Here is a 142,071-nt window from a genome sequence, read left to right on the forward strand (position 1 = left end):
AGAAGTATTGACGAGCAGAATCTGTTTTCAACAAATCTTTACAACACATGAAACAAATTGCAGGGATACGCAATATCAATATTTTTTACCTTATTGGCATTATATAACAAAACTTGTAATGTTTTAGATAGTTAAAACAAATTAGGGTGCTTAATGAAATAGAGATCTTATGTAAATATACCTATAGGAAAACGTATCCATGAATTTTCTTGCCATATAATTGATTATAAACAAGGATGACAACATCCATAAAAGCGAAGCTCTGAAATGGTAGGACAAACGGACATTAACACTTGTATAATGTCAGAACTGAATAATCAGAATGCGAATGTATAAGAGTCAAAGCAAAATCATAAGTAAATTTGTTGAAAAACTGCTTGATACAGGATAATGCTTATGGACATACTTACATTTTTAGGACTTAATTATAGAGTTGCTTCGCTTAGGTATAATATTGTACTTTGTTGTCCCAGGAATCAGTATACCAAAAATCAGACCAATCGGATAATTAGGTCACATACAACTTTGTTGTTAAAAATGTAAATAAAATCAACATGTTTAAAATGGACGTACGGACATTCTGGTAATGGTTATAGAGTTGCTACGCTTTCTAACTCGTACCTAACTATTACAGGAATCACCATGCAAAATTTGAAATTGATAGGACAATTCTAACATGCCTAAATTAACGGAAAAAGCTATTTAAAAAAGTAAAAAAATCAACATTTTTAAAATGGACGTATGGACATTTTGGTGATGATTATAGAGTTGCTACGGTTTCTAAATGGTACCTAACTACGACAGGAATCACCATGCAAAAATTGAAATCGATAGGACAATTCTAACATGTCTAAATTAACGAAAAAAGCTATCCGTGACGGTCGGACGTATGGAAAGACGGACGGACAGACGGACCGACCCTAATTATAGAAAAGCTTCGCTTTTAAAAACGTTAATATGTACTTGCTCACAAGGTATTGATACTATAACAATATTGAAAATACAATATACAGGCTGTGAATTTACTACAAAATTTTCCACACAAGCAGCGAGACAGACGAATCTACAATGCCCTGGGAACTTTATATTCACGAAGCAAAGTGGAAAACCCTGTCTGCGCAGCTTTTAAAGTCATCAAAGAATGTCAATGGATGCGATTGTCTCATTTCTACAGCTTGGAGTCAGTGCAAAATAAATTCAGGTTTGTTCATTTTATGTCTTGTTTGTTAGTACTAAAATGATTTCGAATACATTTTATTTATAAAAGTTTCCTAAGAAGCACAGCAATGACTAATTTTCATATTAATACGGCAAAGTTGTGTTGAATAAAATCTATTGACGAGAAAAAAATTATGCAAAAAAAAACGTTTAGAAATCAAATGGGAATGTCCTTAATAGTGTGTGCTACCTCAAATAAAAAAATTATGAATGTAATCAAACAGCAGAGGACTATTCATTAAATACCTAAATAAACTTACAAAATAAAGTCTATGTACCTAATAGAAATAAAATACTTCTACAAGATGGACAGATAGATCCTTTTTATACAGTAGCTTCGTTTTAATAATACGTTAATAATATATTTTTATTAAGGATGTCGTAACTGCTGAGGGCAAACTTGCAGCCTCTGAAGCTGGATGGTAACAGTCATTTATCAGCGCACAGGCTGCTTTGTATGCTAAGGAAAGAATTCATATCAAATTATTGTTTTTTAAGTCTCAAAAGCAATTAAAATATAGAAAGGCAAATATAAAAAAAACCTATGATAGAAGACACATCCTATTGAAGTCTTCACCCCCCCCCCCTTGTTTGAGTCTTGACTTATTCTAACTTAACTAAAAAAAGTTTCCTATGTTTGCTATGTTAGATACATGACAATATGTAATGTTGAATTAATACCTAGCATGTCGAACAAAGGAAATAACCTAAGAATGTTTATTTTATGAATTCATAAAAAAATAATAGGGATTTGAAACCTGTATAAAAGAATAAGATCCGATATTCCACATAATTTCAAAGAAAACTGAATCACAAAGGACTTTTTTCAATGCAAAAGAACAGGTAATTCTATATCTGTATCTTTAATAGCAGCTAAGATGTTTAAAAAAAATATGTACAAGGTTTACGACATACTAATCTAATCTAATCTACTGGCATTCAAATTATAGAGTAATTTTGCTTTAAAATTGACTAATATCATGTTTAATAATCATAAGAATAAACATAAATTCGTGAATTATGGTCATAATAATACTTGAATGTTAAGAGTAATCTTAATAATAAAGTTTTCTTTTTCAGGGATACTGTAGAAGAAAGTAAGCCGTTGATTTCGAAGCCTTATTGTAACTGACCTCCATCGTTAATTAAAGTATATCCTGCATTCCTTTTTTTGGGAGAGTAATTTTTAGCATTAGAACTTTTTGTTTTGCAAGAGTTGAACTTATTAACATAAATAAATTGCAGTGGTTTTCACTATAATGCTTGGCGACAAACCAACCACAAATTAAAACAACAAAAGTATTGAGGGGGGGGGGGGGGGAGTCTTTAATCCTTAATTAACTTAACATAAAATAAGTATCAAAATAGTTTGTTTGGTCGGCAAGCATTAGACGGGAAAACTTCTTTCAATAGTATCAAACTTTAAATATGTTTTCTCGTATTCATTCGAATCCGGTGGATAGGAACCGGTTCTCATCCATACCAAAAAACTATGTCTAGCATCGAATTATATCCAGCTTTCTACGAATATAAAAATGTACAATCATGAGATAAAACAGTTTTTTTAGCCCGTGCCTTCGGTACCTCGGGGCTAAAAAAACTGGTTTTAATCTTATAATTGTATATTCTATATGCGCGGAAAGCTGTTTATAATATGATGCGAGAAATAACTATTATCAAATGCTGTGATTATTAAGTTTTGTCAAATGGTGTGATTATTAAGAAGTTAATATTTATGAATAAATCTATTTTTTTATTACCTTTTTATTTCTGTAGTACCATTGTGACATGTCACTTATAATTCATGTTAATAAAAAATTGTGACAAGTCACACACATACTTGGTGACAAGTCACACAATACTTTGTGACAAGTCACATATTCTGAGACATTCATACATTCAATGTGACAAGTCACAAACATTCTTTGTGACAAGTCACACAATACTTTGTGACAAGTCACATATTCTGAGACATTCATACATTCCATGTGACAAGTCACAAACATTCTTTGTGACAAGTCACATATTCTGAGACATTCATACATTCTATGTGACAAGTCACACACATTCTTTGTGACAAGTCACACAATACTTTGTGATATGTCACTCAAAAATCTTGTGACATGTCACATTTTTGATGACAAACTCACTATATAAAGTGTGTGACCAGTCACAAGTTTAGATGTGTGACATTGTGACATGTCACAAACGTTAACATCGTAAAAAGTTGTGACATTTTTCAAAAACATGTTACTGGGGTGCCAAATGGCCCATTACCCCCCCCCTTGGACGCCTATGCTTTATCGTTTTCCTTTTACCTTGGATAAATATTTTTTTTTTAAGTATGGTACAAGAGATTTAAATTAAGCCATAGGCGTCCAAGGGCGGGGGTAATGGGCCATTTGGCACCCCCAAAATTTTGTGAACAATACCCCCCCCAAAAAAAATTACCCCTACCTTGGGGGTGCCGTAGGCACCCCCATCGATTTTGGGGGGGGTATTTACCCCCCCCAAACCATTTTGGGGGGGTAATTACCCCCCCCAAAATAAATGTTCTTTAAAAAAAATTTTGGGGGGGGGGTATTTATCCCCCCCAAATTGAATGTTCTTAAAAAAAAAATTTTACTGTCCAACCAGTTAAAACAGTTCTTAACCATGACAACAAAAAATTTAATAGTTTGATCATGTTTTATTTGCTTGGGCCTTTATAAGGGCTAAAACCATCCCGGGGATCTATGATGTAATTGTAAAGCACTGAAGATTCCATAAAATAGATACCTAACTAAATTAGATATTTCATTAAATAATGAAAAAGAATTTCTATAGGCGATTTCTTTTGGGAGGATGTCAGGGTGTCTCAAAACTAGTTATAAAACTTACCAGGACCTATAAGACGCTTCACTTAAAATCATATTGGTTCATTGGTTAGTGAGTTAATTATTGTATTTTTATGTTCTAAAGAATGAGATACTACTATATATTTGAATAGTAGTGGCGCCCTTAGCATCTAAGAACTCGTGTTTTCTAAAGAGTAAAAAGGGAGGAGAAAAATAGCCTAAAACCACTCAAAGGATTGACCTATAATAGTGTGGAACCATCATGGGATCTATGTGAAGCTTTCCTAAAAAAAGAAACTCAGTATTAAAAGTAATGAAATCTGAAGCTATAGTCAAATAAACCTTACTTACTACTTTATGTTATAAGATAGTACTTATTAACTTAATAGATTAGGTAGGTGCTTTTTTTACATAATTAAATTACCCCCCAAAAAAATTTTACCCCCGGGGTAAATTAGTTTGGGGGGGGTAATTACCCCCCTCCCCCAACAGATTTGGGGGAAGTATTTACCCCCCCCAACAGACTTTAGGGGGGGTAATTACCCCCCCAATCAAATTTTACCCCCGGGGTAAAAATTTTGGGGGGGGGTAAAAAAAAATTTCGGCGCGCTTCGCGCGCCATTTTACCCCCCCAAACACGAATTACCCCCCCCCCTAAAATTTTTTACCCCCCCCCAAAAAAAAGCTTGGACGCCCCTGAATTAAGCCCAGGGAAAATAAGGGATAAGACAAAAATTTGATGAACATCAAATGATTAGCAACACTTCTGTACCACTATTGTAAATGGAAATTACTGATTTTCAATTTTTGGATACTGCCAGTACCATGCAATAAAAGCCATCAAATTAGAAATCGTGTTTATAAAACTTAAGGTACCAGTATAAAATACATTCGAATGTTCATTCCCTGTGATAATATACATGGTTTGATTTCAATGGAAACGAAGATGGGTTCTTCCAAAATTCTTAGTCTATTATTTTTTATAAAAGTCGTCTTTTCTTACAACCAAAACATAAATCGCGGCAAATGCGCTTTATTTTGTTTTCCTTTCGGTTTTTGGGGAATATTGAAAATTGGAAGATAATTTAGATTTATTGTATTTTTTTCGTTTATTATTGCTTTAAATGGTTGTTTACTTTAAAATCTTACTTTCAGTATTTAAAAAAACTTATTTATTCCTGGAAAATATTGATTTTATATTAAAAAATGCCACCATTTTTATTTATATATACATACGTGACATTTCATTTTTATGGTAATTTAAATAAACTATATTTCAAATCATGCATTGTACTTTAAAATTTATCATAAATTAAATTTGTCGTAGTGAATAATAATATACTCTTTAATGAACTTTGTCCATATACGTACTTTTGTAAAGTTATGTGGGAAATTTTTTTTTCTCTGTTATAACCTCGAAGAAAAAAAGATCATTAATCTTACAACTTACTTATATTGCATGCTATAAAGGATATTTATACAATGATATGTAAATGTTTCGTATATTATCCTTTTTTTCCATACCTCTCCCTCTCTAGCTATTGTGGCTATTGAACATCTGCTTTGTAACTCTGCACTTTATACGGTTTTCTTTTAATCTAGGTATTTTTTTGGTGTTTCTACTTTTGTATTTCAGAAAAATGGAGTTTTAGATATAACTTTAGATTTTTTGTTTGTCAAGTACCTTCATTTAATAATTGGATATTAATCATGTATTTGGTCGGACTTACGGTAAGTGTGGAATCTTTTGTTTAGTAGCGAAGCTTCTATACAATTCTAAATGTTTTCAAGCGACTGAATTTTACAGATGATTCTGTAAACCTCTGACAATGGTCCTACCAGGACTCTACAGAGTACTACAACAATAAAACAACAAAGACTGCGTCTCTGTATATATCATCTATAGTATTTGATTTGTTATGGGGATGAGGGGGCAAAAATAAATCTGAAGCTTTAACTAACGGGTAATTTTGGCATTGCACTTACTAAATATGAACCAAGATGTTCTTAATTTACATACATTACTTATTTATTACAAGAATATTGTTGCTTCTGCATTAATGGATATTGTTTTAAACTTATTCAGAGTTTTACATTGCTATGTGGAGGGATCAATTATGATTGAAGCTATGCCTTACTAAATATGCAAGATTCATATTTTGTTTGTGAGTTAGCCTTTTGTGTTATAAACTTAAAAATATTGTCAGGGTGGAGTGGCGACGGGTAAGAGCACAGTCTCCAACATGTTCCGTGACCTGGGGGTTCCTGTCATAGATGCGGATGCTATGGCCCGCAGGATTGTTGAACCTGGCAGACGGGCTTGGAGGGCAATCAAGTAAGTTTAGAATTTTCTTCAAAAAGCAATATTGAGCACAACCCGACCCTGTATTTGAAACAAATTAAAAAGGGAAAGTGGTGAAGGTTCGTATTTAGGTATTCGTTTGTTTAGTTATTACTTTAGGTTAGTTTATATTGGTTGTTACTAATCTATGTGAATATTATTATGATAATTGTATAACATTCTAGGGAAGAATTTGGACAATGTGTATTCCACGAAAATGGGGAACTGAACAGAGCTGCGTTGAGAACTATCATTTTTGAGGTACTTGGCAGTTACTACTTTACCATTGTACGTAAGTTTGGGTACCAAGGACGTCCAAGCTGCTTTTCTTTGTAATAACAAGACACAATAAAAAAGTTGCACATACCACAAGAGTATTTAAAATTTTGAAGTCTTGATTTTATTAGATTTTTATGGTAGAAAAGTTTGATTTTATTGAATGGGTAAAGTGTATTCTATATAAAAGTGGCTCATTTTAGAAAAATATAAAGATAATTCATTCTAATACCAACTGCATTTTTAAAAATATTATTTTCAAAGTAATATTTAGGTAAATCGTTTGCCTTTTTCTGTTGCGCTCCCATTGGACATAATTGTCCTTTAATTTCTATACCTTACCTTTCTTTATTATAAACAAGGATGACAACATCCATAGACAGTAAAGCAACAAAAGAAATCGTGCATTGACAAACAGACAATGAGTTATCATGCAAATATTCTGTTACCATAAAAAAAGACAGGAAGACAACGAAAGAAAAAGCTGACATATAAATAGAAGATGTTAAGGTTGATAAAAATCACGAAACTTCAGCGTTACGGACGGACGGACTGGCGGACAAAGTGAATTATAGAGTAGATTCGCTACTAAAAAAGAAAGCTAAAATAAAATAAAACACCTAAAGTTGCTATTATATTAAAATAAATGTGTACTTTTTTGTCAGTTAACTTTAATTGATAATACACACCCCTCCTTTACCTAACTTTAGATTAAAAAAATTTCCCAAACATTTGGACAATTGGGCGTTCAAATACGACCTAGTGGTAGTTAGAATCAGTTGAGAACGAAATCCTAGCCGTTCCTTCTTGCCGGATATGGCCATTTTAAGATTTCAAGTCAAATTACACTAAATAACCAGATACAAACTTCACTCTTCTTTCTAAATTTTAGTGTAATTGTAGTGGGACAGCCCCAAAACAGAGTAGCTTTGCTCCTCTTGCCAAACATACTGCCTGGAGTTCCTAACAGGAAGTGCCTTATAATGTTAACACAAGTGGGGATTCGAACCCATTCCCAAAACTATCTAATGTGTGGAATAGCTGTATATTACAGCTAGATGACAGTAATTTGTATATTGGGCTCAGGAACGGTTCCCATAGTTTAGTGGTTAGCACACTACGCTGTGATTGGGAGAAACCATCTTCAAGTCCCAACATAGACTTTGCATATGGTTGACAAATGTTGTTTCAATTTGTCAGATTATAACAATGCAATCTTCCCTGAGATGCCCTAGGGTTGTAAGGCGGGATATTTGTAGGAAGTTAGGATTCTACCAATTAAGCAGCTTTAACCATGCTTTCCCTTACCCCTGCTCCTTGTATGAGAGTGCCATTAATTAGGATGGCTTACCATGGAACCTGGAACCTGCCAAAACTTTAGGCCAGGATGATGCAATAATGAAGTAGCTTCCATGAGAATCGTTGGTCAGCTTGTAATGTAACACAGATTACAATTAGTTGTGCGCAAGGCTTACCAATCTAAGATTGGTCAAAGGATTCTTACATCCAATCTCTGTGTGCATCTGAATCTTAACTTCAGGGAATCAGGGCTACAACAACAACATATTGGGCTCAGGCAATGCATGCCTCTCTGGATACACTGGGTATTGTTGTGATCAGTCTGGTCAGCTCTGTGTTGGACTTGTACCTGGGGTTCCCCACATTCAGGCCCATTGGCTGGTAGTTTAGCCTGGTCTTGACCACCATCTCTGTTCTGAGGGGCAGTTTGATGTGAAACCCCACCCCTAACCAGTTTGTGCCTCCTGCAGGCACCTTGAACACCATGGGGGTGTACAATTTAGAATACCCAGTTTCTTCTTCTGGGGGGCCTTGGCCCCTACCCTGATGAGAATGGCCAGCAACTACAAGCTACCCATATCCTGGTCATCGGACAGCTCTGAACAGGTGCTCTTTGACCACAGAAATTTAATGGGGGCAAGAGCTGTTGCCCCATGAGAGCTGCCTTGGCCAGACAGTTGATTGTACGGCTAAATTGCTTCAGTCGCTGGTGGTGGGAGGTGCCCTAGGCTTTCCCCAGGCTTGGCTGTAATGGGAGTGAGGGCGAACTATGGCTACTCTCTCAACTGATCCATACTATCAGCTCAGGTCCGTCAAACAGTAACTGTGTCCCCAACTCCCTCAGAAAGAACCCTCCCAGGTTCAGAGCAAGGGTTAAAGTGCACTCAACTATGATCTCCTGCAGGGTCAAGATCAGGGTAGGGCTAACTTGCATCTTGAGTGAAGATATACGGATTACCACCTGAAGCTCTCCTTCCATAGCAGCAGTGCTGATCTGGTATTGGCAGGGGAGCATCTCATTGCCCAGGGCACGGACCAGGGTGTGTTTTCCAAAGTCCACCATGGCATCTACTTCTATGTGTTGCCATTCATGGTTGGGCAGCCACACCCACAAGTAGCAGGGTTACTGGGAGTCTGAGGGCACCATTGGGTCTTGGCCTGCCCAATCCTTGGGTGTGGGTGAACAACACCCAAGAAACACACCTCCAAGGTGCTCCACTTAGACCTGGGGATGAATGGTCAGGTTTCTGGATAGAACAGGCATTGCCTTGGCTGGCCATCTATCAATCAGTGATGAAAATACTGACCTCATGCTGTAATATACAGCTATTCCACACTTTGGATAGTTTTGGGAATGGGTTCGAATCCCTACATGTGTTAACACATTAAGGCACTCCCTGTCAGGAACTCCAGGCACTCATTTTGGCCAGAGGAGCAAATCTACTCTGTTTTGGGTCTGTACCACTACAACTACACTAAAATTTAGAAAGAAGAGTGAAGTTTGTATCAGGTTATTTAGTGTAAATTGACTTGAAATCTTAAAATGGCCATATCCGGCAAGAAGGAACGGCTAGGATTTCGTTCTCAACTGATTCTAACTACCACTAGGTCGTATTTGAACGCCCAATTGTCCAAATGTTTGGGAAATTTTTTTAATCTAAAGTTCGGTTAAGGAGGGGTGTGAATAGTGAAACTTTCGGCCTCTGCAATGTAAACAAAGATTTCTTAGAATTGGAAACTTATTAACTTACTTTAGTGTAATCAATTTATTTAAAAAAATAACAGTGTAACATTTTTAAATTTTTGGTTTTGAAATTTATTGTTTTCCCTCCTACACACATTATTTTTCATTATGACTTAACTTTTATTTTTTTAAAGATTTAGACTTGAATACTTAAAGACATGTTTTTGTTTTAACCTTTTGACATATGGTTCTAGGATTCTATATACTAAAATAAAAAGAAATATGACATTTTACCGTATACAAATTGATGTCAATAACATTACTAAATCATCAGGTTTGGATTAAACATAGGTATAGACTTCCTGTTGTTTTTTATAGAAAGGCGTGATTAAATGCTCCGAATTTTCACAGGTATCATCAAGCTATGTTTGAAATGGATTGACGATTCTAACATGCATAAACTAACGATAAATTAAGGACGAAGATCAAAGACAGAAACTGAACAAAATCACACATCCAGAAATCTACAAAGAGATGATTTGGGAGGTAAATGTTTTGTAACCACGTTCTTCAATTCGTTGGCCTTGAAACCTTGAGTACTTTTATTCAAAATAGATTGATTGCTACAAAACTTGTTACATCCAAAATTTTCAACCAAAATAACAATCTTGATAAGAGGTAATTTGGTTTATCATCATTGGGACTTTCATAAATTTTAAATAAATTACCTTATCCCTCAAAAATTTTGGAACTTTGTTATTGTATAAAACAGTTTACTAATATTTGAGAATTATATATTTTTATTTCAGGCAATAAAATGTGCCGCACAGGGACATCAGTTTATTTTAATGGACTTACCACTTCTCTTTGAGGTAATACTTTTATTTAAAAATCGAAGCTTTTCTAAATACAGGGCTTGTTTAACGGATAGCTAGAATATATATTCATTATTTTTACTCCAGACTGTTAAGTTTCCCTTTTATGGATGTTGTCGTCATTGTTTAAAAAAATATAATTTCAAGTTTTTGTTTAGGCTGGTGTGATGGTACCCTACATGCACAAGATCATAGTTGTCACCTGTGAGGAAGATCTCCAGCTGCAGCGACTCATGGAGCAGCGACATCTGTCAGAGAGAGAGTCCAAACTTATGATTGGCGCTCAGGAAATTTGCTGAGATATTTTCACAAGACAGTTTGGTACATCCTACAAGAGTGACAAACAATCTTTATCCTAATAGAATTAATTATGGCAGGGAAAGTTTATTAGCTACAGATCTAATCCAAGGGATGTAGGTAATATTTCATCGCGCGTAAATTATGCTGGTACCCCTGGTTTTAAAACGCAATCTCTAATTGTTTGGCTTAAAATCTTTGTGTACTACTATTAAATCATGTTTTTAGCCAACGAATGATAAACCTAATAGTTCTATTAGACCATATTGTATCATTATGAAAAATATTTAAGTAATTGTTGGTATAGATGCCAATGGACCAGAAGGCTGTACGAGCAGACTTTGTTATTGAGAACAGTGGCTCTATTGAAGATACAAAACATCAGGTACAAGATGAGAATAACAACTTTCATAAGTAGGGAAACTCACATATAAAATATAAAAACTAGAATACAGCCAATCGAATGTGTGAAAGTGTGAGCATAAAAGATGGACATAATGAGTTGTATAGTAGATGCTGCTCAGTGGTTATGTGAAACTTTACACAACTTTTAGCAGCCTGTCTTTGATAACAGCTGAGATAATCACACATTTTCTTCCAAATATGTCGACCCTGCACTTTCAGCTTGTGTTTTTTAAAAAAGTTATATACCTTCTCTGGATATGTTGGAGAAGCTTCATTATAAAGGAAAAACATATTGGTTCAGCGGATAGCTATCCCCTTTGCTACACACACACACACAGATAGACATCCTGATATTTTTGTATAAAGATTAATAGACCTTGCTTGCCGTATACCTAGGTGATGCGAATCAACAGAAAGCTGAGCAGCTCCTATTTCCACTGGAAGATCAGATTGATGGTCGGTTTTGTGGTCGGGGGCTTGCTGGGCATTTGCAAAATGCTAAGTCGCAAGGTATGATTCCATAATTAAAAGCGAAGCTTTTCTACATTTAGGGCACGTCCGTCTGTCCGTCCGTAAACGAAAGCACTTATCGTTATTAAGGCATGTTATAATTTTCCCATCTATCTTAAATTTGGCATGATGAATATGATTCCTGTTAAAGTTAGGTATGATACCGAAAGCGTAGCAACTTTACAATCAATACCATAATCAATACAAGTTCGTGTGTCCATTTTGAAACTTTTTTAGTATCTATTTTGGAATCAGTTTTTACGTGATTGTTTACATGTTGAATCCTCAAACAATACGGCTTCAATTGAAAAAAATCTGTTTTAAGTCTAAAAATGTCAGAATGTCGATATCCACTTATCATGTAGGAATTTAATGTAAGGTACTTTCAACATATTTGCTTCAAGTTTTTGTTTAGTTCTTGAAATTCTGTTTTTTTAATATTTAAATTTTGCAACAGATTTTCATGTTCTCTGATAAAGTAATATGAGCAGCTGGCTAAAATAACGATACTTCAATCCACCCCTTTTATCCCATTACTTTCCCTCCAAATGGATGGACGAACCGACTAATAAATGAGGTCCATTTCAGCAGACTAAATTGACTGTCAATTTTCCCCTATCAATATATCCACGTCGTACATCCTATATCCATTTTCAGAGCACAACATGGACTGATACCAAGGAGCGATGGTTCCAACTCTCCCTTAAATGATCTGAATAATACTGCCTCTGAATCCAGGGTTATATGTGTATATCTATATCCCTGTCATCCCTGATATTCTAATAATATTCTCCATGAATCCTTGCAAAATTGTCAATGGTAAATATTTTATCAGTATAGCTTCGCGAAGCCGATTTATATCCGCTGGATTAGAACCGGTTTTCAGTTATACTGAAAAATCATCTATAGCATCGTATTACAAACAATGTTCCACGAATATTATAATAAAAACAATACGAACTAATACTTCTTAGCCAAGGCCTTAGGCCCATTGGGTCTAACAAAACTGGTTTTAATCTTATGATTTTTCATATCCGCGGAAAGCTGTCTATAATACCATGCGATTTATTACTATTTAATTTCTACAATAATAGAAGATGTAATTCGTTATTTTAACCAGGGAGGGTTGGGACATTGGACTATAAAGTACACTGATACCCAAAGTGTTTTAATCACGTTGTCTTTTTCTTTGGCCTATAAATTTGGATACTTTTATCGTATCTTAATTGGTTGGTTTCCTAACTTTTGAACCAATAATTTCAATCTAGAGAAGTGGTAAATTTGGTTATCATCATTGGTAGGGTTGGGTCGGAATTTTTTTGGCCGGATATTCGGTATCCCGATAGTTTCAATACCCGGTATCCGGCCGGATATTGAAAATAACCGGATATCCGGCCCAACCCTAATCATTGGGTACGTACATCAATTGATGTCTAAAGTCTTATCCCTTAAGCTCCCTGATTTAAACTCAAAATATAAAAATGTCAAATTTTGTGGAGAAGAATTTTAATGTAGTAAATGATAGATTTTATTTGTATTTGGATTAATAAGTTATTTATAAAACTATGGCTGTACCCTATCCGCGTGTATTTTCTAATATAAATCAGGTTCTATAAAAGCTCTAAAATGCCCAAACTTGCGCAAATTTTCACTTTGATATATTTTGCTAAGTGTATTTGTGATTAGAATAAGCTGTATTTACATCTAAGAGTTATTATAATTTTAAAAATCTTTGTACCGGTAGATTTACTTTGCATTTGAACATCGCAACAAAAGTTAATTTTATTTATCCCTATTTAAAAGTAACAGGATGTTTGTGTATAGAGAACAACATATGAATCTTCTTATAGGTCCAGGGAAGGTTTAAACTTTATTTTCCTTATTTAAATACCCCCCTTGAAAAAGTACATACCCCCGCAACCCATTTTAAACTTAAGTTGAAAATACTGGACGCTAGACTTATCCCTTTTCCGAAGATGCCCCTGGAGGGCCGAGGCTATTAGGGGCGTGACCGTTAGTTACTTAATAAAGAAAACTTATAAATAAAACAGAGATATATTTTTATGCATTAGTATTACTGTTGTTTTAGTCGGCTTTTAGCAAATAAGATATTTTTATGTATATTAATATTTTTTCAAAAATTACCAATGTTAAAAGATGCTCCTTATTTTAAAACAATCAGTGCTAATAAAAAATCTTATAAAATACACAATTAATTGTAAAACAATATAAATTATAAAATTTTTATTATTGTTATTTTCCTTTTGCACTTTTGGCTCATTGTCCGTTTTAAATTGATATTCCTTTCTTTTATTATAAATTGGTATGTGTAGTGGATACTTATTTAATGATTATATATTTATTTCATAATAGCTGTAAAATATAAAAATGGTTGAGGCTACAGATTTAAAGAAAAGAAAGAAGGGAAATGATTCCCTTAACAAGAAATTAGACTCTAGGCAAGTGATTCATTGATTGCTAAAATAAATAATTAAAAATTTTAAACTAAATATTTTAATCTTAAACCAAACTTAATCATAAAAGAAATTCTTTAAATAATTTTGTAGAATTGATATAAAAAATATGTTAGCTTTAAAAATATCATAATATAAATGAAGAATTTTATTTCCATGTGTTTTATTGATCATTTCAGAAATGGCTTAATTTTTATCATATACCTAAAAAATAAAAAATTAGTTTTTTTTTTAAATATTGTCTGCTTAAGTTACAAGAATACTAGGTATGTAACCTAAGTATTTCAATATAGCTATAAATAAATAATACAAAGTTTTAGAAAAAGTATGTAGATGGCAAAAATTTAAACTCAGTATGTGGAATTAAGCCGTTAAAGTTTTGATTAAAACTGAGCTAAACTGTCTTCAACTGTTTTTGAAAATCTGTAAAATCAATCAATCATTAACACTTTAGTATTGGTGACAAGCAAAGAAACAAGATTTTATTGAAGGGAAGATTTAATCCCAAGCTATCAGATAAACATGCTAATGTATCTCACAAATTCCTAGGTATATTTTTTTCAAAGCGAAGCTTTTTTATAATCATGGTCCATTCGTAATGAATAGCGCATAACGTCAATTTAGGATTGTAAGAAGAATTGTCCTTAGATTTCAAATTTTGCATGAAGATTCCTGTAGCAGTTAGTCAAGATTTATATAGCGTTACAACTTTATAATCATTAAGAAAGTCCGTACGTCCATTTAAAACATTTTTGACAATCTTCTTTGTATGATCTAATTACTTATCCATCTGATTTTTGGAATAGTGATCCCTAGGACAACAAGGTACAGTATATAAGCAAAGTATCTCTACAATCAAGTCCTAAAAATTTAAATATGTCCTTAAGCAGTTTCCAATATTTAAGCAATTTTGAAACAAATTCTTATACAATTTTGTTAAAATATATAAATTAAGATTATAATAGATATTTTAAAAGAATTCTAATTGATTTAATTTTAGCGAAGATGGTGATTGGAGCAGGAGCAGTATTCTTTATAATTTGGAGGAAAATGTATGCGGTAAGATATAAAAATCTTACATTATGTTCTAATCTAGTAGCTATGCCCCTAGAGACCTCCAGGAGCACATCAGTGAAGAGGAGAGGGGCTCCACTTTTGTTGGGAGTAATTTTTTAGGGGTGATTTCTCTTGAGAGGGTGCAGGTACCCTCCCCCAAAATAGTTATAAATCTTCCTAGAACCTATGAAAAGCTTCATTATAAAGGAGAACCATATCGATCCAGCGATTAGAAGATCCTTTAGTACAAACACACTTACAAACATCCTGTTACTTTATATAAATATTATAAGGTTCTTTTGTTTACATAGGTTACAGTGAAATGTAATTGAGTTTATATTGGAAATTGCTTAATAGATTTTATTATTGAAGTAATACTATAAATATTTTCATATAAGTACCTATGTAAATTTCGTATTTCTAGGGTGAAAATATTGTGCCTCTAGCAAAAGTTGAAGAACATGTTGACGAGTAAGTAAACAATTTTTTTAACATTTCTTCATTTCAACTAATCAATGTTTATTGTTTATTGATGACCTTAGTTTATACAAATCAAGACAACTCTAGACTTGATTTTACAGTAAAAAAAGTAAACTTTTGGCGGTCTTCTGAATTGTTGAGAGTTTTTTAAATGGATGTTTGTATCCTGTTTGTTTTTTGTCATGTAACTGTTGACATTTCTAGGAAAAGATACCAGCAGTTTCTGTGTGCACCGTCTTACAAGAAAGAAATTACAGACCTGGAACCAGGATGTCTACCAACACAGGTACACCATTATTATAATTACAGATTTGGAACCAGGATGTCTACCAACACAGGTACACCATTATTATAATTACAGATTTGGAACCAGGATGTCTACCAACACAGGTACACCATTATTATAATTACAGATTTGGAACCAGGATGTCTACCAACACAGGTACACCATTATTATAATTACAGATTTGGAACCAGGATGTCTACCAACACAGGTACACCATTATTATAATTACAGATTTGGAACCAGGATGTCTACACCAACACAGGTACACCATTATTATAATTACAGATTTGGAACCAGGATGTCTACCAACACAGGTACACCATTATTATAATTACAGATTTGGAACCAGGATGTCTACCAACACAGGTACACCATTATTATAATTACAGATTTGGAACCAGGATGTCTACCAACACAGGTACACCATTATTATAATTACAGATTTGGAACCAGGATGTCTACCAACACAGGTACACCATTATTATAATTACAGATTTGGAACCAGGATGTCTACCAACACAGGTACACCATTATTATAATTACAGATTTGGAACCAGGATGTCTTCCAACACAGGTACACCATTATTATAATTACAGATTTGGAACCAGGATGTCTACTAACACAGGTACTTAATTGCAGTGCCTTGTACCCATTATTCATATTTTATTATTCCATTGTTGAGTTCGCAATTTCCCTCATTCTTTCAGTAGTGACAAACGTAGGTGTTGACACTTAACCTAACCTAACCTTATTTAAAACCATCTTATAGGTTTTTAAATGCCTAACCCCAGCGGGTGGCTTATTTGTATATTTATATCTTAACTTGATATTTTAGACACTTTTGCGTTTGTCCACTCCGACGTTTGTCACTCCTGCGTTTGTCCTAAAACCCAATTTAACTTTATTCCTATTTAGTGTGGTAGATTCACGCTTGATGGTCTTGTGAGTGAGTCTGAAGTGCACAAGTTGCTGGATGTTGCCAAGAAGGGGTTGGCCAAAGGGGGCGGGAGCGGCGGGGCCTCAATTTTAGGTAAACTAGTTTAGTTAAAAAATTTGAAACAAGACATGGGGGGGGGGGTGTTATTCTATTAGGATCAATTTCTCAATCAAGCATATTGCAAGTTATATGTATTATATTTTAGATTTACACACTGGAGCTTTATCTTATGGAGAGAAATTCATCAACCTTTACAAGACAAATCCTGACCTATTCACAACCGAAGATTTTAAACTCTACAATGAAATAAAGGTATTCAGATTGATGCCGAGATCTTAAGGGATCTTATTTTGATAAATAATGATAAACAAAATGAACCCTTGTGTAGATTAAATTATTGGTTAAAACTTTGACTGCTAGTTTTAACCAACCAATCAATAGTTGATAAAAGAATCCAAAGTTTTTAAGCCAAAGAATGAGAGAAAATGTTTATGAAACCTTAGATACCAGTACAATACACAGACAAATGTACCCTCCATCCTTTTTTAAAATTCTGATTGTAATATATAATACCTACCTAACCTATTTACAGGATCGAGTAAAAGATGCAGTGGCAACCCATTTCAATATTGATGTGACTAAACTGTACCTGTCCTATCCTACCTTCTTCTCAGAGTTGACTGCTGTTCCTCCACAGGAATTTAAACTTTTTCATTCTTGGGGGCTCTGTATTTGAAGGGTATGGGAGAGCAGGAAAATAGCCTAAAACTATCTGAAAACTTGAATTTATATAAAAGAAAGCCTAAAACTACAACTGGACATATTTAAAGCCGCTTCTAAAATGGAGAACTAAGTCGGGTCACTTCTCCACAGTTTTAGGGCCCCTTGTAGGTGCTAAAAAATAATGTGATAAAGAAATATTTTTTTAATGAAAGTTTGAATGTACTGTCTCAGACTGTGCATGATGAATACTGGCACGCCCATGTTGACAAGGAGACCTACCCAGCCTTCCACTTCACCAGTCTTCTGTACCTGGTCAATTACAAGAGAGATTTCACTGGGGGCAGATTTGTTTTTATTGATAACCATCAGAAGGTCAGTAGTATTGTGCATTAAATATCCTTATACAAAACTGTATGTCCTGGAAAAGGTTTTGACTATTTTGGGGGAGGGTGATGATGGTAATCGTCCCCAGGAAAGAAATACAAAAGATAAATTGGTAAAAGGCGGCGCCACAGTATCAAGTCTTATTGGACTTCCCTTTGAAAAGGAGTGCTGAAACTTTTTCTTTTTAAAAAATCCATTTAAAGTGGGAACCCCTCCCCTCTCCTCGAGGGCCCCTTTGATGCCTCTAGAGAAGTAGCCGTTAGATTATAATATAGATTATGGGGGATAAGTCAAAGCCCTTCACTTTCCATTTTAGTTTTTTAAAGAATTAAAATTGATAGGGTGGGGGGTGGGGGGAGCATTTTTTTCTAGGTTTGATTTCTTTTGAGAGGGTGGTGGTACCTTTCTCCTAAAAAGCTAAAAACCTTTCCTGGACCTATAAGAAGCTACAATGTAAAGAAGAACAATATCGGTTCAGTGCTTAACAAGATCCTTTGATACACACACAGCAGACAGCCATCCTATTATTTTTACTTATCTAAAGATTAAATTTATTTTTAAAAAATTTAATAAAGTCAAAAACTAAGTTTCTATTTTAAGTATGGATTCGAAACTGATTTAATATCCACTGGATTAGAACCTGTTATCTCTACTGAAAAAAAACCCCCAAAAAAGCATTGTATAACAGACAATTTTACATGAATATTGAAATAAAAATTATATAATTAATACATTGGCCTCGAGGTTAACAAAACTGGTTTTAATTATACAATTTTTCATTATATTATCCGCGGAAAGCCGCCTATTATACGATGCGTTAGATAACTATTACCAAACTTTTTTTGTAGATGAATCGAACCATTGACCCGAAGGAGGGACGAGTGTCGGTGTTCACCTCCGGACCAGAGAATAAACATCGTGTAGAACCTGTTACTGGTGGCACTAGGAACTAATACTTAATTACATTTTTATTTATAAATTACCTGTAAGAATAACAAGGATGACTACATCCAAGGAAATTAACAAGGATTGATGAACGACAAAAAATAAATACAGAGCATGATATGTTCAGTGACTAAAAGAGAAAAAAGAAAGTGTAGAAAGAAAAAGAAGAAATCATGACTGACAGATAGACGTAACAAGTAAATTATATTTGCTGGATGCTGGAAGGAATCTTAAACAGAAGTTTCATCTTAAATAGCAGATGAAAAATTCAAGTTTTCCCTATTCCGTTACTTACAGATGGCTGAACTGACATTTTGAATTATAGAGTAGCTTCACTACAGAAAATTAGTTAATTAATGCCCTACACATTTATTATTTATATTTATTTACACTGGTACTCAAAGTTTTATAGCCCCTTTTTATTATTTGTTGGCTCAAAAACTTTCGAGTACTTTTATTGAATCGTATTTCGTTGGTTCAAAATTGTGTCCAAACATTTTTACCAACAATTGAACTGTAATTTAAAACAGGGAATGTATAAATAACTTTATAATCCATTGTCTTATCTCGTTATATCACTAAATTTAACCTAAATATCAACTTGCAAAAGAAAGAATTGAGTATCTAATTTGTACCCCAGATATGCACTGACAATGGGATTCACTTGTGATCCCTCCAAACGGATTGCTGATCCTGGATATGAGTTGGGTCTTTACGAGAAGGTATTAAGAGTTATATTATCTATCAGCTGTATGCCCCTTTAGGCCTCTAAAGGCATATGAGAGAAAGGATTGTCGACCCTCCTCTTAAATTTTTTAATATTATAATTAAGATTAGAGGGGGGGGGGAGTGTATTTTAAGGAAAAATCTCCCGAAGCAACCTTATATTCAAGACTTTTAAGAAAGTATTTATAAAAACTTGAATCTGTATTTTTAAACTGAAGTTATCTGTTAAAATCCTTGGAGGGGAAGGGAAGGAGGGTGGAGTATTATATATATATTCATCAAATGCATAATTTTACCTTTATTTTATGTAGATTTTATGATATATTTTCCACATATTCTTGCTTATCAGTAAATATTTTCTAATGACCATGATATTACAGGTGAGGGGGGAGCAGGCACATCCTGCAGAACAAACTACCACAACTTCAACTCACAAAGAAACTCATGATGAGCTATAAACAATTTATATTAACTAGACTTTTAAATATTATTACTAGAGAAAAAATAATATAATTAAAATCCGCGAAAAAGATTTTAAAATTTATTTAGACAATTTTTAATCCATAATTAGGCAGCTTTTCTATCTAAAAATTACTTTAAAAATGTATTTTTAAATTTCAACTCAGGAAAAATTATGACAATGGAATGAAAATTTATCATATCTAAAAATTATTAAATCGCCCAAAATGTAAAAAAAACCGCATAAAACAAATTGAATTATTGATTATTAGCATTTATTGTGATTTATTTGCATTTTATAGTTCTGTTTGGCTGTTTAGTTCAGTGGTTGTATTAGAATTTGTATATTGAATTCAAACCTTTCTTAAAGCACAAAAATATCCTTATATTAACGCTTAAAGAATTAGCAATATTTTGTTCTGAATTTTCTTATCTGTGATGTGTTGTTTTGTAATTTTGATGTTGCACTTTCCTTATTTATGTTTGTTAATAATTATTATGGTTTAAATATTTTGATCTTGTAAGAAATACAAACAAAATGGAGCGAGGGAAAATTGGGGTGTAAATTACACATGTACTCAACGTTTTACAATCACGTTATCTTATTTATTGGCTAAGATTTTTTTAGTACATAAATTTTAATTGGTTATTTCCAAATTAGCAATATCCAAACTTTTCAAGCATTAATTTCAATCTACACAAGAGTTAATTTTGTTTATCATCATTGGAGATGTAAATCAATTTCTCGCTAATTGTTTTATCCCTTGAGATCCCTGCAAACAGAATTCTCCAACAGTTTTATGTAAAGGGTACAAACCAAGGATCTAAAGAGATTAGACAACGTATTTAGTCTGAAGGTTTGTACTTACTAATCAAAATTTGATAAAAGTAACCAAAGTCGTTGATCCACAACAACGTGGTTTTAAACTTTGGGTACCATGCAATGTCCCATCCCTCCCCCCATCCCTGAAAATTTGTATTTCTTACTGTAACTTGATTTAAATATGCTTAATTTAATATACCTCGGCTTAGTATCATATTATGTTACCGTTTACGCATTTGCACCATATGTATGTGATAATTAATATTATTACTGTATTTTATTATATTGTTATGTTTCTTTGTTTGGAATTATTTATGTTTTTTATTAGTCATTGAATGTTGTAGACTGAGAATCTTTTCAGAATAATTAAAATGAAATAGAAATTTAACTTTTAGACAGAATTAGTAGAAAAATAGTTAAAATGTTTATTAATAAGGTACGATTTTTTGGTTATACCTTGATACAAAAAAGTAGCATTATGTGACGTGTGAATATCTATAATACTAAGTAGAACTATGTCTGTCCGTCCGTCCGTCTGTTTAAGCTTGATATCTCTGTAATCGCTGTCCGATTGGGCTCTACTCTTCAGGGATTATACTTTCTCGTTAAAACCAATATAGCGTGTGGAAGAACGCCCTAGTAATTTGGCAGTATTCCTAGTCGATAAAATAAATAAATTGAAAATACCTTTAAATGTTTGGATTCTTTTACTCGAGGTCTTTTCAGATTAGTTTATATTGGGTATAGAATAGCATCGTGTGGATAGGTCAATATAGATATAGGCCCCACAGGAGTAAGGTTTAGTGGGTTACTAGGTGGTGGTGGTTAGTTGTTCAACCATGACAAGCTAACTAATATTTTGGCGGCCAAACGGCTGAACGTCTATATTATTTTTGTACAAAATTTTAAACAATAATAAGAGGCCTACAATGATCTGGAATTCCCATTACTCAAAAGTGTACAGTTATCTCACAGCGCACATAAATGCGCGAAAAAGACCTAATTTATACATGTTTTCTTTAGATTATTTTAACTTGTGCAATGTGCATACATTAATGGATTTTGACTATTCCAGATTATCATGCCGCTTTATAACCATGTTTGGCCCTTAGCACCTTACAGATTTTTTAGACCATCGTTACCAGAGCTGGATCTTTTAATCATTTTAGTGGTGAGCCAGATCGGGGTGAGTCGAATTTCAGCCAATCACAGCGCGGCATTTCATAAAATACTGTGCTCTCATTGGTGGAAAGTTGGTTCACCCCGATCTGGCTCACCTCTAAAATGATTTAAAGATCCAGCTCAGGAACATTTTACCTTGAACGATATTTTGTAGGCATCCTACATTCAGGTAAAAGAAAGTGCCGGTTCCCTGTCTTATGTTGGAATACTCATGCTATTGGGGTTACCTCTATGGTGGCAAACTACAACTGTTTACAGGCATTATGTCACCAACATTGATATAGCACAATTAACGTCAAATTGATCTGAATCCCTAGTGATGCTAAACAAAATTATCCCTTCTGTAGATTAAAGTTTGGACACTATGATTTTTAAATCAACCATTCAAAAGTTAACATAAGTTCCTACTAAAAGTTTTCAGACACTATATAAATATAATATGGTTATAAAACCTTGAGTACCAGTGTCCAGTATAGTAATATTTTCAGCAAAATAACCCCAATGTTAAAACAATGTTGAACAAAAATATATATGTCAGAGCTGCACTACCCTATACTCAGATAACTGACCTATCCCTACTGTCATCAGTTCAACAGAAAGTTCATGTCCTCCTGGTCACTGATGATGCTATCAATACTCATAAGCTTGGACCACAACTCCAGTCTTTATTTATGAAATCTGAGGTAAAGTATGATAAGAATACATTTATATTATCGAAGCTGCTTCATAATTCAAAATGCCCATCCATAGAAACATGATTTTCTTGGCTCCTATGTCAGATATGCTGCTGAATTTTTGGTGAAGATTCTCTATTCCTATTAAAGTCATATTTACTTGTTTCGTTGGTCTGTCGGTCAAGCCTTCATGAAACTATCCCTATCAAGAGTCTGATTTAATTATCTTAGGAATCATCAAAGTTTCAAATGCTCTATCATGTCAGAGAGAGAGAGGAGACAATGGGCTGTTTATTACACTAGTCCCCACAGTTTTATTATAACGTTTTCTTATTCGTTGGCCTAAAAAACGTTGGGGACTTTAGTTAATTTTGAACCACTACTTTAATTTACAGATGGGGTAATTTTGTGTATCATCATTGGGGATGCACTGCACATTATTTATCGGTCATTGTCTTATTCCTTTAGATCCCTGCTATCATGTTCTCTTTTAAGGTGTATGACATAGAGCTTACAGTTAGAGAACTTAACCAAGAAGAAAGAGACACCATAAAGCAATCTGATAGTCTTGAGCATTTGGATGAAAAGGTTAATAAAAATATTTTTATCAATATTTAGTAGATGAGATTGTAGCATTTCTTACATGGCGTCATGCTAGGGACGGCATAAATGGTATCTACTGCTGCTAAGTCAGGCGCTAAACAAGCGTATCTTATTGTTATGTACATTAAAACTTCCAGATAAATGTCATTCGAACAAGAGTTTATTAACAGTAATTTTTTATTGATTTAGAAAATGACTTTAATGTCTGAGGTTTAAATAATTTAACGGATCATAATCATATAGTTGATTTAATTTAGTAGTGGTCTTGTCAGAGGTGTATATTCTGCATTATTAAATAAGGGGGGGGGGGGGGATAAAAAATATATGGTTGGGGGAAAAAATGTAAAAATTAAGAGAACTGAAAACATTTTTTCCCATTTTTCTCCCCTCCTTGGTGAAAAAACTAAAAGAATATATGAAAGGGAGGATAATATGAATAAATAAAGAGTTCTGAAAATATTTTTCCATTTTTCACCTTCCCTGCTGGAAAATAACTAGGAGGGGGGAAAAAAATGATTTGCAGCAGGGGAAAAAAATTAATCTTGAGCAGAATACAGGGGTGTATATTCTGCACAAGATTTATTTTTTTTTCCTGCTACAAAATTTTTTATTTTTTTCCCCCCTAGATTTTTCTTAAAAAGTAGGGGGGGAAATAGAAAAATATTTAAAGAACTCTAGATTTTATTTATTTTATCCCTCCTACCACACATTTTTTTAGTTTTTTTAACCAAGGAGGGGGGCGAAATGGAAAAAATGTTTTCAGTTTTCTTAATTTTTACATTTTTTTTCCCTCCAACCACTTTTTTTTTATTTCCCCCCCCCCCCCTGAGCCGGGGATCCCATGCAGAATATACACCCCTGGCAGAGTATACACCCCTGGTTCTTTTAGTTCATCAACTACAAACCAGATTTTATTGTGTTTAGATTGGTGCAGACTTGTCCCTGAAGAGGGATGGTTGGATTATACTGTTTGAAGTACCAGGATCCTTCCTGACCTCCATGGAGTCAGCTGTTGCTGGAAACTATAGGATTGTTTATTTTGAAAGGTATTTTATATACAGACTTCAGCTGCGCCCCTATAAGTGACAGGGTGACCCCCCCCCCTGCCCACTATTTTGTTCGTAAAAAAGATAGATATTCACCAGCCCACTAGCGTAAAATTGTGACAATAGCCGTTTACGAGCTCTTAGCGGATATACACTTTCATTTATTAATACTTTGGATCTACTGCAGTTCACGGTAAAATATTGCTGGTAACGAATATTGCTAAAAATTTATGAATTTTAAAGGCTGCTAGCTGCCAAACGGCTGAACGTACAGATAATGCCCGCACATAGTTTTAAGCGGCATAAAAAGGCCTACAAATAATCTGGAATAGCCATTAATCAATAATGCACAATTATCTTGCAGTGCAGAGAAATGCGCGAAAAAGACCTATTTTACGCGGTTTTTCTTCAGTGAAGCCTTCCCTGTGCATAATTGGATCTTGGCTATTCCAGATTATTTGTAGGCCTCCTTATGCCGCTTAAAATAGTGTGCGGGTATGATCTGTACGTTCAGCCGTTTGGCAGCTAGCAGCCTTTAAAATTCATAAATTTTTAGCAATATTCGTTACCAGCAATATTTTACCGTGAACTGCAGTAGATCCAATACTTTTAATGTATGAAATAGGATAAATGTTCTATTTGTGTTATTTTTATCATTTTTCTGACATCTTTCTATCTCTATCTTCGCTTTGATCAGTATATTTCCATCCATATTTTGTAAAATAATACCTATTTGTTATTTTTTGAAAAGATATGTTTCTAAAAGGATTTTTTTATAGGATTTGTAAAGCTGAGGATATAACTGCACTTGTTATGGATGTAATGTTAGGTATGCTCTGTTTATTTTTCAATTTATTTCGCTTATAGGTTGAAGTTTTGTTTATAACAAGGATATTTTTTACTGTGAACGGTGATGCCAGTACAGGCTATATTTTACATAACATTAAGACATTACTGTAATCTAATAATCTCTTTTAAGAGAGAGAGAGAGAGAAATAGTGAGAGTGAGAGAAAGAGCGGGAAAAGGACAGACTTGTCGGTCGAATGGAAACACTTACTCGCGGAGCTACTAAAATAATAGATGTGTTACAACTTTTGGTAATTTCAAAGATATGTATTGTGTTTTTCCTAGGAGAATATTTCCTACATAACGAGTGGAAAAACTCTGACAGTGTTGGTAGCCGAAGCTTACCAGATCCAGGTGACAGGCTGCAGGCTGGCAACCAGGCCAGCAAGAAAACTACGGGCAGGTACATACCTTATATTTTGTATATTTTAAATCAGGTAGTCAGTGGACTGGACATTGTGCTGTAAATTACAAGTTTTTTAACACATCCTTTTCGTTGCCTCATTATTTATAGTACTTTAATTGAATTTTAAAATGAAACCTTTTAACCAATAATTTTAATCTACACAACGATTAATTCAGTTCATCTTTATTGGGGATGTACATAAACTTTTATCCATTGTCTTATTGCTTTTTTTTCTTATATTAATGCATGCCTTTATGTTTAACTTATTATTAATGTATCTTCGCTGCTGATGGTTGTAATCATCCTTGTTTATCTAGACTTGACCTGCAACTGTCCTTGTTGGTCCCTGAACCAGATTTTGTGGTGGCCAACTGGCAAATTCAACAGGCAGTGGACAGGCATATCAAACCATTTCTTCAAAAGTTTCCTCTAGAGGTCAGTAGAAGTCAATATATTTTCTAATAAAATATGCCTAAAGTTTTTCTGTATACTAATTTACTTTTCTTATTCAATTTTATGTTAAAAAATATACCTATTGAATTTACAATTGTTTAAATTGGACCGATAAGATCACATAATAGGAACAATTCAACCATATTAATTGTTAGAACGAATTAACATTACGTGGGGACAGTTATTTTTTCCTTTCATTCATAATCCACTTATAATAAGTCAGCTAATATGATAAAAATAGTTGAATTTCTTAGGATATAGCAAGCTTTCGTCGCTCGTATTATTGAAATTAATCATATGTGACTAAAATATACAAAATATTCGTCTACTAAGAATTATTTTTTAAACTGGACGGATTATTGTGTCTGGCAGCCTATCTAGGGTAATAAATCTTTTTTTTAGGTTTCTATTAACAGCCAGGTTCTATACCTGGCAGAACTAAGTCTCAAGAGAAATATTAACAACGGAATGAGTAAGTTTGTTTTTATATTGGCAGATTTTGTTATGTAAATATTACAATTTACTTATTCTTTGCTTCAAATATTTTGGATACTCTTATTGAACTTAGATTGGTTAGCTACAAACTATAGAGAAGTGACAAATCTTTTCAACTAAAATTGTTATCTAAAGAAGTGGTAATTTTGTTAATTTCATCAGGGATGTATGTATAATGTATATCAATAAAATTAAATTTTGAATATTAAACTGAAAGTTAACTGATATGTTTCAGATGTAACAGGAGAGCAGATTGGTTTAGCTTTGAATCATGTTGAGAGCTTACTAAACAGTCAGAGTAGTGTAAATCCTGCACTAAATCTTATAATTTTTATTCCTAAAGTTGAACAGTAAGTATATTTTTAATTATGAATAAAGTTAGTGGCGTAGCCGATAGTAATATAGTCCTTTCTAAAAGTAACAAGATGTCTTTCTGTCTAGACCTTGATCTTACTAAGTGCTGAACTGATATGGTTCTTCTTTACAGTATAAATTTTCTGATAGGTTCAGGAATGTTCATAACCATTTTGGAGGAACGTACCTCTTTCTCCTAAGAAAACTCCCTAGATTAACTATCCTCCCATCCCCCCCAAAAAACTAAAATCAAAAGTGAAGTTTGAAACATGACTGGTTTTTAGATCGCCTTTGAGAGTGGAAAACTGTCCGAGTGGATCTTTTGTTGTGCCCAGATGGGGCGGGGTCATTGTCTACAACTATTTTGAAATGGACAGTCCGGATTTTGTTGGATTCAAGTTCCCCACCAAGTTAGATCTAGACATGGAGAAAATTTCAGGTAATTTACCCTCTATTTTCGACATCAAATGATGAAAATCAAACTTTCTATGTTTAATTTGTGTATGGCTTTCTACAAGGACGTCCGAGCTTATTATATTTTGGAGGGTGGTAAAAATCTTAATGGGATAGGGGGGGAGGGGGAATAGCGGAAATTACCCTCTTCTTATGTTAAAACTTATAACTTAAGGCGAAATTTTTTCTCTCTCCAATTTTTTTTGCATATTGCATTCTTTTAATTATGATTATTTATCTAGAAATGTGGCTAGGACAACTAAGATCCTTGCTAGGAATTCAAAAAGTGGATTACAGAAGAGCTATAATCCTGAACTTTTAACTTATAATCTATCTATCTAGGTATCTGGCTAGGGCAACTAAGAACCTTGCTAGGAGTTCCAGAAGTGGATCACAGAAGAGCTATACCCCTGAACTCTGACGGAGTCAGAACTTGGGAAATTGATTACCAACAAAGATATAGGTAAACTATTTAGATCAAGATTTAATAAAGATACTCAGTTTTAAGCCAAAAAATGTTAATAAAACGTTGGGTACCTGTTTTATTTACAGTCGCAATTTCCCCTCCCTCAATGTGAAACTTTCATTTTAATATTTCTTAATTTAGGTCTCAAGATAATCTCCTGGAAACACGAAGCACACTCCAATCTCTGTCAGGATTACTTGGACAGATTTCTAACATTGTTATCACTGAACAAATTGCGAGGTAATATATTTTTAATTAACTTTCCGGTATTAGTCTACCTTGTAGGAAAATATTGTAATCGTAGGTTGAAAATCACATTAAAGATTAATGAATTGCTGTATCATTATGTAAGGGGTAGTATTCGAATGTTAATGTTAAAAGCGCAACTACATTATCGACAGGCTGACGAAATAAGTAAATTATTGGTACATTGAATGCTTTTCAATATAGGCAAAAATTCACATAAATTTCCATCGTTCTATCTTTAATATCAGCTGAGAAAATCACGTTTTCCCCTAAATGTAACTTGAAATGTGACTAAAAATTAACTATGTGTTGTTTCAGGCATGTTGAAACAGCTTTAGAGGCGATGGACAATTCCATCAAAGAACTCGGAGCTGGAAACCTGGTCCAGGGTCATGTGGCCAGCCAACAAGCTATCCAACAGGTATAAACCTATTCTACATTTTTGCGTTTGTTAGGTTATATTGGATATTGAGTAGCTTGCAGGATTAGGGTACCATAGGCAAAGGCCCTACTACATGGTAAGGACCCCCCCCCCCCTCATAGAGATTAGACATAGGAAAAAACTATACCCATTATTTTCAATTTATTACAAAAATAACGGTAGAGGCTGTTAATCTCTGCTCAATATTTTCATAGTCGTTTATTCAAAATTCTTCAGTTTGAGAATATTAATGTTTAGGCTGAGGCAGCTTTCTTTGATCCCTCCCTGTTGGCCCTGCTCTACTTCCCCGACGACCAGAAGTATGCCATCTATGTTCCATACTTCGTTCCTGTTGGTCTACCCATCCTCCTATCCATCAAGTCTATGCTCAAACTGTTCAAGTCCAGAGAAAAGGTGGATTAGATTTTCACAGAACTTAGAATATTTTCAGGGAGGGGTAAGGAACATTGGTCTGTAAATTATACTGTCCCCAAAAAATCTACATATGGGCTGTTAATCTAATGTTCATTTTCCTATCCCTGGAGATCCCTGAATTAAAAAATGTTTGAGGGCATTTACTTAGATTGTGTTTTTTTTTGTGGGAAGGGGAGGGGGGTATTTAATTTTGTTCTAATTTAATTAAATGTTTTTATTATTCAAGTATTGTGATATTTTTCTTAGCTTTTTATACTATTGACAAATTAAAATTCATTCAGTAAGAAATCAACTTTTTAAAATAATTGCACTTTATTGTCTATTTCAGATTTAAAATGGGTTGAATTAAAATGTATTAATGTAATTTTAAAAATCCGTCCATTAACAAAAAATCCACTAAATTTAGCCGTCTGTAAAGGTGGCTATAAAAAAATAATGTGACCTGAATAACTTCACACAAAATAAACATTTGTGCCTTAATTGAACTGTGATATATTTGCATTTATTATTCATTGAAAAATGTTTCGTCGTATTAAACAATGGTTGATATCATTCTTGTTCCATCTATGTCAAGATCAGAAAAGTCTGTTTGGAGTTTCATTTTTACTGGGCATGGCTCTGGCTGTAACTTTCCATAATTTACAGGTAAAAGAAGATTTACCTAAATAAAAACCTTGGCTAGTTTTTTGCATAAATGGCCAGTAATTTATATCCTTACTAGCGGCTTCGCCCCTAGCCTCTAGGGGCTTTGCCCCAAGAGGTGTGATTTAACCAATTTTTCGTCTTTTAGATTTAAAAAAAAAATTCTTTGGGGGTGTAATTTTTATTTTTTAGGGGGGGGGGGGAGTCGACCCCACTATTTTAATTTTAGTTTTAAAAAGAAAAAAAATTTCGGGGGGGGGGGGGTATTTTTCATTTTTTGGGGGGGTTGGGGGTGTCCCACCCCCCAAGAAAATAGTTATAAACCTTCCCGAGACTTATGAGAACAGACAGACAGACGGACATCGTTCTACTTTGTGTGTATGTGTGTGTAGCTTAAGATCTCGCTAATAGGTCCAGCAGGGTTAGGACACCCGCTGGGGTTAGGCATTTATGTATAAAATCAGAAGGTACTTCCGGCACTAAAAAACCTATATGAAGCTTTATGAAAAATAAATTATCAATAAAAACGAAATAAATGATATGAATAATTCAGTTGATGAGTAAAATCTTGATGGCCAAAATATATTTTTTCATCTTGTTTTAAGGACTCTAACGGAGTAAAAGAACTTGCCAAGTACAATTATGATTTTGCCTACGAGAAATGGCTGTACTTCACCAAAAATATGTACAGCTCCATACTGGATCCTGATATTGGCAGATATAAGGAGAAAAACGGCTCATCTGATATTGAAGCAGCAATACATAGACATACTGAAGCAGGGTTTCTTTATGACACAGTTAAAGTTGTCTGTTTAGTGTTTATATCAGATGAGAAATATGCTCAGACTATAAATGACACTTACGGTAGACATTGCAATCATTTAAGGTTTTTCCACCAAACTTATGAAAACAAAGATTTTCCTGTTACAAAAATGAAGACAAATTCTGCGTTTGGATTGCTGTGTAAAAGTTTGTTATTCATAGACGATGAAAAAGTAGATTATGATTGGATTATGGTCGCCACGGAGGATGCTTTTGTGATACCAGAAAATCTACGGTATTTTGTAGCGCCTATGAATAGCAGTATCCCTCACTACCTGGGGCATGCCATGAGATTCTGGAGCCAGGTATAGTACTATTTCAATTATGCAAAACTGGTACCCAAAGTTTAAGACCACGTCATCTTATTCGTTAGCTCAAAACTTTGGGTACTTTTATTAAATTTTGATTGGTTGGTTCACTACTAGCAGTTTCAAAACTAACTTGTAACCAATAATTTTAATTTGCAGAAAAAGTTATTTTGTTTATCATCATTGGGGATGTACATGATATATTTAATGTCCATTGTCTTATCCTTTAAGATCCCTGTCATTATAGCACTTTTCAAATTACATTTAATGAAAAAAAGTTTTATGATTGTTATTCCATTTTAATCTTCTTTTTTTTCTATCTTAAAAATTTACCAGACAAACCTGTTTCACGAATGACAGATTAAAATCAAACCGCTTAGTGGTTTGTTGCTCCCCCCCCCCCCCTTTTAAATATTTTTGTAACTTACTAATCTCTTAGGTTTACAATTGGAGAGACGCTGGTTATGTCCTATCCAAGGGAACTATCCAGTCACTTAAAAATAAATTTCCAAATGCTGAAAGTTGTGAAGCTGGAGGTAAATACTGGAGAATGGATGATTGGTATCTTGGCAAACATTTAGCAGAGCTAGGAATCAAACCAGTGGATACCAGGTAACAGGAAACGCAGAAATTAAATAGATTTGTATAACGTAGATAAATATCATAATTTAATTCTGTTAATTCAAAGATTATGAAGATTTTACTCTTTTAAGGGACGAGCAAGGTAAAGGAAGATTTAATGGATATTCCTTTAAGAAACTTCTCTTTCCAGGCGCTATCTCAGTTTTTGAAAGGTAATTTAATATTTTTTAATGTTTTAAATGTGAATCATATTTCAAAGTAATGCTACTCTAAGGTGATTTTTTGTTTAGAAAAAATAATCTAAGGTGGGTTCTTAAATACCTATTTATCTTTAAATTATTTAAAAGTTTTCTAAAGGGGTAGTTTCACGAAAGGCATTTTGAACTTAATTTAGTGAACCGCATATTTTTTTCCTGGTAAATTGGTTAAACTACATTTATATGGCATATATTTGAAAGAATTTCAATTTTATACCACGTAGTTTTTAAAATATTAAGACTACGTGGTAGAAAATTGAAATTCTTTCAAATATATGCCATATAAATGTTCTAGTTCGTCAAGTAAAAGAATAGAGATGCCACGACCTATCTGTAACTCTACCCACGATGTTGGGACCAAGTGCCGTCTTTCAATTGGGTCTTTGAATGTCTACCAATAGCGTCGAAAATATTACACACATCCAAGTCGCTAGAAAAGAGCAGAAAGCAATTTGCTAGCAGACCAAAAAGGTCTCCACCACTTGGGCCATGTAGTTTTCTAGTATATATGTACTTATACATTTAACTCACGAAAAGCAATAGAAAAAAAATATCCCTTTCACAGATATTGGAAAGATTCTCTGTACCTGTCCAAGGATGGACCTCAGTGTTGTTCTAACTACGCAGTATCATTCCATGGAGTTCTGTCAACATCTAAAATGTACCAGCTTGAGTATCTATTCTACCATCTAAGGTAGGTCTTTTTCGATGGCGTTTTCCCTCTAAGTGCTTTGTTGAGCACAGAAAGCCCTGCTCTATAAAATAACTTGAAAATTATGTGGTGGGGGAATTTTTTTGTTAATTTTTTTTATGTCAGCTTAGGTTGTATTGGGTATTGGCCTGGGTAGCCCCGCTGGAAAAAAACAACAACACACCCCTTTACGCCTGGAATTATAAAGTAGTTTAGCTACTGAAAGACAACATATCAAGAATATAAAGTAAAACTCTAAAATATAATTTTTTATTATTTTTTAGGCCATTCTACAACGGAGGAAATTACGGTAATTCTCCTGCACCCACACCCAAACCCCAAGCATTTCTTTCTTGGGAAGAGGCAGCCAAAGTAAGTATTACAATCCCCCCCCCCCCCCCCCCAGAAAATGAAAACCAATATTTCATTGGGGGAGGATTTTTTTGAAGGTATCATTTTGTTCAAAAAAATATTTCATTGGGGGGGTTAATTTTTATCTCCAAGGTCGACCTCTTTCCCATCCCTCCCTCTTTCTCCCCTTCTACAATACTACTTAATTATTTCAAAGGATAAATCATATTAAATGGAGAAAGGGGAGTTGACCGTACACTTTCAATTTAAGTGTTAAAAAGAAATAAATATTTTTGTTAGGGATGATATATTTTTCCCAGTGTGATTTTTATTAAAAGGTTAACCTCTCACAAAATAGTTATAAACCTTCCTTGGACCTCTAAGAAGATTCACTGTATTTAAAAACTATACAAGTTCAGCAGTTATAAAGATTCCAGAGAGATAGACACAGAAAGAAAGACATCCTGTTACTGCATGACACTAATGATAATTTGTTTCAGCACTCTGAGTGGGAGAAGATGATGAACGCTGAGCTAACCACCCCTCCGGGCATGTTCAAACCACCAATAGATAATGACTTAGAACAATTAAACTAAGCTCTTCTGAAAAGAACAGCTCAATATATTAAGAACTCGCTATGATTTGTTTATTTCGTTATTCTTGATTTGAAATTTATTTTATGTAAGAAATCATAGATATTAGTTTTACTTTTAGATTGCATTTAAATTGTAGCATTTTTCGGTGATTTCCCTCATACGGCGTTTTCCTTGCTTGACTGGGCACTTTGCGGGATAACGACCATTTGTTAATTTTACTGTGATCTTATTAAGCTCATAAACTAATAATATGAATTTGTTTACAATATTATTTCTATAAAGTCTTGTTGAAATTAGCAGATCTTTGATAAATCTTAAATAAGATCAATAGATTAAATGTTTTTTAAGCTTGCTTATTGGTTACTAACATTTTAAGAAAAGATAAAGAAGCAATTTTTGACCAAATGTTCGAGTTTATACGCTTGGCATTGTTGGTTTGTTTGATTATCTGTATGTAAAATAATTTTTACTACACAAGGACTCTGGTAAGAAATTGACAACTTATTCATACGTACTGTACTAAATCCATCATTACTTGAACTAATTTGACCAAATTAGGTTTTTTTTAGGTTTTTGATATTTCATACAACCCCCTTAAGTTATTCATTACAGTAAAATACAATTTTAAAATTTATTTACTGTGTAAATATGCATAAATATGACGTTTTTACTGACAATTATGTTGATTTTTACTCAAAGCATATATCTTGTAGACAATAAAATGATTATAACTTTCGTTCTATTTAAGATAAATTGATGAAATAAAAAGTACATTCAATTTTATTAAGCTGAAAAGTCACTTATTGATATTAAGAAATAATAAACCCCTTTGAGTGGGGAGGGGGGGGGGGGGCGTTGAGTATCAAAATAAGAAACTAATTTAAATTTCTTTTCTACGGTGGGTTTTAATGACTCATATAGCAGCCAAACTGTTTTAGGCAATACCCATTTGTCTGTCTGTCCCTCTGTCTGTCTGTCCTTTTGTCTGTCTGTCCCACCACTTGTTTATCTGTCTAACTGCCTCTCTTTTGGATTTCAATGAATCATCTAGCATAGCCTAATTGTAATTTGTTAATGCCTCAAAGACTCTCTGTTACTATTTACCTGTCCCTCTGTCTGTCTGTCTGTCCCTCTGTCTGTCTGATCATTCACAGGTTCTCTATTGGATTTTATCTAATTAATTGTCTATTTTAGTAAAACTTTGATAATTCTTCTTGCCCGTCTGTCTGTCTATCTACTGAGTTTCTACCCTTGGTCTAACAGACTTATTCACTTAATTTATAAAAAATTAGATTTAACTAATAATATGGTGGTATCTTGTACCAAGAGATACACAAATAACCTTGTGTTGAAAAAAAACAAATAAAAAATTATTCAATTTCTTCTATGAAGAAAAGTGTAATACATGTTCCTTTATTCTCTTTGTACATCAAAATTATGTTTCTAATTTATAATATCAGGTTATATTCCATTAATTTATTAACAACTAAATTTTTTGACACCCCACTTATGACTTTTAACAGCCCCCTTTAACTAAAATCAAGGGTGATTTTATTAAGATTTTACCAAACCTACTTCACATAAGAAATTTATTACATTTTAAAATTTTTTTTATAAAAAGAGGATTGGGATATATCTCCCTCCCAACATTAACTTTAAAAGCTATTGTAAAATATATTAAAAGTTATAAACATATATCTATCAAGATCATTAAAGGAATTAACTCAAGTTTGAGGGGGGGGGGGGGGGCTTAATACAACCATCTCGTAATCAATGCACAAATTGCACTTAGAATTCGAATTTTTTTACAAAACTTGGCATGAGTAATCCTTGGTACATCTATTTTCCCAAAATGGAACAAAAAGTTGGAAAAGTGACGGCTAACAGCTGGCGGCTCAGTCATTTAGCCGTTTTTGGGCTATATTCAGGGCGAAACTATCATTAATTGCATAGGAATCAACTTTTTGAAACATATTTTTGCTTTAAATATCCTTTTTTTAAATATCTTGTACCAGCTGCTAGAACTGGCTGAAAATGGCTGGAAGCGGCTAAGAGTATAAAGAGTATATAGGGCTTGTGACATGTCTAGGGGTAGGTTTTTATTGGTACTGAGCTCAAAAATACTAATATAAATAGTGGGGGTCAATCCATTTGGCAGCTGGGGCTGTTACACAGACTGTTAAAAACCTACCTAGAGACACGTCACAAGCCCTATCTACTCATTCTACTCTTGGCCGCTCCCAGCTGAGCTGCGGCCATTAGCAAGCTGCCAAATGAATTTTTTTGTGGTATTTTAAAAATTAATAAAATAAAATTAATGGTCTTCTTATCAATAAAGGGGGGTTTGGTGCTGGAAGGTGGGCAAAATTGATATATATTGAGCTAAAATTTTTAAACTACCTGGACCAGTAGTTACTGCATCTAAAAGAAAAACAAAATTAAAATTTTTTTTTTAAGTTAGGTAAGAAAAACTGCAAAAATGGAATTTGACTTTGCAGATTTCTTGCTACACCTTCATATGTTATTATTGAGACTGCTCCATTTTTTTGGTAAATTTCAGGTTTATATTGACATACTCAGGGCGACCACTGCATACTATATATACTATTTATACTATATAGGATGAATTTGGATACTATATCATACTATATGACCAAAATTTACTATATATACTATATATTATTACCTTTACTTGACCAAAATTTACTATATATACTATATAATATTACATTTATATAACAAAAAACGAATATTGTCAGTTTTGTGACAATGCCTTTTAAGGAGCGTTTTGTCTTTTTTTCGCAATAGGTCTTCTCCTATTTCTAGCCCCTGCGGGGGGCTTAAAAGATACTGTGATACAACAAAAATGCATAAAGATTTACAGTAAAAAAGAGATTAAGAAAATCCTTTAAATATATTTTTGTTTCTGATTATGATTTAAATATCAGTTATTTTTCATAGAATTAACTTAAGGGTGAGGGGGAAGTTTTACCACTTCCGCTTACTCCGTGATTATGAGGCTAGGTATTAATGTGAGACTATAGGTTAGTTGGGATAAAAGTTTACTTTCAGGTAGTAGTTCACTTATATTTAATATTTTTTTTGGATAAGTTTCCAGGTTCAGGTGCTGCAGGCTAAAAGGTGATTTCTGGACAGGTAAAAAATTGTAAAATTTAGAGATCAACTTATTAAACAGAATATACATCTTTCAGGATGTTATTAAGATATCTGAAGAAAAAAATTAAATTGGCCTCCAAGTTCTGGTTCTGCAGGCCACCAGGTCCACTCTGGACTGGTAAAAATTCAAAGAGAGGGGTAGGTTTCTGGTAAAATCCGTAAAGGTTATGTGTTATAAGTAAAAAACAGTAGTAGAACGCTAAAATTTTGTGTGTCTATAGTCCTTTTAATAAGAAATACACATATATATTTAGTGAATATTATCGTTCTACTACTATTTTTAAGCCTTAAAACACACACCTTTACAGATTCTACCAGAAACCTACCCCTCTCTTTTTTGTTTGAAGTGTTAGAGGTCAACCTATAAAACAGAATATGCATCTTTTTGGATGTTATTAACATATCTGAAAAAAAATTAAAAATTAGCCGCCAGGGTCAAGTCCTGCAGGCCTCCAGGTCCACTCTGGACAGTTAAAAAATCAAATTTCTTATTTTAAGAGTTAGAGGTCAATTTATAAAACAGAATATGTATTTTTTTGGATCTTATTAACATATCTGAAGAAAATATATAAATCGGCCTCCAAGTTCAGGTCCTGCAGGCCTTTAGGTCCACTCTGAACAAAAACAGGTAAACAATCAAATTTCTTATATGAAGAGTTAGAGGTCTATTTATATAACAGAATATGCATTTACATGGAAAATATTAACATATTGGGATCCCCATTCAGGTTCATTCAGGACAGGTAAAAGACTCAAATTTCTTATTTGAAGAGTTCAAGTTCAGGACAGAGTCTACATGGAAGCCTGCAGCACCTGGACCTGGAGGTCAATTGTATTTTTTTTCAGATATGTAAATAACATCTAAAAAGATGTTTATGGTGTTTTATAAACTAACCTCTAACTACATAAATATGAAATTTTGATTTTTATCTGTCCAGAGTCCACCTGGAGGCCTGCAGCATCAAAACCTGGAGGTCGTTTGTCATTATTTCTTTAAACATATAAATAGCATCTATAAAGATGCTTATGTTGTTTAATTAACCTCTAACTTCTAAATTTAAAATTTTTATTTTATTCTTGTCCAGAGTCCACCTCCTAGACCAGAAGGCCAATTTTTTCCTTCAAATATATAAAGAACATACAAATATAAGCTCATTTTGTTTAACAAATATACCATTAACTGTTCAATTGAGGGAAGTTTGATTTTTACCTGTCCAGAGTCTGCAGGACCAGAACTTAGAGGTCAATTTGAATTTTTTCTTCAGTTATGTTATGTTAATCCAAAAAGATGAATATTCTTTTTTATAAGTTGACCTCTAACTCTACAAATAAGAAATTTAAATTTTTTACCTGTCCAGAGTTGTCATGGAGGCCTACAGGACCAGAACTTGGAGGTCGATTTAAAGTTTTTCTTCAGATATGTTAATAGCATTCAATAAGATGCATATTCTGTCTTATTAGTTGGCCTCTAACTCTTCAAATAAAAAAAATATCTATAACCTGTCCAGAGTAAACCTGGAGACCTGCAAGACCAGAACTTGGAGGTCTATTTTAATTTTTTTTTTCATTTATGTTAATAACATCCAAAAAGATGCATTTTTTGTTTTATAAGTTGATCTCTAACTCTTCAAACAGAAATTTTATTTTTTTTACTTGTCCAGAAACCACCTTCCAGATAGCCTGAAGCACCTGAACCTGAAACCTATCCAAAAAATGATTAAATATATGTGAAATACTAACCAAAAGTAAACTTTTATCCTAAATAACCTATAGTCTCACATTAATACCTAGCCTCTGCCTAATAATCACAGAGTAAGCCCCTTAAATGTAAAATTGCTTTGATAACTGCTATGCTTTGAGTTATTATTGATGATGCATGTACTATGTATTACTAAATAATTCTAAGTCCGATACTATATCATACTATATGAGTTTTAAAAAATATACTATATATACTATATGGATTAAAAAAATATACTATAAAAATACTATATTTTTTTTGTTTTGGAGTGGTCGCCCTGCATACTAGAATTGAAATTTTGTAAAAATCTTTAAAATTGAGATCACACAAAAGAACTAAAAAAACATTCTTTTTGCAGATTTCAAAAACTTTGAAGTGCTCTTGAGGTCACAATTATTGCATCACAGAAAAAAATATTTTGCATGGGTCATTTTTTGCTTAAATCAACCACATTTTCACTGGGAGCAAAAAATTTTTCAAAATTTTTTCATGGTGGGATGATTTCATCTACAATATATACTTTTGGCTGTTGACAGCTGTTCTCAGCCATTTTTGGCAGTTTTCAGCTGTTATGACAGCAAAATCTAGAAATTAAAAAAGTGTTTTTAGTAATATGTCCTTGTCCATGACATAAAGTTATAATGTTAATTAAGAAAAGTTTAATTCCATGGAAATATTCAATTTTTTATATCCTTATAAGCCATTACCCAGCTGCCACTATTTTTGGTAGTATTTTTCAGCTCAACACCCCTTAAAACCTATCCCTAATGGATGATTCCTACGTAATTATTGCTGGATTTGCCCTGAAAATAGCCCAAAAATGGCTAAACATCTGAGCAAACAGCCCTTAGCCATTACTTTTCCAAATTTTTGTTCCATTTTGGGAAAAAAGATCTACCAAGGATTACTCATGCCAAGTTTTGTAATGAAATTTGAATTCTAGGTGCCATTTGTGCATTGATTACATGATGGTTGCCTTAACCCCCCCCCCCCCTCCCTTAAGCTTAACTTTTTGTTAAAGAAGGTGTATCAACTTTTTTTTTTATAGCTAGCCGGTTCTTTTAGTAAGTAGTAGATGTAAAATTTTTCATAGAATTCAGATATGCAATCGGTTTTTTTGTAGACCTCTTATTTTTTAAGTAATTTAAGTTTTTTAAAAAAATAATTAAGTCGGTTTTAAGGTACTAAAACACAACAAAATAAAAGAAGAAAATGGCCAGTAAGAACAAAAATAGTAAAATCTTTAATTTGACACCTTACTTTTAAAATTCTGTTGAGTAATTATTGAAAAAATCTATTTTTTTAACCTCGGTTTAATAAAAACTTTAGACCTAAATATTTTCTCAAACAGACATAAAAAACATGGGTTCATATATACCTTTAGAATCAGAAAAATATTACAAATCCATTGTAAGCAAAATTGAAAAAAAGTAAAAAAATAAAAAATTAAACAAATGGCCAATTGTATTTTTTGTTCAGGCAACACTATCGTCTTCCCTTTTTTACCCCCTCTTTACTCCCTCTTTACCCCCTTCCCATTTTTATACTCAATTCAAGAATTAAGACGTTGCCTGTACAATATAATATGATATTTTCATATAATTCCTTTTATTGTAGTTTATATACTATATTGTAAACTTTTTTTTTCAATTTTGCTTACAATGAATTCGTAATATTTTTCTGATTCTAAAGGTATATATGAACCCATATTTTTTTACCTGTTAAATAATAAAATTAAGTTCAAAGTTTTTATTCTCGTGGGTTTAAAAAAATCGATTTTTTCAATAATTACCTGACAGAATTGAAAAAGTAAGGTGTCAAATTAAAGATCTTACTATTTTTGTTCATAATGGCCATTTTCTTTCTTTTTTTTGTTGCATTTTAGTACCTTAAAATCGACTTAATTTTTTTTTAAAACTTAAATTACTTTAAAAATAAGAGGTCTACAAAAAAAACCGATTGCATATCTGAATTCTATGAAAAATTTTACATCTACTACTTACTAAAAGAACCGGCTAGCTATAAAAAAAAGTTGATACACCTTCTTTTGAAAAACAGACCTACCAAGGATTACACATGCCAATTTTCATAACAAAATTTGGATTAATTGATTATGGGATGGTTGCATTAACTCCACCCCCCCCCCCCCCCCCTACATATGTATGAGAGCTTCCTCATGTCCCAATTTACTAATTAAAAGTTGTACAGTACAGTTGTACAGAATATTGCAAGATTTTTTTAGTAAAGTCTGGTAATTAATTTACATAAAAATAGATAGCATATAATTATCTGAATCTGTGACTTGCTTATATACACCCTCCTTAAACACCCCCAACCCCACTTTATTTTAAGGGGTGTAAATTTATTTCCTTTACACCCCCTTGGAATTTATAGAGGGGTGTATCTGAGGGTGTAGGTTCTTGTCAAGAGGGTGGACATGGGTGAACACCTAAGGAGGTGTATCCATCCCCCTTAATTTTACAAGGGTGGTGTAAACAACCCCTATACCAACCTTTTGCACGCCTTTGTTCTTAACTATACTTTCAGAGTCCATAACGTTGTAAATTCTGTAATTATTCTACAAAAATTATCTTCCTAAATTGATATATGATTTTCAGGGTAATCTCCGGTGGACTAAACATTAAAATTTTATGGAAAAAAAGATATCTTTAGAACATTCATGACTTGAAATTATCCCCCCTTTGTACTCAATACGCATTTTTTATTCTAAGTGCGTCAATTTTGCGTCTAAAGATACCCTTAGTTTAAGCATTAATTTCTCCAAAAAATGATGAAAAAAGATAAATTTTTTTTTGATAAAATGATAAAAGTATATGTAAAATGAAATAACCAGCAAAAAAATTACAAAATTACGTTAAATAGAACGAAAATTAGAGCGTGTTGTATGCCTTATAAAATGCGTATTTCTCATGAAAATTGTAACGATTTAGTGGGTTGAGTAAAATGTTTACAAACTTCTCGCTTTTATAAGAAAATAGAGCCTTTGTGACTATTTTATTATCGAGATAAAAAAATATTTAGATGTACAGAAAAAGTCTATTTATGCTTATTTCATTTCGCCACAAGCATTCATTTTCCCTAAATTTTTAATCAAACAAATAATAAAAACGTTTACTTACTCCACTTAGTTAAGATGTACAGCAATATGTCAAGAAATAATCCATCACTCTGTATGTAATTTATTTTTCAAAATTAAGAATTTTAATTATTTTATAAAGAAAACTAAATCCTTTTCAGAAAGTAGAACAAAAATCAGAGACTTTTTAATGCTCTAAACCATATCGTTTCCAATTGTTGGCTCAAAAAGAAGAAGTCATAGCAAAGTAAGATTTTGTTTCAAAAATAATTAAAAACTTTAATTTTTATTCAATCCTTTACATGTAAGATATTTTTTTTTAGATTGATTGTAACTGTTTAAGCTGCCCAAATGTGACCAAAGCATTAATAATTTGCAGGTATACTTTATCAAACATTTATTAAAAAAAGAAATTGTTAAAACATAGTAAAGAAAATATTTAAGCCCACAGCAACAAATTTCTTATTTAAGATTGTATGCTGATTTTGTAAATGAATTACTGCCCATTTATTATAAAAAGAGGGGGCGATATGACATACTCATAAGAACTTTTACTTACTGTCTGTCTGTCTGTAACGCTACGGAGGAAATGTGTTTCTCGGCTGACATTGAAGAAATTTAAAGGGAAGATTCCTATTATATATGTTTATCTACTCTATACATTATTGTCTGTCGGTCATGCTTAAAAAGACAAATACCTTATATTTGGGGAAATGTGATTTTCTCAACTGCTATTTTAGATAGACAGCTGCCAGCCATTTTTAGTGAAGATTTATAGTATATATGCACATCTACTCTATACATTATGATTTTGTCCGTCTGTCTCTTGGTCATGCATAAAACAATAACAATATTATTTCAGTTCAAAAAGGCATCAGTTTTCGTGAAAACTATTCTTGTTTAAATTTTTGTGTTCATTTGAAAATATCTGAATGAATTTAATTTCAGGAGATTGAGAGAGGAAATACCACCATGAATACTTGTGATATTTGTAATAAGAATTTTCAACGGAATTCTCACTTGGTTGTTCATAGGAGGATTCACACTGGTGAGAAACCATATTCTTGTGAACAATGTGGAAAGAAATTTGCTCAGAAAAGTGATTTGACAACGCACAAAAATATCCATACAGGAGAAAGGCCATACTCATGTGACAAATGTGAAAAGACGTTCAATCAAAGAAGTTCATTGATAAAACATAAATGGATGCATACTCGTGAGCCATACTCCTGCGATCAATGTGAAAAGTCTTTTGCTCGCATTAGTGCTTTGAATATGCACAAAATGAGCCATTACTCCTGTAGCCTTTGTGACAAACATTATGTCTCTAGTTCAGAGTTATTAATGCATAAAGAATCCCCAGAGCATTTAGAAATAATGAAAACATCTAACAATACAGTTCAACCTTCTGCATCAACAGTTTTTATTGAATGTGAAGTTGATGTTAAAGAAGAAATAGTCTCTAGTTCAGAGACACTTATTCATAAAAAATCCCCAGAGCATTTAGAAATGAAGGAAACCTGTAATAATACAATTCCACCTTCTGTATCTACTTCACTGCATACTCATAAGAAACCATACTCCTGTGATCAATGTGAAAAGTCTTTTGCTCGCATTAGTGCTTTGAATATGCACAAAATGAGCCATTTTTCCTGTAAATTATGTGACAAACATTATGTCTCTAGTTCAGAGTTATTAATGCATAAAGAATCCCCTGGACATTTAAAAATGTTGGAAACATCTAATACAGTTCCACCTTCCGCATCTACTTTTTTTATTGAATGTGAAGTTGATATTAAAGAAGAAATAGTCTCTAATTCAGAGTTATTAATGCATAAAAAATCCCCTGGACAATTAGAAATGATGGAAACTTGTAATAATACAGTTCCAACTTCCGTATATACTTCGTCGGTAAGTACAACGTCAAACGCCGCTTCTAATGATGATTTACAGGAAGAAGGGAAGAATTCTGCCACTTCTAGAATTGTTTGTGCAAAAATAAAAAAGGTAAACTTATAATTAAATAACAGCTAAAAAAATTTAAGCCCACAGCTAACAATTTTAAGATATTAATTTAAGATTGTATGCTGATTCTGTGAATAAATTACTCACAAATTATTATGAAAATGGGGGTTTATATAAAACATACCTATTAAAAAAAAAATAACTTTAGTTATAGTAGAGCTAGAAGAATGGTTCTTTTTGATAGGGACGTTGCCGTTCCTGCAACTGGCAGAAATGCAGTGGGTGTATTTTTTTCAAAATTGTTTGTCTGGATGTAAATTCGACAGTAATTTGCTATATATAGTAGGTATGCTGACAAATATACATCTAACTCAGGCATTTAAACATTCAAAATTGTCAATTATACATCTATTTCTTGCCAATTTCACATCTAAACTTTTTTATATGTAATAAATACTTACATAAAAACAATAGTAAACTGTATAGTAGATATTTATAGTTTTGATTGATTGATTAGCCATAGTTTCTTAGGGTTTGGGCCTAAGTAGTCATGGAGTAGGCTGAGACACTTTTGTCTAGCCACTAGGGCTATCAAGCTCCACGTTCAAGCACATTATGACTTGACCCGCTGTCTCATGAGAGCTACTCATTATTACCTAACCCTCGCCGAGTATGGCAGGTGTCCCAAATTAAGTCCCCATAATGAATGACGCTTTCCGCATAGGAGCTTGGGATAAGGGTAGTACTGATATTATGTACTTGACTAATGAGTATCCTAACTTACTCAATAATCCCCCTCTAACACAACCAGGGGAAGTTGCGTGATCATTATTGCGAATGAGAAATTCAAGTCAACACATGGAGAATTGAACTCGAACTCTCACCACCGTATTTATAGTACAAGAATATGGTTAAATGTTTAAAATCTTTATTTTCTATATATAACTCTAACTTTCCAGCTAATGGGCCATGCCATAGGGGCAGACGGGGACAAGGTCGTTGACGTGGTGTTATTGAAAGTATAAAGTTTAGTATCTCATGGAAACTTGTACATCTTACCTAATTTTTTAAGTTTTAAAGACTGTGTTTATTTGAAAATATCTGTATAACAATACTTTTTGTTCTAATATAATTTTATAAATTTAATTTCAGGAGATTGGGACAGAATATAACAGCATGAACACCTGTAATATTTGTAACAAGAATTTTACGAAGAAATCTCACTTGGTTGATCATAGGAGAGTTCATACTGGTGAGAAACCATACTCATGTGATCAATGTGAAAAGTCGTTTTCTAAGAATAGTACTTTGACTATGCACAAAAGGATCCACACAGGAGAAAGGCCATACTCTTGTGATTTTTGTAAACAGACATTCAATCAATGGAGTTCATGGAATAAACACAAAAAGATGCATACTCATAAGAAACCATACCCCTGTGATCAATGTGAAATGTCTTTTGCTCGCATTAGTGCTTTGAATATGCACAAAATGAGCCACTTCTCCTGTAGCCTTTGTGACAAACATTATGTCTCTAGTTCAGAGTTATTAATGCATAAAAAATCCCCTGAACATTTAGAAATTATGGAAACCTGTAATAATACAGTTCCACCTTCTGTATCTACAGTCTTTATTGAATGTGATGTTGTCGTTAAAGAAGAAATAGTTGATGAGGATTAAATATTTTCTAATATAATAAATGTTTAGTAATAGTTTTTTTATATTTTGATATAGAACAAATTGTAAATGAGAAATGTAAATTACCAAATGTTCATAAGTTTCCATATTTCTTTTACAATCATAAAACTGGAATTTAAGAAAACAAATTATATCAATATTAAGCTATTTTATAACCTTAAAGTCTATTCTATGTGAATATGTAATTTTCTCTACTGATATTTAAGATGAACGGCAGAAATTCTATGTAAAGATTTCCCTTAACCATTTATTTCATTTGTTATAGTGAATAAGAAATCAGATACACAGAAAATGTAATTTTGGTAGGTAGGTATAAAATATCTTGATGCTAAATAATAATTAGTTTTCTATTGTATACTTGTTGGTTCATTGGTAATGCCATACGGAACAGGGATTTGTATTATGGAATTAACTCGGCTACTAACATGACAAGGACGCATCTGTTCCTAAAGATTAGTTTCTACGAAGGCTTTTGAATATTCTATTTTAATGCTTATAGCTGAAAAGAAATTTAGGTTCCTTGAAAATCAGCTTAGTATGTCATATGAAACGTGAGACTTACTTGTTGGATGAGGCCATACAAAATGATGAGAAAGTAAAAGGTGATTGATTCAATCCCGTGGCAAAATTAAGGGGTGTGGATATACACCAGATCCCCCCTAACGCATTTTTTCCTCCACAATTGATACACTTCTTAAAACAGCAAAGAGGGTGTCAAGCTAAAATAAAAGGTCACAAAAGCTTAATTTAGATTAATATTGGTTGTAAAAAATAACTATACTGATAGATATCCCACTACTTTAGATTTTTAAAGTAACACAATAGGTTCAGAGATTGAGATTTTCAGACATAAAATCCGTACAAGATCTATTTAGGATAGGATAAAATTTATAATTTAGTTATAAGTTAAAATTTGTGTTGCTTTTTCTCATAAAAACTGATTTTATATATATGACCTTTATCATTCCTTATATGAATAGATTCTTATATGTGATTTTCCCCCTTCTTTATATCAATTCTACGGCAACAATATTAATGCCCGCTTTTTCTTATCTAACAAAATATGTTCGGAAAATTCTCACCTATACAAAATCCTTGCATGTAAGAAATTTAAACCGTCCATAGCCGAAACTTTGAAAACTAATTTGATAATATATGATTTAAAATCGTTTATTTGTTATAATTATTTAAGTTTATAGAAAGCATAAATGTTCAATTTTTGCACTTTTCTAGATGTTTTGATTTTAGGGGTAAAATTGTTATAAAGAAAATGTCCGCAAGTCAGCCGAAAGTCTAGCTCTTTGTTTACAAACAGATATGTCTGCTATAAAAACAAATGTTCTGGGTGCTAGCCTCGCAGAGATGAACCAATGGGAGGTCCCCAATCTCGGCACAGCTTTGGCTCCCAGGGTCACGTGACCCAAATCTGGACCAATCACAACAACTTTGCAATTGTTCCTTGGAAAATATTAAAATAAAGCACGCCTTTATAACACTGTGAAAGTCAATGACTTTTAAATGGGAATATTGAAATTTTAATTAAAGTTAAATTAATTGTTTTATATATTAAAATTATGGTTTAAATTAATCGATTTATATTGAATTTTGGGTAAAAATCTTATGCAATTTATTATGAGGTACCCAAAAAAAGAATTTTTCATCTTCTCTGTAAAGTGAAAGTTTTTTTCACCTGCGCTTAAATTGATTTTTAAGTTTAGAGCAACCATCTTTGTTTTAGAAAAATAATCAATAATTTTAATTTTTTTTAAATTAAGAATTAGAATTTATCTATACTATAGAATTATTTTGGTTTGGAGGTATGTTGGATCGATGGGGTGAAATTATTGTGCAGGTATTCGGTTCGAATCCCAATTTATTTTATCATCTATATTGTATTTAATATAAATAATGTTATATCATGATTTTTAAAATAAAATAGATTAGATTAAAATCGAAATATATATAATAAGTGAATACATTGTTCAGTACATAGTCACTGAGCCCCTAGTCAAGAGGAGTGCGGGAGATTTCAGTATAACAGCTGTTAACCACCCCTCAAGATATGTATACAGCTTCCCTGAATAGTGCAACCAATTTGGACCAGCGCGTAATATAAGAGATCTTTAGCTTCAGATAACAAAAACACTTTTTTACTTCTTTAATTATAGGCTAATGTTGATTTGATATCGTAAAAATAATAAATATATGTATATATAACGTTATTATATAAATTAATGTTGGAAAAAACACGTTATTTAAATATTATTTTATTTCAGAGTGAAAAATTAGAGTGAAAATGAACCAGTTAAGAAATAGAATTTGTTTATTTTAAAGTAAGTTAAGTAATTTTCTAATTTCATAATAATATCAAATTAAATTTCAACTAAATGTAATAGGTAGGTATGTGTCGTTAAAAAAACGAATGTTGTAAAACTTAATTATACCGGCCGTTTTAGTCAAGCTAAGCCTCGATGGTTCGGATTTGTCGGCAGTTTTTTAATGTATATAAAGGTAGGGGAAAAAGGCGGATTCCCCCTGATTCTTATTTTTGGCGGATTCCGTATTCTAGCAATGTTTTAATGGAATTTTTAAATCTAAAAATTTAAGTGCTACATATGTCCTAAAATTAATGTTCTTGGTGTTCTCTCTAATTCACTTCCGAAAAACGAACAAGATTTTAATAGATATTACATATAATAATGATAATCTTTGCCTTCAAAAAGAAAAAACTCAAGACGCTAATTTTAGCCTACCAATTAAGAATCCGAATCCGCTATTAAAAAACGGATTCCGGATTCGGATACCAAAATTGGCTAAAAATTGGGCGGATTCCGGATTCGGATTGCCAACCCTAGTATTTTATTTAAAGATCCCGTAAAACAAAATGTATAGGTATTTAGACTTAATTTTTAGTACATGAACAAAAATGTCGAAATATGGCCTAATCAATAAGAGCTTATTTTTTTCCAAATAACTTCTTAGGTAATACATAACTAAAGGAAGTTGTAGATGCAATTTTAGCTTTTAAAGATTTTTAGAATACATACCTCCAAGTTCTCACTTTATTTTACATGATATCTAAGTTTTTTAATTCAACTCCAAATAGATATTATAATCAATACATTTTCCCTTTGGGTCTACTGTTCGTTGAAAGTAAAAGGTATCACTAGTCCTGTTTGTAGCCAATTTACAATGGAATGACTGTTTATTTTTGTTTTGTTTAGGTCATCTGGTAATAGTAAACAAACGTAGACTTTAAAATGGAGGCATCCATAGTTATAAGCCTGCAAGACAACCAGCTGAGTAGAATGAACGGGCATGACAACAATGCTGAAATCAGTTCCAATAACATGAGCAGTGGCTCCTCAGAGGACGGAAGCGTTGCAGAGGTCAACAACACCAACAACGGAGCTCATGAGAATGGCGTCATAAAAAGTGCACCAAAGCAGATTGCAACCAAAAATGGTAGCAATTCGGATCCTGACTTTTCTGGCGACGGCGGCGAGGAAAGCGAACAGGAAACGGACGATAATGATGTTCTTGAGGAGGACGAAGACATTATGCCGCGGAAAAAGAAGGCAAAATTATCTGAAGACATACTAACAACACCCTCTGATAACACAATCAACAGCAACGTTAGAAAATCTGGAAGGGAACGAAAAATCCCCAAAAAGTTCGATTCCCCGCCATTATTAGTCGACGATGACGATCAACCAACACAGAAACGGAAATACCAGCGGAAACAAAAAGTGGCGGAAAATGGCGGTAACGATGTTTCTTACCCGCCGTCGTCGGTAAATACAACGTCAAATGCAGCTTCTGATGAAGATTTAGAGGACGAAGAAGAGAATTTTGCCGCTGCCAGAATTGCTAGTGCTAAAAGGAAAAAGGTAAAATTAAAATTATATTGATTGCCAAAAAATGTAGGTATATCTTCCTATTAATAGTTAAAAATGGTATACTTATAGAATAACAAAATATAATAAAAGTACCTAAGTATTATAAGATCAAACATTTCGTTTTATGAATTATAATGATGAAGGTTGTAATATTTGTAAATGATATCTCATGTATGCGTGTCATATGTTGCCCCTCTTTAAATGTTCAATTTTCTTAATATGTCTTTGTCCAATATTCATGAGTCGACTCTTTATTTGTAAAAATAATAACAAAATATTTCATTTGTTGCTAGTTAGATGTGTTTATTGTTCAATTTTATTGTACAAAATTTACGTTTATCCATCAAAACGTAAGCCATGTAATTTTCTAAAATACATTGCTATGTTTCCTTATAATACTAATTATAATTTTAGATCAAACAGAAGAAACGGAAGGATGATTCCGAAGACGAATATTCCGACTTTAGTGATGAAGATAAAGCTCGGGGTTGGAAAAGATCAATTAAGAAGAAATCTGGAGGTGCAAAATCTAAACCTGGAAGGAAAAAGGTGAGTTTCTTTCCAGTATGGCTTCGAAACCGATTGATTTCCGCTTGATTATAACCGGTTCTTAGCTATACTAAAAAATAAGGAAAAGTATCGTGTTACTAATATTAAAATAAAAACCATAAAATTGAAACTAGTTTTGTTTAACTGGGCCTTCGGTCCCAGGTGGCTAACAAAACTGTTTCAAATCTTATTTTTTTTTATCCGCGGAAAGCAGTCTATAATAAGATGCTCTAAATAACTAGGCAATACAAATTTTTAATCAAAAGCCATGTTAGAAGATTAAGGCAAAATAAATTTTTAATTTCAATTCCTACATCTTCCTTTGCACTTAAAAGATAAAAAAAGTCCAGTTTTTGTTTCTTTCACAATATTTAACAAAATATACATTCACCAATAATTCTTTTAATCACTAGGTACTGTTTATGGAACTAGAGGCTTCACCTCTAACCTCTAGGGACTTTGCCCCAAGAGATACCTAATTAAAAAAAATATAAAAAAATAAATTACTACTGGTACTGCTCATAGTCTAATGTGTTCCCAAGAAAATTATGTGTGTTTTTTTTTTTGGGGGGGGGATTTTTCATTTTTTGGGGGATTTAGGGTGTCCCACCCCCAAGAAAATAGCTTAAAACCACCACAGGACCAATAGGCATACACCCTGAAGAGTAGAATCCAATCAGTTCAGTGGTTACCGAGAGGGACAGACGGACGGACAGACAGACATCGTTCTACTTTGTATTATAGATAGTGCCCTTCTTATTCCCGTTGCTATTAATTTTTACCTCTATGTGGTCAAATAATTTCAATTAATAGGCAAATTATTTGACAAGGTGTTGTACTTTCCAAAAAAATGGCATAAAATTTTTTTTAAAAAGCCTTTAAGAGCATTTATTTAATGAAATAATTCTCTAATATTTTTGAAAAATTATCGTCAACGTAGGTTGCTTACATGGACATCACTTATTGGTCATATTTCTTTCATCCACTAGGAGGGGAGGGGATCATATAAAGGGGGTAGATGGGGAGAATCGTTATTTCAGCCAGCTACAAGTTTCACTTTATTAGAATCTGGTTTAAGTTCCCAGTAATAATATATCCATTCTTGTTTTCTGACATGATAAAATTGCTATATTTACAGGATAAGAAAAAGTACGAAGAAGAGGATATTGACCATAGTTCTGACTTTATGACAGACCAGGAGGATGATGGTCGAGTCTCAGCTGCCTACCATCAGGAACCAGAGGAAGATGTGGATGCCATCGAATTTGTTCTTGATCATAGAAAAGGTATAGAGGTAGCAGGGACGTCCAAGCTTTTTAATTTATTTTGAAGGCGTAAAATGAGGTGTTTCAAAGGATTGAGGGGGGGGGGGACCTTTACCCTCACCCTTGGACGTCTTTGGGGGGGTAGTTCCACGAAATGTTGCTGTTCTTGGGACGTGTTTCAGTTTCCACAAGATCTTATTTTGGTGTATCACAACCAAATCTTGCTATTGCAGCATAGCTTCTAGTATGGCTTCGGAACCGATTATTATCTAATGAATTAGAATCGATTCTAAGCCATATTAAAAAAAATAATGTCGTAGTACAGACAATATCGACGGATATGAAGCAAAAATCATGAAATGAATACCAGTTTTGTTAGGCCGTGCCTTTGGGTCTAACAAAACTGGTTTTACTTTTATTATTTTTGTTTTTACTATCCTCGAAAAGCTGTCTTAATGCCATACGATAAATAACTATTATAATATTTTTATTTTATGTAATGTAATGTAATGTAATGTAAATGAAGTACAATGTAAAAATGTAACTTTAATTTTGATTTCTCTTAGGAAAAGTTGGAGCTACGGGCGAGAATACCATGCACTGGTCTGTACATATTAACGGGGACCCGAACCTGACACTGGAAACAGATCAGATAGAGAGACAGTTTCTTATCAAGTGGAAGGGGTGGTCGCATATTAATAACACTTGGGAGTCAGAGAGTTCACTAGGTAGGTTTCATTACTTTTTAAAGCAAAGATTATCTACCTTATGCGTGTCTTTCCAATTTTTCTGAATGGATAGTTCAGATTGTAAAATCTTGCAGTTGTTGCTTCGAGAGAAAAAAATTATTAGTACCTACAAAAATAACTTTATAAGTTTATGTAAGGGGGACGTAACTGAAGCTTTTTTGATGCTGGGGGGGGGGGGGGGGTTTCTCCGGAACCACTTGATGAACCGTGCACATTTTTTGGACTTAAGCTTTTAGGGGTATGAACATCTTATGGTTTCAAAGTCAACCCCCTACCCCCACCCCCTAGCCCCCCGGGGCTCAAAACCCCCCTAAAAATGAACCTAACCTTAATTTTCTCAGAAACCATTTGACCAATAGGGATGATTTCTTAAACTTAAGCTTTTATGGTTATAAACTAACTTCTAGATTAGAAGTCACCCCCTGCCGCCAACCCCTAGCCCTCCGGGGCTTAAAAAAATCCTAAAAATGAACCTAACTTTAATTTTCTCAGAAACCATTTGACCAATAGGGGTGATTTCTTAAACTTAAGCTTTTATGGTTATAAACTAACTGCTAGATTATAAGTCACCCCCCTGCCGCCAACCCCTAGCCCTCCGGGGCTCCAAAAAACCCTAAAAATTAACCTAACTTTAATTCTCTCTGAAACCATTTGACCAATAGAGATGATTTCTTAAACTTAAGCTTTTATGGTTATAAACTAACTCCTAGATTATAAGTCACCCCCCTGCCGCCAACCCCTAGCCCTCTGGGGCTCAAAAAAACCCTAACTTTAATTTTTTCAGAAACCATTTGACCAATAGGGATGATTTCTTAAACTTAAGCTTTTATGGTTATAAACTAACTCCTAGATTATAAGTCACCCCCCTGCCGCCAACCTCTAGCCCTCTGGGGCTCCAAAAAACCCTAAAAATGAACCTAACTTTAATTTTCTCAGAAACCATTTGACCAATAGGGATGATTTAATAATGCAATTCCTGAGAAAACTGAGATTAGGTAATTTCTCTGAAAGCATGTTTTAAAAAAAATTACTGGAAATTTAAGATTAAGTATATTTTTTAGGAGCCCAGGGCCGGGGGGCTATGGGGTGGGTGACTTCTAAAATAAAATTTAGTTTACAACAAAAAAAAAGTAGTTTATACACATAAAAAAACATCTCTATTGATCAAATGGTTTCTGAGAAAATTACAGTTAGGTTCATTTTTAGGGTTTTTTTTAAGCCCAGGAGGGCTAGGGGTTGGCGGCAGGAGTGGAAAGACTTCTAAACTAAAAGTTAATTTATAAGCATAAAAGCTTAAGTTTAAGAATCTATTGATCAAATGGTTTCTGAGAAAATTAAGATTAGGTTCATTTTTAGGGTTTTTGAGCCCTGGAGGGCTAGGGGTTGGCGGCAGGGGGTTGACTTCTAAACTAGAAGTTAGTTTATTAGCATTATAGCTTAAGTTTAAGCAATCATCTCTATTGATTAAATGGTTTCTGAGAAAATTAAGGTTAGGTTCATTTTTTTTTTTTTGAGTCCTGGAGGGCCAGGGGTGGGCGGCAGGGGGGTGACTTCTAAACTATAAGTTAGTTTATAAGCATAAAAGCTTAAGTTTAAGAAATCATCTCTATTGGTCAAATGGTTTCTGAGAAAATAAAGGTTAGGTTAATTTTTATGGGTTTTTTTGATCCCCGGGTGGCTAGGGGTTAGTGGCAGGGGGGTGACTTCTATACCAAAAGCTAGTTTATAACCAAAAAGGCTTAAGTTTAAGAAATCATTTCTATTGGTCAAATGGTTCATGAGAAAATAAAGGTTAGGTTCATTTTTATGGGTTTTTTTAACCCCGGAGGGCTAGTGGTTAGCGCCAGGGGGGTGACTTCTATACCAAAAGCTAGTTTATAACCATAAAGGTTTAAGTTTAAGAAATCATCTCTATTGGTCGAATTGTTTCTGAGAAAATTAAGGTTAGGTTCATTTTTAGGGTTTTTGAAGCCCTGGAGGGCTAGGGGTTGGCTGCAGGTGGGTGACTTCTAAACAATAAAAGTCCTAGAAATCTGACGTATTGATCATATGGTTTCTGAGAAAATTAGGGTTAGGTTCATTTCTAGAGTTTTTTTGAGCCCCGGAGGTCTATGGGTTTGCGGCAGGGGGGTGACTTCTAAACTTTAGTTAGTTTATAAGCATAAAAGTTTAAGAAATCATCCCTATTGGTCAACTGATTTCTGAGAAAATTAAGGTTAGGTTTATTTTTAGGGTTTTTTTGAGCTCCGGAGGGCTAGGGGTTGGCGGCAGGGGGGTGACTTCTAAATCAAAATTTAGTTTATAACCATAAAAGCTTAAGTTTAAGAAATCATCTCTATTGGTCAAAAGGTTTCTGAAAAAATTAAGGTTAGGTTCATTTTTAGGGTTTTTTGGAGCCCCGGAGGGCTAGGGGTTGGAGGCAGGGGTGTGACTTATAATCTAGGAGTTAGTTTATAATCATAAAAGCTTAAGTTTAAGAAATCATCCCTTTGGTTCAAAGGGTTTCTGAGAAAATTAAGGTTAGGTTCATTATTAGGATTTTTTTGAGCCCCGGAGGGCTAGGGGTTTGCGACAGGGGGTTGACTTCTAAACTAGAAGTTAGTTTATTAGCATTATAGCTTAAGTTTAAGCAATCATCTCTATTGATTAAATGGTTTCTGAGAAAATTAAGGTTAGGTTCATTTTTTTTTTTTTGAGTCCTGGAGGGCCAGGGGTGGGCGGCAGGGGGGTGACTTCTAAACTATAAGTTAGTTTATAAGCATAAAAGCTTAAGTTTAAGAAATCATCCCTATTGGTCAAATGGTTTCTGAGAAAATTAAGGTTAGGTTCATTTTTAGGGTTTTTTGGATCCCCGGAGGGCTAGGGGTTGACGGCAGGGGGGTGACTTATAATCTAGGAGTTAGTTTATAATCATAAAAGCTTGAGTTTAAGAAATCATCCCTATTGGTCAAATGGTTTCAGAGAAAATTAAGGTTAGGTTCATTTTTAGGATTTTTTTGAGCCCCGGAGGGCTAGGGGTTGGGGGCAGGGGGGTGACTTCTAATCTAAAATTTAGTTTATAACCATAAAAGCTTAAGTTTAAGAAATCATCCCTATTGGTCAAATGGTTTCTGAGAAAACTAAAGTTAGGTTCATTTTTAGGGTTTTTTGGAGCCCCGGAGGGCTAGGGGTTGGCGGCAGGGGGGTGACTTCTAATCTAGAAGTTAGTTTATGACCATAAAAGCTTAAGTGTAAGAAATCATCCCTATTGGTCAAATGGTTTCTGAAAAAATTAAGGTTAGGTTCATTTTTAGGATTTTTTTAAGCCCCGGAGGGCTAGGGGTTGGCGGCAGGGGGTGACTTCTAATCTAGAAGTTAGTTTATAACCATAAAAGCTTAAGTTTAAGAAATCATCCCTATTGGTCAAATGGTTTCTGAGAAAATTAAGGTTAGGTTCATTTTTAGGGGGGTTTTGAGCCCCGGGGGGCTAGGGGGGGCTATGGGTTTTTTTGATCCCCGGGTGGCTAGGGGTTAGTGGCAGGGGGGTGACTTCTATACCAAAAGCTAGTTTATAACCAAAAAGGCTTAAGTTTAAGAAATCATTTCTATTGGTCAAATGGTTCATGAGAAAATAAAGGTTAGGTTCATTTTTAGGATTTTTTTGAGCCCCGGAGGGCTAGGGGTTTGCGACAGGGAGGTGACTTCTAATCTAGAAGTTAGTTTATAACCATAAAAGCTTAAGTTTAAGAAATCATCCCTATTGGTCAAATGGTTTCTGAGAAAATTAAGGTTAGGTTCATTTTTAGGGTTTTTTGGATCCCCGGAGGGCTAGGGGTTGACGGCAGGGGGGTGACTTATAATCTAGGAGTTAGTTTATAATCATAAAAGCTTGAGTTTAAGAAATCATCCCTATTGGTCAAATGGTTTCAGAGAAAATTAAGGTTAGGTTCATTTTTAGGATTTTTTTGAGCCCCGGAGGGCTAGGGGTTGGGGGCAGGGGGGTGACTTCTAATCTAAAATTTAGTTTATAACCATAAAAGCTTAAGTTTAAGAAATCATCCCTATTGGTCAAATGGTTTCTGAGAAAACTAAAGTTAGGTTCATTTTTAGGGTTTTTTGGAGCCCCGGAGGGCTAGGGGTTGGCGGCAGGGGGGTGACTTCTAATCTAGAAGTTAGTTTATGACCATAAAAGCTTAAGTGTAAGAAATCATCCCTATTGGTCAAATGGTTTTTGAGAAAATTAAGGTTAGGTTCATTTTTAGGGGGGGTTTGAGCCCCGGGGGGCTAGGGGGTGGGGGTAGGGGGTTGACTTTGAAACCATAAGATGTTCATAGCCCTAAAAGCTTAAGTCCAAAAAATTTGCACGGTTCATCAAGTGGTTCCGGAGAAAACCCCCCCCCCCCCCCCAGCATCAAAAAAGCTTCAGTTACGTCCCCCTTTAACTTTAATAATTCACTTTCTTGGAAATTTCAGGATTATACACAAAAATCATATGTCATACGCTTTTTATTAGAAAAAGTTAATATGTTTTTTTTCAGCTGCCCGCAAGAAAGGATCTCAAGATATAAAAGGTTACAGAAAATTAATCAACTACCAAAACAAGCTGTCAGATTTCGAGTCCTGGAAGAAAAGGGCTAGCCCAGAAGATATTGAATATCAAGACATTGAAATTGGTAAGATTTATTTTTATAACTCATTAACTTTGTTTTTAGAAGCTCAGCTATCTAACAACTTCAGCCTGAAGATAGCCTTTGTTGACGGGGATACACCACGAGATCTTATTTTGGAGCATTCATGACCCAAACCTTGCTTAATTGCTGTGCATGATCATATGGTCAAACGCCCTTTGGACAACCAACCCTTTTGCAGCCACACCGGAAAATAATTTCTTGACTTCTCCTCGGCTTTGTATGTACGTATAGAGAGTTCTTATGTCAAAAAGGCATACCTACGTTTTGTAAAAAAGATCTTGTATACTATCCTTTTTACCGTGTTTAGAAATGGGACGAGAATTGTTGAGATCTTACATGGAGATAGAAAGAATATTTGCCTCGCGTAAGAATGAGAGTGGTGGTAAAGATTATTATGTGAAATGGAAAAATCTTCCTTACTCGGAGGCGACCTGGGAAGATGAATTTAACATCACAAATTATTACCAGGAAATCATAAGCATCTATTTTTTTTAGAACAGTGGTAGGTATTATAAGAAGGTTAAGCGGATTTCAAATTAGTGCTTTTCTCGTCCCTTTAAAGAAGTCCATAATTTATGATTTATAGGCAAATTCTCTCAAATGTTTTTTCTAAACAAAACCCCTCCCCATTCCATTAAAAAAATAATTAATTTTAGCACTTTATGTTAGGTTAGGTTACCTTGTATACGTATACAATCTCGACTCAAATGGATGGAAACGGTGACGGTTTAGTTCTAATTTTTCACTTGAGGGAAAGCACGGTTTAAAATTTTTGATAAATACATTAAAAATGTTTATGATTGAAACCCTAATAGGAGGCCCTAGAGCAATATGAGGAAAGAATATCCAGCAGAGCCTTGCCTAAACATTATGACAGTGCAATGAAAGGGGTAAGTACAACCTAAATTATCAAACAAATACCCCAATAGTGCTGTAATAACATATCTCGGGGAGGTTATGAGTTCAAATCTAAGCTCAACATGGCGTCATAACTAAAGAATTAAAAAATGGTTCCTACCATTGCTTTGTCAGATGCACGAGATTATTAGACAGACTAGGGGGAATTCCTTGGCCACAAACAGGCGCAACTCATTTATATGCATAGTTAGGACTTCCAGACAAAGGTTATGAAATCAAAGAGTTTGGTTGTCTATTGGGTATTACCCTACTTAACCCCTTGGGCTTTACTCTGCAATTCACTTGCAGAGTATGATCAGGGTGGCGATTACCCTAAGCGTCACCCAGCCCTCAAGAGTTGTAGGCTGAAACATGTTGTTTTTTTTTAGGTCAACCTAAAGTTCACTCCAATGAAGGAACAGCCAGATTTCCTTGGCAGTGAAAAATTCAGGTAATGATTATGTCAGGGAGTACCCAATTTATACTGGTACCCAAAGTTTTATAAACACGTTTTCTCCTTTCTTGATTGGTTGGTAAAAGTTAGCATGGTTTTCACTTTACCACCAACAATTTTAATCTTAATTCAAATTTGTTTATTTTATTTTGGGTTGTACATTATTTTATTTATCTGCCATACTGTCATTTATGATTTTGTTTTGTCATCCGTGGAAAATTGTCTGTTTTACGATGCTTTACAGTATGGTTGAGAACCAGTTCCAACTGGTTTTGAAGCAATTCTGGAAATACCATTTTATTTGATATTTTAATTTTTAAATTTCTTTTTATTTTAGATTAAGAGAGTATCAGCTGGAGGGGTTGAACTTTTTGTTGAATGCTTGGAGCAAGGGAAATTCTGCTATCTTGGCAGATGAAATGGGTCTCGGAAAAACTATACAATCCATTTCTTTTCTCAGGGCAAGTTTAAGTTTTCATACTAAACATTAAACATTATCGAGCTTATGAGTAAGATTAGGACTCACATTAAGGTATTCCATTTATGTGATTAAAACTAAACATTTTAAAAATAAATACATATATTAAAATTGACAAATACCGTCCCACTTATTGTCAAAAACATAATGCCTAGGATATATTTTCTAGTTGAAAAAGCAGCATCCCCCAGTTTAAAAACTATCATTTTTTTAAATGAACAATTTGAAACATAAAAACTTAAACTTTTCTTTGTCTTTAGTACTTGTGGCACTGCTATTCGTTCAAAGGTCCCATGCTGGTTGTCGTACCTCTGTCCACCATGGCCGCCTGGCAGAAAGAATTCACCCAGTGGGCGCCACAAATGAACACTGTGACATACAATGGTAACGCGGCATCACGCGAGATTATTCGCAACTATGAGATGTTCAGCAAGAGTGGACAGATTATTTTCAATGTTGTCCTCACTAATTACGAGATGGTGGTTAAGGTAATATTTGTGGTTATGTGGAATTTACCCCCATTGGAAACAATACTTTTATAGTTTTATGGACCTCTTAAATATAGGTATCCAAATTTCATCCGTTTCTCACACTTTAAAAAATATGAATACCTAGTTACATCTTTTTTAAAAATCTTTTATATATATCAACAGAAAACAATGTTTTGTCGCTCTTCTAAATATTTTTTATGTCTAAGTATTTGGATGTATTGTATAGTATACTGTATGTTTGTTCGTCTCCCTAGATTTTTGAATGACTACTGACGACGACGTTTTCATCTGTTTCCAAAAAAAATGAAGCTAAGACCATTAAATTTTAAAACTATGCCAGGACCGGTCCAAGGGGTTTGCAAATTGTACGTATATAAAGAAAAGAATTTTATTTTCGTTAAAACTAAATATGTTTCTTTAAGGATCGAGATCACTTTTCCGCAGTAAAATGGAGCAACATTGTCGTCGACGAAGCTCACAGATTAAAAAGCGAAGAAAGTTTGTTGTACAAAGTTCTGCAAACTGTTGAATCTAAACACCGGCTGTTGTTGACTGGTACCCCCCTACAGAATTCTCTTAAAGAGCTGTGGTGTCTGTTGAGCTATATTAGACCTGTCAATTTTGAGGTTAGTAATCATCAATGCTATTATTAGCAGAGCCGCTACTCTGTAAATTTGTAATGTCCGTCCGTATGTCATTTATAGTTCGTTTATTATCGGATTTACTCAGAAAGATAGATAAGCCAAGAGTCTGATTTCTGCAGAAGGCCTTTAAACCGGCAAAATTCAGTAATGTGGATTTCATCGATTAGCCATATATACTTAGTGTTTTGATCTAGGTATTCATCGAGTAGGTCAAGACATCTAAATATAGCCACTAAGGCCAGAAGAAGCTTGATGTACTTGCAAATAAAAGCTTTTCACTCATTAGTCATTATTATCTCAACCTCGAGAAATTTAGGAGGTGTCTCAAATTAAGTCACCGTAATGAATAACTTTTCAGTTATTTGCTGTGAAGACTGTCTCTGTTTAAGTAATATTTACAGGGATAAGGGATAGGAAACCTGGCCATTAATTAGGTCCCGGCCTAGATTCTAAAGGGATATTGCAACTATTACAAATTCCTATCAAACTGGCGGACGCTCCCAAGTAGCTATCGCTCTAAACCAATAAGAATCGGCCTGTTTTTAACAACCAATCACCAATTGGCGGAAATTTTAGAAGCAGACAATTCTAGAAAAAATAATGATTTTGTCTGCTACTAAAAAATAAATATAAATGGTGTTAGATCACATTAGCTTAATTATTAAATCTGCTTAGAGTTAAACATTAAAAAAGGGCCATATTATGATATAGAAAAAACAAAAATAACGGGATTATTTTTTGGAAAGAAGGTAGCTACGAATTTTCATTTGGTAGTTTATAGATTAGATGTTGTATTTTGAATTTAAAAAATTTAATACGGAATAAATACAACACCTTAACCCTAATATATGTACAATACAACACAGTACAAATCTATCACTACTTAATAGTATCCAAAGAACTTGATAGAATGTTACCCAAGTGCATATTAATTTATTTATTTTGAATTTTAATTAGCAATGAAATTTTCAAATAAAATTTTTACTCATCAATAAAAATGCAAATAATACAAACTAAAATCTGTCTGAGGGAAACCCAACGATAGCTTTCTGACAGTTCAAATTACCAAAGTAAAAGATAAAAAAAATTTGGGAGAGAAAAAACTTCATTTTAACAAAAGCCATTAATATATAGGTTTATAAAAAGTTATGTTTACTTTAAACTAGCTACCTGAATTTGATTCTATACTTTATCTACACACACACACACACACACAGCTTTTTCATTAGCGTTTTATACGAACCACTGCGCCATCCCAAAACTGGTTTATTAGGCTAGAAATAGGCCTAGGCTTGAAATAGGCCTGAAATAATATTTTCCTACGTTTCCCATCCCTTATCCCTGAATATTTAGGACGCCTATTTGCACATATGTCCCTTGAGATAAATGTTGAAGATGAACTGCCCAATCTTTTTTTTTATTGGTTTATCAACACAGTTGATTATTTAAATATGTTATATTCATTTCAAAGTCCAAATATCAATAAATAGTATTTCATTGTTTATTAACAATTTATCAGTTGGTTCATAAACTTAAAAACACTATATTGAGGTGAGTGTTAAGTTTTTTAATTCTTTAGGATTGGGAGACCTTTAACGCCAACTATGGAACAGAAGAAGACAAAGCTGGAGGTTATGTCAAGCTTCATACTCTTCTTAAACCTTATATAATCAGGTAAGCTGGAGGTTATGTCAAGCTTCATACTCTTCTTAACCCTTATATAATCAAGTAAGCTGGAAGTTAAATCTTTTATTATCAGGTAAGCTGGAGGATATGTCAAGCGTCACGAAAAAAATCATTGGTTTATAACAACCGAGAAATTACATTTATCCATAATGTTGCAGACTGACACACTGACATACCTAGTAAATTGTATATTAGCTTCTGTACTAAAATGTTCTTTTCTAACAACTATTTGTTATTGATTATTTAGGAGATTAAAGAAAGATGTAGAGAAATCCTTGCCACCGAAGGTTGAGCAGATTCTGCGGGTGGATATGACTGTCAGACAGAAAAGAATCTATAAACTTGTGCTCACCAGAAATTTTGAGGCTCTCTCCAAGGGAAAGAATCAGGTAAGAGTAAGAGAGGGTGGGGACATTGGACTGTAAATTATACTTTTTAACCAAAGTTATTTTATTTATTGGCTTAAAAACTTTTCAACCAATACTTTTAATCTACAGTAGGAAGGGTTTGTTTACCATCATTGGGAAATGGAATATAATATATTAAATTATCATACACTATCTAATTCATTAAAATCACTTGGTAAACGTACAATTTACTTGGTACAGCTGCTTTCTATCTTAAATTGGTCCGTTTGTCCGTCTATTGCAAAAAAATGTTACATAAAGTTACAAAATTGTTACATATATTAGGATTAGTGTATCTGCTTAACGGAGGAATTATTTCAAATCTATAATATCTATAGGTGAGCCTGCTGAATGTGTTGATGCAGCTACGCAAGTGTTGTAACCACGCAGATCTTATTCAAGAACTGGAAGATGGACCTAGCAGCAATCCAGTAAGTTGGTTTTAGTAGCAAAGCTATTCTTGGATAAGTTTAGTCTGCCCGTCCGTAAGTCTGTAACGCCATAGGGAAAATGTGAATTTCTCAGCTGCTATTTAAGCATCTTGTAAACACCTTACTTAGACCGTCTTTATTACGTATGTCAGTTATTTTTAATTAATATACAAAGGAATTTTTTATCTCTTTTCTTTCCTCGTCTACCCTCCCCCCCCCCCACTCATCTTTTTTATTAACATTGAACATGTGCTCTGTAACTCACTTTGTCCGTTTGTCCATCCATTTATGATTTTATTGTGCTTCTTGAAAGATTGATAAAACCAACTTTTGTAGTAAGTACTGCTGCGCTACTTTCTAAATTTGCAAGATTTGCAGGAAATAAAAACTTATTAAATTTTCAGGCTGAAAGATTAAAAGAGTTGATCTATGGAAGTGGAAAGCTTCTCCTGTTGGACAAACTCCTCACAAGATTCAGGGAGAAGGGAGACAGAGTTCTAATCTTTTCTCAGATGGTTAAACTTCTGGATCTTTTGGAGGTAAAACACTATATTACTTATGATTAAGTTCCAGTATTGAAAGGGAAGAAGGAGACACTGCATTGGGCTGAAAATAACACTCATACGGTACCCAAAGTTTTACCACGTTAGCTTATTGGTTGGCTTATAAACAAAATATTAAGGGGTAATTTTGTTTTTCACTATTGATTTGATTTTTTTTCAGGAATATCTCAGCCTTAAACGTTACCCATTCCAACGGTTGGACGGTTCAGTATCTGCCGACCGCCGAAAACAAAGCATCGCCGCTTTTAACGATGAAAAATCTCTGGATTTTTGTTTTCTGCTGTCGACTAAAGCTGGTGGCCTCGGTATTAATCTTCAAACTGCCAATAGGTACTTAATGAAATATAAAAATGGAAATGATCATACGGAAATTGCATCATTAAATCTTTGAAGTTATTGAAATAGTTATTTATCATATTGTATTATAGACAGTTTTCCGCTGATATTAAACGGAAAAAATATAAGATTAAAACAAAGCTGGTATTTTGTTTCAATATTCGTGGAAAATTGTCTGTAATACGAAACTAACATGATTTTTGAGTACGGCTGTGAACCGTTTCTATTTCTAATCCAGCGGATGATAATAGGCTTCGAAGCCATACTGGAAATAATATACGAAAAATGTATCCTGAAATCTTTTATGTTGAAGAATAAGAGAATTAAACTTAATGAAATATTATTTATTTAGAGTGATCATCTTCGACAGTGATTTCAATCCACAAAATGATCTGCAGGCCATAGCTAGAGCCCATAGAATTGGACAGAAAGAAGAGGTTAAAATCTTTAGGTAAATATCTTTCTATTCAATGATTAAATTAAGATTTATTTGGTTGCTGTTGCTGTTGAGGAAAGAATCCCCCCCACCCTTTATGAAAAAGATGCAGTGGTTTTTCCCCTTATGCTTACCCTCCCCTGTGGGGGTATATTCAGTGGTTCCCTAACCCTGCATGCTGGGCTATTCTGTATTTAATGCTTCGAAACCTCACCTAACCTATTGTAAAAAAGACTAACTCCTCTTTTGTATCAATTTTATTTAAAAAGTTAAGTTGTTTTAGGGCTCGACAGGCACTTTGAGGGAAAGAACCGATAATTTTGTTTAGGTCATGAACATTATTTTTACAAAATTAATCAGTCATTTCTTTATTTGTTAAGGTTTGTTGCAAGTTCTAGTGTAGACGAGGATATTATCCAGCGTGCCAAGAACAAGATGGTGCTGGACCATCTCGTCATTCAGAACATGGACACCAGCGGCAAGTCTGTGGTCGGGGCAGGTAACAACACATTTCAAATGCTTTTCCAAGGGAGGGAGGGGACTTTGGACTGTAAATTAAACTGGTACCCAAAGTTTTGATCATGAAAAGAAAACGAAGTCGTGCATGGTTTTCGTCGTATATTTTCAGTAGCTTTTCTCCAATTTTTAACCGCTGCGGGGCAATTATTAACATTTTATTACCTAACCTTACTTAATTAACAATAACCTATTGGAAGTTTTTTCTTTTTACAATCCAAAAGTTTTATAAACAAGTTCTTTTGTTAATTTGCTTAAAATCATTGGGCTAAAATCGCTTGAACTCCTCTAATTTGTTAAGGAGGTGGAGGTATCAACATGATGAACAGTAGTGGACCAACCAAGATACAACAGTTTGGTAAAGAGGAGCTTAATCTTATTCTCAAGTTTGGTGCACAAGATCTTTTCAAGGTAAAGTCATAGTCAACAAAATTCATCTATCTTTTATTTCAATAGGACCTGACATGTTTATAGAACCTGCGACTGTGACTGACGTAACACGTTACGCATCTGCTAGCTGGGAAGGTTTTACACCGCGTTACATGGGTGTATCTATATTCTGCACAAGATATATTTTTTTCCCCGGCTGCCAAAAAATTTTTCATTTTTTTCCTCCCCCTAGTTCAAATATACCTATAACCAGTTTGTACCAGTATTTCATTATGATAGATTTATTAAGATAAGATTATTTTAAAGTAACGGTAGGTCTAAAGTCTCTGTATCTCATCTGTGGTCTGAGTTAGACCCGTTTTGTTAACCCCCGGTAGCACTTTTCTCGCTCCGAACCCATCCACCCCGCTTACAGTCCCCTATACGCGTATACGCCTATACTCGCTCTGTTACCAAACTTGGTGTGGACTTTGTTGACGTTGAGGGAATCATTTTTCATATTTTACCGTTTTACAGTTTATTTTTCCCCCCACAGGAAGAAGAAACCGAACAGGAGAAGGAAGTGAATCTTGACGCCATTCTTGAGAGCGCGGAAATGCGCGAGGAAGAGGAGGTCGCCACGGGAAACTCCGCAAATAATGAGTTACTCTCCGCTTTCAAGTGCACAACTCTTCAGTTTGAGGAAACAGAGAAGGAATTAGAAAAGAAAGGTTAGATTTTTTGTGTAGTTTCCCTCTATTTGTCTAGTCGAGCACAAACTCCCCAACCTTATTTTAAAAGAAATATAAAAAAAGAGTGAAATTTTCGTTTGTATGTTTTTTATCTAAGTTGGGTTAGGTTATATTGAGTACACGGTAGTCATAGTGTTAGGGCTCCCCATAGCGGTTATGCACAGGCAAAAATACAACCCCCCGCCCTTGTTTTTAATTATTTTAAAAGTAGTGGGCTGTTCTGTGCAATCTAGACATTTTCACCATTTGTTCGCTATCTAGATTAACTCCTGGGGTTTAAAAAAACGTTTTAATCATTCCCTTTTTTCATTTTTATATCATTATCCAAGGAGAGCTGTCGATAATACAATGTGATAAATAACTATTCTCTATTTAGAAGAAGTAGCTTGGAGTGATATTATACCTGAAGATTTGGTAGAGATGCACAGAGAAAAGAAGGGTATAGAGTTATACAGTGATCCAGAGGAATTATTTAATCCAATTGCCAAGAGGTATATTTTTATAATTCCTTTGTCGTTTTAAATGTGAATTTCTAGGACGACACTCTGTACAGAAAAGCTTTGATAACAGGCGGACAAAAAATTGTATAGACTAGAAGCGCATATGGCAAAGAAAACATCTCATCACTGAAAGTTTTAGCTGATTGTCTTATTTTATTTATTGTCCCTATTACGATACAAACTGATTGGCGGACGGACAGACAACGTAAATTATAGAGTAGCTTCGCTCCAACATAAGGACAAAATAATCGAATTAGGGTTTAAAAAATTTTAAAAAAGCCTTTACTGGTGGTTTCTATGACAATTTGGCATAATATTGTTAGAACAGAAACTCTTTTCTCTGTTAGTTTTGATTTCCTATATTTTCCTATAAGCCTAGATAAAATTGCGTAGTCTATTTTTCCCAGATTTTTAATTTGTTTCATAATTTTTAGACGAAAAAAGAGAATGAAGCACTTGTTAAAGGCAGAGGAAGCAAACAGTAGCAGAGACAATAGCCGAGCTGCATCAAGGAATGTTCACTCAAATAATGAATTATTTTATTGATTTGTTGACTATACCTGTCAAAATACTTTAACTTATTGTACCCGTCAGGTAAAATACAATGGACGATAAATAAACCTATCTGTAAATTAGATTATTGGTTGAAAATTTCGCAAAGTTTTTAGACAACGAATAATATTAAATAAAATTTTGGGTACCAGTGTAAATTATAGTCCAATGTCCCCTCCCTTTCTGGATAACGGTATTCCTTCATTTTATCAGTGATCAACGGGCACTTTACCTGAAAGCACCAAATTAAACTTGATTACTGTGCTTATTGTAGATAAAATTTAGCTTGTTTATAATATTTGTATGACCACTGATAACCTCAACAGAGCTGGTAGTGAGGCCAATGGTAGTGATGGTGAAGAGTCAGTTCTGTCTGCTCTCAAAACTGATGATAGTGATATGAGTGATGGAGAGAGAGAAATGAGGTAACAATAGTTAGTTTTTAAAATTATCCTCAATTCAAAAGTTCAAAGCTATTCAGAAATATTTTGCTTCGAACACAATAGATTATCCTATAATTTAAAGTTGTAAGAATTTTCTGTCTGAAGCTTGAGATCTAAATAGCTACTGAATTGATTGGGTTCTCTATTTTAAGTCAGCGTCACATGGGTCCTGTGATAGTTTTAACTTTTTAAGGTATTTTATTTTCATCCTTAAATCTTGGGATGGTTTTAAGCTTTTTTGAAGCCTCTGTCCCTTCTCAAATACAGTGCCCCTGAAAGCTAGAAGCTTTTAACACTGAAGTACAGGGCGCACGTAAGTTTTTGCGAAGGGATGTGAACGCTGAGAGGGGGGTAAAAAAGGAAGGGGTTTCCTTGTGTTGTGTATCTTTTATAAAATTTTATAATATAGGACCAGGCTGAAGGCCATGGAGGCGAAGGGGACGGGTACCAAGTTATTCCGTGCCAAGAAAATGTTGTGTCTTGACTGTGGAAGGAAATATGTGGACGCCAACGCTCTTGTGCAACATATGAATCAAGCTCATGGCAACACAGAGTTCAAAATTACAGCTGCTAATAAGTAAGTTTGTTTTGGTCAATATATTTACTTATATTAGATATAAAATATATGTGGATATGGTGATGACAGGTGAAAATTTGTCGTCATTTTAGGTTGCTAATATGTTAGTAGCTTATACCTACATATTTAATGAATAATCATGGTGTATTTTAGATACATTTTTCATTTGTAGAAGGGTCTTCCTTTTATAGTTAATTTTCTTTGCGGATTTATTTTTTCTAGTTTTGAATGTTTGCATTGGTTTATGATTATAAATATTTTAGACTTGACCCAGCAGATAAAGATTCTGGTAAATTAAAGCAGAAAGGAAAGAGAGGACACAAAGCTATGAACACAAGATGCTTTAGGTAATTTTTTTAGTTGCAAGAATAATGACATCCATTCAAGCAAAGCTACATCATTAGAGAATTTTTACTCTCTCTTTTTCAAACTAAAATTGAGAGTGAGGGGGGGGGATTGTTGACTTCCTCCCCACCACCCTCAAGTGCACCTAGAGGCCTTAAGGTGCTTAGCCGTTAGTTTAAAATATAAAGTCATCATTTACACATTGAAAAAATATACATATAAGTTTTTTCTTCCAGATGCAATAAAACCTTCCAGCACCGACTAGGTTACAAACTTCATATAAAGAAATGGCACAATGGAGAGGAACCTCCAGAAAACCTGGATCCAAAGAACTTGGCAAAACCGGATGACAGGTAATAGAAATTTAAACTTCTGTTCACGTTTATATCTCGTACTTAAGAGTTTTTAAGTGATAGCTTACAAGTTAATCACCAAATCCCACCCCCCTCTCTACACCTTGTTTTTTAAATAATGAAGGGGTGATAGTTAATATCTTATGTATAACCCCAGCACTATGGGCTAACCATTACCCAATATAACCTAACCTAACGTCAAATAAAGCAACAAACTTGAAATAAAACTATTTAGAATTGAGTGCCTGATTTGTGAGAAGAAGTTTTCTTCAGCTAATGGCCTTAAACTTCATATTCAACGACTTCATCTGGGAATGATGGATAATGATAAAAAGGTAAATACAATTTTATACAGGGATCTCTAGCGATGAGACAATTAACAATATATTGGGAAAATAAGCAAAGTTACCCCGTGTTAAAAACTATTTTTTAGTCGTTCCATGCAGTATCTATCTGTCAAAGAAGTAGCATGTATGGTTGTCTGTTTATATGAGATTTTATGTTTTTTAGTTATGTACAATTTTGAGTTTTTAGGTCCATACATGAAGGGTCATGTTTTCATATTTAAAAACTTAGTTAGCATGAAAACTAACATTTCTTAATTAAAAACGTCGCGTCGCTGGGTTTTTCGCTGCGCTACATACTTGATACTTGTCCTTGTTTTAGGATGGAGAAACCAAAGAGGAGGAAGACGAAGATCTGGAGGATGGAGACGGGGATGAGGAGAAGGTTAGTCTTGTTAGAATAGTCCTACTTAGTTTAAACTATACGTAAGAAAATGTATGAAGTATGAACTTTTGTGAAATTTTGAGACTCTTAATTATCATTGGAGCCTTGTATGTCCATTTTTATTGGGTTGATTTTTTTGACTTCTATAAGTAAAATAATAGTTATTTATTGCATCGTATTATAGACACCTTTCCGCTGATATTAAAAGGAAAAATTATAGAATTAAAACCAGTTTTGTAAGCCCAAAGAGACCGAAAGCTTGGGCACGAAAGTGGTATTTTATGGTTTTTATTTTAGTATTTGTGGAAAATTGTCTGTACTTCTGAAATGTTTTGCGTACTTTGGCCATTTTTCATCACATTTTAATATTTTTTTTTATTAAATAAAATTACTGGATTTTTATTGTTAAAACCTAGAAATATCATATTAAAATCTTTCAAATTATGCTGCTTAATGGTGCTTTCCTCCTTATTTTGATTAAATTCAAAATAAGAGAGGGGGGGGGGGTAGTTTTTATCTATGCCTAAATCTCTGCCTGGCTTGCCTACGGAGCCCTAACCCTACGGAGCTACCCAGTACCCAATATAACTCAACCTAACCTAACTTGATTGAAAGTATTAAACCTACAATCTAAAAACAATACACCAGCTGATTTTCATTTTATAAAAAAGGGGAGGGGTTTATAATTGCTCAACAAGGTAGGTACTTCTTGTAAAAGTGTTAACTTATTTTAGGAGGATGGCGAAGGAGGTGATAAAGATGGTGAAGGTGGTGATAAAGATGGCGAGGGGGGAGAGAAGGAGAATAAATCCAGGAAGGTGAAGCTCCAGGAAAAGCTGGAGGAGATATCCGCGGAGGACAGGAAGAAAATTGAGAAGATGTACTACAAGCTTAGAAAGTATGGCTGCAAGTTCTGCCAAGCCAGGTGGGTGTTGCTTTTATTATTCAGAGATCTTGAGGGATAAGACAATAGATGATAAATTGATGCATATGTACACACTACTTATGATTAACAACATTTTCCCTTCTTAAGTCCTTAAAGATTTTAAACGGGTTAGTTTTATTTATCTGTGCTTTTCAAAGAAGCTTTGTATGTGTCTATTTCGGTTTTTAAGTTAAGGTGGAAAATACTTAGGTATATAGGAAACAACCTTAATATTTAAAAGTTTAAATTAGGTATATTATTTTTTTAGATTTAACAATAAGACCAAGTTAATCATGCACGAAGGGATCCATAACAAACAACGCAAACCCATCATCTGTCCATACTGTGAGAAATCCTATGCCCGACCTGACAAGCTGAAGGACCACTGTGCCACGGCTCACCCCAACAGACCAGTGCCTAAAGTCCCCGACTTTGTCCCCGAACAACCCGCCAAAGCTCGTGAGCGCGTGCCGAAAGGCGAACGCCCGGTTACTGATCGTGATTTCCGCGTTATCGACGGCGAGTATAAGTGTCCCCAATGCCCAAGAATGTATAAAACACTTATTCAGGCGCGCACACATCACTCTGTTATTCATTCTAAAAATGTGCGCTGTGAGTACTGTCCTGCAAAGTATAATGACCGCAAAGGGTTGTATCAGCACATGTTCCGCAAGCACCCAAACCAGCCCATGCCTAAGGATCCAGTTATTGCCAATCCTTTCGTCATGTCAAGTCTTTCTCATCCGCCGGCTGATCCGACAGAGGATCCGCTGGCACTTCCAGAAAATCCTGGTTCAGCCGTGGCGGCCAGTAACGGCCTGGACGAACTGCAACCTTTAAAGCTTCCAGATGGATCAATTCGATGCCCATTGTGCCCTAAAACCTACACTTCCGCCGGCGGATTTTGGATTCACAAACGAAACCGCCACCCCCAATGGTTTAACGCCACGTCAAAGTCGGCTGTTCGTTCGCCAGCACCGCTGGTTGCCGAGCAGCCTCAGCCGTCTGGCCAAAAGTTCTGGTGTGAATTGTGCGGCAAAGTGTATGCCAGCTATGCAAGTCTCTACCACCATCGTAAAACAATACATCCGCATACACTTAAGAAGGGCAGCAGTGGTGGCTCGAGTCCCGCCCTTATGCAGGCAGCTCTTCAAGATTACAGAAACCTTGCCAGACTGGCACCAAAGCCGTCACCTATGGTTGTGAATGTAGGAGGAGGTGGAGTGTCACACACATGTCTCAAGTGTGGCCAACCATTCCACTCACTCAGAGATCTGGCCACGCACATTGAACAGAAGCATCAGATGGGCGGGCCAAACTCGGAATTGATGGCCATTGAAAATCCTTTGATCAATAATGTCAGGATGTTTGGAGAGGTTGATATTTCTCCGGTTCGCAACGGTGGTGCAACCAACGCGGATGGAAGTCCGCGCAAGTACCGCGAAAAGTGCTACAAATGTCCGCAATGCGGCAAGGCCTACAATGACGCGGAGCGTCTCAAAAACCATATCCATGATCGTCATACGGCCAAATTTTTTGATGACATAGAACCCAACACAGATGTTGTTGTCAAGAATCATCACAGTAAGTTAGGCTATGAAATCTATAAGATTTTATGCGTCTACACCACTGGCATGAGAATGAAAGGGGTCAAACTAAGATACGACCCGGCAGAGAAAGTGTGGCGCCTGACCGAGCAGATTGACAAACATGTGTCTAAACGCGATGTCATCATGATCTTGACAACCTTGAAACGATGTGGAGAGAAGCGGTATAAGATGGATGATCAGGAGTACATGAAAATGACGACAACAGTGAACAGAGTCTACATGGAGGAGAAATCTGTTGGTCGTAACACTAATGATGATGAGGAAAACTCAATTGAGGATCCGCTAGCATTGTCAGGAAATGCGGGAGGAGGCGTGATCCGGCACACGGGGAGCATGAATGGGGTGGCGGCAAATGCGCGCAGATACAGCGGAGAGGATAATGATGATTTCGAGGATGAGGATGGGGAGGAGAATGATGTGGAGGATATTGGAGAAGAGGGAGAGGAAGATTCTGAGGATGGAGAATCAGGTAAGCGTAAATTGAAATCAAAATGAATTTAGCTAACACTAGCTACAAATTGTTGCGCTTCGCTGTTTAAAAAATTTGGTTTTATTATTTCTTCAGCTAGTGCCCTATCCCTCTGTATTTTTTCTCAATATCTATATAATATTTTATTCAATATTAAATTTTCAACATGAATTTTTCGCATTTAATAATTTCTTGATAATATCTAGGATCTGATGATTCTGGGGAAGAAGAGGAGAGTGAAAGTGAGAGTGACGACGAGGATGGTGTCCTCCCCACACCCGCCCGCAAACTAATGGGACTGTCCAAACCCCCTACACCCACCCCGACGCCGCCTAAACCAGTCCAAGTTGTTCCCAACGGCACAACAATTCAGTATGTGCACCATATTGAACAACAGCCCACGTTTTCCACCACCACCTTCAATGATGATGATATCATCCTGCAGGAGGCGCCGGATACAGTTCTTTCCTATGATGGTAACACCCTAGATTTTGGAGCTGCCACAAACCACCTTGACCTGGCAGCCTCGCTCCACGACCTGGAGTCATTGTTGAACCCATGATCCTCAGTTGGTAATGTTTCTAGCTGGCAGATACTTCTGGAGCATTCATATGCACTGGATATCTTCACTCTGGAGGACCACCACCAGTAGCTCTAGTAATAATCCTTAAACCAAACATTAAATTAAGTTAGAGATGCAAATTTTGTATTATGTCTAGAATTATTGATATTAATAGTTATACAATATACAATATGTTGTTATTTATTAGCATCTGAGATTAGTATTTTATAGTTTGGTCATTTAGATAACCAAAAAGATTTCATTAATATCTAAATGATAATACAGTAAAAAACCTAGAATATCTCTATAGTAAAATAATGATATTAGAATTTAATACCATCCATTTAAATCTGGTTAGAAACATTATGTTTTTGTACATTATTTATGAACATCAAAGTTTTATAATGAGGTGCCACTTTAATCCAAAAAAAAAGAAGAAAGATTGAACCCGATACCCGTTAAAATAAAGTGAAATGTTCACTGCCTTATTATTATTATTATTATTATTATATATACTACATTATATTCTTACCTAGTGTGTTGTGTATAAACACATTACAAACTGATATCAAACCATTTATGTTTACCAAAATTCTTCCGACAAATGCTCAGTGATGTTTTCATAGAATTGTGATTGTTTAAGTCCAAGCTTTGTAAATTATTTTTGTTTAATTTGTTTTTCCAGAAATATTTCATTTTTGTTAGGTAGAGTCATAGAAACAGTTCAAAGTCTAAACCTTTTAGGATGTTTTAATCATTCTTAAAAGAAAAAATAACCATTTGGCAATACCAAGTACATCAGCTTTATGAGTATATTGTGCCTGTTTTGTTATGTTCTCTGTCAACTTTTACTTGAACGCCATTTTTATTATTTTTATATTTTTGCATTTTAAGTTTTAAAACATTTGGCCCTAATGAGAAAATTTCAAATGACTTTTAGAGAAACTTTTTTTTTATTTAGAAAATAAAAATCACCCAAATGTTATTATTGATAACCAAAATAAGATAACTTAAGTATTTTATTTAGCCCTTTTGTTTTTAATATTTTGATGCATTAATTTATTAAAAATGAAAGGGTTAAACAATATCTCAACCAGTATTTTATTTCTGCTCAATTTTAGTTCTTCTAGTGTGTCCATATTTATTTTGTTTATTTCATTTAAAATGCTACAGTCATAAAGTCTTTTTAGTTATAAAAAGCAAAGGGTCAATAAAAGAATAGTTTTTTTTTATCGCATCATATTATAGACAGCTTTACGCGGATATTAAAATGTACCAGTTTTGTCAGGGGCCGAAGGTCCGGGCGAACAAAACTGGTTTTAATTTTATGATTTTTCAGTATAGCTGAAAACTGGTTCTAATCTAGCGGATTTTAATCTGTTTCCAAGCCGTACTGGAAATACCATTATTGTTTCATACATTGTAGAAAATTGTACAGAAAAATCGGGTATTTAACAATTTTAAGTTAGTTTTAGGGTAATCTTTAATTTTGACACAAATAATTTTATAAAAGAATGTTTAATACTTTTATTTATTGGAGTCTTATTCATAGCACTTTTTAATATTGCATTTTGATTTAGTTAAGACTGAGTCTCATACTTTTTAATTTCTCATATTAAATCTATAGAGTCTAATGAAAGGTATTAAACATTTAAAAGAATCTATATCCGTTATATTTATTACCTTTAATCTTTATTTGCTTGAATTAGTTCACCATGGCATAAAGACTTAAAACACTCAATTCTTTGATATTGTGAAGAAAAATTCTATAAAATAATAATTATAGCAACAACTAAGAATACTCATAATATGCATACATAGTCTGTTACATTATTTACTATACATAATATTATTTAATGTGAAACATGTTAAAAATTAGTGAAAATACATTTTTTTTCAAAGATTTACCCAAACCTTTAATATCTCAAATTAAGAAATTAATGATTACCATGTAATTAGTGTTTAATTTAGAATAATTTTTTTTAAAAATCCTCGATAAAAAAGTGCCCAATGCCGCGCAAAATATTTAACATCTGCAGTACGCGCGTTTTTTTCATCACAATATTTTTACCCCCAATATCGAGTTGTATAATATAATGTATTTTGTTTATGTGATATTAACTTTGGATTATATTTTTTAAGCTAACGAATAAAAGTTAATTATAAGCTATAAAACTTCTTTTGAATTTATATTATGATGAAACTAATGTAATATTTGAATTATTTAATTGCTTTCAGATTTAAGAATTTTGAAATGATATTAAGATCAATAAGGAATAAAATGTTATGTAATAGAACAGCTGAACAGATTATTATTGGTGGAAAACTCTGCAATATTATTGAAAATACATGGTACAAAATTACTTTAGACTCTGGGATCTAAAGTGACAAGACAATAGCCGACAAATTGATGTACATCCACAACGATGATACCCAAAATTACTTCATTTGTAGATTATGATTAGTGGTTTTAACATTTGGACGCTCAACTAAATGAACCAACCTATCCAACGAATAAGGAAGCGATATTATAAAACTTTGAGGACTAGTGTAACAAACTGCCTAATGTCCCCATTCCTCCCTGAGCTACGAGATGACTTGAATATATTTTGTTGCAGGGTCTTAAGAAAGCAATTGAGACATACGGTCAGCAAGTTATATCAACCTAAGGTTTGATTTATTTTTATTTCAACACTCTTGTAATATATGCACCAAATAGTTTTATTTATTGGTAACTTGTATCTACACAAAATAATATAATTTTATACCTATCTTAATCTTTATTTGTATTTGAAAACTGAAATATTCATTCCAATATATCTTCAAAACCGATTTATATCCTGTGGATTAGAACCGGTTCTCAGCAATACTGAACAATCACCTATAGCATCCTGTTAAACAATTTTTCACGACTATTAAAATAAATTCCTATATTTAGGAGATTACACCCCGTGATAAACTAGAAACTGTTAAAAAGGTAAATCAATAAATATCTAAGTAAAATAAGGATGACAACAACCATGACGGCGATGCTTAACAAGTCAGAAAGTAGGTCAAACGAACATTGACAACTTGAGAGACTTAGTGCTGTAAATGGATATTTTAACTTAATAGTTATTTAATACTTATATTTGCGGGAACTTTTGTTTAGTGAAATCTTTCAATTTTTAACATTTACAAAACAGCCTGCTTTATTGCATCAAGATCCATGACAGATCTATATAGGAAATAAATGTCTATATATGAGTTCAAGTTTTCCAAGCGATACATGTTGAAAACTCATAGTGCTCCAATAATCCGTAATAAACTCTCATTGACCAGGACGATAAGACCCATTATTTTACTGCATGAAGAATAGATTCATTTTTTTATTTCATGTTGCTATTTGAATTATATTGAAGTATTAAATTTCTATTCATAAAACAGAAAATTTAAATTTATATTATAGTAAATAAAAGAAAACTTAGTTTTAAAATAATTTGATACTAGCAATACGTGCGTAATGTGGTCAGATATTGAACTAAAATTTAACAGTTAACTAAACATTTTAACCCTTTCAGAACGATAATTTGAAATAAAAAATATTAAGATCCTAAAATAGTTTAAAGAAAGAAATCGTCAGGGAGAAGATAATGGAAGAATAGGGTTAATAGTCAGAATTCAGATAACCAAAAGAAAGTAAATAAAACATTGAATAAACCTAGCCAATAGCGAGATAATTATATCGAGCCCAACTCTAGTGATAATAAAGTTGCGACGTTTTCCAAGTTGCTCCTAACCATAACATAGGAATTATTTAAAAGATTTAACTTTTGAATTCCAGATAGACGGATTGACTCAAAATGAATTTAATTTGATAAACGGAAAAACGAATAATAAGACTGTCAAAATATTTACCATTTTAAGATAATTTCATTACTCTTTTTTTTAAGATTGATGAATCAACGTCTAGGAGTTCAAGATTAATGAAAGGAAAGCTGCTGACAATAGGACTATTTTTAGTAGCGAAGCTACTCTATAATTCAAAATGTCCGTCCGTCTGTCCGTCTGAGACAAAGTGGGGGAAACGTGATTTTCTCGGCTCCTATAAAAGATAGAAAGCTGAAATTTTTAGTGAAGATTCTTATAACATATGCACATCTAATCTATACATTGTTTTGTCCATCCGTCTGCTATTTGGGGTGCTAGATCGATTCCTACATTTTCATGTTTTTCTGATTTTCTCAACTCCTTTTTAAGATAATGGGCTGAAATTTTCAGGGATTGCTTAAAGGGATAGTTTCACGAAGTGCATTTAAAAAAAAATAGTGAACTGTAAGTTTTTTCTAGTTTAAATAACGTAGTAGTGCATAATATAAAGTTATTGATAAAAATTAAAAGATTTAACCAGGGATTTTCCTTAAAGAATGAGTTTTTCATTTTTATTTTCAACTTCGTTGCATGTTATATATGGCATAAACTTTTTTCTCATAAATACAACTTTAGATAGCATTTACTAGTTAATAGAACTTCAAACTTTTTATACAACAAAGAATGACCAATAAAATATTTAGTATGGTACTTAGAGTAGTGATCTTTTTATATGTCTTAGTAGAATATATTAGGCATTGGATAGATATGATTGTGATAAAGAGTTTTAACATTGACCTGACCAAACTTTGACAATATCTAAAAAAGTTAGTGATTTGCAACATAAATTACATGAGAATGGTCTAAATATATATGTTGTATGGTTAGTTGGTATTTCTGCGTGAGATAATGTGTACATTGTAAGTAAACTGGACGGTTTTCTTTACTTTTTTAAAAAGAATCTATAGAAAACCTGTCCTATAATGATCCGGACGTTATTTTTTATGTTTTTTAAGTAACTTGTCCCAAGGGGAACCCCTGTTCAATTTTTTTATAACTCTTGTGAAATATGTGGAAAAAGATTATCTGATATTGGTGTTTTGGCAATACATATTTGAAAAAAAATAGACCATTTTCATGTAATTTATGTGGCAAATCACTTTAACTTTTTTCGATATTGTCAAATAAAAAAAGTTTGGTCTGGTCAATGTTAAAAATTCTTTAACATATAATCATATCTATCCAATGCCTAATATATTCTACTAAGACATATAAAAGTTCACTACTCTAAGTACCTTAACTCTTTAAATACACTTCATAGAACTATCCCTTTACATTTTACATAAGTTTTATTACGATTTTTATATTAATAGGGGTGCTAGATCGATTCCTAGATTTTTAGGTTTTCTATTCTTTTCTCAATTCCTATTCAGGATTTGCGGCTAAAATTATCAGGGATTGAATATGCTCATATTCTACATATTTCCATCAAGTTTCATAAAGATTTGTTTATAAATTGTGGTGCTAGATCGATTCCTAGATTTTTCATTTTTCGTGCTTGAAAGGTTGCGTGATTTGAAGTTTTTTGTCATTTCCCTATTTCATCAAATATATAGGATGACACTGGTATATTGTAAATATATTCATAATATACATTCATAATTTCTGAGCTTCGCTACTTATGGATGCTGTCATTCTTGTTTTTCTTTAATGTTATTTTTTTATTCCCATGATATCGTACTTGTATTTATCCTTAAAGTAGTAAGCTTGCTATCAGCTGAACCAATATGGTTCTCCTTTACAGTGAAGCTTTTTATTGTTCCAAAGAAGGTTTTCTACTATTTTTTGGGGAGTTATCTCCAACCCCGAATAAAAAAATGCCCAAACCCCCCAAAAAAATTTTTAACTCAAATTGAAAATGGTTTTGGGTCGACTTTTCCCCCCAACCCGAGATTAATAAATACTGAACAGTGAACAAATGTGTATATTAGACTTTAGGAAAGTGTTTAATATACCTCAAATAGACATTTTTTTATTTTGTTTTGAAATAATGTCAGAATCAGGGATAAGACAATTTATGTACATCCCCAATGATGATGATACACAAAAAATACCCCTTCTGTAGATTATAATCAGTGGTTGAAAGTTGAAATGTTTGGATGGACACTCAATTTAATGAACCTACCAACCAAAATTCAATAAAGTCCCCAAATTTTTTATGCTTGAAACGTTTTGATAAAACTTTTGGGACTAGTGTAATAATGTGCCAAATGTATCCTCCTTTCCTGTGTCAGAAGGCTGAATTGCACTGTAGAATATGGAATAACAAAATCAGTTGGAAATGGATATTTTGCTTTACTTCCTCTAGCTACAAGGAATCTTTTCTTGAATTATTTTTATGCCTAGTACTCAATTCTTCCACCAATTCAAAAAAGTTTGTCTGTCTGTCCGTAACCATCTTTTTCCGTAACACCTTCTTTGAATTTTTGTATTCATTTTCAAAGACTTAAGTATAAATAGGTGTCCAAAGACTTATTTTTTCTCAACAAAATTTACATAATGACTTCAACTTTTTAGTAACGGATATAGAGTTGCTTTCTTTATAAATTGTGCCCAAATGTTACAGGAAGTTTGAAATCAATAGGATGATTCCAACATGCCTAAATGAACAATCAGAACTAAATATGTTACGCATGGCTAAAATAACCCTAATTGTAGAAAGTTGAAACGTTTCGCTTTTAACAAGTATCAAATTCTCGTATAATCTTAGGAATTTTAAAGATATTTCATAAAGAAAAGATTATTGTTTTTAGATCAATAAACAAACTGACAAAACTGATAGGTAAAGAAATTTTAACACATTAAGCATTTATTAATGTGTTTTCATCATTTAAAAGTAACAGAATATGATGTCTATCTGTCTATACCAAGGAATCTACTGGACGGATATCGTACTCCTTTACAGAAAAGGTACTTAAAGGTCCTGGGAAGGTTTATAACTATTACTTTGGTGGGTACCTCCACCTTCTTAAGAGTAAAACCCCCACATAAAAAAAAAATTCTTTTTAAAACTAAAATTGAAAGTGAGGGAGGTCGACTTCTCCCACTTATAGGCCTCTAGGGGCGTAGCCGCTATTCTAAATTAAAGCAATATAATACACAATCATAAATTCATAATAGATCTTTAAGTGATATACTGATATAAAATGCACTAGTTGTAGAGTAGCTATGCTACTAAATACTAAAGCGATAGATGCATGAAGTGCATTTAACAAGTTTGATTAGAAGCATAAGTTACAAGAATACCATCTAACATATCTAATTTTGTACCTATTTTAATGAATAGCTATTAATTAGGAACCACCAAAATAGTCATCACGCTGTTTTTGTGAAAACAAGACAGCTATTTTTGTTGCATATGTCCAAAATTATGATTTTTAAGTCTTGATGTTTTTAAAACTACCTATTAGAAAATTTAAATTCTTTCAAATATTTGTCCTATAAGTGTAATTTTAATTAAGGAATAGAAAAAAATATGCAGTTCACTAAATTCAAGTTTAAATGCCTTTCGTGCAACTACCCCTTTTGTTTTAGATAAAGAATTGGAGAACGTTGGATGTCAGAAAATATTTTTACCCCACACTATAAGTGCAGATCTTTGGGCTAAATCTGGAAGGTATTGCTACTAAATATTGATTCATAAAATCTTCTGTTATATTAATATCTTTCTAAACATTGCTCAAGCATGAAACTTCAAGTTAAAGATAAAAATTAAAATAAGGGTTTTTTATTTTGATTATTCTGTACTTTTAGATAGTACTCTAACCTGCGAACATATTGTTTTAGATTACACGGAATGGGACCAGAATTAATCAGATACAAGGACAGACACAATAAAGAGATGATTCTGTGGTAAGTAAATAGCTAATATTATTACAAATACCTAGCTAAGTACCTGTTTAAATAATTTATTTGGAAGGGTGTTGGTACCCAACCTCAAAATAGTGATAGACCTTCCCAGAACCTACGTCTAAAGGAGAACAATAATATCGGATCAGCGGTTATCGAGATTCTTCTATACAGTCAGACAGACATCGTATTATTTTTTAAAGCGAAGCTTTTTTATTATTAGGGTCGTTCCGTCCGTACGTCTGGATACCTATTTTCGTTAATTTAGGCATGTTAGAATTGTCCTATAAATTTCAAACTTTGTATGGTGATTCCTGTAGTAGTTTGATACGATTTGGAAAGCGTAGCAACTCTATATTCATTATCAGAATGTCCGTACTCCATTTTAAACATATTGGTATTTTAAGGGGGGGCGGGTAAAATGTGGTAACTCGTGCCACGACATACCAGCAATTTTATTTTGGGCGCCACTCCCTTAGTTTTAAAGATAATTGGGTAAAATCTTTTGGCTGTGTCACTAATTACCCCAAGTTTTGGTTTTTAAAAAAACCGCAGCGGGATCACCGCTCCCGCCATTCGCCGCCGTTTTCCGCCGACAAAAAAAACATTGTCTTAAATGATTCCAAATCGCCCTTTTTTAACAACAAATTTTTATGTGATCTAATTATTCGATTGATCTGATTTTTTATATACTGATTCCTGGGACAACAAAGTACAATATTATAAGCGAAGCAACTCTATAATCAAGTCCTAAAAATGTAAGTATGTCCATAAACATTATCCTGTATCAAGCAGTTTTTCAACAAACTTACTTACAATTTTGCTTCGAATCTTATACATTTATATTCTGATTATTCAGTTCTGACACTATACAAGTGTTAATGTCCGTTTGTCCTACCATTTCTGTGCTTCGCTTTTATGGATGTTGTCATCCTTGTTATATAAGAATTGTGAGTTGCAAAAAATAATGGTTTACTTTTGATCTATTTTAGTCCAACACATGAAGAAACAATAACAAGTATTATATCTTCATATGAATTATCAATCAAGGAGCTTCCTTTAAAGTAAGTTTTTACTTAAATTAATAGGTATTCTTTCCTAGCATAAAAGTACCAAGGTTGTTTTTGTCTGAGGTTTGAGATTTCAATAACCAATGAACTGACTGAGTTTCCTTTTCAAGTAGGCTTCGCATTTGTCCTGTAATGGTTTTATGCCATTTTTTTTAAATTTAAGCCTTTGGATGGATTTAGACCAATTTTCTGCCACATTCTTACTTACCCTTTTGAATTATGAGCTCTTAGATGTTAGGGGAGTAGGCGTTAGTATATTTCATTATGACTATCAAAAGGATAGCTTCTTGAAATGGTTTCAACAATTTGGGAATCTAATAAAAATGCACTGCACCCTTTGGAAACCCTTTAAAGGGTAGACATGCGATAACAGAGTCTTTAAATAAAAACTACATGGTATTTGTATTAGATATTTACTCTTTTCCTATAAACTTTTAGATTGATGTTTCAAGAATACATTGTCCATTTAGATTATACCAGATTGGATCCAAATTTCGTGGAGAGATGCGACCAAAGTTTGGATTAATTCGAGCAAATGAGTTTATTATGAAGGATCTCTACACTTTTGATAAAGATTTAGACTCGGCAATGGACACTTATCATCAGGTTATTTAAATTGTAAAGTAGTGGCGTTATCCCAAGCAAAAAGACGTGTCAAATTTATTTATTAAAACAGCTTAAAATCATCCAATGACTTATATGAAGTTTTCCTGAATTGTTGAAAGCGAAGTTTTTCTACAATTAGGGTTACTTTTCATTGCCTTGGACACAAAAGAATAATTGCGTTTGCTGCTTAGATTTTAGTGTTAAATACAATGTTTTCAATAATTTCTAATAAAATATTTGTTGCAGATATGCGAGGCATACAAGAAAATTTTTGATCGGGTGGGAGTTCCTTACCAGAGGGTGGAGGGGGACACGGGAATAATGGGAGGATCCTTGTCACATGAATATCATTATCCTGCAGGTTTGCGCTTTTATTAACCTTGTCCTTGTTTCTAAGTAACGCAGCAAATATATGTTAACAGTTTGCTTGTGTAATTATTTGCTGATTTTTAATAGTAATTGTCAAAATATCACTGAACATAACGTTCAATTGCCATATTTTATTAATTATTATGAAATTTAGTGATATTTTTCTATATTATTTTTATAATCATTGGCATTCGGTGTGGGACTAGACATATGCTAATTATAGAGTAGCTACGCTAGTAACAAGTTAAAATTATCATGAAAGGCAGTCATTCTCTTTTGAAAAGTTCTCAATCAAATTTATTTTTAGGTATTGGGCAAGATTTACTACTGTGGTGCTCCGAATGTTCCAAAGGTAGAAATATTGAGGTGGAACAGAATGGAGAATCTAATCAGGTAAGATTTACTACTATGGTGCTCCGAATGTTCCAAAGGTAGAAATATTGAGGTGGAACAGAATGGGGAATCTAATCAGGTAAGGTTTACTACTGTGGTGCTCCGAATGTTCCAAAGGTAGAAATATTGAGGTGGAACAGAATGGAGAATCTAATCAGGTAAGGTTTACTACTGTGGTGCTCTGAATGTTCCAAAGGTAGAAATATTGAGGTGGAACAGAATGGAGAATCTAATCAGGTAAGATTTACTACTGTGGTGCTCCGAATGTTCCAAAGGTAGAAATATTGAGGTGGAACAGAATGGAGAATCTAATCAGGTAAGGTTTACTACTGTGGTGCTCCGAATGTTCCAAAGGTAGAAATGTTGAGGTGGAACAGAATGGGGAATCTAATTCGGTAAGATTTACTACTGTGGTGCTCCGAATGTTCCAAAGGTAGAAATGTTGAGGTGGAACAGAATGGGGAATCTAATCAGGTAAGATTTACTATTGTTGTGCTCAGATTGTTCCAAATGGGGATTCTAATAAAGTGATATTTAGTTCCTCAGCTACTCGATAACTTTCTTCGTAACTTTTACAAGACTGCTACTTTAATTATTATTTGCAGATTTTTGGCTTCATTATATGCATAAAATTTTTAAAAATTGCTCGTTGAATATCTAATCATTTTATAAACTCATTTTACCAAAAAAAAACTTTTATGTCCTACTCCATGACTACTTAGGCTACACATACCAAAAACTTTCCTTATATGAACTGCACAATCGTATTGATTTCTATTTAATACTAGCGGTTGCGCCTCTAGGGTCACTTAAAGAAAAGGTTACATCGGCCCACTACTTTCAACTTGAGTTTTAAAAAAAGAAACCAAAAATATACTTTTCAAGGTGTTCTTTTTCTAGTTATAAACTTTTTATGAACCTTTAAGAAGCTTCATTGAAATAGAGAACTATATCTGTCTAGTGGTTAGCGAGATTTTAAGCTAAAAATAGACAGACAAACATTATGCTACTTAAAATTATTAGGTTTGTGAATCCTGTGGTGGAAAACTGGAGGAAACAAAAGGAATAGAAGTCGGGCACACTTTTCTACTTGGACAAAAATATTCAAAGGTAAACTCATTTATGTTTTAATTTATCTGGTGTTTTACCTCCAAGTCTCTGCTAAACACACAAACCCCTGCCCCCGTCTTAAGTTTGAAATTATATAATTGGAAATAAGGGTAGGAGAGGTAATTTTCGATTATTACTTTAGGTCAGTTTTGGTAATATATTGGGAAGGGTAGCCCCGCGGGGGTTAGACATAGGCCCCCCCCCCTTATTTTTAATTTAAGAGTAGGTATTCCAAATCTTGACAGTTACTTTGAGTGAAGGCACTGATAAATGTAAAAATAATGTGACATTTGTTTAAATGAAATATATTAACTAGCAGTTGCGCCTCTGGCATAAGTATTCAAATAGCATAAAACTTACCAAAGGCTTTATTCTAAAGATTTAAAGTGCCTAAAACTCTGATACTCCGACTTATGATAAGAGTCCCTAAAAAGGAGAACTCAAATAGTTTGATAGTTATTGAAATTAAGCTTTAGACAAGAAAAACTATAGGTACTACTTTATATAATGGACCAGTGACTGCGCTCCCAGCATTTAGGGGATCTGTTGTAACCGAAGATTGAAAAAATAGTCAAAACCTTCCCAGGGCATAATAGGATATGTTTTTATTTTAAGGTTTTCAAAGCCAACTTTCTTGGTTTGAAGGGGAAACCTGAAACTCTGGAGATGGGATGCTATGGTATTGGAGTGACTAGGGTTATGGCTGCAGCAACTGAGGTATAACAATGGATATAGGATATACCTGGATATATTGAGAGTGCAAAAGAGGGAGGTAGGTTGTGCTAAAATTCCGTAAAGGTGTGAGTGTTAAGGCTTAAAAACAGTAGTAGAACGATAAGATTTATGTTAACTGAAAGAAAAAAAATTGTCTATAGGTAGTTCTTGTTAATAAGGAATACACATATTTAGTAAATACTATCGTTCTACTACTGTTTTTAAGCCTTAAAACTCATACCTTTACGGAATTTTAGCACAACCTACCTCTCCCTTTGTCAATTAAGGTTGCTAATATGGACCTAATTATTGGTCAGTTCATTCATTTACTAGAAGGGGATAGGGTAATGGAAGTGGATGGGAATTTTGTTATTTTAGCCAGCTGAGAGCATCACTTTATCAGAGAAAATAAAAATCTAGTGCAACATCCAAGTAATATAATATAGATTGGTATGTATCAATAAGCAGGGATCCTAGGGGATAAGACAATAGACAATAAATTGGTGTACACCTCTCAAATTTTGTTTATGAAATTACTCCATCTGTAGATTAAATTGTTGATGAAAAAGATTTGACATTTGAAGTTTTTACCAACCAATCAAGATTTTCTTAAAGTCCTAATTTTAAGCAAACACGCAAGAGAACTGTAAACAAAAAAATTGGGTAGTAGTATAATTTGCCGTTGTTTCCTCCTTCCATTAAGAATAGGCAAGAAATATATATTGTAATAAACATTAATAAAAGGAATTTTTAAAATATATAAAACTTAACTTCCTTATGTTTATTGGACCCTTGGTAAACAATATTTTTCTTTTGCCTCAAAAGTTTTAAAACAGAATATTTTTTTTTCTCTCAGTATCATTATTATATTTAATCTTATATACCTACTTAGAATATATTTTATCATTGTTTAAAATATTTATTAAGGTATTATCTACAGAAACTGAGCTAAGATGGCCCAGGTCCATAGCACCATTTTCAATCTGTATTATTATAATTCAGGTATTATCTACAGAAACTGAGCTAAGATGGCCCAGGTCCATAGCACCATTTTCAATCTGCATTATTCCTCCGAAAACTGGAAGCAAAGAATATAATACAGGAATAATATTATTATAGTTTTTTAGAAGCGTCCGTCAGTCAGTAACTCTATGGGAGAAATGTGATTTTCTCGGATGCTATTATGATAGACTGCTGATTTTTTTGGTTATAATACCCTTAAACAAAGAGCATCAAACATACAACTTACTTTGTCTGTCGGACGATTATGCTACAAAAGACAAATATTTTTTTTTAATGTTTAAAATATTCCCTTGGTTGATAATTACATACCCATTATCTATTTCTTCATTACCACGAATATCTGCTTTATAACTCAATTTTTCGTTTGTCCGTCCATGATTTTTAGTGCTTCGCTACTTCTCAACGTTGTTTTCCTATATTTTGTTTTTTACTTTATTGGATATAGATATATAGATGTTATTTAAAACTCACTAATATTGTAACAAACTTAAAAACTTACTAATTTTATGACAAAGGTGTGGGTATAATGGAGCAGATGTATGAACAGCTAAATTTACATTTTCAAGATGATATCATCATAGACGATAGGAAAGAATTTGACTTAATTCCTTTTAATTTCAAACACTGTCCTTATAAAAATCGTAATTCAATTTTGAGTCAAGAATGGTTGAACATTAGGCGCTCTTGTAATAATTCCTCATTCTAAATGAAAGTCATTTCTTAAAAAATATATAGAGATAAAACTACAATTGGCAAGAAGTTGGTAGAAGCTGACAGAACTGGTTATCCCATCATTATTGTTATAGGAACTAGTGCCATACTAACTCGTGAACATTGATTTATATTTTTGAGGCATTTAGCTTTTACCTTTTCCACCAATGCCAATTTGTTTTGAACTGTTTTCTCGTTATTTGTATGGGCACACCATGACCTCTAAAAACAATCTAAAAAAAAATTCTGTGGGGAAAATTTTGATGACATAAAACACTTAATTATAATCTACAGAAAAAGTAAATTTGACAGATGAAAAAATAAAAATAAAACAAAGCCTATACTCCTTGTTTACGCAAAAGTGTCAGAACTTTATCATCCTTTGTCTTATCCCTTTTGATCTCTGGGTTTGCAATGCTATTTTAAAACCTTATGTGCAACACTTGATAAAATCCTAGAATGTTGTTCGTGAATGGGTGTAGAATATATGTGGATATTCTGACAGTGGATCAAAAATTGTCCTCAATTTTGCGTGTTAACGTGAAACTCATTTATTGGTCAGTGAGTTCATCCTATAGGAGAGAATAGGATGGGGTAAAGAGGGTGAAAGGGGGAAATCGTTACTATAGTCAGCTGCGTGTTTCACTTTATTAGAAGACATGAAAATTTGGTGTAAGGTCCAAGTAAAAATAAATCCATTTACACTGAAAGTAATAATCATTGAATGTACATATTAAGTACATTTTGGTTTATTCTGAAAAAAATTGTATTCTAGTTGTTACAATGCCAAAAATCTTTAATAATTAAGCCATTCCTTGAAGTAACACATAATTATGGCACTACTAAACCAGGAAAGAAAAGCACCCTGGCTGAGCCACTAGTCGAGATACAAATACCCTCAGCCCTGGATGAAAATCTGAGGAAAATGGAGATTTCTCCCCAACACGCGGTTCAGTTCTTGCAGTCCATAAAATCTGATTTCTCATGAAAATGTATTTTCCAGTATGGCTTCGGAACCAATTCACAATTGCAAACGGTTCTCGGCCATCCTAATAAATTGCTGTCTGTAGTAAGATGTAAAAATAAATAACTATACTTACATAATTGTTTTTATGTTCATTCTTTTTAAACCTCTATGTTTTTCAGAGAAACAGAAAAAAATGAGCAAGAAACGAAAAAATGCAGAGTTACCTGAAACTATAGAGGACTTAAAAAGGAGAAATGAAGATTTGGAAGCAGAGAAAATGTCATTGGTGGCCAGAATTCAAGAATTAGAAACCTCCAACAAAGATTTTGAGCAAGAAATCCGCCAGTTAAAAGAAAATTGTAAATGTCCACAGGTAAAGATATGTTTTGAAGTTAATTACTGATAAATATCCTAGTAGCCCATCTACAGCTAGTGAAGAAAAAAAAAATATGCATTATGGATTTTACCTCTTCACTAATTTCATCTTTTATGTCGTAATTTTGCAGCACGGAAAATGATGAATCTTGTTCGGAATATACACCCCGGATTTTCTTGGGGTTTTAAAATTTATTTTTGCTTTAATGGAATTGTGGGGCTTATACATTGTACCCTAATCCTGCAGGGCTAATCAACCAGAACACTATCCTGACAAATAAAAACTACCTTTTCCTCCCACCCTTTATTATTAATTAGTCTTTAAATAAGAATAAGGGGAGAGGAGTGGTGTGTTACAGTGCTTAAGAGGGATAGCGTCACAGTACATCCACTTCTTAGAACTAACTGAACATCTTTATTATTTAGGACATTGCTGGAAACTTCAGAGTTGTTCCCTTGCTGGCCATGAGAAAAATATTTGAATTCCTATCTTTTGATGATCTGAAGGAACTGAGATGTGTTTCTTCTTGGTTAATCCTTTTAAACAATAAAGTTCTCCTTTACAGTAAAGCTTCTTATAAGTTATAGGTCCAGAGAAGACTTAACTTTTTTGGGGAATAGTTACTTACCCTACCTCGATAGGACGGGATTCTCCTTCGATTTTTAAGTAATCATCTAAAAGGGAGAGTATCTCAACTCTCCTAATAAAAATCACCCGCTTCCCCCCACAAAAAGAATACTTTAACTTTTAAAAACTTAAATTGAAATGGGGATAGTTTGAAGTGCCCCTAGAGGCTTCTAAAAGCGTTGCCGCTAGTGATTTTCTTTACATTTACTAAATTTACAGGGCTAATATCTGAAAGAATTTCATTTTTTACCTTGTAGTTTATAAAAATATCAAGACTTGAAAACATAACTCATGTGACAATGACATGCAACTTAGATGTATGTCTTATTTTACAAAATTTAATGTGGTAGACCGACAGACTGTCGTTTCCCAGAGAAGCTTTGCTGCCAGCCAACTGTAGATATGATATCAGGTGTTCTATCTCCTCACAAAGATCCCTCAGACAAAAGCCCATTGTTTTCATCGGCGGATTAACACGGTCACCCAGAGGGTGAAGGAAGTTGGCGATCATAACTATTTTAGGATCTCTTAAAACTTGAATTACCCTCTCTCTTTATTCCTTTCCCTATTTTGTATGCCGTTCTTGAGTCTACAGGTGTTTATACAAATGTGCCAATTTAAATTCTTTTTTTTAAATGACATCTGTTTAATTTTCCTTTGCAATTAAGCTTTTTTTTTAGGTACAGGGAAGGCTTTTAGCTATTTTGGGAGAGCGTATCTCCACCCTCCCAATTTAAAATCCCCCCCCCAAAATTTTTTTACTCAATATTTCTTTTTAAAACTCAAATTAAAAAGTAGAAGGGCGGTTGACTTATCCCCCTCCCACCTTAAGAACACCTAGAGGCTTCTTGGGGCGTTCGTTGCCCCTAGTCTTTCTTAAAATAAAAGCTATGGCCTGCATTTTTTTTCAATTAGTTAGGTGTTTGATCACCAATTTCATATGATAAAAATATTTTTCTTATTTAATTGTTATCCTAATAAGATAAAAGTTGTGCTTGAAAATTGTTTTAATAGCTATTATTATATGTTGCATTTTTAGATAAACGTGAGAATTATGATCAGAATTTGCGTATCATTTGTACTCTTTTGCATCATTGCGTATTTTTAGATTTCTATTACCCTTCATCGGACAGAGCTTCCCTATCATCTCCATCCCCTTTTAATTGCCTACCCAATATCTATAATTTTGTGTATATAAACTGTAATTCTGTAAGATAACTTTAGTTCTGAATAAACCTTCAATCTGTAAACACTTTAAGTATCTTGTAGGATAGAATCACTAGGCTAGCGGTTTTGTCACCGGACTTCGCCATATAAGGGGTTGAAACGCTTCACCCCTATTATATTAACATGAAGAAATAGGTACCTAATTTTTTTTTGTATATAGAGCTAATTCTAAACGTTTCACAATATTCACTTAACCTGTGTTAACAAAAAATTTTCTGAAATGTTAACTTTCACTATCACATTTTTACATTTTTGGAGGCATCTCAAAAACATGGTAAAAGTTTACTATTCTTTAAATTTTTTTCATTGCTAGCCTATATTTTAATTTATGCTGTATTACTATAATGTTTAATCACTTCTTTATATACCCTAACTCATTAAAAAAGAAAGAGGGAGGTCATTTTCTAGTAAATCCCGTAAAGGTGTGTGTTATAAGGCCTAAAAATAGTAGTAGAACGATAAGGTGCTCTATATATTTGTATTTCCTATTGAATAGAACAATAGGGAAATTTTTTTTTTTTGATAACCATACCTGGAATATCTTAAAAAAATACAAAATTTCTATCAAATGCTTTGTTTGGCTCAAACTGACAAAAAAAAAAAAAAATTAAATTATAATAATAATGTTTTCTATAGGTACAAGGTAAAGGTTAAGAACAATCTATACCATTAAACAAAGGAAGAAGCCATTCTTTACAGGTTGATTTATTCAAGGTGACAAAAATTAGTTTTATGTTTGTGGAATTTCATGTTTGTTTGCTTTGAAGTAGAAGGTTTCAATGTGCATTGTTTCATTTCAATTTCACTACAGCGAACAACTACATTTTAGAACATTTTTTTCTGTAAATTAAACATTCATTATCATAAAACTTACTTGTTTTTCAACTATATTTTGGTCAATCTTTATTATAAAAAAAAATATTCTGGCTTTAAAATAGGATTTGAAACTAAAAATGACATACTACACAACAAGCAAAGAAAGAATATATGACTTAAAGAAACCTTGATGAAAAGAAAAGACAATTTATACATTTAAATAGTCCATATGACCCCATTTTTCATCAAACAATCATTACATGCTAATTACATTAAGACATAAAAAGATAACTTTTTCAAGCAGGTAGCTAATTAAAGAAATAAAATGTTATATTTTTAAATTAAAAGAATGAACAGACAAAATGTTTGAAAGCAAGATTTTAACTACCTAATTAAGCAAGGGAATTAAACCTTAAAGAATATTTATTATTTATTCAATTATGGTTTTCAAATATGGTTTTAAATAAGTTCCAATAGTAAATGTACAATAATCTATAGGAATATTTACAAATAAATAAGCCATGTATCTTTAATATCTGTTAAGAAAACCATGGTTGAAAACCATAGCTTTATATGTAGATGCATCTCGTAAGGTATATATAAAGTATCTTAGAATACAAATAAATTAAAATTACAAAATAAAGAAATAAAGATTATGATATCTAAATAAAAATGAAAGTAAGAAAATTAAACACTATAAAAGCCATTGACATGCAGCCTCCACTTTGAATCTCTTACCTTCTTATATAGATTGTATATCTGAATGTTTTCAAAATTGTCTGTATGTAACTTGTTGTGTTGGTTTGTTTCACTAAGTCATTGTATTAATGATTTGTTAAAGTTTTATTTTAATGTTCACTGCTCGTTCAACCTGTAAAGAATGGCTTCTTCCTTCTTCCTTTGTTTAATGGTATAAATTGTTCTTAACCTTTACCTTGTACCTATAGAAAACATTATTATTATAATTATATTTTTTTTAATTTTTGTCAGTTTGAGCCAAACAAAGCGTTTGATATAAATTTCTTATTTTTTAAAGATATTCCAGGTACACAGTGGTCTAAGGCCGGACATTTCGCCAAAAATCAACAATGGAATTTCTCAAAATTAATAATTTATTTTGAAAATATATACCCTATCTCATATAAAACCGAAGAGTTTTAGTCTTTTCAGCTTCTGGTTGATGAATTATAAACTTTGAAACATGAAGGTTCAGGATTATTTTCACGTCATATATTTTACCTTTCAAATTTTCACCATCTTTGGAAAAAATATTTTTTTTCAGTGTTGCATTGATACAATGAAGTTTCTTCACCTATTTATATTCATAATATTACACGATATATTAGGAAACTGGGGTTTTAGTTATATTTTTTACTTTTTTCATCAATTTTATAGTTGTTTTTAAAGATTTTTTAGGTCAATTCCTAAATATTTTTGCAATAAATTTTTGCAATAATTTTCAGTTTTTTGAGTTTTTGACCAAAAACCGAGCCCCGTAACATACCAAACCATATATTATTCTTAATATACAGGTATAATGTTATAGTTTGATGTTTAGTTTAGGTTGTTACGGGGCCCGGTTTTATTTGAAATTTTAACTTAAACTTTATAGGGAAACTCTAAAATTGAAATAGATGAAAAAAATATTTTTTTTATTCTTTTTTAATTTTAATCTTAATTGCATTTTAACTTATTTCTTCTCAATAACATAATATCATTAATGTTTAAATTTGTGTGTTTGTTATGTGAGATATCTTAAACAGATTTTCGAACAATAATTTGATTTTTGTTAAACTAGTAGGTATAATATCAATAAAAGTGTCTTGTTACATTTATCAATTCAAGGGCCAATGCGATGCTCATACTCTAAAAGTAACGTGCTTAACAAAGCTGCAGCCTTTATTAACGTCTCTAGTATGATTACATTTTACACAAAATTTTGTGCTGTAGCCTCGGGTTTCAGCTAGACTAATGGATATAGAATATACATGGATATTATGACAGAGAAAAATTGTTGTCAATTTAGCTTGCTAACATGTTACTCGTTGAGTCGTTTATTGGCTAGTTCATTTATCGAGTAGGAGATGGGATGCGGTAAATGAGGTGGATTAGGGGGTCATGTTATTTTAGTCCGCTGAGAGTTTCCCTTGCTAACATGGAACTCGTTTATTTGCCAGTTCATTTATCGAGTAGGAGATTGGATGGGGTAAAGGAGGGGGATGAGGGTATAGTTATTTCAGTCTGCTGCGAGTTTCCCTTTTTTTGAGAACATAAAAATCTGGTGTAACATTCAAGTAATAGTATATCTAATGCTAGACTAAAACCATCTGGAAATTTTATTTTCGTCAAAGATATGGCATCTAAGGAACAAAGCCTCAGGCTTTTCAGTCATCGAATTGAATCATTTTCCTCCCCATTTAAGTACTATTGAATGAGTAATCTAAAGGGATTATACAATGGATGATTAATTAATAATGATATTATTATTCATTCCTAATAATGATTAACAAAATTATCCCTTTTATTATTGGTAAAAAAATTTGGACACTTCTAGTTTGAAACCAACCAATCAATTTAAATAATAAGTTTTTGGGCTAACAAACAAGATAACGTGTTTATAAAACTTTGGGTACCAGTGTAATTTACGGTCGTATGTCCTCTTCCTCGTTGCAATTGCATGCTGTATGAAATATTCTTTTGGAGCCAAAAAGATTGTCTTCAAGTAACATATCCCTGTGTATTTATTTCGTGATTAGAAGCAACGACTTGGGTTACCACAAAAACAACATTTTTAGATAAATTCCTTTCCAATAAAATAATTTTTGCCAGTAACCTTACATTAAGTATTATTAATTATCTAAGAGAAAATAACTCCGTAAAATAAGGGCGAAGAAACTTCAATTAGTTGTATCAAATGTATGTTGTACAAAGTTTGGTGATAGACCATTTACCTTTATATAATCATTTCTACAGTAATAATTACTCATGCTTCAAGGTTTTTAAATGTTTTTTTTTGCTTTAAAACATCGAATTTGGGCTCTCTAGGAATTAAAAATATGAAATTTTAGCTAAGTTTCAAAGTATTTTCTAGGCCAGTTGGCTTTTGTTTTTCTTCTCTAGATGCATATACGAGTTGTATTAGGTAATAATAAGGCGCACACTTTTTATTTTAAACGATTCTATCAACTACAAGCTGAGAAAATTGACTTTGAGTAGAGGTAGGTGAAATGTCCACCAAAAGGCCAAAATAGACCACTGTGAGGTACGGTTTTCAAAAAAAAAAAATTTCCCTATTGTTCTATTCAATAGGGAATACAAATATATAGAGCACCTTATCGTTCTACTACTATTTTTAGGCCTTTTATAACACACACCTTTACGGGATTTACTAGAAAATGACCTCCCTCTTTATCCATTATTATCTTTTTTATCTAGGTTCCTCAATACTGTGTCAGATGAATTTCAATCATTGTTTAAAACCTACCATATCTATTTATGCGAAGAAGGAGTGTCTAAAAACTTAAATGATGTGTTAATGAGGGGTGAAATTTTATTCTATTAACTTTAAAGCCGCAATATAATATGTCAGTTGCTTTAATGGGTACACTGTTGAAATGTACAAAAACGGCAGCCGAACCACAGCTTCTGCCGAAACCCTTTAATTTTTTTTTTGCTTTTTCTCACCAATTGAGATGATTTTGAAACACTTTTTTTTAAAAGATTGTAAGCTTTCTACTACTGTTATTAAGCACATATGTCAATGGCAAAAAAGCATAAATGTCCATCTTCCTTCCCTTTGTTTAAAAAATTAAATATTAATTTTGAGAGAGATTTTTTAATGCTATTGAAATTATTTCCTTAGACATTAAACAATAAACATTTGTCATAATATTCTCAAATTTAATAATTTTTTTTGTTTGATTTAGTTTTAAGATAATTATTCAAGTTTTATAACATAAAGGTAACGGAATGAAGCAGACCAAACAAATTGATGCATTTGAAAAACGTGGGATAAAGGTTTTATTGAAACTATCTCTAAAATGTGAAACACCTGATGCTGCTTTTGTTCAAGAAATTCTAAAGTACAAGAATATCATTACTGAAATCAATATTGCATTGTATCATGATAGTTATGATTATCTTCTCAAAGAAGATTTTTATTTCAAAAGCTTGGAGAAGATATACATTTCTCCAGAAATTTGTAGTGATGACTGTTGTGATGAACATTTAAATTTGGTGAAGGAATCCTGCAATAAGTTTATTTCAAGATATGCCAATCAACTTCAACATTTGGCCATTTCTTCTATGGATTTTTGGGATGAAAATGATATCAATGATAATAACTTAGCCTATATCACAAATTTAAAATCTCTTTCTCTTAAGAATTTTATCGACATAGATGCTTCATTTATAATAAAATCGATTAATTTTGCCAATGTGACACAATTAGAATTAAATAAACTGCGTGATATAGAAATGGAAGATTTGAATATTAGGAACCTCTCAGTTTTGACCTTAAATGATGTTGATCCACAATTAACTGAAACTTTACTGAAATCAAACTCAAGGACACTGAATAGAACAATAGGGAAATTTTTTTTTTTTTTGATAACCGTACCTGGAATATCTTTAAAAAATACGAAATTTCTATCAAACGCTTTGTTTGGCTCAAACTGACAAAAATTTAAAAAAAATATAATTATAATAATAATGTTTTCTATAGGTACAAGGTAAAGGTTAAGAACAATCTATACCATTAAACAAAGGAAGAAGTCATTCTTTACAGGTTGATTTATTATAATTATATTTTTTTTTATTTGTGTCAGTTTGAGCCAAACAAAGCGTTTGATAGAAATTTCTTGTTTTTTAAAGATATTCCAGGAAAGGTTATCAAAAAAAAAAAAAAAATTTCTTCCCTATTGTTCTATTCAATAGGGAATACAAATATATAGAGCACCTTATCGTTCTACTACTATTTTTAGGCCTTATAACACACACCTTTACGGGATTTACTAGAAAATGACCTCCCTCTTTATACCCCCGGATCCGGATCCTTGGACTCAAAAAAATGCGGACCTTTGTGGATCCGGATCCGCAACACTGTTTAAAACCATGGCAAACAAATTGTAGAGTTTTTCTTGATTTATGTCGGAGCTCCGCGGAGCCGGATTCGTACCAAAATTAAACGGCTCCACATCCCTGGTACCTACTGTATACTGTATTAAATGTAAAAATCTAAATTTTCTACTAATTTTTATATTAATTTAAATAATCAAACAGTTATTCAAAAAGACAGTCACAAACGTATTATAGTTAGTTAAATTTGAGTTCATTTTAGAGGGCAAGGTTAATATTAGAGTTATTTAGCCTGTAAGATTCAGAAAATTAATTTCTAAATGTTTAAGGTTTGTTTGTTTTTACACGGAAGGACAGTAGGTGGTCTTTTTTTTACTAAAAGGCATCAATTTTCATAAAAACTAGTTTTGTTTTTTTAATGTTAAATCGATGTTTAGATTTTCTACGATTTTGTATTCCAACCTTTTTCACTTTTTTACATGAACAGTGACTAATTTTCTAAATAAATCAACTTTTTGTTTGCTTTAAAGTTAAACCAATTTAATTTATAAAAAATAAATAAACTGTGATTTATAATGGTTTTTGAGTATTTAATAAAATATATTTTTTTTTGTTTTTTCTTATTCTGTTTCCATGCAAATATGTATTTTTCTGAAAATGACTTGTCATGCTACGTGTTGCTCCTTATAGGACATTATTATTGACAAATATAGTATTAAAATCATATTATTTTAGCGCATTTTCTTTATAATTTAAAGGATTTTTATGTTTTTTTCAGATAGATTGTTGAAAATGAAGGAAAATGTGTTGTAAAGAAGGATTGTTTAAAAAAATGACATTCTATTGAGTGAATATGTGAGCGACTTGATCGCACGCAAGTCACCCTCCCCCCCCCCCCCCCCCCTGTCTCCTACTTGCTAGTGTGCGTGTAAGCGCGCTACCTGGTTGTCTCCCCCCCCCCCCTTATTTTCTCATACTTTCCCTTGGCAGGAGAAACTAAGCAACTAAATAGATAGATAGATAAATATTCCACATATTCAGTTTTTCATGCACTTCAGGACACACACACTTTAGTGACCTCATTATTAGACTTGTAAAGAAATGAATTTGTTATAATAATAGCATAAAAATAGTTAAAATTATTAATAAAAGTTAGTGAATTAATTAAAAATGGGAGAAAGTAAGGTTAAGAAGGAAGAAAAAGTAGAGGCGAAAGGTAAGAAAATTAAAAATCATTTATAATTGTTTGTGTTATTATGCACTAGCCTCTAAGGGAGGCAAGAAAAATAGCATAAAAGCTTCCAAGTTGATCATAAAGGTTCCTGAAAAGTACAACCCATTCATAGCAGCATTTTCCAAGATCTAAAGCTTCAGACAAAAAATGTTACTACTTGGGATACAATATGGGAGGTGCAGTGGGGGGTATCTGTTTTTATGGGAGGATGGAGTTCCCCTCTCCCAAAATAGTTATAAATCATCCCATGACCTATAAAAAGCTTCACTGTAAAGGATAATTATATCGATTCATAGAGATGGACAGAAACACTATTAGGTACTTTTATAAAAGGATACGCAGGAATAGGACAAGGAGCGATAAATTCATACTTATAAGTATTAATGTGTTGAAATCTGCCCTTGTTAGCTTGTAAATATTGTTGAATATTGATAATCTGACAATCTGTCAAAGACTTTTTAAAAACTATTTATTATGTAATATATGTAGTAGTTTACTTCAGAGCGATGCTTCTTGACAAACGACTAGTCCTTGTAGTTCCATATTAGATAATCAGTTTTGTGAAGCCCTAAATGTTCATTAAAAAGGCCCACTTATTGAATGCATAGTAGAATTTTTGATTAATTTTGACAAATTAACCTTTTATAATGATCAATAAGTAGGTAGAAACTACATGAAAACTGTTATGCCTACATTTTTATCAGTAAAAATGACAGAAAAGTAGTTGACAAATTAGTATTTCTTAGGGGTCTTGTCCCTAGACATTTTACAACTAGTGAGTCTAAAATGTTTCTTGCGTGGTTTTAAATACAGTTGTCCCCAGATATGTAAATAAAAATTATAAGTTTCAAAACCAAGTTTTTATTCACTGTTTTATTTCTGTTCAACATGACGGATTGTTTGGGATTATTTTGATTATTTATGTTAATTTAATTTATTAAAAAGTACTTTTTTTGTAGATGAGAAGTCTGAGATCGTGGAGGAGATTGAGATTCTGTCTGGCATTGATGGGAAGAACACCAACCTCTGGTGGGGGGCCTTCTGGGGAATTATGCTTCTAGCTTTTGCAACAAGATTCTATGAGGTTTGTCATTATCGTCCGTCCGTCAGAACGTAACGCTATAGGGAAATGTGAATATCATCGGCTGCTCTTAAACATAGACAGCTGAAATTTTGGTTAAGTTTCATATGACATATGCACGTCTAATCTATGGACTGTTCTGTACGTCTGTCTATTAGTCATGCTTCAATAACACAAATCTCATTTTTTACGTTTTCGTGATTTTCTTTGAATTTTTGCGAAATCTCTTTCTTTTCTTTCTGAAAACAATTGAACATCTATTCTACAACTCACTTAGTTCATTCCATGTTTGTTTGTAATTCGCTATACATATATTATTACTTGGATGTTGCATCAGATTTTCATGTACTCTGATAAAGTATCTTGATTGGTTAAAATAACGATCCGCCTATACTTCTCTGTCACTCCTAATGAATTAATGAATTGGCCAATAAATGATGTTCATGTTAGCAACCTAAAATGACGTAAAAAAATCCCCTGTCACAATATCCACGTATTCTATATCCATTATTATATTACCAGGTTATGGAACCAGTGTGGGTGTGCTGGGACGAGACACATTTTGGCAAGATGGGCTCCTGGTACATCAACAGAACTTTCTTCTTTGATGTTCATCCTCCACTCGGCAAGATGATGATTGGTGCTATGGGATATCTTACAGGTAGAATTAGGGAATAATTTAGTCAGCAGAATCTTTTAAAAAATTGACAATCATCAGAGTACCATTTTCCACACAGAAACCGCAATGCTTCTAAAGGTTAAAGTTACTGACTGTGTGAGTGAAATGTAGAGTAGCTTCGCTTCGAAAACAATAAAAAGAGAAAGAATGGCCTGAAACCCTTCCAAGACAAAAACCTGATGATTAAATAGCCTAAAACCATCTTGGAAACTATGTGAAGCTTACTTAAAATAAGAAACTTTATCATTTCAGCAGTTATCGAAATCTTTTGCATTAGAAAAACAAACCTTTCGACTTTATATAATAGAAATAATATTATTTTGATTCCTCCAGGTTACAATGGAACCCATCCCTGGAATAAACCTGGAGAGTTGTTTGAAGACCATCCTGTTTGGGGTATGAGGGGTGGCTGTACACTCCTGGGAACTTTCATAGTTCCATTTGCATTTATAGCAGGTAAATATAACATTAATTTTCTTTTAAACAAAGGTGGAAAAATCAATAAAAGCGAGCTTTAATTTAACACATTTAGACTTAAAGATTTCATGACAACTCTTTTGGTTGGAATAATCTAAAGTTTTAACAAGTCAAAGATGTTTTTTTATTGATAAATTCCCATGTTTACATTAAATAGGACCATTCGAACTAGTTTAAATTACGACCATAGCTTTCCTTTATGGACGGACTGACAAACAAACCTTAAAATTATAAAAGCTTTCACTAAAAAATATTTACAATTAATCTTTTTTTTAGTTTGGGATCTAACGCGAAGCTTATCTGCGAGTATTTTAGCTGCTTCACTCCTCCTATTTGATATTGGAATGCTTATTCTCAACAGATACATTCTTTTAGGTAACATCCGTTAGGTAGAAGTTTTACATTTTGCTTTTTTAAGAGTAATGATTAATATGATTGATTATCATATAGTCATAGAGTAGCGGTCGGTGCTTTTGATACATATTTCAGGTAATAGGGATCTAAAAGGATAAGAATATGATATGGGCGATGAATTAATGCGATAAATTGTCTGAAATACGATGCTACACATGATTTTCAGTATGGCTGAGAACCGGTTCTAATCCAGCGGAAATAAATCGTTTTCGAAGTCATACTGGAAAATATTAAATTGTTATCTAATTAATTTTTATTTCTGAAAAATGTTTAATTTTAGATCCTATTTTGTTGTTTTTCATTGCTGCTTCTGTGGCTGCTATGTTCAGATTTAGGTAAAATATTTATGTTTAAATACTTTAGTTAAACTTTTGTAGTAAAAAAACGTTGAAGTTTTTTAAAACGATGAATAAATTAGGGATCATCAGTAATAAGACAATGTACGATAAATTGATAAACCGATAATAACAAGCCAAATTTCCCCTTCTTTAGAATAAAAATACTGGTTGAAAAGTTTCAACCATTAGTTCGGAACAAACCAATCCAATTTCAGTATAGGTGAAAAGTACCCAAAGTGTTTCAGCAATTGAAAAAGATAACATGGTTACATTACTTTAGATACTAGTTTAATTTACAGTCCAATGTCTCCTCCCTATCTAGGAAGAACTACAATTTCCAAATTTTTAACTGGTTTATGAAGAATACCTATTATCATATTATACTTAAAACCCATGAAAACCTAAAAGTGACTATAGATTTAATTACGAGCTATTTTTAACATTTTTTATTTATTTTAGAACACTGGAGAATGAGCCATTCTCAACAAGATGGTGGGTCTGGTTATCCATAACTGGAGTTATGCTGGCAGGTAGGCACTATATACCTTATCATCAGTACCATGATGTATATCTGTGTGGGTGTCAACCTGTCTGTATGCAGTGATGGATCTCGCTAACCGCTGAACCAATATGGTTATATTTTTTACAGTGAAGCTTTCCATAGGTCTTTGGAAGGTTTATACCTATTTTGGGGGAGGGCTCACCACCCTTCCAAGAGAAATCATCCCAAAAAATTATCCATCTCCCCACCCCCTCCCACAAAAAAATGTTAAATTCATGTACATCCTGACTCATATTTTAAATATTTTGTAGGTTCCATATCAGTGAAGTTTGTTGGTTTGTTTGTAGTGCTACTAGTTGGTATCTTTACTATAGGTAAGCACTTAATAATCAATTTTAAAGTTTTTATACATTTTTTTATAAAAACAAAAAAGTTCATCGGCTTGGTATAATTTGAAGCAAAAAAGGATAAATGGGATTTTAAATTATAAGCTATGAAGCGTCACAATAATTTTGAAAAGTTTTTTGGTAAATAAATTTTTCTATCCTTTTGTGAATCTATATTACTTTTTTCTGATTATTTGTCAAATTTACTGATCAATTTTACATTAAATCTCATTAAAATTAGGGACATTGGGATGTGAAAATGGATATAAAACTCGAGACTTTGGGTTCTAAAACTAATGCAACACTTATTTTACCTTATTTTAAAGACTCTGGGTACTAGAGCATGGAATAATTAATTGCTCATCGTCCCATCCATATATCCCTGCATTTGAATTAATTTAACTCTAAAACTATGTTTTAGATAATATAAATTAGGTTTTTGCCGGATATCTGGTCATTTTAATATCCGGCCGGATAATGAAACCATTAGAAATTAGCCGGATATCCGTTACCCGGTATCCCGCCCAATCCTAATGTAAATGAACATTATTGAAAAATGCTGGCGGATTAAATCTTATTATTGTTTTATTTAGGTCAACTCTGGGACATCCTAGGAGACATGAATAAACCTTTATCCTACACATGTAAACACTTTATGGCTCGTGCCCTGTGTCTCATTCTACTGCCTATGGTCATATACATATCCTTGTTCTATGTGCATCTCAGGAAAATTATGATCACAAATGAAATGACAGAGGAGCTTTGATAATGGCGCTTAATTTGATTTTAGGTGAATGCATTTATCTACATCAATAGAGGTATACGGTCCTTATAAGTATATTTATCAAACATTTTCTTAATATTAAGGGGATGAATTGATATGCTCCTCCTGTAATGATAAAAAGAATGCCCCTTATGTAGATTAATAATGTTTGTTAAAGCGAACGAACAATCAACTTAATGAACCAACCAATCAAAATAATATAATAAAAGTACCCTAAGTTTATAAGCCAACGAAAAAAACGTGATTATAAAACTTTTGATAACATTGCAATTTATTGCCCTCTCTCTCAATTATAATAACAATCATGAAATATTATGGAAACTATAATTGCTACTTCTAAAGCTAGGTATGTATTTCAATATCATAATTATACCAACCAATAGTGTATTGAATAAAACTGGAAATGGAGACGGATTCTTCAGCTCATTATTCCAAACAACATTGGAGGGAAATAAACTACAGAATGCTACAGTAGCCGGAGAGGTATGGACATTTTTAAATTACTTTCAAAAAATCAAATTCACGTATCCTTATAACAGATCTATAGTTAGTATAGATGTATTTTTCAATGACCTTTTTCGTCTGCTAGCAAATTATTTTCTGCCACTTGTCTGTGTTAATATTCCCATTACCATTGGTTGATTTTCAAAGACCCAAAGATGAAGAGTCGGCACAAGGTCATTGCGATAGGGAGATACAGTTATTTAAAATTTTTCTAGTGTTTTACTCTATTATCCTTATAATTAAGTAACAGGATGTTTGTGTGTAGCTTAAGATCTCGCTAACCGCTGGACCGATTAGTTGAACAATGAACATTCTAGCTTCTTTTAGGTCCTGGAATGGTTTATAACTATTATTAAGGAGGACACCTCCACCCTATCAAGAAAAACAGCAAAAAGACCCCTCCTCACAAAAATCTAACTTTATTTAGAACAATAATGAAATGTAAAGGTCTATTTCTAACTTTGCATGATTATTCATGTAAAAGATAGAATTTAAAAGCGTAGCAACTATATAATTGTTATCATAAAGTTTATAGGTCTATTTAAAATATGCTAATATTTTGGAATTACAATTACTAGTGCAACGTCCTAAGGTGCTGAAAATGTAAATATGTCCTAAACTAAGCAGTATCCTGTATTTAATTCATATTTATTTTAGTTATCGTATGGGGCGCACATAACTTTGAAGAACCACAAGACTGCCGGAGCCTACCTCCACTCTCACCATGCTCTCTATGCCGAGGGATTTGGCGCCAAGCAGCAGCAGGTCACCACCTATGCACACAAGGACGACAACAATGTCTTCATCATAAAGAGGTTATTTGTTTTAAAAGCTACTTTGATCCATCTCAACCCAAGACTACTTTTTCAAACTAACATCTTTGTACAGACCAAATATATATTCAAAAACAGAAATTTTCATTCTCAAATTTTGAATGGGCGTAGCAAGAGGGGATTGTAGTGTGGTTGTTATTTTCATTATTTTGTATTTGTAAGACTTATTTGTAAGGCTTTAATGTTTATGAAGAAACAGACAACATTTTTTAGATTTATTATTTGAATTGAGTTTTTACTTTGATTGACACTTCCTACTAGCTTTTTAGAGATTATTGATTGAATTCAAGTGTCACTTTTTGAACTCAGGAAAAATAAATACAGACATTAGAAATGTGCATCAAAATGTTGTGTTTTACTTATTGCTAAAATGTAAAGAATCTTGGGCGCTACCCTCATTTTTCATCGTAAGAAAATACGGCAAAAAATTTGATTTTTTAGAAATATTTCGTTAAAATATCTTTAATACGATGCCATACATGACTTTTCAGTAATTAGAGCGCCAGTTCTAATCAAACAAATATTAATCGGTTTCGAAGTTTAACTGGAAAAAATCTTCCAATTATTGTAAATCTTTCTTGTTTTAGATGGAACAAAGAACCTCTGAACATTACAGATCCCAGTGTGGATCCAGAGATAGATTATGTGAGGAATGGAGATCTGGTCAGATTAGAACATGTCATCACCAGAAGAAATATTCATTCTCACAATCAACCAGCTCCAGTTATGAAGAGGCTGTTCCAGGTAGAAACTTACCATCAACAAGTGTCTGTTTGTCTATGTTTTTAAGTAATCTGAACTTCAGACATTATTTTAATTGGAGGGGCATTACCGACTAAGTTTAATAAAATCCAAGAAAGGAGAGGGCATTTGACTATAAAGGGCACTGGTACACAAAGTTTTATAACCACGCAATCTTATTAATTGGCTAAAAACTTTGTTTATTTTTATTGAAATTGTATCGGTTGGTTCCAGACTTTTAGTGTCCAAACTTTTTAACAAAAACATTTTAAATTACAGAAGATGAAATTTTGTTTATCATCACGTGGGGATTAATTTAAATTTATTTCCATATCCTATTCACGGTTGGTTTTTTATTAAATGAATAAGTTAGGGTACAATGTTTGGCACTTTCGATATAAGTAAATGATAATAAAAAACCCATAGAATGCGATAATATCTTCAGAAAAATCGAAGAAAATTGTTTTCATACTTAATTAACGTTTTTAAGTTTTTCTTCAAAAAGTTTAGATAAGATGCCTTTAAAAGTCGTCTATGATTTTGTCAGGGATAAAAATGTAACTTTAAAATAAGAATTACAACATATTTTTTCAATTAGTACAAAGTAAAATTTTGAACATTTTATTGATCAGTATATTTTTTAAAATGTGAAGTAGAAACCTGAATATTTTATCATGAAAATTGTGTTATGATTTGATTGTCTGCTAGATTACAAGAAAAAAGATACTGACAGTACTTGTTGGTTCTTTAAAAAAAATTAGGTAGATTACTTTCAGAACCCCTCTTTTTGCAACGTTATTTCAATAGAACAGAGCCGTAGTCTTAGTGTACTCAATATCTAGACAGCCAACCATTGTTTTAGAATTGTTCAATTTTTTTAACTTCTGATAAAAACAGAATTAATGGTATTTTTGTAAATATTATACCTCCAAGAAATGGCTATACTTCCCAATCATATGTTGTGTGATATTTAAGAGGAATTATTTTGATATAATGTCATTAAATATCCGTTGAAAAAAGTGCTATTCTAGCTTATACTTTACATTTTAATGTGTATGATAATTCAAATAAAAGATAATGAAGATTTATATTATATTTAATTGTTATAATTATAAAGAAAAACCTGGAAACAGTAAAAAACTGACTTTATTTTATTGACGTAGGGTAAATTTTGTCAAATATTTGAATAAAAAAACAATATAAAACAAAATAAATTATTTTTAATATAGTCACAAAAAGGCTTAATGAGTTTAGGAAATATTTCATTCACTAATCATGTCATTTAAACTCTATTACACAGAATACAGTGTAAAAAGATGTTCTCGTTTTAATTTTAAGTAATTTCAAATGCATTTTAATACCTTTTAATGATTTATTTTTTGAAACATCTTTTTATAAAATGTTATTGATTTTTGAAGTTTTATGTTAAAATGTTTTTAAATTTTGTTAACATTTTGTTTTAAATGTAGAAAATTGGTAATTCTAAACATTCAAAAAATGATTTTATTAAATTTTCATCACTTAAATTGCATGTTTAATGAAATTTTCAACTGATAATTCAAGAAAAATCGTTTAAGTTTTATTATATTTTACTTTGAATTGTTAAAAAAATATATTATTGTCAAAAAAGGAGAAGTTATGTTTTCCTCAAAAAAAGACCTAAAACATGAAAATTAACACGTGTAATGAGAATTTTTTTCTTTCAGGTTTAATTTTAAGTAATTATTGATATTTTTTGTAAAAAGGATTTTATATAAAAAGTTTTAAAACTCGAGTTATGTAGTCGTTCTAAAAAAGGTTGCGAATTTATGCAATTTTCTTGCAAAAAAAATTTTCTAGGATTTTAAAAATAGCAAAGGGTGTTATTAGACGTACTTACAGATACAATTGCTAAGTCATTTTGGCCAAACACTAAAATAAAGTTTTGACATCTGAGGGTCCAACCGTGTATTCCTTAAAATCCCCGTAAAAATCATAATCGATTCCTCTCTCATCAATAAAAAGTACAAATTATATTTTTATTCAGATAACTGGTTATGGAGAGAACGGAACCGGAGATGCCAACGATGTCTTCAGACTAGAAGTTATTGGTGGCAAAGAAGGAGAAGTTGTGAAAGCTGTCGTACACAAGTAAGATTCAAGTATTCAGTCGTCCGTCTGTCAGTCAAAAGAAATAAGATTAGAGCCTTATCTTTTACGGATTTTTGTAAAACATATATCTTAATTGAGTAATTTACACGGATTTGTCACATTTCATGATTTATTGACAATTATCGGCTGCTCACCTAGCATCTATGGGTTCGTTATTTAAATGGGTAACAAAGAAGGGGGCAAAAAAAAGCCTAAACAATCCCAAGTCTTAAATCTATAAATAGATAAGTCTAAAACCATCCTGGGATCTATGTGGTGAATCTTAAGCTCTAGATAAAAATAACTTTTTACTTTATTTATTGTTAGTGACTGCGCCCTTGGTACTCTAGGGGCTTAGAATTTAAAAGGTGCAGAAAAATAGCATAAAACCATCCCGTAATGTGAAGCTTCTCTATAAGAAAACTCTAATCAGTTTAGTAGATGTTGAAATCTTTAGCTTCAGACAAAGAAAAAACCAAGTACTTTACATAATAAGATAGTATATATGCTAAAAATATTCTATTATAGGTTAAAATTCCACCATTACTTTATGAAATGTGTTTTGACTACAACTGGAAAAAATCTTCCAAAGTGGGGTTTTGAACAGGTAATATTTAAACTTAAGTAATCACTGGAAAGCTCACTAATTGACACATAAAAGGAAGTAGGGGGGGTTAAGTTAATCCATAAGCGAGTTATGGGATTTACTTTTCATTATGAATGTGGAGTATACTGGTATCTAAGGTATAAACTTTAGAGACTCATTTTTAATCTTGATTAGACGGTACAACCTAGCAGTGTATAAACCTTTTCATCAAAAACTCTAATCGGTAGGGTAACGCGGGGTAATTCCGGTCAATTTTTTTCTTCAACTTAAAAAAAAACATACTTCCCAAAAACTTTTTCCGGTTTTTAAGAGTGCAAATGAACGATATGGCAATAACGAAGAAGCCTGTCTTGGTCCCATTAAGATCTCGCAACTAGAAGTCGGTCAAAAATCGGTTTAAAGGGCGGCGGTTGGCCTATACCGGAATAGCCCCACCGGTGGGGCTATTTCGGTCAGTTGACTTTGGGGGGGTGGAACACCCCCTTAAAGTATTTTTTTTTTTAATTTTAAACTATGAGTAGAAAGCTGAGGTCATTAGCTTTCTAACAGTACTAGTCGCATGCAGATCAGACAATTTTTTGACAACATTTTCCCCATTTTAAAAAAGTCGGTAAAATCGCAAAAAAAAACATCAATTTTTTTCATGCAAACTTTAAAAAAAAAATCATACTTTTTATTATATGATTAGGTTTTTTTAAGCTTTATACATAAATTAGAGGCAATTTCTGATTCGCAGGTCTTGGAATTTCTTGAAAAAATTGATTTTTTCCAAAAAAAATTTTAATTTTAAAAATCCTGCCAGTTTTGACAGCAGTTTTTGATACAATTTTTCTTGTCTCAAATTGGCTAGGATTGACCTACAAGGGTGGTTAAGGTGTCTAAAGATGCAAAATTACATGCCTGACAATTAACTCGAAATGATATGGGGTCTAACTCTAATATTTCAACACATTTTATGCAACAGGAATTTTGAAAATGCAAAATTTTGAATATGTACTCTAAATCTTGGAGATAGAACCCATATCATGGGGAGTTTTTGTTAGGACATGCAAAGAGCTTTCTATAGACACCTTAAACACCTTTCTAGCTTAATCCTAGCCGATTTGACATAAAAAATCCAAACCGCGCAAAAATCGCGAACACCCTCTTATACGAAAAAGATGTAAGAGTTTCATATGGAATTTAAAATCTTCTAGCGGTCTTTCTATTAGACATACCCCTTCTTACATGAGCCAATGCAGCTGATACATCTTCAGGCAAATATTTAAGGCGTTCCTTTGGGTGATATACTCTTCCCATTACTATAAAAATGTGTCTGAAAAATTTTAAATGTCTTTACAATTTGAAAAGCTTAGGCAACAAAACATGACATAATACAAGCAGTAAAATGACTAATAATGTACATCTAACAACAGGCAAGGGAAGGTTAAAGCCTTTGTCATGCATTGAGGTTGTTCATGCTTCCAGATCACCTGAAAAAAAAGTTAGGGTATTATAAATTTATAAATACAGTAATAAAAAAAAAGTAAAAAAAGTGACCGGAATAGACCATATTTTTGAGACGAAAAAAAAATTATGAAAAAATCAAGTTAGAACAACGCCTCCAATTGCAAACGATAAATCAATGCCATATCTTTCATTTTACAAAAACCCGCGGGTCAATAGGACTTACCATTTTTTCACAATTTTAGGTTGAACATGGCCTATTTTGAAATTTTTTTTTTGCAAATTTTTTGCAACTTTTTGAGGGCAAAAAAATCATAGAAGGAGTGATCTGACAAAAATTTGCTGAAGTAAGAAATGAAAGTATAGGCAATAAACTACAACTTTGCTTTTCTGACGATCTCTCGCAAACGTTTAGAACACCGTTAAAAAACGGTTTTAAAAAAGTTAGTCGAGTGACCGGAATTAGACCCCCCTACCGCATTTACCCCGCGTTACCCTATTATCCTCTTAGAATTTTTTTTTCAATACACCAGACTATCATATACTCTAATAAAGTAAAACTTGTAGCTGGTTGAAAAAACGATACCACCATTCACCTCCCTTGCCCCATCCCCTCCCTTCCTACTGGATGAACGTACAGACCATTAAATGATGTCCATGTTAGCAACCTAAATTGACAACAATTGTCCCCTGTCATAATATCCACATATATTTTATAGGAATCCATTATAATAACTACTTTTGTTTCAGGGCGAGGTTGCGTGTAACCCAACATTGAGGGACCCGAACTCATTATGGAATGTGGAGGATAATTATTTCCCCAAGATTGAGAACATCACTCTGGCTGATATGGCACCAGGTAAAGGATTTTAGCCGTTTCACCTCAAAGTGCCTTAAAGACACCCCCCTCCCCCCTTATTTTGATACAAAATTGTATATAAGGAGGGGGGGGGGGTCTTATTTTATTACTTCAGGTTAGGTTAGGTTATATAGGGTACTGGAAGCCCAGCAGGAGAGGTTAGGCACAGAAGAGAAAAAAATAACTCCCTCCTTTTACTTTCAATTTATTATAAAATAAGGGTAGGAGGGACTAGGGCCTCCAAACTCTTAAACTCTTTATTTTTTAGGTTAGGGGGTTGTAAAATAAGGGGTTTCAAGGTTTTTTTTTGAGGGAAAGAGGAAAACACCCCTCTCCACCCGTCCTTGACATTATTAAGGTGAAAATTATCTTGGAATAACATGTGAAAAATTAACGATTGTCTTCGCTAAAAAAAAGTGACTAAATAGCCTTAACCTCTCGAAAAATAGTCTAAAACCAACCCATTTAAAGTTTCCTTGGTTGGCGGGTTATCTTATACAGACAAAACAATCCTTAGTACTTTACAGAAAGAACAAATATATTATTTGCTTAGGTTTTGTATCCAAGTTTATTGAGTCCCACAAGGTGATGTTACAAGGCAATGCAGGGCTCAAACCTAAGGAAGGAGAGTGGACATCTAAACCCTGGGAGTGGCCGGTCAACTACAAGGGACAGTGGTTCTCTGCAAGTAAGAAGTTGTAACATTCTTTTGCCAGTAATCTATGAAATTTTATCAAAACGAACAAGAGGAATGATTTTAAGCACTTTCCAGCAGTGATGTAAACATTGCTTTTTGGTTGAGAATGCTAGATTTCTACCCAGGTCCTGTGAACAAAAATTATATTCTTATTAGAAGTTGGCAGTAGAGAACTTTAAAAGTCTATACATAAAGGCAAACTATTGAACGTATGAATTTTTTAGCAATCGATGATATTTTTATACACATTAAACTAAACAAAACATTTGGTATTATTCCAACAAAATTTCTTTATTTTTCTCTCATAAAACTTTGGTTATTTACCTAATACCTAATTATTTTGATAGAAACCTAATAAGTTAATTCACAAAAAAATGTGTACATAACTGCTGGAATTTGCTTAACATCAAATAATCCAACGAATAATTTTTTTACTATGTAGTGGATATTTAGATTATCATGTATTTTATTTTTTAGTTGAGGAGCACCGAGTATATCTGCTGGGAAATCCTATAATCTGGTGGGGAAACATTGTCCTCATGGCAGCATTTATTCTCACCCTTATGCTATACTACTTCAGATCCCAGAGGGGTTATGTGGTAAGATAGATAGATAGCTGATGAACATTAGGATGGTTAGATAGATAAACAGACATATAGAATATATTAAAAGCATATAGGTAGATAGTTAGCCATACTGAAGACGTTAAAAGTTATACTTAAATAGCAAGTGTATGGGAGAATTCCTTGACTGAAAACAGGCGCAATTCATTACCATGCACAGTTAGAAATTCCAGATAATAACCGGGAAATCAAAGGGTTGGTTGTCTTTGATAGCTGTGGTGTTAGTGCCTTGGACCTTTTTGAAAGGTCTTTCTATATGTCGTAATCTCCATGTATAAACACTTTAACCCAACAATAAATAACCTGACCTGTTTATTTCAGGAACCAGTGAACAAAGTTGTGATGAGAGAGACCACCGTGAGTGCTACAAGCTGGATGTTCTTAGGCTGGGCCCTCCACTACTTCCCATTCTACACCATGGGCAGAGTTCTCTATTTCCACCATTACTTTCCCGCGCATTTCTTTGCCTGTTGTCTCAGCGGCATTATTGCGGATTATCTGATTGCCGAGGCATGCTCGCTGGTGACGTCACGCGGTGTTAAGAATGTCGTATTCCATACGCTGTTTGGTTTGGTGCTGGCTGCATCTGCTTATGGTTTCTATCTGTTTGCTCCCCTGGGTAAGTTATTGTTTGTTCTTGTAAATGAAAAGTATTTACTTTCTAAGTGGGAAGGGACATGGGGCTATTCATTACACTAGTCCCCAAAGTTTAATGATAACGTTTCCTATTCGTTTGATTAACAATCTTGGGGACTTTTATTGATTTTTGATTGGTTGGTTCATTTAGTTCAGTGTCCAAACGTTTTAAACCCTAATTTTAGGTTATGATCCAATAACTTTCTATTAGAAACTGGAATCTAAATATATAAAGGATATCAAGTAATGATTTTAAGGGAAGCTTCATAATTCAAATATTTTGGGCTAATTTCTGTAGAGGGAAATATATGCTCACTGTGATGTGATTTATTTTAATGTAAAGGAATTCCCCAATGCTATTGGCACAGCACATCATAAAATAATATTATTTTCTACTTTGTATTTTCAAAGTTTGATCCCTTTAAAACATTAAAAAAGGAATCTAAAACAATCCTATTCATCTTCTTGCTAAAATTTCTAGAATGTATGTAGAGCTTCCCTAATAACAACCCTACTATTTTCAATAAGGATCATTTATTTTTTTCAGCTTATGGTATGGAAGCTAAGCAGGGAATGGGCCGGGAATCAAATTCAACCTACCACCAAATCCATTGGCTAGACTCGTGGGAGTTTTAAACACCAACAAAATATTGTTTCCAGTATGGCTACAAAAATCGATTAAAATCCGCTGGATTTGAACTGGTTCTCAGCCATATTGAAAAAATTATGTATAGCATCGTATTACAGACAATTTTCTAAAAATATTAAAATATAAACAATAAAAATAATACCAGTTTTTTAGTCTCGGGGCTAACAAAACTGGTTTTAATCTCTTAATTTTTCATTTTAATATAAAGCTGTCTGTAATACGATGCGATGAATATCTATTAGGAGACTTAAATGTTTTTAGTTGGAAATACATAATGATACATATCTATCTATCTACAAATAGATTAACAACATATTTTAGTAGATTGATATTCCTCATTTTTATGTTATTCCGCTTATGTATAGTTTTGTATTTATATTATATATTCAAAAATGTTAATCAATTTTAAAAAAAGCAATTACAATTCCTAAATTATAAATTTTTTATTATTGAAATTTTCATGCAGTAAAAGGAGATTACCTATGCTAAATTTAAAAATGTATATTTTTTCATGCTTTTCTAAAAAGAAAATCCGTTATAATTTTTTTTAAGTAAAGGGGGGGGGGCGTAATGACATAAGCTCTTAAACCGTGAGCAAAAAGGTCTAAATATTGAGCTAGACCCTTCAAACTTGGTATATAAGCCTAGTCCTATAGGTATTACATCTAAATGGCAAAAAAATCCAAAAAAATTTATTTTTAGGTTAGGTTAGGTAAGAAAAACCCTGCGGAAATGGGGTTTTTAGGCTTTTTTTGGTCTATTTTGATGTGGAAACTTGCCTTTAATTGTTTTTTCTTAGGGTTTTAACTTAAATACACTGTATCTATTCATATGGACATTATTTAAGATGATTCAGCAAATCGGGGACTGACCCCAGGGGGCTAGATGGGTGGCCCGCAGGGGTTAAGTTCATTTTTCCCAATATATTTGTTGTGATACATCAAATTATAGGTTTTTTAGGTCAAGGAACTCAAATTCAGAGCTAAAATAAGCATTAGACTAATCTGAAGCTAGCCCCAGCGGGCTAGGTTGGTGGCCCGCAGGGGTTAATTGCATTTTTCTAATATATATCTTGTTATATATCAAACTATAGGTTTTTTAGGTCAAGAAACTCAAATTCTGAGCAAAAATTAGCATTAGACTCACCTGAAGCTAACCCCCCCGGGCTAGGTTGGTTTTCTACAGGGCTTAAGAGCATTTACCTAACCTAACAATAGAAACTTAATTATATTTTTACATTTTTTTTTCTTGAATAAACTGTGTCTATTAATGAAGACTTTATTTAAGATGATCCAGCAAGTCGGGGACTGACCCCAGCGGGCTAGGTGGGTGGCCCGCAGGGGTTAAGTGCATTTTTCCCAATATATATGTTGCGATACATCAAATTATAAGTTTTTTAGGTCAGTTAACCCAAATTCAGAGCTAGAATTAGCATAAGACTAATCTGAAACTAGCCCCAGCGGGCTAGGTTGGTGACCCGCAGGGGTTAAATGCATTATTTCCATTATAGATCTTGTTATATATCAAAATAAAGGTTTTGAAGGTCAAGAAACTCAAATTCAGAGCTAAAATTGGCATAAGACTTACCTGAAGCTAACCCCTGCGGGCTAGGTAGATTTTCTACAGGGCTTATGTGCATTTTACCTAACCTAACCTAGAAACTTACTTATTCTTTTTGGTTTTTTCCTTAAACAAACTGTGTCTATTAATGAGGACATTATTTTAGATAATCCAGCAAGTTGGGAACCAACCCCAGCGGGCTAGGTGGGTGGCCCACAGGGGTGTAGTGCATTTTTTCTAAAGTATGTGTTGTCATACATCAAATTATAGGTTTTTTATGTCAAGAAACTCAAATTCAGAGCTATTTTAAGCATTAGACTGACCTAAGGCTAACCCCTGCGGATTAGGTGGGTGGCCTGCAGGGGTAAATTTTCCAAATTATGTGTTGTTATACATCAAACTATAGGTTTTTAAAGTCAATTTGGAGCTAAAAAAAAACACAATAGCAACCTGATGCTAGTTTTTTTGTGGTATGTGGTATACATCAAATTAAAAAATTGTATCCTATTAGCATATTAAATTCTTCCACTGCTAACATTGTACTATCAAAATTGAAATTCTTTCAAATATATGCCATATAAATGTAGTTTAACCAATTAACCAGGAAAAAATATGCAGTTCACTAAATTAAGTTCAAATGCATTTCGGGAAACTACCCCTTTGAATTTCTGGACCTATAATTTTATGTATGACAACTAAAAATGCACTTAACCCCTGCGGGCCACGCACCTAGCCTGCTGGGGTCTTAAATCTTAAATAATGTTCTAATAAATTGACACAGTTTATTCCAGAAAAAAACCATAAAAAAACAAGTAAGGTTCTAGGTTAGGTTAGGTAAAATGCACTTAAGACTTGCAGGCAACCCACCTAGCCCGCTGGGGCTAGCTTCAGATTAGTCTGATGCTTTTATTAGCTGTAAATTTGAGTTTCTTGACCTTAAAAACCTATAGTTGGATGTATGACATTACATACTTTTTAAAAAAATGCATTTAACCCCTGAGGGACACCCACCTAGCCCGCTGGGGTCGGTCTTCGACTTGCTGGATCATCTGAAATAAGGTCCTCATGAATGGACAGTTTATTTGAAAAAAAAACCTAAAAAAAAAATATTAAATGTAAGTTTCTAGGTTAGGTTACATAAAATGCACTTAAGCCCTGTGAGCTACCTTTCTAGCCCGCTGGGGTTAGCTTCAGATTAGTCTAATGCTTATTTCAGCTCTGAATTTGAGTTCTTTGACCTAAAAAACATATAATTGGATTTATCACAACATATATATTGGGGAAAATGCACTTAACCCCTGCAGGCCACCCACCTAGCCCGCTGGGGTCGGTCTTCGACTTGCTGAATCATCTGAAATAAGGTCCTCATGAATGGACAGTTTATTCTAGAAAAAAACCTAAAAAAATAATAAATGTAAGTTTCTAGGTTAGCTTAGGTAAAATGCATTTAAGCCCTGTGGGCAACCCAGCTAGCCCGCTGGGGTTAGCTTCAGATTATTCTAATGCTTATTTTAGCTCTGAATTTGAGTTCTTTGACCTAAAAAACATATCATTTGATGTATCACATCATATATATTGGGGAAAATGCACTTAACCCCTGCGGGCCACCCACCTAGCCCGCTGGGGTAGGTCCCCGACTTGCGGGATCATCTTTAAAAAAGTCTTCATTAATAGACATAGTTTATTCAAGAAAAAAACCTGTAAAAATATAAGTAAGTTTCTAGGTTAGGTTAGGTAAATGCTCTTAAGCCCTGCAGAAAACCAACCTAGCCTGGGGGGGGTTAGCTTCAGGTCAGTCTAATGCTAATTTTCGCCCAGAATTTGAGTTTCTTGACCTAAAAAACCTATAGTTTGATATATAACAAGATATATATTAGAAAAAATGCACTTAACCCCTGCGGGCCACCAACCTAGCCCGCTGGGGCTAGCTTCAGATTAGTCTAATGCTTATTTTAGCTCTGAATTTGAGTTCCTTGACCTAAAAAACCTATAATTTGATGTATCACAACAAATATATTGGGAAAAATGCACTTAACCCCTGCGGGCAACCCACCTAGCCCCCTGGGGTCGGTCCCCGACTTGCTGAATCATCTTAAATAATGTCCATATGAATAGATACAGTGTATTTAAGTTAAAACTCTAAGGAAAAACAATTTAAGGCAAGTTTCCACATCAAAATAGACCAAAAAAGCCTAAAAACCCCATTTCCGCAGGGTTTTTCATACCTAACCTAACCTAAAAATAAAATTTTTTGGATTTTTTTGCCATTTAGATGTAATACCTATAGGACTAGGCTTATATACCAAGTTTGAAGGGTCTAGCTCAATATTTAGACCATTTTGCTCACGGTTTAAGAGCTTATGTCATTACGCCCCCCCCCCCCCCTTATTTCAGCAATATTTAAATGAAGATAATTATGTGATAATATTAATCAATTTAAATTATGTATTTGATATTTTTATACCAATTTTATTGTTACTTATAAGAATCTCATAATTAAACAATACTCTGTTTTAATAATACATGTTACCAAAAATTGTCTAATTTAGTTTTATTCTAAATTATTTGAATTAACTACAAATTGAATTCTGAAATTTCCCTTTTTGGAGTTTGGCCTTTGTTCGTTTAAACCAATCAATCATGATTTTGTCTTCCTAATCCTCAAATGGGTTTGATGAGAACCTTTCGTATGGAGAAAAGGGACATAGTACTGTTAATTATAACACTACAAATCATTAGTTTCCTTAAAAACTTCGGGAACTTTATTGATATAATTGGATGATGCAAACTAGCAGTGTCCAAACTTTTCCACAAAGAATTTTTCTTTACAGTCGGGGTAATTTTTATTATAATTGGTGAGTTTACATCAATTTATTGTCCATTGTCTTATCCCTCAAGATTCCTGGGACAATTAATCTAACTAAAAGACTTTAATTCCCTATACAGTAAAGACGACATCTATCTATTTACAAAAATGCGCAGCAATTGTCCAATGTAAACATTTCATTAAGAAAAAAAACAACAATTTCCTCCAATCTTATTATTTGCGAAGCTACTTTATAGTTTACGTTGTCTGTCACTGCGTAACGAAATGGGGATAAAGTGATTTTCTCAGCTGCTGTCCAATGTAGAGATAGTTAAAATTCTTGTGAACCAAAGCAAGCAATGGATTTATAAAGCAAGCTATAGAGGCAGATATAAAAAAAGAGGGGGCTAATTGTTGATAAATCAAAGAGAAACCTTTAAGGCACATGACTGACGCAGCGAATTATGTACTGGATGCTCACGGACTGTCAAAGAATTAAATTTACGTTCGTATTTGTTATTTTGTTTTATTTCAGATTTAAGTATTATAATAATCTATTTCCTGTAATATGTAAAGCATGAGAAAATACACGAAATGAACGTGAACTCTTGCGACATTTGTTGGAAAGTTTTCACAACAAAAAGCAGCGTGACAGCTCACATGCGCATCCATACTGGCGAACGGCCGTATAATTGCAACATCTGCGAGAAGACATTCCGTCGCAGCGGTGACTTGTTCAGGCATGAACGGACTCATACCGGCGAAAAGCCTCACGTATGTGACGTATGCAACAAGGCATTTGTCAACAAGGGTGAACTGAACCGCCACACGCGGATTCACACCGGTGAAAAGCCCTTTGAGTGTGACACATGCAACAAATGTTTTTCCCAAAGTAGTAGTTTAAAGAAGCACAAAATGATCCACACCGGCGAGAAGCCGCACAAGTGCGACATATGCAAGAAGAGATTTACACAGGTGACCCACCTGCGGATACATAGGCGGATCCACACGGGCGAGACGCCGTACGCCTGCCTTGTATGCCGCAAAACTTTTCACAGCAGCTCCAACCTGACCTCACATAATTTGTCCGCGACACATGTTATGATGATGGCTATGGCGGTCAAAGTTGAGATTGAAGATAACGAATCTGATGAATAAAGTATGAAATAAATTTACAATTGTCAAAATTTAATAATCCTGCTTTTTTTAAATTTGCAATGTAAAAACAATATCTCTAGTTCTTATGCTTAATATTGAATAAGTTTTTAAATAATGTTTAATTTCTGTCTCAAAGAAATCTCTTAACAGTATTTCTATAATAGATTTTACTCAAATATTACATTCAAAATTTTAAGTATTTTTATGTTCTATTACTTTTAAAATAAAACATAATTACCTCTCTTTTCACAAATCTGATGTTATATATGTATGATTTATCGTTGTTGAAAAAATTTTATTTCACTTTTAAGCAGTCATTTTTTCTGTCAATTGAACATTCATTTGATTTTTTATGTCTTTTTATCATAATTTAAAATCTACCTATCACCTTTTTCCAAACCAGTTTATGATGCAAAATTCTTAATCATTTTTGATTATTTTTCTCTCTATGCAAAAGTAATTTTTGTTATCATATACGTTTAAAATTTTGAATATGTCTTATGTTTGAAGAAATTTACAAATTGTACTTGCATAGTACTTTCCTCATTGTATATCATACCAGTGCACATTTTGCTATTATTTGTGTGTTGATTTGGACATTATTGCTTAGGTACCTAATTATTATTGTAAACAAATTGCTAGTCCTTTTCTTTCAGTCTTAAATGTAAATAAAAAAAATTTTCATTAAATGATTGATTTGTTATTGTATGTAGGTGCGGGGCTAATCTACAAGTCATTTATTTTTCTTGCATTATTCTTTTTTTTCTTTTTAAATGCTATAGTCTTTTTATTTCTTTAAAAAAAAATACCCATATAGTTTTCACTCCTTCCCCCAATAAAAAAAAATAATTTATTTGTTCCTCATCATTTGTATATCCCTTGGGACATCCAAAACGATGGTCTCCAAAAGTTTGTCTGTGTTTATAATTAGCAGCTGCGACCCTATCATCTAGAAAAGGTATGATAGTAAAATAGCCTAAAACCATTCCGGAACCTATATGATGCATTCCTAAGATGAAAAACTCAATCAGTCGTGGTTAACGAGATCTTAACGGATAAACATAAACGTTCTCCTTTATATGCTGTTTCACATCAATGTTCTCCAGCGAAGCACATAATAAGCTAATGGATGTAGAATATTCGTGGAAATTGTGACAGGGGGGAAAATGTCGACTATTTAGCTTGATAACATAGACATAATTTATTTTAAATCCATTAAAAAGCTCAACATGTCATATCAAGGCTCACTGTATATTAATTTATTTTATATTAGTTAAAAATTGTAGCATTATAATTGATAAACAGAGGTCTAAGAACAGTTTCAGTGAACCAGGAGTACATCATGTTCATATGGCCGCCAGGAAGGGTATACTGGTACAGTCGTCCTGCAAAAAAATTGGTTGTGAATATCATCAAGTATTACTTAAAAATATTTAAAATTGTTAAATAAAAACCTAAATATAAGACAAAAGTTAGTCAAGGTTATTGGATATAAATTTGTGCATATTCAATAATCATAACCTAACTTAACTTAACTTTTGTCAGATTTTAAGTCATTTAGGCATTATGTCATTCAGGTGTTTTGGTAATTAGGTATTTTGTAGGATTAGGTTTTTTGTAGCAACGCCTAAAATTATGCATAAGAAAGCAATAATACACTATTTACTTACCTACTGCTTTCACTTTAAATCATTATGAAGCACATTTATCTAGCTCCTGCGTTGAACTTTACTATCCTTCTACTATCCTAGCCTAATATGAGTACAAAACTAATGTTCATTTGCTATAACGTCTTACCTGACTCCTGCAGGGTTCTCAGGCCTAACCAATCCTCTTTGTAGGCATTTGTATCCTAAATTATATATTAGTGATTTCAATTGAAATAGAATATTTGGCACTTATGACTTAGGACATTAAAGTAAAATAATAGCTACATGTAACTCTGACTACAGGGCGGGACCCTGTCCCGTTTTTGTATTGGGTCTTTGAAATCAGCATAAGAGTTTAAAGTGCAAAAGAACCGCATGCAATTTTCTAGCAGATGAAAAGGGTCTCAAACATAAAGGCCAGATATTTGACTGGATTATACATCTATACTTAATATACATTTACGGGTGAAGCTAATATACCTTTGTCAATACCTTGAAGTTTAATATATGTTGCTTAACTTCTATCATATTAAGAGAAATAAAAAGCAATTGCCGCTATCTCACAAAGTACCTTGTGAAGCACAAACCCCCCCCCCCTTTTTTTTTGGGGGGGGGGGGGTACCTAGTATTTTTATTTGTTTGTTAATTATTTTAAGTCATATTAATGGGTACAGGTTATCCCCTCAGGGTTAGGACCCCTGTCTTGTTTATGCATAAGAAAAAATCGACACCACTCTGATTTTAAAGAGGACTATCCACGAACAAGAGCAAGTGATTCTAAGCACCTTTCAGCATTGATCCTTGGCATTTTTTTAGTAAATATACTAAGTTTATGTTTATTATTTGGTTTATCGACTAAAAGGTTAGGTTGCACCATGGTTTTATATGAAAAAAACTTTTAAATGTTAAGCATAGTTTGGTGCACATTCATCAAATGTTTTGATGAGTTCAAACTGTTGTTTAAAAGATTTGACACAAAAGTATATCATTTTGATTGAAAATGTATGTTTAGAAAAGGGTTGGTAGCTTGTAATATTTTAAACAGTTTAATTAATATAATTTTGCAATTTACAGCATTTGATGCTTTTATTTTATTTTGTCCTTTGAACTTAACAAAGCAGTTGATGATATTGTATCTAAAAATGCTTTACATTTAAAGTTTTTTTCATATAAAACCATAGTGAAGCATATCTTTTTAGTCGATAAACCATTATTTAACATAAACCTAGTATATTCACTAAAAAAATACTATGGATCAATGTTGGAAGGTGCTTAAAATCACTTGCTCATGTTCGTGGATAGTCCTCTTTAATTCAAAATTAAAGCACCAAGCAAATATTACCTCCATTGGTTCAGTTTCTATATCCTGCCCCAGCTTGTAAAATCCAAACAAACTTGACTCCTTAAATGAAACATATTTCTTTAAACTAGATTATATGACGCTGGTAGCGCAGCCACTAGTTTAACATAGGTAACCTATTTAAGCTTGTAATATTGTTGACATTAAGGTAAAAATTTTGTATTTATAATTTAGAGCTAAGTGAAAATTATCACTTACTTTTTGAAAAGTTAAAACTTCTTCCAACACAATTATATGTTTAATTTAAATATTAGCCTTATTATACAGATGGACAAGGCATGAGAACCTATTCATATTGAATAGAACCTAACCCACGGGATAATAGTTGCGCCATCCCCCCTTGAATAAAATCAAATCATACAGGGCATAATAGTTACGTTATCCTCCCACAAATAAAATAAAACCACACCTTGGGGATATAAGTTGTGACATTTTAATAAAACCATTCCCTATTGCTAATAGTTGCGTCATCCTCCTACATATTAAAAAAACAATACCCTAGGTATAATAGTTGCGTCATCCTCCCACAAATTAAATGAAACAATACCCTAGGGATAATAGTTGTGTCCTCCTCCCATGAATTGAATAAAATCATACCCTAGGGATAATAGTTGCGTCATCCTCCCACATAATCATTACAAAGTTTTCAAGACTAGTGATGACTCTCTTGTACTCAGAATTCTTCTCTGGCTTCAGATTGTTCAAGTCAGATAGGAACATTGATCCTAGGGTTAATATGTAAAATGAAATAATGAAAATTATCATAAAGGTACACAACACACAAAAAAAAGATAATTTTTTTTTAAAGTAAATGCATTGTCCCAAAACAGGGAAACTAATTACCAAGCAAAGTTAGAAACTCCAGACATAGGTCGTACAATGGAAGAGTTGGCTGTTTGCACTAGTTATGGACCCTAGTTGTTATAAACTGTCACCAGAGGCATTATTCAGATTTATATGATGGTAATAACTTACTGTTGATAAATTCTGTATGGTTCAGGGGATCTCTCCAATATTGAGCTGGGGCTACCAAATGCTGAAGTTATAATTTATTAAAAATGTTTTTGAAGATTCGTTCGTCAGATTTGGAGATTGATTTGACAATGATGAATGGTTAATTTTATGATTTTTCATTTTAATATTCTTAGGAAATTGTCTGTAATACTAAACTATACATAATTTTTCATTGTGACTGAGACCATTTCTAATCAAGCAGATACTAATCAGTTTCGAGGCTATACTGAAAACTATTTTACTGGATGTTATACCTGTAATTCTGGATCATAAGCTGCAGCTGCTAGTATCTGGCGGACAAGTTCAAATTTTGTAATTTACCTGTAATTCTTGATCATAGGCTGCAGCTGCTAGTAGCTGGCGAACAAGTTCACATTTTATATTATACCTGCAAATCTGGATCATAAGCTGCAGCTGGCGGGCAAGTTCACACAGATCATGATTATTATTCTATATTATACCTGTAATTCTGGATATCAAGCAGATACTAATCAGTTTCGAGGCTATACTGAAAACTATTTTACTGGATGTTATACCTGTAATTCTGGATCATAAGCTGCAGCTGCTAGTAGCTGGCGGACAAGTTCAAATTTTGTATTTTACCTGTAAATCTGGATCATAAGCTGCAGCTGCCAGTAGCTGGCGTGCAAGTTCACACTGCTCATAATTGTCCACTGTTTCCTTAACATTAATAAATTATCAACAAAGGTGATTACTTCAAATACTCTAGTGCAGCTATATAAAATGATTAGGTAAACATAAGAGCATTCAATTTATGTTGAGAAAGAGAGGGGTAGGTTTCTGGTAGAATCCGTAAAGGTGTGTGTTTTAAGGCTTCAAAATAGTAGCAGAACGATAATGTTCACTAAATATGTGTAATAAATTTTTGTTTTAAAGTTAACATAAATTTTTATCGTTATACTACTGTTTTTTTTACTTATAACACATAACCTTTACGGATTTTACCAGAAACCTACCCCTCTCTTTTGAACGAAACAAGAAAAGAAGGAAAATTTGTGTGTTTATGCAGGAATAGAGGGATGGGACAAAGAATATAAAATTCATTCTTCTAATTGTTTTTGACTTTGGGTACTAGAACTAACAAAACTTTTCTATTTTTTTGTGCTAAATTTCCATACTTTGGGCACAAGTGCAAAGAATACGTTAAGAGGTCAATCTCTAATTTGGATGTATCTCTCAATTCAAAAAAGTTTTAGTCTAATATATCTTTTCATTGTTGAACTTACCAAGCAGTCGGGAATACCAAAGATACCATTAGATGGTGCTCCATATGTTACCAAACCTAATCATTATAAAATTACAATAGTTTTAGTTTATATTTTTAAAAGCGAAGCTTTTCTATAATTAGAGTCGGTCCGTCCGAGATAGATAGCTTTTATTCGTTAATTTAGGCATGTTATAATTGTCCTATCAATTTCAAACTTTGCATGGTGACTCCTGTAGTAGTTAGGTACGATTTAGAAAGCGTAGCAACTCTATAATCATTACCAGAATGTCCGTACGTCCATTTTAAACATGTTGATTTTTCTACTTTTAAAAAAACAAATTTTTATGTGATCTAATTATCCGTTTGATCTGATTTTTGGTATATTGATTCCTAGGACAACAAAGAACAATATTTAAGCGAAGCAACTCTTTAATCAAGTCCCAAAAATGTAAGTATGTCCATAAACATTATCCTGTATCAAGCAGTTTTTCAACAAATTTATTTACAATTATCTTTGACTCTTATACTTTTATATTCTGATTCTTCAGTTTAGACACTATACAAGTGTTAATGTCCGTTTGTCCTACCATTTCAGTGCTTCGCTTTTATGGATGTTGTCATCCTTGTTTACCTAAATATTTTTGAAAATTAGAAATAGTAATAGAATTATGCAGGATTTGTTGTCAACTTTCTGGTTACGATTATAGAGTTGCTACGATTTTTAGATCATATCTGACTATTACAGGAATCCTCATGTCACGTTTGAAATCAATTGACCAATTCTAGCATATGCCTGAATTGATTACTAGAGCATCTGTTACGGACCGATGGACGTACGGACTGACCCGATCATAGAAAAGTTATTTCTCGCATTGTATTATGAACAGCTTTTCGCGGATATTGATTTTATAATTTCTATTTTAATATTCTTGGGAAAATTCTGTAATACGACGCTATACAAAAATTTTAGTATGGCTGAGAACTGGTGAATATTGAGAAAGTTACTCTTACCCTTGATTGGAACTTGCGGACATCTCTGGGCTAAGCCGCGGATAAGCAAACATCTTACCTTTGATTGGAACCTCCGGACATTTCTGGGCCAAGCAGCGAATAAGCAAACCCCTTACCTTTGGTTGGAATCTCCGAACATCTCTGGGCCAAGCCGCGGATAAGCAAACCCCTTACCTTTGATTGGAACCTCCGGACATCTCTGGGCCAGGCTGCGGATAAGCCAACCTCTTACCTTTGATTGAAGCCTCTGTACATCTCTGGGCTAAACCTCTTATCTTTGATTGGAACCTCAGGACATCTATGGGCCAGGCCGTGGATAAGCAAACCCCTTACCTTTGATTGGAACTTCCGGACATCTCTGAGCCAAGCCGCGGATAAGCAAACCCCCTTGGGATAATCCGATACCATAGTAACCATTCGCCAGTTTGGGGTCAGACTTTCATGGACAACACATATTTTTTTTGCTTAGTTAAAATTATTTTTTAGAGTTTAAAAGAACTTTATTATTTTCTTAAGAAAAATAAATTTGCTGTCATAAATTTTAAATGAACAATCTCAGAAAAATAGCCTTAAACCACCCCAGCACCTAGGCGAAGCTTCTAGAAGAAAAAATCAGTGCAATCAAAAAAACTTACCCCTTTATGAAATTAGACTATTTACTTTGTCCCCAGCCACTACGGCTTGGTGAAGGAATTCAGGAAAATAGCCTGAAACCACCACAAGACATTTCTAAATCTTTCCTGAAAAGTACAACGTGGTCCGTCAGTCTCTCGTACATGCTACAAAAGACAAATTTCTTCATAATAAAGGTTACAAGATTTTTTACGCTTTGCAACTTATGGTTGTTGTCATTCTTGTTTAATATTCATTTTCTTTAATAGAATAAAGTACATAGTTGTTGCCTTAATGTTATTACAGACATGTTCAACTTGGTTCACAGCTGTCATAATTATGCTATCCCACTAAAATTAACAAAATATTAATAATTGCATATTAAAGGAAGCCTGTAGCAAATATCCGATAATCCGAGTATCTTTTGCAGGCTTACTTTAAGTTTGTTATGTGTCTTTTAAGATAATTCTGATATTATTACAGACATGTTCAACTTGGTTCAAAGATGTCATTATTTTGCTATCCCACTGAAATTAACAAAATCATTATTATTGTATTTTAAAGAAAGCCTGTAGTAAATATCCGATAACTGGTATCTATTGCAGGCTTACTTTAATTTTGTTATGTGTCTGTTAAGATCACATTGATATTATTATAGACATGTTCAATTTGCTATCCCACTTAAATTAACAAAATGTTGATAATTGAAATTTAAAGAAAGTCTGTAGCCAATATCCGATAATCAGGTAGGAGGGGGGAGGGGGGGCTGATTGTTCCCCATTGAGAACAGCTTAAAACCACCACAAGGCATATTTTTAGACAGAGAAGCAAAACCACTTTTATTAAGAATATCTTACTTGATCTTGAGCGCAGTCATTTCCAATTTGAACATTGTAAACATAAACCCCAGGAATTTCTCTCTCCAACAAACTAAAAATCGATACATTGGATTACTTGGATATTGCAAAAATATCTAATGTACTTTAATTAAGTGATGCTTACAGTTGGCAAAAAACGGCCCTTTCCCCCCATCAACCCTTATTACTTCATCCCCTTCCTCCCTACTGGATGAGCGAACATTCCAATAAATGAGGTCCATTTTAGTAACCTAAATTAAGGACAAATTTTCCCCTGTCAATTAATTCACGTATTCTATTTTCCATACCTTTAACATATACAATTTTCACAAAAAAACAGCCGTCTAGCTGAGAAATCACATTCCCCCCCCCCCCCATTCCATAGCCCTACGAACAGTATGACAGACGCACAGACAGAATGAATTAGAGAGTAGCATTACAACTAAACTTTTATGTCAATGTTTTAAACGTGTTTACTATGAAATTAATCTTCACAAAAAATGTAATAAGAAACGCAACTCCATTACATAAAGCAGGGCTCGGCAGCCGCGTATAAGCCTCAGTGAAATCGTCATATCATAACCTAAAAATTCTGCTGTGTGTCATAACATGTTCCTAAACAGACAACCAATCTTTTCAGATTTTTTTTACACAGCTGATTTAAATTTGAGGCAGCTGAGGCGCGGCTGCCGAGCCGTGAAAAAAGGGCTGCATGCAGTTATTTGGAATCAAACACGCAAAGCAGTTTAGTTTAATATCTACAATATAAAGTTACACACATTATACTATTTTTTGTTGTGAACTTTTTAGTAAGTGTTTATGTCAAGAGTTTCATATTTCTTATCTTTTTATTGAAAATATAAAATTACAATGAATTGTAAGATTTTAAAATCAATATAATCCTTTATTTTTGAAAACAAACAAAATTATCTTTCACTATAGAAAGAGGGGATTTCTTTTCTCGACTAGGCACTCAAATTTCAAATCTATTCGAGTTTCAATAGCTATTTATCGCATCATATTATAGACACCTTTCCGCGGATGTTAAAATAAAATAATATAAGATTAAAACCAGTTTTATTCGCTCCAAGGGGCTGAAACCATACTGTAAAATAAATACCTTTTCAAATCAGTAAGTTCATGAGCTTCATTACACGAGCCAATGCCATGCCAAATCACAAAAGGAGTGTGCTCACACAATATTCTTAATAAAGAATATAAAAAATTTACTGCAGACATACCTTTTAAGGCCTGTTAGTTGTCCATCTTGGTAGCAAGAATTGATGCCGTGCCATATCACGAAAGGAGTGTGCTCGCCGAAAATTCTTAAATATACAAAAAAATGTGGTGCTAAAACTATTAAAGTATAAGAATAGAGGGGAGCCACGGGATGGGAGAGCCAGATCCAACTTTCAATCGGGTTTGATTTTTGAATATCAGCCATTAGCGTCATAAATATAAACTTAGCCAGGTCGCTACAAAAGAGCAGAAAACATAATGCTAGCAGGCGTAAAAGGTCCCCACCACTTAAACCAGGTAGTTGTCTGGGTTATACATCTATTCTTTCACTTAAAGTATATTTGAATAAATACATGTATTTCTTGCATAACCTCAGAGAAATTAAAGTTTTCTCCATTCCGCTTTTTTTGTAGGCCGACCGACGGATATTTGGATTTGTAGAGTAGCTTCGTTACTAAAAACTTACCCGTTCAAGAAAGTTAAATTTAGAAGAAAAACAAAAATAAATTTTGTCAACATTTTGAAACTGTCTTAGTGAGTCTTGAAACAAAACTATTTTTATTTAGAAAAGATAAAAATTATTTTTATTAGCTTCGAAGCTACTCTATAGTTTACTTTGTCTGTAAGTCCGTAACACTATAGGGAAAATGTGATTTTCTCAGGTGCTATCTCCCTTCCCTCTCAGGTAAGAATTACCTTGCCCCAGTAATTGCCCTGGGAGGGTGCGCTTGAGAAAGATGAGAATGTCATTTATTTTTATTTTATGTTTGCATTTTGTAATTTTATTAAGCCTTTGGATAGTTTTAGGCTATTTTAATTAAATCCTCGATATTTTAATTTTAGTTTTACGCCTTTGAATGGTTTTAGGCTATTTTTCTGCCCTCATCATTTCTATTTGAAGACAGATTCCACTAATGCTAGAGGCGAATCAGCTCTAAATATGTTATGTTTATTAATTTGAAAATATATTAAGTAGTGAGCTTTTATTGTCTGTAGCGAAGGATCTCGATAACCGCTGAACCAATACGATTGTCTTTTTGAGTGAGGCTTCTTATCAATTCTGAGATGGTACTTTTATTTCTATAAATAAGTCTGAGTATGATTTAGGCTATCTTTCTGCCATTCCCCAACCTTTTGCTTCTAATATAGAGGCCCTAGATGCTAGGGGTGCAGTCGCTTTTTTAAAGTACGCAGATAATAATGTCCTTGTTTATTAATCTGCATCATTTATTATTATTATATTTTTGCTTGTTGTAATTTTATTATCTTTGAACATTTTTATTGATTTATTATTATTACAAAAAGTTCATAGGTATAAATGTAAAAAAAACTGTTTGCACTTTAAAATTAAGGTGTAATCAAGGTCCTCCCAATGAGGTAAATGGTAAAGGGTAGAGGATTATTAATTATTTTTCTCAGGGGAGGTAAATTTCAGGGATCTAAAGAAATAAGACAATGGCCAATAAATTTATGTACATTACCAATGATGATACATAAAATTACCCTTTTAGTAGAGTGAAATTAGTGGTTGAAATGTTTGAACACTGAACTTAAAAAGCCAACCAATTAAAATTCAAAGTGGTTGAGCCAACGAATAAAAAAACATTACTATAAATATACTATGTTTAAAAATCAGCTGAAAGAAGCAGCAAATAGTGCATAATAAAAAATGACGTCATACATTACAAATGACTAATGACAGGCCAGCATATATTTTATCATTGGTCAATATAGTATATGTATATACTCACCTACTATTGGTCATTTGTATTGTATGGCGTCATTTTTATTTGCTGCTTCCAACTGTAAGTCTAAACCTGACCTAAATATGGCAATGTATTTTTTTTAAATTCTCCCCATTCAAACTGGTTTAAATTTTAGGCTTCTTCGTGGCTGACTCGCGGCTGCCTAGCCCTGCAAAAAAAACCGCATTAAGGCATATTAAATATCAAAACATGCTACTGACTTGTAAAACTAAGTACCCTGCCCCCCCTCCACCTTCCTTAATCCTTAACAGTCGGGCCCCTTGCCGCACCTTTAATAAGATATAATGCGTTGTTTAAGTCAAAAAAATATTTTTCGTCTATACGTGGAGAACACAGTAATAGTGTCTAAATGATAATGACGTAACAAAAAAAATTAGCCAATGAGAGGCCACTATAAATTTTACCATTGGTCAATAGCGGCCTCTCATTGGCTATTTTTTTTGTTACGTCATTATCAGCCAGACACTATTACTGTGTTCCATACGTGGATGACCCTGCCAGGTTTGCTGGCATCCTGTGCCCGCTAGGATGGAGATATTCAAAAAATTCTCAGTTATGTGTCATACCCATATTTAAAAAGTCACTCAGTTATAGCCCTCTATCTTTTACAAACAGAAAATTATATAGAAAAACAGAAGGGGGGGGGGGGTGTTAAAACGTCCTTGAATTAGAATTCTTGTGTATCATACTGTATCAATCGATATATAATTACTTTAAATAGCTTTTTATAAACTAAATTAATTATTGACACTTGTAAGAAGAGAAGCTATTATATGATAAACTATTTCAGTTTGACCGTCCGTCAGTTCTTGACCATATGAGGGAAATTTGCTTTTCTTGGCTTCTATTTAAGATAGACGAATAACATTTTTTGTGAAGATTATTTAAACCAATGAGCACCAACTATATAATTCACTTTGTCCGACGGTCTGTCAGTCAGGCTAATAAAATATTTTATAAGTATTAAAACTTATAAACAGGGATCGGAAGCCTCACGTAAGCCGCGTGTAAGCCTCAGTGAAATCGTGATTTTATCACTATAAAATTTAGCTGGATGTATAAAACGGCTCTTTAGCAGACAATCCTTCTTTCTTAAATTTTTTTTTCTGCTCACAAGCAGGTTTAAAACTGAGGCTTATGCGCGGCTTACGTGAGGCTTCCGATCCCTGCTTATAAAAACATGCGAAAAGTTTCGTGTTTTTACTTCTAATAATTTATTCTTGATTCATTACCACTGAAAATCCGCTTTTTAAATTAATTTGTATTTCCTTCCATTGTGCTTTGGTACTTATGGATATTGTCATCCCTGTTTTTTTACAGTATAAAATTTTAAGGACATAAAATATTCAGTATAGCCAACTAGTCAGTTTAATTAACGTTTGATTATTATTATTTTTTATGAATCTTTTTGTATATGATAGTAATTTCAGTCGAAAAATAAAAATAAATTTTCTCATCAGTTTTTAGCAATTAAATAGCATATGAATGTACGTACAGACGGTTGACAACAGGGAATGAAGAAGTTCTTACTACTTACTACTTTTTCATTTTTTAGCTCAAAACTTTGGGTACTTCTATTAAATCTTGATTTGTTTGTTAAAAACTAGCAGTGTCCTTTCATTTCAACCAATAATTTTAATCTTGTACATCAGTATATCCTCCATTGTCTTATCCCTTAAGATCCCTGATTTAAACCCTTTGATGAATGGATATATTATATCTTGGATGTTACACCAGATTTTCATGATCCCTATTTAAGTGAAACCCAAAGCGGGCTGAAATAACGAATAACCATCCCCCATCCAAACCTTCTACCACATACCCTACCCTCTGTAACGAACTGACCAATAAATGAGCTCCATGTTAGCAACCTAAAGATATTTATAATTTTACCCATGACATAATATCCACGTTTATTCTATATCCATTCTTTGAATCTTTGATATCAGCTTTCTATTCCCTACCTTTCTAGCTTTCTTCTATAATATAATATTTGTAAAAATGCAGAAAATAGTCAAGAGCAGACAATTATTTACAAAATAATCTTTAGCTAAGCCAATTTAAAGTTATTTTGCTGGTGTTATTTTCTTTTTGATTATGTGATTTTAAATTATCTTATTTATTGTTTATGTTATTTAGTGAAATCAAACCTTATTTCATATAGTAGTAACGTTTTATTGTCTGTGTTTAAGATTAAGAGTTATCCAAATCCATTTTAGGGAAGCTTCACATACGTACCGGGGTGGAATTAGGCTGAAATACGTCGTATATACCTAGCTATATAAGTACGTGTTAGATAGGTACACCTATCTTGGAGATCGGTGTACCTAATATATATATATGGTAACCTTCCTGTAGTTTATATAATATTTTCATATATTTCTAACTAATATGTAGTATTTTATACAATTTAATTATTATTATTCTTATACATAGAAATTATATAAAATAGAATGTTTGTCTGTATGTGTGTTAAAAGGATCTCGCGCAGCGCTGAACTGATATGGTTCTCTTTAACAGTGATATATTTCTTATGTTTCTCAGGCCTAGGAAAGGTTTATAACCGTTTTTTTAGAAGGTACAACAACCCTCCTGAGAGAAATTGCCCCTAGAAAAAGACCCCTTCTAAATTTTTTTGCTTACTCTTTTAAAAATTAAAATTCAAAGTGGGTAATCGGTTCCCTGCTCCGGCCCTTTACGTGTTTCTAGAGGCCTCTAAGGGCGTAGCCGCTAGGTATTGCTATAAATGTAAGAAAAATTTTTCATAATTTGTTACCTAATTATCTTTTAAAAATTTCAGATACATGTTATTGAAAATTTTGTAATATAGAGAAAATTTATTATGGAAAGAAGGGTAAGTATTAAAGTCTCCTATTCACAAATTATATAAAAAAAGTAGGGGGGGGGGGGGGGGGTGGTTGTTTAGTGGTCAACAGGCAATATGTGAGAAAGCACCGAATAACCTAAATATTTGTTTGTTTGTAGGTTGATATTGATGGAATTGAATCCCATAGCTTTATCAGGTTAATAGTTTTTAGTAGCGAAGCTACTCTACAAACTCTATAATTCACTATTTCTGTCGGTCTGTTCGCAACGCTATGTGGAAATGTAATTTTCTCGGTTATCATTTAAGATAACTGAAATTTGATTTGAATGTTATCTGTACTAATAAGCATCCATTATATAATCTACTTGGTCCGTCGGTATGTCAGTTATGCTTTAAAAAACATAAATACTTTTTTCTCCTATGTTTCATCGCATATTCTCTCTTTCCTTTAAGATATGGTTTATAAAATAATTTTCAACTTACAGAACCCAAAATGCTATAATCTCTAAAGAAGTATACAGACAGACAGTGACAATCGATTATTATTACTTGGATGGTTTTCCAGATTTTCATATACTCTGATGAAGTGATCCTCGCAGCTGAAAAAAATAACTATACCCCTCCCCCCCCCCCCGTTCCTCACAATTCACATTATTCCCTCTCCTCCAACTGGGTGAACGAACTGACCAATAGATAAGGTTCATAATAGCAAACTAAATTGATGACAAATTTTCTCCTGTCAATATATCCACGTATTCTGTATCCATTGTATTTAGTGATGGACATGGGATAAAGATGGACGCTGTAACAGTGGATTTTAATGCATCCAAATATGCTATGGTTGAAGATAAACAAATGAGGTAAATATAAAGTATATTACATTAATAGCGAAGCACCTCTATATCAAGTCTAAAAAGGTTAATACGTTGATATCAAATATTTTGGTTTTAAGCTACAAATTTAACATTACTACAAAAAAAGTTTTTGCTTAGATTTCGAAATAATATTCTGTTTTTTTAAAATTAAAAGTGCATGTTAGAATTGTCCCATCGATTTAAAGCTTTGCAAGGCGATTAAAAAAGTGTAGCAACTTATAATCATTTCTAGAAAGTCTGTAGGTTCATTTAAAACATGTTGACCTTTTTGCATCAAATATATTTATGTTATACTTATCCTTTTCATCTGATTTTTTGAATAGTAATTAATAGAACAATAAGGTACGATTTGTTTAGACTTTGCTTTACTTTTATTTTCACTGTTTTTTTAACTATAGAAACAACATTGAGAAGAGATGGGAAGAACTTACGAGTCAAAACAACAGAATTTACAATAAGAGTAAATTCAGAATGGAAAACTTTACTTTTGATGAAACAGTGAAAAAAGTTCATTTAGAGGTTGGACTTACTGATTATAAAGGTAAAATTATTTCCAGTATGGCTATTCATTTGCGCTGGATTAGTTAGCAGCCAAACTCAAATAATATGTATCGTATCGTAACAGAGACAATTTTCTACAAATATTAAAATAAAAATCCCAAAATTGGTTTAATCTTATAATTTTTTATTTTAATATCCTCAGAAAGCTGTCTATTATACAATGTGATAAATAACAATTATGATTAGAAGTAATTTTATTTTATTTTCTACAAGCGGATGTGCCCCAAGTATCTCGGTACTCTGTAAGCTTATATTTTAAGAAGATGGTGGGGGGATAGAATAGTAGCCTAAGCCCATCCAAGGACTTAAATTTAGAAGTGTTTAGCCTAAAACCATCTAATTTTGTATTGAAATTAGAGATGTTTACTAATTTATCGTTCATTGTCCTATCACTTAGGATTCCTTTGGGGGTGCAGTGTAACAGAGAACATACTGAATTCGGAACGTCTGTTTTTCCCTGTACTCGCATGTATTTTTATTATTTAATGGCGTCCACAAGAGACCTCTAGTGACCCTTGAAGTGAAAGTTAGGGATAGTGAAGTCAACCCCCCAGCCCCCCTGTTTATTTTTTTTTTAAAGTCAAAATATTGATGATTTTTTTTTTGGGGGGGGGGGGATGATTTCTCTTTTGAGGGTTGTGGTACCCTCCCTCAAAATAATTAAAATCCTTCCCAGGACCTATGAATTCTACAGAAGAACCATATCAGTCCAGTAATTATTAACATCCTTCGGTACAGAACACATCCTGTTTTATAAGGACGGATATACTTAAATTTTTTAGATTTGCAAGGAACAAATTTAACAGAAAGCTCTTCAATGTTAGTTGATACTTCTAAGGTGAAATTATTTTTGATATTTTCTTAGTTTAATAGAAGATTTCTATAATTAAGGTGGGTCTGTCTGTCCGCAACGGATATCTCTATTTGCATGTTAGGACTGTATATCAATTAAAAATTGTATAATAATTCTGGAAATAGTTACAATTTATAAAGCGTAGATTACTAGATACTCTGTAATCTTGACCAAAAAGTTCGTATGTCCATGTTGTCATCCTTTTATAATTCGAGTATTCTATAAAATTTCATAAAAAAAATATAGTTATGTAATAAGAAAAATAACTATGTCCATTATAAGTAACAATAAATTATTGAATAATATTGTAGAGTAGCTGCACTAACACAGCTATTTTTTTTGTTAAGGACGATGGTACAAGATTTAAAAGGCTCAGTCAAGCTATAGGTAATTGTTATTATTTGTATACTGTCATAGACAGCTTTCCGCAGTTAGTAAAATAAAAAATTAAAAGATTAAGATCATTAGGGTGATAAGTTAGTCACAACTGTTTTTATGTAGTCTATTTCATATCAGCCATTATCCAATGCCATATAATCATGAAAATTGGATAATTTGACAGCTGAATGCTTTTAGGTGTTGGAGGTTGGGTGATTACAAAAGACAAGAAAACATTCTTCATACAAAATGCTACTTGGAAAGGTAATCATAATATATAAGTTTATAAGGTTTTTTGTCTGAAGCTTAGGATTTCAATAATTACATAACTGATTGAGTTCTACTTTAGAAGAAGCTTAACATAGGTCTTGGGATGGTGTTGAGCTATTCTAATTTTAGATTTAAGCATAGGTATGGATTAGAACAAAATTGTCTATATACATCAGAACCATATTTGGATTATGGATTGAAAACGAAGTAGCTTTTAATAGGTTATTTTATTTTAGTTAGTTAATGTAAATGATTGCCCCCGCAGGGTCTAGAAACAGGAGAAAAGCTTCTGTGAAAATACGACGAAACCCGCTACTTCGTTTTCTTTCCATGATACCCATATTTGATTTCTTAATTGTACTTTTCAGGTGAGCAAGGTGGTAAGCTTGACCGTCCTGGCGGCCATCCAGAACCCGAAGAAGCATCCATAGGTACAGTTTAATTTTATGGTTGGTATGGCAATTTCCCTTAATGTGCCTTGTCGAGCACAGAAATTCCCCTCCTTAATTGAGATGAATGGATAATAACAAAGGTATAGTTTCTTTTTGTTTATTTATTTATACTTTGGGTTAGGTTAGTTTGGGTTATAATGGGTAGTCCCGCAGTAGTTTGGCAAAAGAAGAAAAAAATACCCCTCATTTATTTTCAATTAAAAAAAAAAATAAAGGGATATGCGTTTTGAGTTAAAGCACCAGTATCTTAAGAAATAATATAGCCCTCGTTGGCCCAGGCCTTCTGACCCTCGAGGCTAACAAAACTGGATTTAATCTTATAATTTTTCTGTTTGAAATCTGTGGAAAGCTTTCTATAATTCGCTGCTATAAATATTTTTATCTCATATCCTAGAAAGTGGAGAGCAAGATGAAACAAAGCTGTTATCTGAACATGTTCTCAAAGAATTATTCACGGCAGAACAGGTCAATTTTCTAAAAAAAAAAACATTATGATTTAAGTAATCTTTATACAGAAAAACTTTTTTATTTCTTTTTAAATGTTAATACTATTTGCAATCAAAAATTGTATTAAATAAAGAATGAATTAGTTTTATGAATAACAAAAAAGATAAAATATGAAGATATGCCCAGTCTCGTTATTTTTATATAAATTTTATTTATAAAGTACAAATTTGCAGAATAATGGTACAACAAAATTTTTTTTCTACAATTGAATTTGAAATATTTGTAAAGCCGTACTTTAATAATTTATACATCTACATTCTACATATTTATTTAGAAAGAGATAAGAGATGAAATAAATATAGGCTTAGATAGACAGGTAAAGTTTACAACCATTTATAAAGCAAAATTTTTCATTAATAACGGTCTGTCTGTCCGTAACGGTTAGCTCTTCTCGATAATATAGACACTTTGAAATTGTCCTATCGATTGCAAACTCTACATGACGATTCCTATAACAGTTAGGGACGAAAGCGTAATAACTTTATAATCGTTGCCAGAAAGTGCATACGCACTATTAAAAACATGCTGATTTTTAATAAAATCTCTCGTAGCGTAACAAACGGACTGACAAAGTGATTTAAAAATTAAGTTTACTACTAAATTTTCTTTTTGTATTTAGAGTGAACCAGAATTGCTTGGTGCAGTCTTCAATTTAAATTTGGTAATTTTAATTGGTTAGCGCAACTAATTTATACTTCAGAATGTCTGATATCATAAATTTACAATAAAAGTTAATTCAGTTATGGACCCTAAATGTAAAAAAGCTTCGCTTAAAAAAACTCTTTTCTTTTAGGGTGGAAGAATAGGTCTTGAGTTCAAAATAGATGTAGATCTTACAAGTGAAGAAATTTTACAATTATACAGGTGAAACATCCATTTTTTTAATACAAAATAGCATACATTAGTGTTAAATCATTTATTCGATATTGTTATCAAAATTTTGAAAGCAGAATTTTTCTTATAATTTTCTGGGTATGAAAATTTAAATCTTATTTCTTATCAGCAATTCAGTTTTTTAAGAGAATGTTTTTTTAGAGGTTTTTAGACTTGGAAATAGCGTTTGACTGAATGCTAGGATTAATTGTAAAAAGATTTGAAATCAATATTCTTGTAAGAATATCAGTGTTGGTAAAAAAAGGGTCATTATTGTCTAGGGTGGAAACCTATGGGCGTGTATCGACTCCCTTAAGTTTTCCAAGGAATAGATACACCCCCTTCTGTAGCACGCCCATGAGTATTTGTGAAGAGAGTGTTTTTGCTTTTGATTAGCAAGAATAGAGCAATTCTGAAAATTAAAAAAAAAATTTAGTAGGGGGGGGGGGGGGGGGTCCATGTTCTAAAAATGAATTTAAGTGAGTAAAAGCACCCAAACATCTGTTTATTTTAGTAAAGGAGACCAGAAGGAGGCAGATGAGACAACGGGTCTAGTTTTCTTTGATCTGGCTCTGGTTACCAACTTGGATCACAGGTACGGAAGATTTTTCTTCAGTATGGCTTCCATTCCGGTTAATGTCCGCTTGATTAGAACTGGTTCTGATCTATGCTGAAAAATTATGTATAGTTTCGCATTGGATAGTTTCAGGGGTAGCTATTGTAACCATAAATTCTACAATAAATCACGAAACCTTTTAAAGTATGTGGAAGTATATTTTGTTTTAACATGTAAGTGAAGAGGGGTGGGTAAGAAGGGAGAGTCAAAGGGGAAGGGGGTTGTAAAAAATTTTCCTTTAGAATTGTTAGTCAGAATATCATTCCCTTGTCCCTGGATTGTTTTCCACTAATATAAAATAATTTTACATTTTAATATCCGCAGAAGGCTGTCTATGTCTAAAAATATGAAGCGATAATTAACTATTCTATTATGGCTTCAGATCCGGGAAATATCTGCTGGATAAGAACTGGTTCTGACCTAAAGAGAATAATCATGTATTGTTTCGTATCATAGACATTTTTCTATGAATAGTAAAATAAAAGTTGTAAGTTAAATTTCATTTTTTGGCCCGTAAATTCGGCCCCGTGGGTCTAACAAAACTGTAATTAGTATTAAGATTTGTAATGAATTACTTTTTATTTTCAGTATTCTCTCGCGACTGACCCCTCATGCAACTGGATCACTTCGGTTTCTCCAACAAATTGCGCCAACTTTATTGTAGCTGCGCTTCTTTGCTTATTTATTATTGTTTGTGCTTGTTATTTGTAGAACTATATCTTGATTTTTTAGGTGTTATTTACATATTGCATTTTTAGTGCTTAATGCAAAGTGCTTGTTGAGTACTGATAGCTCCCCGGAACCTGCAAGGGCTACCTAATACCTAATATAGCCTAGCCTATCTTAACCTGAGGTGAATTCTTAAAAAACTTTTTCCTCACTAAAATCAGTTTGCCCCAATAAAATTTTAGTGAGGCAAAATTATCCCCTCTAAATTTTTTTAAACCCCCTCACTGATTTTAGTGAGACAAAAGTTTTATAAGAATTCACCTCTGAAGTAATAAACAAGCAACGAAAAACTCCCCCTCCTTATTTTCAATTAATTTCCAAATTAGAATGGAGGGATTCAGTGCTCAACAAAGTACTTTGCGTGAAGATGTTATTTTTTCTTTTATGAATATTAATTTTTTATAATGTTAGATAGTATTGTTTTATTTTAAATTAAATTAAATTGAATTATGTATTGTTAAAAGTTATTTTTAAGCGAAGCAACTCTACAATTCAAACTTTCTGTTCATTTAAGTTTAACGCTCGGGGGGGGGGGGGGGGGAATATATATTTTCTCATATGCTATTTAAGATGCCAAAAGTTCTAAAAGTAATTTGTCAATTTTTAAATTACCCTGAGTAGATATTCACACAACCTTTTACAAATGTTGAAAATTTCATCTGTCTTTCATAGCAGCTGAGAAAATCACGTTTCCCCCATTGTATCGGACTGTCTGACAAACATACAAAGTTAATTATAGAATGTTTTGGCTTCTAAACAGGGGGATTTGACAAGAGAATATAATCCTATTATAGACAGCTTTCCGCGGGTATTAAAATGAAAACTTATAAGATTGATACCTTTTTTTTGTTAATTTTATAATTTTTATTTAAATACTCGTGAAAATTGTCTGTAATACGATGTTATTATTGTTTTTCAGTATGGCTGAGAACCGGCTCTAATCCAACGGATATTAATCGGTTTCGAATTTATTCTGGAAAAAAGTGGGCGGAGCATCTAAAAGGGCGCGAAGAATGAAAACTTTAATTATCCCAGACAATAGGAATTCTAAATCTAAGTTAATTACTATTCTATCCATCTTTTTATTAGTAGCGAACCTACACTATAATTCACTTTGTCTATCCGTCAGTCAGTCCGTAACGCTGTGGGGGAAATGTGATTTTCTCGGCTGCAATTTAAGATAGACAGCTGATTTTTTGTGTGAAGATTCCTTTGACATATGCGCATCTAATATATACATATTTTTATCCGTCTGTCTGTCGGTCAAGCTTCAAAAGATGTAAACGTTATTTTTCCCCTGATTTTCTTGGAAATTTTGCATATTTTGTCGCTTTTTTTCTTTGTTATGAAAGCTAAATATTTGTTCTATAGCTCACTTTGTCTGTTTGTCCATTCCTTGATATTTTTGTGCTTTGCTACTTATGGATGTAGTCATCCTTGATTTTATCTATCTATCTATGCATCTAATTACAATTCTTCAGTGGGACGGGGGGGGGGGGGGTAATTAAAAGTGCCGCAGAGTTAATCCAATATTGGCCCGCCTATCATTCTATCATCTACGCCTCACCAGGGATCTTTAGGGATAAGACAATGGGTGATAAATTAATGTACTTCCCCAATGATGATGAAAAAATTATTTTTTGTGTTGATGAAAAACTTTGGTTAAAAATTTTAGACACCAACCAATCAAGCTTTAATATGAAAATTATAATTATAAAACTTTGTGTACCATTATGATTTTAAGTCTAATAATCCCCTTCTCCCTGACCTCTTAACCCATCTTCTTCTTTTGAACGATGACAGACAAAATTAGAGTCCGATTTTGTACAGCACATATTTTTTCTCTCGAGTTTTGCATATATTTTAAAGCAGGAAAACGGTATAGCCAACAAGCGAAATAAATCTAAAATAATATTTGGGGGGCAGATAAAAGGTCGTAAATTTTATTATTTGTTGCCCCAAACAACAGCTGAAAATCACGTATAGGTTTCGTGATTTTTTTTCCGAATTCATTTCGTTGTTGGGATAAGTTGACTTTAAAGGTGTGTTTAATAAATGTATACCTAGAACATAGAGATTTTAAAAAATTATTTTTGATTAAACTATCACAAGCAGTATTTTATGAGTTATTTGGTCTTGTACTTTTTTTAACTTGCGTACATTCTTGGTCTATTAGGTCTTTGTAATCCTTGGAAACCCTTCTCTTTATTTTTGTTGTTCCTATTCCAAAATTTAATAATAAGTGTTTCTACCATTTAACCAAATACTTAGAAAGAACAGCAAAAGAAAGAAAACCATTTCATTCGTTAACAATAGATTACATTACACTAATTTTATAGTAACCACTCTTATACTTTAAAACAAGGATGACAATATCCATAAGTAGCGAAGTACAAAAAATGGAAACCTTTCACATGATTTTTATAATTTTATAGTTTGTAGCATAACTGATAGGCCAACATTAAATAATTTATTGGACGCTTATTCGTATAGGGAATTTTAACACAAAAATAGCTGTCTATCTTGAATAGTAGTTGAGAAATTTACCCAATGGCGTTACGGACTGACGGACAGAATGTACGAATGTTCTTCAAAAATTGAATTTATATTTTAATTTGAAAGTTTGCTTATTGTAGCTTTATAGTAAAAACACTCTGAATCTAAAATCTATGATTGACACTTGTATTGAAGGGTCTATTCTATATGGACTACAACAATTATTTTCAATTTTTATACAACATTCATTTTTCAATTTGAACACTATGAGAGACCTTTCATTAAAAAAATCTACATTTGTTGTTGTTTTTGGTAGCGAAGATAATTTATAATTCACTCAATCTGCCCGTCCGTAATAAAATAAGGAAATACGGTTTTCTCGGATGCTATTTAAGGTACACTGTTAATTTTGTGTGTAAAGATACCTTTTACCAAAGATCATCCAGTATACAGATTACTTTATCAGCCACTCTGTCGGTCATGCTACAAAATACATTATATAATGATATGTTTTTTCGTTTTCTTTCCTTTTATGACCAACCATTTTTGTCCTGCGCTTCTTATGGATATTGTCACCTTAGTTTATGTGTACTTAGAAATTGGCAGGGATCCTAGGGGATAAGACAATGGCAGATAAATTAATGTAAATCCATATTGATTATACACATAAAATTACCCTTCTGTTGATTACAATTATGGTAGTTCAAAAGTTTGGACACTCAAATTAATGAACCTACCAATCAAGATTCAACAAAAGTCCTCAAACCTTCATTGAAAACTTTGAGAACTGTTGTAATAAAAAGTCCAATACCCCTTCCCTCCCTGGGAAGTATGAGAGTACAACTGTACACATCCCACAGATTAGTCTTGAAGATCAAATTTTGTTGTTATGATGTTCTGCCCATTATAATAATTGACTACAATGTCTAAACTTATTGTTATTAACTTTAAAGCTTATAACAGTTAGGGAGTTGAATCCATTTTTATAGAAGCAGAAATATAATCTATGATTATGGTTTTGACCCTCTAAAACTGTAATCTACCTTTCCACTTTCCCCTCTCTTGGTGAAGATATCTTCAACGCCGATACGATTTTTGAAATGTAAGATTCTACTTTCCCTTCTCTTGGTGAAGATATCTTCAACGCCGATACGATTTTTGAAATATAAGATTCCACTTTCCCCTCTCTTGGTGAAGATATCTTCAACGCCGATACGATATTTGAAATTTAAGATTCCACTTTTGCCTCTCTTGGTGAAGATATCTTCAACAAGAGAGACAAAAGTGGAATCTTATATTTCAAAAATCGTATCGGCGTTGAAGATATCTTCACCAAGAGAGGGGAAAGTGGAAGGGTAGATTACAGGTTTAGAGGGTCCAAACCATAATCATAGATTATATTTCTGCTTCTATAAAAATGGATTCAACTCCCTAACTGTATAAAGTCAAAGTCGGTGAATTATTGAAAGCGAAGCTTTTCTAAATACAAATAGGATTGGTTTGTACTTATTTAAAAAAATCTTTTGATTTCATTCAAACTTTTCATGATGATTCTTGTCATAAGAAAGCTTGATAAATTAATAATCATTGCCAGAAAGTTCATAAATTCTATCGGTTAAGCCCCTAGAGGCCTCTAGGGGCACTGAGGTGGCCCTTTGGAGAGTGGCGGTACCCTCCCAAAAATTAATTTAAAACCTTCCCGAGACCTATGGGAGAACTATATCTGTTCAGCGGTTAGCGAGATCCTTCGCTACAGACAAAAAATCTTATGTGATAGGATGATGAGTTCAAGCTTATTTGAAAACAACATTTTAGATTTTTGTGCTGTAACTCTATTATGATGTTCGTTTGTCCGACTATCTGATCCATTAAGCAGAAGCTTCTTTAATTGCTTCTATGGATTGTATCATCCTTGTCATTATTAACTTTATAAAGCTTAGAGTCAAAGTCGGTGAACTATTGGAAAAGAGATTTAATACAATTAGTTTTGATATGAACAAAGAAAGTACATAAAAGACATCAAGACCGACAAATAGCATTTTTAAAAGCGCAGCTTTCCTATAAGTAGGGTCGTTCCGTCCATCCATACGTACGTTTATCATTAACGGATCAATTGTCTCACCGATTTAAAACTGATGATGATTCCGGTTATAGGTAGATATGATTTAGAAAGCGTAACATCTCTATAATCGTTACCAGAATGTCCTACGTCCATTTAAAACATTCTGATAATTAACTTTACATAAGTATTAGTTGATTTAGTATTTTGTTTATACTTATACATTAATATTCTCTATCAAGTTATGAGACAAGTGTTAATGTCTAATTTTTGAGTTCCTCTTTTTTGATGTTGTCGTCCTTGTTGTTATATAAGTCTTAAAACTTTAGGTGATTTTCCCACAGAAATATTAAGCTTTTAAAAGAGTTAAATTTTCCCTGTGTAGAATTACGGATGGACAGATAAGCAATTCGCGTGCGCTTTACTACAGGGAATCTTCACCAAAAAAATCGCCCCTCCATCATAAATAAGAGGTGAAAAAAAAGAGTGTTTCTTTAGCGGTGATTAGGGACTTACGGACAGACAGACTGAAGAGCATTTTAAATTATAGAGTAGCTTAGCTTTTAACTTAAAAATTTGCTCTAATACAAAAAATTTAACCTTAAAATGAAGGTATATAATTTGATGGTATATTAGTCTGTATTTAATTTCAAAATTATATGTTTTTTAAATCTTCTTTAAATATACTAGCAGTTGCGACCCTAGCATCTAGGAGCCTTGTATTCGGTGTAAGGGAAAATAGCAGAAAACCATCCCAAAACTTTCATCTAAAAATCACATAGCCTAAATCCATCCCGGGACCAATGTGATGCTTCCATAAGATCAATCGGTTTTATAGTTTCCGAAAAATTAAGCTGAAGACAAAAAACCTTACTACTTTACATAATGATAGTAGACAATATTAGAATGGTTATTAGATATTCAGGGATCATAAGGAATAAGACAATTGGTGATAAATTGATACATCCAAATTTATGATAAACAAAATTTTATCTTATGCAGATTTAAATTGATGCTTGAAAAGTTTTGACATTGCTAGTTTGAAACAACCAATCAAGATATAATATAAGTACCTAAGCTAACAAATTTAAGAACGTGTTTGTAAAACATTGGGTACCGCTGAAATTTACAGTTCAATGTCCCGTACCTTCCTGTTAGAATTAAATGTTTAAAAAGGCCGATAGAAGATATCCTAAATTATAAAATTATAGATAGATAGATGGATGGATGGATAGATAGATAGATAGACTAGTATAAGTGACATCTAACTCATATATATATTATATATAGTTGATAGATAGATAGATAGATAAATGAATAGACCAATATAATTGGCATCTAGATAGTTAGATAGATAGATATACAATAATAGACTGGTATGATTGACAGCTAACTCATATATATCTAGATAGATAGATAAATGAATAAACCAATATACTTGGCATCTAGATAGATAGATATTATACAATAATAGACTGGTATGATTGACATCTAACACACAGATATATAGTTGATAGATAGATAGATAAATGAATAGACCAATATACATAATTGGCATCTAGATAGAGAGATATACTATAATAGACTGGTATGATTGACAGCTAACACATTGGTTAATTTGGTTCCCATGTAACTTTAAATATATTATTGGGTGGTCCCCACACCATTTAAAGGAGAAATCTTTACAAATTTTACAATTTTAAATATATTTTGTCAAATTCATAAATGTATTAGTAAGATTTTAGGAAAATGTATGTTAATTAAAACAAGTCAAAAATAACCCTATTTATCTGCGTTGCTGTTATTAAATCAATATAATTGTAGATGTGTAAATTAGCAAGTCGCTTCTTGCTCAGTAAAAACCACTTTAAAAAAAAAAATACTTATCAATTACCTCATGTGGGCGAGACTGCTGTCCATGACACTTTAACTCCAACAACCAAGGATAACTAAGGGAGCCAAATCTCAAATTTAATGTCAAAAAGATTGATGGTATTTTTTTGTAGATTATACTATCTTATCTTTTTTCTAGGGTGATTTTCAAGATGATAAGTTACTGGCTTAGGAAACAAAAATAAATTAAATACTATGTTACTACTTCAAGTATATGATTATCAAGACCAGAGTTCCAAAGTGATGAGACAATGGTCG

General features: G+C 33.1%; 12 protein-coding genes across 36 annotated transcripts; 11 read left to right on the forward strand and 1 right to left on the reverse strand.

Annotated features, from left to right (window-relative positions):
* The first annotated feature begins 5,653 nt into the window (after positions 1-5,653).
* Positions 5,654-14,115, forward strand: Dpck (Dephospho-CoA kinase). 5 transcript variants are annotated; one of them, XM_080153330.1, is made up of 11 exons: positions 5,654-5,786; positions 6,263-6,390; positions 6,582-6,657; positions 10,133-10,201; positions 10,465-10,527; positions 10,689-10,815; positions 11,133-11,212; positions 11,629-11,742; positions 12,400-12,563; positions 12,611-13,482; positions 13,738-14,115. In XM_080153330.1, the coding sequence occupies exons 1-9, from the start codon at positions 5,766-5,768 to the stop codon at positions 12,451-12,453; spliced, it is 732 nt and encodes a 243-aa protein (XP_080009456.1). In that variant the 5' UTR covers positions 5,654-5,765; the 3' UTR covers positions 12,454-12,563; positions 12,611-13,482; positions 13,738-14,115. The 5 variants fall into 5 exon arrangements, with proteins under 5 accessions (XP_080009456.1, XP_080009457.1, XP_080009455.1 ...); XM_080153331.1 differs by having other exon boundaries at positions 12,400-12,561; positions 12,787-13,482; XM_080153329.1 differs by having other exon boundaries at positions 12,400-13,482.
* LOC145313758 (2-oxoglutarate and iron-dependent oxygenase domain-containing protein 3-like) lies at positions 14,100-21,399 on the forward strand. The gene is made up of 12 exons (XM_080153328.1): positions 14,100-14,201; positions 14,671-14,765; positions 15,217-15,275; positions 15,697-15,743; positions 15,957-16,038; positions 16,955-17,069; positions 17,182-17,288; positions 17,569-17,670; positions 17,928-18,071; positions 18,932-19,027; positions 19,667-19,750; positions 20,135-21,399. Exons 1-12 carry the CDS (start codon positions 14,131-14,133, stop codon positions 20,210-20,212), a joined length of 1,080 nt encoding a protein of 359 aa, XP_080009454.1. The 5' UTR covers positions 14,100-14,130; the 3' UTR covers positions 20,213-21,399.
* On the forward strand, positions 21,378-29,446 carry PIG-S (phosphatidylinositol glycan anchor biosynthesis class S). Its single transcript, XM_080153324.1, has 15 exons — positions 21,378-21,472; positions 22,388-22,476; positions 22,757-22,901; positions 23,388-23,480; positions 24,420-24,541; positions 25,321-25,370; positions 25,674-25,791; positions 26,112-26,229; positions 26,650-26,719; positions 26,978-27,092; positions 27,381-27,535; positions 27,892-28,012; positions 28,157-28,255; positions 28,580-28,682; positions 28,941-29,446. The coding sequence occupies exons 1-15, from the start codon at positions 21,458-21,460 to the stop codon at positions 29,103-29,105; spliced, it is 1,578 nt and encodes a 525-aa protein (XP_080009450.1). The 5' UTR covers positions 21,378-21,457; the 3' UTR covers positions 29,106-29,446.
* A 43-nt stretch (positions 29,447-29,489) lies between these two features.
* LOC145313756 (glycoprotein-N-acetylgalactosamine 3-beta-galactosyltransferase 1-like) lies at positions 29,490-33,746 on the forward strand. The gene is made up of 7 exons (XM_080153325.1): positions 29,490-29,762; positions 30,365-30,886; positions 31,329-31,501; positions 31,603-31,683; positions 32,294-32,422; positions 32,704-32,791; positions 33,271-33,746. Exons 1-7 carry the CDS (start codon positions 29,637-29,639, stop codon positions 33,364-33,366), a joined length of 1,215 nt encoding a protein of 404 aa, XP_080009451.1. The 5' UTR covers positions 29,490-29,636; the 3' UTR covers positions 33,367-33,746.
* Positions 33,747-40,795: 7,049 nt separating this feature from the next.
* LOC145313766 (uncharacterized) lies at positions 40,796-47,321 on the forward strand. The gene is made up of 4 exons (XM_080153358.1): positions 40,796-41,628; positions 41,705-41,760; positions 42,330-43,388; positions 44,499-47,321. Exons 3-4 carry the CDS (start codon positions 42,354-42,356, stop codon positions 45,024-45,026), a joined length of 1,563 nt encoding a protein of 520 aa, XP_080009484.1. The 5' UTR covers positions 40,796-41,628; positions 41,705-41,760; positions 42,330-42,353; the 3' UTR covers positions 45,027-47,321.
* On the forward strand, positions 47,317-73,940 carry LOC145313760 (uncharacterized). Of its 11 annotated transcripts, none has more exons than XM_080153340.1 (34): positions 47,317-47,377; positions 48,269-48,934; positions 49,358-49,492; positions 50,631-50,778; positions 51,324-51,485; positions 56,024-56,158; positions 56,484-56,642; positions 56,990-57,066; positions 57,463-57,524; positions 57,865-57,988; positions 58,266-58,493; positions 58,919-59,122; positions 60,720-60,814; positions 61,074-61,215; positions 61,572-61,664; positions 62,069-62,203; positions 62,388-62,557; positions 62,916-63,014; positions 63,380-63,498; positions 63,817-63,926; positions 64,441-64,615; positions 65,013-65,127; positions 65,571-65,649; positions 66,016-66,113; positions 66,541-66,708; positions 66,972-67,055; positions 67,290-67,406; positions 67,642-67,741; positions 68,073-68,135; positions 68,870-69,060; positions 69,329-71,139; positions 71,346-72,406; positions 72,777-73,177; positions 73,411-73,940. In XM_080153340.1, exons 2-32 carry the CDS (start codon positions 48,305-48,307, stop codon positions 71,699-71,701), a joined length of 6,384 nt encoding a protein of 2,127 aa, XP_080009466.1. In that variant the 5' UTR covers positions 47,317-47,377; positions 48,269-48,304; the 3' UTR covers positions 71,702-72,406; positions 72,777-73,177; positions 73,411-73,940. The 11 variants fall into 11 exon arrangements, with proteins under 11 accessions (XP_080009466.1, XP_080009467.1, XP_080009460.1 ...); XM_080153341.1 differs by having other exon boundaries at positions 72,777-72,907; XM_080153334.1 differs by having other exon boundaries at positions 72,777-73,940.
* ProRS-m (prolyl-tRNA synthetase 2-like protein, mitochondrial) lies at positions 73,939-86,447 on the forward strand. 3 transcript variants are annotated; one of them, XM_080153348.1, is made up of 19 exons: positions 73,939-74,053; positions 74,320-74,371; positions 74,640-74,678; positions 75,634-75,671; positions 77,863-77,923; positions 78,362-78,392; positions 79,145-79,226; positions 79,397-79,462; positions 80,452-80,523; positions 81,000-81,135; positions 81,382-81,496; positions 81,812-81,870; positions 82,345-82,371; positions 82,921-83,007; positions 83,623-83,724; positions 84,724-84,821; positions 85,258-85,328; positions 85,476-85,548; positions 86,305-86,447. In XM_080153348.1, exons 1-19 carry the CDS (start codon positions 73,956-73,958, stop codon positions 86,441-86,443), a joined length of 1,446 nt encoding a protein of 481 aa, XP_080009474.1. In that variant the 5' UTR covers positions 73,939-73,955; the 3' UTR covers positions 86,444-86,447. The 3 variants fall into 3 exon arrangements, with proteins under 3 accessions (XP_080009474.1, XP_080009475.1, XP_080009476.1); XM_080153349.1 differs by lacking the exon at positions 82,345-82,371 and adding an exon at positions 81,936-81,976 and having other exon boundaries at positions 81,812-81,856; XM_080153350.1 differs by lacking the exon at positions 82,345-82,371 and having other exon boundaries at positions 81,812-81,897.
* Positions 86,448-86,567: 120 nt separating this feature from the next.
* LOC145313764 (uncharacterized) lies at positions 86,568-95,323 on the forward strand. 7 transcript variants are annotated; one of them, XR_013877482.1, is made up of 5 exons: positions 86,568-86,795; positions 87,224-87,327; positions 87,776-87,837; positions 92,904-93,010; positions 93,430-95,323. XR_013877482.1 is itself a non-coding variant. In XM_080153351.1 (4 exons), exons 1-4 carry the CDS (start codon positions 86,568-86,570, stop codon positions 94,143-94,145), a joined length of 1,155 nt encoding a protein of 384 aa, XP_080009477.1. In that variant the 3' UTR covers positions 94,146-95,323. The 7 variants fall into 7 exon arrangements, 6 of the variants coding, with proteins under 6 accessions (XP_080009477.1, XP_080009478.1, XP_080009481.1 ...); XM_080153351.1 differs by lacking the exon at positions 87,776-87,837; XM_080153352.1 differs by lacking the exon at positions 87,776-87,837 and having other exon boundaries at positions 92,904-92,971; positions 93,427-95,323.
* A 10-nt stretch (positions 95,324-95,333) lies between these two features.
* tw (Protein O-mannosyl-transferase 2) lies at positions 95,334-110,226 on the forward strand. Of its 2 annotated transcripts, XM_080153346.1 has the most exons (20): positions 95,334-95,391; positions 95,603-95,760; positions 96,738-96,862; positions 97,382-97,520; positions 97,872-97,994; positions 98,292-98,390; positions 98,710-98,764; positions 99,227-99,297; positions 99,581-99,643; positions 100,249-100,379; positions 100,821-100,922; positions 101,601-101,758; positions 102,364-102,520; positions 104,544-104,647; positions 105,176-105,254; positions 107,451-107,559; positions 108,113-108,247; positions 108,734-108,855; positions 109,201-109,498; positions 110,063-110,226. In XM_080153346.1, exons 2-20 carry the CDS (start codon positions 95,715-95,717, stop codon positions 110,149-110,151), a joined length of 2,205 nt encoding a protein of 734 aa, XP_080009472.1. In that variant the 5' UTR covers positions 95,334-95,391; positions 95,603-95,714; the 3' UTR covers positions 110,152-110,226. The 2 variants fall into 2 exon arrangements, with proteins under 2 accessions (XP_080009472.1, XP_080009473.1); XM_080153347.1 differs by lacking the exon at positions 95,334-95,391 and having other exon boundaries at positions 95,452-95,760.
* Positions 110,227-114,717: 4,491 nt separating this feature from the next.
* LOC145313767 (uncharacterized) lies at positions 114,718-116,377 on the forward strand. The gene has a single exon (XM_080153359.1). It carries the CDS (start codon positions 115,125-115,127, stop codon positions 115,686-115,688), a length of 564 nt encoding a protein of 187 aa, XP_080009485.1. The 5' UTR covers positions 114,718-115,124; the 3' UTR covers positions 115,689-116,377.
* A 555-nt stretch (positions 116,378-116,932) lies between these two features.
* Positions 116,933-125,260, reverse strand: LOC145313768 (palmitoyl-protein thioesterase 1-like). Of its 2 annotated transcripts, none has more exons than XM_080153360.1 (12): positions 125,125-125,260; positions 124,661-124,744; positions 123,420-123,492; positions 122,853-122,912; positions 122,284-122,386; positions 120,959-121,014; positions 120,315-120,392; positions 119,673-119,733; positions 119,295-119,422; positions 118,680-118,739; positions 117,486-117,540; positions 116,933-117,073 (listed from the first exon to the last, which is right to left on the reverse strand). In XM_080153360.1, the coding sequence occupies exons 1-12, from the start codon at positions 125,175-125,177 to the stop codon at positions 116,958-116,960; spliced, it is 927 nt and encodes a 308-aa protein (XP_080009486.1). In that variant the 5' UTR covers positions 125,178-125,260; the 3' UTR covers positions 116,933-116,957. The 2 variants fall into 2 exon arrangements, with proteins under 2 accessions (XP_080009486.1, XP_080009487.1); XM_080153361.1 differs by lacking the exon at positions 124,661-124,744 and adding an exon at positions 124,540-124,623 and having other exon boundaries at positions 125,125-125,247.
* A 3,962-nt stretch (positions 125,261-129,222) lies between these two features.
* LOC145315176 (uridine diphosphate glucose pyrophosphatase NUDT22-like) lies at positions 129,223-135,433 on the forward strand. Its single transcript, XM_080155216.1, has 14 exons — positions 129,223-129,278; positions 129,410-129,447; positions 130,028-130,111; positions 130,525-130,667; positions 131,470-131,525; positions 131,888-131,927; positions 132,117-132,182; positions 132,557-132,619; positions 133,035-133,105; positions 133,422-133,463; positions 133,767-133,808; positions 133,941-134,011; positions 134,535-134,615; positions 135,225-135,433. Exons 1-14 carry the CDS (start codon positions 129,267-129,269, stop codon positions 135,298-135,300), a joined length of 885 nt encoding a protein of 294 aa, XP_080011342.1. The 5' UTR covers positions 129,223-129,266; the 3' UTR covers positions 135,301-135,433.
* The last annotated feature ends 6,638 nt before the right edge of the window (positions 135,434-142,071 follow it).

The sequence above is a fragment of the Acartia tonsa genome, chromosome 3 (assembly GCF_053477335.1).
Source record: "Acartia tonsa isolate MP-2025a chromosome 3, ASM5347733v1, whole genome shotgun sequence".
In the NCBI taxonomy this organism is placed as follows: domain Eukaryota; kingdom Metazoa; phylum Arthropoda; class Copepoda; order Calanoida; family Acartiidae; genus Acartia; species Acartia tonsa.

What these genes read in the sequence shown, in the direction of transcription:
- LOC145313764 (XM_080153351.1), top strand. Translation starts at nt 86,568, where the DNA reads ATGTTCATTCTTTTTAAACCTCTATGTTTTTCAGAGAAACAGAAAAAA. An exon ending in CTGAGATGTGTTTCTTCTTG is followed by an intron (nt 87,328 to 92,903) that starts GTTAATCCTTTT and finishes TTTTTTATCTAG; the next exon opens with GTTCCTCAATACTGTGTCAG. An exon ending in AAATGATGTGTTAATGAGGG is followed by an intron (nt 93,011 to 93,429) that starts GTGAAATTTTAT and finishes TATAACATAAAG; the next exon opens with GTAACGGAATGAAGCAGACC.
- LOC145313766 (XM_080153358.1), top strand. Translation starts at nt 42,354, where the DNA reads ATGAATACTTGTGATATTTGTAATAAGAATTTTCAACGGAATTCTCAC. An exon ending in TTTGTGCAAAAATAAAAAAG is followed by an intron (nt 43,389 to 44,498) that starts GTAAACTTATAA and finishes ATTTAATTTCAG; the next exon opens with GAGATTGGGACAGAATATAA.
- LOC145313756 (XM_080153325.1), top strand. Translation starts at nt 29,637, where the DNA reads ATGTTTCGTCGTATTAAACAATGGTTGATATCATTCTTGTTCCATCTA. An exon ending in TAACTTTCCATAATTTACAG is followed by an intron (nt 29,763 to 30,364) that starts GTAAAAGAAGAT and finishes TCTTGTTTTAAG; the next exon opens with GACTCTAACGGAGTAAAAGA. An exon ending in CCATGAGATTCTGGAGCCAG is followed by an intron (nt 30,887 to 31,328) that starts GTATAGTACTAT and finishes CTAATCTCTTAG; the next exon opens with GTTTACAATTGGAGAGACGC.
- LOC145313760 (XM_080153334.1), top strand. Translation starts at nt 48,305, where the DNA reads ATGGAGGCATCCATAGTTATAAGCCTGCAAGACAACCAGCTGAGTAGA. An exon ending in AATCTTCAAACTGCCAATAG is followed by an intron (nt 62,558 to 62,915) that starts GTACTTAATGAA and finishes TTATTTATTTAG; the next exon opens with AGTGATCATCTTCGACAGTG. An exon ending in GAAGGAATTAGAAAAGAAAG is followed by an intron (nt 64,616 to 65,012) that starts GTTAGATTTTTT and finishes TTCTCTATTTAG; the next exon opens with AAGAAGTAGCTTGGAGTGAT.
- ProRS-m (XM_080153350.1), top strand. Translation starts at nt 73,956, where the DNA reads ATGATATTAAGATCAATAAGGAATAAAATGTTATGTAATAGAACAGCT. An exon ending in CTTTGGGCTAAATCTGGAAG is followed by an intron (nt 79,227 to 79,396) that starts GTATTGCTACTA and finishes ATATTGTTTTAG; the next exon opens with ATTACACGGAATGGGACCAG. An exon ending in TGAATATCATTATCCTGCAG is followed by an intron (nt 81,497 to 81,811) that starts GTTTGCGCTTTT and finishes ATTTATTTTTAG; the next exon opens with GTATTGGGCAAGATTTACTA.
- PIG-S (XM_080153324.1), top strand. An exon ending in TTGAGCATTTGGATGAAAAG is followed by an intron (nt 23,481 to 24,419) that starts GTTAATAAAAAT and finishes TATTGTGTTTAG; the next exon opens with ATTGGTGCAGACTTGTCCCT. An exon ending in GCCAACAAGCTATCCAACAG is followed by an intron (nt 28,683 to 28,940) that starts GTATAAACCTAT and finishes ATTAATGTTTAG; the next exon opens with GCTGAGGCAGCTTTCTTTGA.
- tw (XM_080153346.1), top strand. Translation starts at nt 95,715, where the DNA reads ATGGGAGAAAGTAAGGTTAAGAAGGAAGAAAAAGTAGAGGCGAAAG. An exon ending in AATGTCTTCATCATAAAGAG is followed by an intron (nt 101,759 to 102,363) that starts GTTATTTGTTTT and finishes TTCTTGTTTTAG; the next exon opens with ATGGAACAAAGAACCTCTGA. An exon ending in GTGAAAGCTGTCGTACACAA is followed by an intron (nt 104,648 to 105,175) that starts GTAAGATTCAAG and finishes ATTCTATTATAG; the next exon opens with GTTAAAATTCCACCATTACT.
- LOC145313768 (XM_080153360.1), bottom strand. Translation starts at nt 125,177, where the DNA reads ATGTTGACAAAATTTATTTTTGTTTTTCTTCTAAATTTAACTTTCTTG. An exon ending in TTGGTATTCCCGACTGCTTG is followed by an intron (nt 120,393 to 120,958) that starts GTAAGTTCAACA and finishes ATTAATGTTAAG; the next exon opens with GAAACAGTGGACAATTATGA. An exon ending in TAGAAACTGAACCAATGGAG is followed by an intron (nt 117,541 to 118,679) that starts GTAATATTTGCT and finishes TATATAATTTAG; the next exon opens with GATACAAATGCCTACAAAGA.
- Dpck (XM_080153329.1), top strand. Translation starts at nt 5,766, where the DNA reads ATGTATTTGGTCGGACTTACG. An exon ending in CGGGCTTGGAGGGCAATCAA is followed by an intron (nt 6,391 to 6,581) that starts GTAAGTTTAGAA and finishes ATAACATTCTAG; the next exon opens with GGAAGAATTTGGACAATGTG. An exon ending in ACTTACCACTTCTCTTTGAG is followed by an intron (nt 10,528 to 10,688) that starts GTAATACTTTTA and finishes GTTTTTGTTTAG; the next exon opens with GCTGGTGTGATGGTACCCTA.
- LOC145315176 (XM_080155216.1), top strand. An exon ending in ACAAAATGCTACTTGGAAAG is followed by an intron (nt 132,183 to 132,556) that starts GTAATCATAATA and finishes TGTACTTTTCAG; the next exon opens with GTGAGCAAGGTGGTAAGCTT. An exon ending in ATATAGGCTTAGATAGACAG is followed by an intron (nt 133,464 to 133,766) that starts GTAAAGTTTACA and finishes TTTTGTATTTAG; the next exon opens with AGTGAACCAGAATTGCTTGG.
- LOC145313758 (XM_080153328.1), top strand. Translation starts at nt 14,131, where the DNA reads ATGGTTGAGGCTACAGATTTAAAGAAAAGAAAGAAGGGAAATGATTCC. An exon ending in TGTATCTCACAAATTCCTAG is followed by an intron (nt 14,766 to 15,216) that starts GTATATTTTTTT and finishes ATTTAATTTTAG; the next exon opens with CGAAGATGGTGATTGGAGCA. An exon ending in AACTCTACAATGAAATAAAG is followed by an intron (nt 17,289 to 17,568) that starts GTATTCAGATTG and finishes ACCTATTTACAG; the next exon opens with GATCGAGTAAAAGATGCAGT.
- LOC145313767 (XM_080153359.1), top strand. Translation starts at nt 115,125, where the DNA reads ATGAACGTGAACTCTTGCGACATTTGTTGGAAAGTTTTCACAACAAAA.